General features: G+C 41.5%; 1 protein-coding gene across 2 annotated transcripts; it reads left to right on the top strand.

Annotated features, from left to right (window-relative positions):
• The first annotated feature begins 23,865 nt into the window (after positions 1-23,865).
• Positions 23,866-99,688, top strand: ARHGAP12 (Rho GTPase activating protein 12). Of its 2 annotated transcripts, none has more exons than XM_075728120.1 (17): positions 23,866-24,611; positions 53,778-54,041; positions 60,573-60,713; positions 62,321-62,401; positions 70,732-70,857; positions 74,513-74,587; positions 77,378-77,439; positions 79,079-79,160; positions 87,227-87,328; positions 87,682-87,780; positions 90,295-90,397; positions 91,451-91,570; positions 94,437-94,535; positions 96,641-96,718; positions 97,567-97,701; positions 97,982-98,084; positions 98,519-99,688. In XM_075728120.1, exons 1-17 carry the CDS (start codon positions 23,943-23,945, stop codon positions 98,691-98,693), a joined length of 2,514 nt encoding a protein of 837 aa, XP_075584235.1. In that variant the 5' UTR covers positions 23,866-23,942; the 3' UTR covers positions 98,694-99,688. The 2 variants fall into 2 exon arrangements, with proteins under 2 accessions (XP_075584235.1, XP_075584234.1); XM_075728119.1 differs by having other exon boundaries at positions 23,904-24,611; positions 87,224-87,328.
• Positions 99,689-144,179: the final 44,491 nt, after the last annotated feature.

The following is a 144,179-nucleotide window of genomic DNA, read 5'->3' on the forward strand; positions in this document are numbered from 1 at the left end:
GAGCAGGGAGGAGCCCGTGGCACCCGGGTGCTACAAGGCGCGGTGACTCAGCGGAGCGTGCTGCTGGCCCCGAGGCAGCCGGCCACCACCGAGCTGCCCCGTGGCAGGCGTGGGCGCGCACCGGCCGCCACGCTCCTTCCTGGAAGGAGTCTCTGCCACCCTTCCTCTTTAAAAATGATGAAACTAGGTCATTTGGAGGAGTATTATTCATAGTTGTATTTCACCAGATAAACCTCTAAGTTGGGTGTGATGCCAGGAAAGGCGCGAAGTTAACAAGTCAGGGTGTCAAAATCCTCTCTTCCTACTTGACGAAAACACATATGAATTTCACTCTCACACCATGACGTGGGTATGTACCTCCAGCTGGCCCTCAGCCTTTTGCCGGCACTCCTTGCCTAAGATTCATTGTGATTTTGTACTTCTTGAATGACTGGCTTGGATAGATCAAATCTTTGATGTGTTCCTATGAACCCTGTGTGTGCAAACAGGAGGAAGTATAGAAGCACTTGTCAGGACAACAGTAATTAGTTGCAACTTCCGAATCAAAAAGCACAATTAATGCTGTGTCACATGCCGAGTATCAGTCATGCAATGAGAGGGCTGTGATGGCAATTAGGAATTCCAGAGTTTTAGGGCAATTGCTGTGCCAAAAATCCTGCTCAGCTTGTACAAATTGTCCTGGGCAGTATTAATCCATTGTACAGCATCAGGCAGAGGGACTGTTTGCAACTCTCAGTAACTCTGTTGCAACCTGATCTCCAAAGAGATGGCAGTTTCTCTGTCCTGGGGCACATCTCTGCGTGATAAAGTAACCTTGAGCCCAGATGAGAACCAGCTCTCCCCCTGCAAAAACCAGTCAGTGAATACTGGAGGTCCTCGTGCTCCTTTCCTTGCTTGAAGTCGTCTTCTTTGCAACCCCCAAGAGCTCCCTCCCTCCCTCATGAGCTTCTCCCCTTCTATGGAGAGCGGGGAGCAGACATGCAACAGGAGGCCCAGGGCTCCAACCCACCAACGCACTGAAGAGGAAGAGGACAGTGGCGGCAGCGCCCGAGCAGCACTTCCCTCCAGCGCAGTCACCACCAGGTTATGTGAGTATTGCACACACTGATGGTGAGTGTCCTTCCCTGACGGCACCTGGGAAGAGACCTCCTCACCTGTCCTTCAAACGTGGAGCATGGAGAGCCCCACAGGTCCTGCGCTCTGCCATGCCCGAGTGGCTTGAAGCCTGAGAACTTCACAAAATCATGTTTTCTTTCTCTTGGAGTCAAACACGGCCAGGTTTACAAACACCAGCAGCCCTTACCTGCTGCCTACCAGTTTGGGGAACAGATCCCAGACTTGCCTGTGCCATTGGAGATGTGTGAACAAAACTGATCTGTGCCTGCCTCAGCGCCCATGGCTCAGCAATGCTGTCCACTGAAACCACCGGCTTATGCAGTTTGTCCATGGGTATCCTACCTTCATGACTGGACACCCAAAATACCACTCCCGGATCTGAGGCAGCTTTGCAATGACTAAGCTTGTGAGTCGCCTATCAATAATATTTGCCATTGCAAATGACATCCTGAAGGACAGCACTGCCTGGCTGATGCCACTGCGTTCGTCCTCTGGTCCTGTCAAAGGCTTCTGGCATCACAGGGGCGCTGCCGGACATAGAATCATAGAATCATAGAATCGTTTAGGTTGGAAAAGACCTTCAAGATCATCCAGTCCAACAATTAACATGTTTGGTTGGGAACCCAACCTGGGGTTTCCTGGTGTTTGGGTGTTCTCAGTAATGGTGAATGTTGGGGCATTTCCACGGTCACCTCTGAATGCAGCAAAAGGCCAGACTATCTGCCGACTGAACAAGGCGGAGACAAACAAGTGGTGTCCCCACTGAAGCTGAAGTTTAAAATCATGCCGCTTTTAATATGCTAAGGCACTTAATAAAAGAGGGAGCTCAGTGCCGGTGCAGATGGCGCAGCGCCGTGTGCCTGTCAGAGGGAGGAGACGGAGGGGGACGGTGAGCTTCCCAGTTTCCCCATTAGCACTTGCTCCTGCTTGGTCTTTTTGATTTTCAAGAAAGCAAACCTTTTTTTTCTCCAAATGCCTCCTGCCTCTATACTCCAAACTCCTCATGGCCTGTAACTGTTTTTCCTAAGCATTTTGAACTAAATGCTGCTTTCAAACCTGTCCCCGAGCCCTGCTGGTACTGCTGGATCAGCTTATTTAACCTGCTGCCCCTCATGGCCCTCTTACAATATTTACTATTCCCACTTTGAATAATGGGAGATTAATTCTGCATTTTTTTCACACCGTAATTGTTATTAAATCTCTGAATCCTGACGCAGTATTATCAAGCAGCTCCTACCAGCTGCTACAGTGGTAGGGCCTGATCTACAGTAGACCACTGATCTCTTTTGTTTTGTGGAAGTAGTACAGGACTCAAGAAGAACCAAATATTATTTTCACTGCAGACTTTCCACAGGTCACTAAACTGACACCTGCAAGTGCCATTATTCTGAACACAGAGGCAGCCTCATCCCAGCATTATGAACTGGTTTGAGAAAATTACTGATTTTTTTCAGTTCAGCAGCTGAACCAAATTGTTAATTAAAGAAACAAAAATCAGAGTGAACAGTATGTAAAATTTGCAGGTGTTTCTTTTAAGTTAAGAAAGCTTAGTCCACATAAACCATCCCATCTGACCCAAAGCAAAACATTTTCTTTCCTTGCATTTATAAAAACAGAAATAAGGAGAGGCTCCATACACAGATCTGTTCCTACACACCCAAATTTGACCCTCACCAATAGTACCTCACATAGCAGGTGGAAAAGATGGCAAAATAAGGGAAATTTAAACTCATATCTGCCCTTTAGGGTCAGTGGAGACTTCCCTGGAGTGGGCTGGCCCAGAGGGGTTGAGGACAGCCATATATCTGGGGGCCAAATGCCTTTGGAGAGACAGTTGTTCCTCCGGCTCTTCTCCTCCCCCCAGCAGGTTTCCAGGAAATCATGTGAATAAAAGCCTTTGTAAGGAGAAAGGAGAGAGGATCACAGAGACAAGCTGGAGAGGACGATGCCAGCCAGCGCCACGCTGACAAGTCCTCCCTCAGAAAGCAGCTGTGCCCCCATTGTGCTGGGTGAATGACAAGGCTCTGCCAGGATGTCACGCTGACCCAAGGCATTGCCGCTGTGTCCAATTGACCAATAAATCGTGTCTTGTTCGGTGATGCTCTCCTGAATAGCTGGGTAATCTCTGCTCATTGGCTAAACGCTCCCTAATGGGTGAGATTTCATTTGGACTAGATGTGAGTCTCCGCGATGCCTAGGGGAGAGTGTTTTTCAGTGGTTCAAACTGGAAGATCCTCCCAGCGAGTGAGGCCAAGAGCACCCTGCAGCATCCCCCCTCCGTAGTGCAGAGAATTGTCACCAACAATTAATCATAGGGTTTTCTGGGTTTTTGTTTTCCCTGGGAATAACTATTTGGGTCAAATTTATGCACAGTTTTGGGATGACTGAATTAGTTTTGGGGGAGAATTTGCAATTTCCTTCAAAAAACTGCTGAGATCTACCCGTTAATTAGTATTAGAAGCTCTGAGGATCCTTTGGTCAGGTGGAGACCATGTAGAAGAGTGAGACAAAACGTTCTCCAAGCAAAGATATAATTAGGGATTAGAGAGACTGATCCTACTGCATAGTATAATTAGGAGATTATGGCATGGCATTGGCCTGGATTAGACTTGACAGAAAAATCTCTACCCTGCTATATAAAACCCTTCCATATTTTGAAATGGAAACCTGTAAACAAAAGGTCTTCACTGTCTTAAACCCGTGTCCCGCAGCAGCCTCGCGCTGCTAAGGCTTGCATGTTGAGGAGCAAATGGAAACTTGTGTGGTTAGAGGGAACCTTCTGGGTTAGAGGCAGAGAAACCCCTGGCAGAGGTGACCACCAGCTCTGTCTGCTGCTTCCCCTTCCCTGCAGGGGAACTGGTCCCAGCTGAGCCTCCTCTGGTGTCCCCAGCCAAGCCTTTCTCCGAGCCCCTCCCAGGTGTCGGCAGCATGGGGCACTGGGCTTGAGGACCCCCTGCCCTGGCTTCTGGGCAGGTTTCTGCTGGGGTCTCCCCTAGGGTTTGGGAAGAGGCTTGAAAGGCACCCATCACCCCCCCAGCCCTGGGCACTGCGTGGGAGGACAGAACCACTACCTTCTGCGGTAAGTGGGGCCAAGGAAGGCACCCTGTGGGCTGGCGGGCAGGGAGAGAGGGAGAGCCAAGCCAGCCCCTAAATCAAATGAACACAATTAAAATTGTGAGAATCAGCTACACAGATTACATTCCCTTTCCTCCTACCCTTAAGCATTTCTAAAATCAGTAACTCAAAAAAAATATATTAAACCATACCTCTAAATGGGTGACCATCAGGATAGGCTTGGTGTGCTCTTGCTACATTAGTCGATTAATTCTTACTGTAAGTCAATAAAACACTCCAGTGAAGCATCCCCCAAATCAAACAGTAAGACCAATGATGCCATTCAACCACAGCAATTTTTGTGGTGCCCAGAGCCGTAGACTGCCCGAGGAGAAGAGGGGAGTGGGGAAGCACAGTGCCCTCCCGCAGCTCCGAGCACTTTGCCATGGGTTTCTTTCTCACACAATATGGTTGCAGCAGCAAGGCTGCCCAGTTCCCACGGCATTGTCTTCTCTCCCCGTACCACTTTTTTCTTTTATCTAGTATTAATTCTTCAGCACAGAAGCCACCTTTTTACTGTGTTATATCTATTACTTGTTCACAGCAGTATAGATTGTAAATGCAAACAACTCTGAGTACTTCACTTCCCTCATTATATACTCTCCAACACACAGATAGATAATAAAATAATATTAATCTGCATCTTATGGTCAATTAACAAGAATAAATCTGTGGATGAAACACATGTGACAAAAGCCCAGTGTGAGAAGGCCCTGCAGCCTCCACAGATCCATTTCCTGTTTCAGATGCTCAAAAATCAACGTATAGTAAAGTTCAACAGCTTTCACATGTAAGTGCCAGATAATAAGAGATGATCTTGACCAAATCTAAGGCTTCTTTTACTTTTGGGAGCATTGCTTTTAACAAGGTCATTTGTCTTTCTCGTGCTGTGCAATCACAGAATGAAAAATTGCAGAATTTACAGAAAATAGATAGTCATCGGCACATCATCTTGTCAGACTACGATTTGTCTGGAGACGAAGGACCGGCAGATTTCCTCAGCCTAGGAAGCTAATCTGGGCACTGTCTGTGGTCTAGTAATTTTGCTAAACTTCCCAGCATTCACACCAACCCAAATATTCAGGATACTAAAATGAAGATATGGAAACATGTGATTTTAACTAAAAATTATTCCAGAGCAAGTGCTTGGATTCGCAGAGCCATCCTCTTTTAAGGTATTATTTGGAATTGTTTTGCAATTTTATCTATAATATGAACTAAATCTTTGTGATACACCACAGGCTTGTATAGTACATGTAATTGTCTCCCCTCTACATTGTGTTTTCCTTGATCAGGATTATTAACCCCCTGAGTATCTTATTTAGCCTTTTGCTATCTGACAACTCAATTAAAAAGTTATTTGAAGTTGTAGGTAAAGAAGTGAAGGAAGATTTAGAACTACAAAAAGTAATCTGTATACTTCTATAAAAGCACCTATCTGGGGGATATTAAATGACTGCAATGTACAATCAGGAATAAAAGGTAACACAGCAAATTGGAGCTGTCATTTCATCTCCCATTAAGAGATTAATTAATTTTCCTTTGACAGTGATAGCAGTTGAGCTCTAGCATGATGACACAAGGTAGGAAAGCATAAAGGCTTCTTTTTAAAGTGCATATTGATAGTCATCTGCCTGGGATCCTACAAAGTACAGTAGATTTTTTTCCCCACATTTGGCCCAGCAGGACCATTAGGTGGTTTGTCAGAGGCTGCAGAAAGACTCAGGAGTTCCTGAAATTGGAGTGCATCCCTAGTTCCAGACCGGTTTTTTGTTTTTGTAAGATGTTGAAGATCTTACTGTTCCTAAAATACCTGCTTGCTGAAGAGGATTTTAAATGTCAGTCTTCTCACTTGTGCTTGGGATTAATTAACCCTTGGGAGAAAATGGTCTTCTTGTATACCTAATGAAATGACCTGAAAAGATCTCTGTTTAAGAGAGCCTACCAACCGCGCAACAGCCTAGTTCTGCATAATAGTCCTGTCACCGCTGCACGGCAGTGGCTTCGGGGTTCACCCAGAGCCCGGGGGCCAACTTGTTGCCCCAGCGCCCCCAAAGATGCCACTTGTGCTGCAGCGAGCCCCGGCTCACCGCTCCGCCACCCAGTTGAAGGGGCCTGACGTTACTTCAGGAGCTGGGATGAGTTTCTCTGGCAGTCCACCCTGGTTTTCCAGCAGATGGCAATAACCCATAATGGGTGAGCGGGAGGAGCGGGGGCTTGCGCATCGGTGGGGCGGGAGCCTCCCCAGCAGCCCTGCCAAATCCCGGCGGCGGGGAGAGAGGGGAAAAGCGGGGAAGAGAGAGCAAAGCCAATGAATAATAGATTACTAAAATCTAGCCAGCTAGAAAGTGCATACACAGGAGAGAGGAAGAGTGCATAATTCATCTATAATTGCTTGGGGGGGGCGGATTTTAAATAAAGAAGAGAGACGGGTTGCACACTCCCTTTGTTTCTTTTTTAAGTTTTCCAGTGGTGGAAGTGTGTTCTTGCTCACCCATCTGGGCCTTAGGGCTCAAAGGTGACCCAGCTACTGTCCTGCCATCTGTCAGGTGATGTGGCTGGTCACACACGGGATGCCAAGGCGTGACTGAAGCATGACCTAAAAATGACAGTTGCCTGTAATACTGCAGGCAAAAAGTGATGAGCGTAGAGGATGCACCTTTGAAAAGACAGGGATAAAATCCTGGTACTACCTTGTCGATGGCTGTTTCATAGCTCCTGAAAATACTGTGGAGGAATTTCTATCTTGTGATTCATGGTTAATCATCCTGCTCGCTTTGCAAACCCTCAAATTTATGTGACGTTGGCTTTTGTCACAACAAATGGAAACCTGTTTAATTTGCTTGTGTTTCTCCAGAATAAACAGGGGAACAGGAGAGAAAAACAAATGTTGGCTAACCTGGAGTCTATAAATGATGTTTCCTTGGGAATCGAGTATGTTTGTGTCTGGAAGTGATGATTTTATGTGACAAACTTACACCCTGCATTTGTCAAGATTAAACGCCTCAAAATTCTTATTGGCGTTACAGAAAGCAACATAAATATAGACCCATGCTGTCAGCCCAGAGGTCTGTTTGTGCCAATACCCCATCTCTAAAAGTCTAAAAAATCAAGTTCTTCTGGAGGAATAGCGAATGAGACAACATGCCCTGGTTTCCTGTTCACCAGCGGCAGTACAAAAGGTGGGTCTATGCTGTAAAACCTGAGCGCTTATAACCGCTGTTGTTCCACGGCTACCTGCGTCAAGCCCCTTTTGTTTTCTCATCTTGCCATACTCTTGGCCTCAGTGAAAGACCTTGGCAGCAGGTCTCATGTTCTAGTTTGTGTGAAAAACTTTCTCAGTTTCTACTTTGTGACATTTCTTTATCACTGAATGTTCCCGTCTTTTTTTCTTTTCATGAAAGAGCGCTATTAGAAACTTTCGATCTGTATTCTCCTTACCATGATGTTACATTTCTCTTATCGTGTTTCCAAAAATAATTTTTTTCAATCTCTTAAAAAAAGGCATAATAAAGTGAGAAGAATGGGCAATACCCACTGATAAAACATGCAGAAAAATACTGAGCTACTCTTGTAAGAAAAGGCAATTCTTCCATTTTTATGTCTCCCTTGCCCTCTTCCAAGACACAAATTAAAAGGGCTGAAGAAGATAATTGTTTGGGGGGGGGTATGTGATGGAGATCCTAATAATAACATAATTGAAAGATCAATAGTTGAAGACCTACACCTATTAACAAACAGTAAGTTTTTATTATTTACCCACCATTGCATCAGCAGACCTGTTTCAACTTCTGCTGGCATGGCAGCTTCTCAGCCTCCACAGCAATGACCTGTTTCATTATTATCTTTGAACTATTGTGTGTTCAGCACCTAATGAGATACTTGGTTTGTGGCATGCATGGAGTATGGGGTCCAGATTACCAGCTTTGTGTTTATTTTACTATTCTGTCATGGCGAAGCTGATGCAGGGAGGTGAGTCCTAGCGCATCATTCAGTGCCAGATGGACCGGCACAGAAAACTGCAGTTTGAGAGACCTGCTCAGAAGTAACTCTCTTGTGCTTTATTTTCTGACCAAGAGACAAGATGCCTATAAATACCATGTTTCTTTTAATGATAACTTGTGGTTATTAATGCACTAAACAATTTCCATTAAACAAGTAAAGAGTAGGGATGGATGATCTGTTTCCCAGTGAATAGTAAAATCGCAACAAATATGGTCTCATTCATTCAAAACCTTCATAAATCTGATCTGAATTCATTTGAACGATGCTGCCTAGGGAGAGCAAAGGAAAAGCAATGTCGCCGTATTCCCATCACGGAGCTGGGGGAGGGAGCCGCCTCTCTTTGAACATTCACTCTCGGCGTGAAAGGCGCAGGTTCAGTGTCTGCTTGAGGGGATTTAAGCCCCCTCCACCACCTCTTTCTTAGTCCTTCATCGCTAACCGCCATGCCATTAAATATTCTGGGGTGCTTGCAATCTTGCTGCTGTTCCACTTAGCATTAATAATTAAATCTTCACTGGCAGAGGGACTGAGCTTCAGATATCTTCCATCCTTGAGGAGTGCTCCAGGCTGAGAAGCATTCATGCCCTTTGTTGAAATGACTGCTCATATATTTTCCACACCCCGGAACGGTGCCAGCCAGAGGGACTGAAGGTGGCCCACTTTAGAGTGACTGTCTCGTGGTTAGGATGCTAATCTGGAGGAGATGGTAAACATGATTTTAAATCCAGTTTCTGCTTCATTTGAACTAAACTACGACGTCTTTGTTTTGCCATTAAAACTCTCACATTTAAATTTGTTTTGACCCAGGTCGGGGCCTAGTTTTAATTTTGTTTTCCCCCTTACTTTTTTTTGTCTCGGCAGGAAGCCTGAGAACTCTCCCTCCCTTTTCATTAATTGCAAACATAATGATAACAAAACTGAGCCAGTAAACACCTCTCACTTGGCTTTGGAGTTTATTCATCCCTAAGGTATAGCTATTATTTCATAATTGGAAGCACCTTCTAGGTATTCTTTTATCAGTCGTATAATAGATACTTTTAGCTCTGCTATTACTTCCTTGTGATCCTGCCTTGGTGTTAACAGTTTTTATCTTGGCTCAGCTGTTTGCAACAGCTCTGGGGCTCCTCCCTTCCAGGACATAGTTTCATCCTGACCGAAACCAGCATCCTACACAGCGTCTCTCTGTCGTTAGGGCAGACAGGTGCTGCACCATATTTCTTCCCACTCTGCAGGAAGAGATCATGACCTCAGTTATGTAAAACAGCAGACGGAGCTTACATATTATGTGCTGCTAAAGTCATGACCTAGTATGCACAATGCTTCTAGACTTTCTAATTTGGGACTGAGCTAATTAGAACTGGCTAAAATGTCCATATATTGGACATGCTTTTATTTCACAGGCTTCAAAGGAGATACAAGCCTCTCCCCCTTCCAAAAAGGTTTAAATTTGCCATCAACATATTTACTAAAAGGTTTAGCATTTATTAAATTGAAACCTGACTTTCCAAATGTAGTCTGTGATTACATGAATCAATGGTTTTGATGAAAAATAAGAGAGTTTGGGGACTGGCTTAATGACAGCGATAGAGGTAAGAAGTTTTCACGAACACTTTAGGGAGTGCCAGCACGGTGAACGGCTGAGGCTGGGGGAAAAGGCATTAGACAAAGCTATGGTGAAGAGGTGCACTGCTGTGCCACAGCTAATACAGTCTTTCTTTTCCCCCTTTCTTTTTGATGGAGCAGTCGTAAAGTCATGCTATGATCTATCCCAAATATTCCAGGGCATCCTTCACATCAGGTTAGGGTGTAAATCTACACTGGTCCAGCCAAAATACTACAAATTCCCATTCTTTCTAATCACACATCAGTTTTACTATTTTAAAAACACATACAAATAATGAAGACCCAGCCAATCCCTTTTTATGAGTTTCTCCCATAGTTTGCTCTCCAGTGAAAAACTTGAATGACTCATTTCTGGCTACAAGCAGCTGAGACAACAGAACTAACGGCAGCAATGACTGTGTCACCTGCAGCGTTATTGCTATGCCGGCCTTAGAGCAATGAAATATCTTGTAAGGGTTTCTTTTCCTTTTTCAGTGGAAAACAATTGGGCAAACAGAAAGAGTGCAGAAAAACAGCAGAGAAACTTGCAGGAAAGCAAACATAAGACAAAATGAGGACTTGGATTCCTGAAGATATCTCTATTTGAAGAAGGAGCGACAGGATTGGAAAGGGTTTGGTCCCTGAACTCCAGTGACTCCTTGGGAATGGCTATGATATGCTGAAATTACTAAGACCTCTGAGCCAGCACATAGTTTCCTTCATACCAGCCCACTCAGGGACTTGAAATAACTTTTTTGTCAGAAGCAAAACACAGAACTGAAAGAAAGAAACACAGCATGTCATGGAAATGTTACAACCTTCTACCTGACTCCTTCTGCCGTAGCTATTGGCACAGAAGGCTTGTTTTCTCTTTTATGATGCAGAATTAAATAGAGAAGAGTTGGTGCACGGGCTATGACGGAACAGACGAACTGGAGAAGGGAAAATAAAAAGTGGCATCTGTACTAGTAAATTAAACATGGTCACAGGCACTGGAACTTGATCACCTATACTGTAAAATTCTTAGTACGGTCCTTCCCACAGTTTTGTTCAGAGGCTAGCTTGCTGTCTTCCACACACGTCCTGTGATGAGACTTTTCCCAATCGGTAGTTTAGAGGTGAACACCAGATTTTGAAGAGTAAGAGTGCTTAATAGCACGGCTGTGGGCCCCTCTGGGCCGCTTGGCCTCACTGTCTGAGAGATGCTCAGGCCTGTTTGACTCACTGGTACAGGCACAGCCATAGAGAATTCAGGGACCTTCATATCCTTCTTCCTTTGACATAAGCAACCAAGACACATCTGTTCTCTAAATGTATCTAACAGCATCTTGAAAGGAGTTAGATTTTTCTAGTGCTCTCTCTGAAGCCATTCAAAATCTCCACTCTCCTGATAGCACGTAGTTTTTTTTAAAAAAAAAGGCCAATTTGCATCCATTTTGCTTAGAAGCAAAAGCTTCTGTTGGTGTTTCCCCTGATATATTTACACAGAGGGATCAAAATCCCTCTTCATCTTTGTTATGTTCAACTAAATGTGAAATATGGAAATGGTTAGGGACCTCGCAGAAGAGGGAGTGCACTGCTCACATATTTCAAATAGTCTCTTCCACGCTGAATGATAAAAAAGTATATTTCACCCTTGCTACTACTGGCTATTCCAATTCTTATTTCTGGGTAGAAAGCACCTCCTAACTTCCAACTCACATCTGTTCACAGCTCAAATAGGAGAGCCATCCTGCACATACAGTATTTCATGCAGCAGTAGCTTGCCCAGTCACATAGACAGCCCTGGGCGCTAAAGCTGTGCCTGTACTAGTAAATAAAACCGGCTAAGGCTGCCCTTTGGCCCTGGTGAAATGGCAGCATCTGTCAGCTAAACTCTTTCACCCTCAAAACCAGAGTGAATGCATCCAAAGTGCCCAATGGGAACAGTCCCTGCTCCGTGCTAATTCTCAAACTGCTTGAACATGGAGGGATTCAGTTTGGCCAGAACCACGGGCCAACACCATGCCAGGGAGCATGTTAACAATTTAACATGGTGGGTGGCCCTGTTTGTTTACCAGCACAGCCACAGCCTTAGACTGTGATTTGCAAGAATGTTTACTGAGTTGAATACCACAGTTACCAGATTAAATATTTTTCTGAATCGCTGGGATCCATAGAGTGAAACCTGTTCCATCAGGATTGCTCTGTAGCTAGCTCTGTTCTCTTCAAGAACCCCATGGTGACCAGGCAACATCTTTAGGAGAAAATATCATCCTTATAGAACAAAAGATTTCAGAAAAAAACTGAAATATGACACAGGTGTGTCTATTTTTCTGAGGATGGGTAGGATTAAATTCACTTCAGGCAGCTGAAAATTAAATTCTAAGCCACTCAATTTTTTCTTACGAATTGGTCTAGTTCTTTTTGAACATGAAAACTTTTGGCATTCACCAATTCCAGTAGCAGTGATTTCCACTCTTTAACTACGTCAACAGACTCTAGAGTGCAATTGATCTGATCACGGGCGCCTACTTTAAGATGACATGAATTATTCTCTAGGCTCCTTTGTAACGAATACAATTCTACTGAATATCAAGGGAGCTTAGACGTCTACCTTAGATGCAGATACATACTAATAGACACCCAAAAAGCTTGGGCAGGATGAATCTCTTCCCTGACTTTTAGCTATGCCTGTTAAGTGGAGATGAATCCCATTCGGTCTATCAATTTCTGCTGTTCCTCAGAAATAGCATTCAATATAAACCAGACAACCTCACATAAGTTCACTTTGACCGTCCACTGGGAGCTTTATTGGACCTCGAGAAGCCTCTGCGGGTGCATGGGATTAGCAACGCACAGTACCAGTTTAACTTCCAGTTTCAGAGCACCCGGAAGCGAGCATGTTGCTCGTCGTGCCATGCCAGGCCCTTGCACTGGAGCAAATTCTGAACTTGTGTGATTTGAGGAACCAGAAACTGCCTCGCGTATCTTCTCTAAGCCTGAATTTTGTGCAGTATAATAAAATGAACTTCAATACAAATAGAACTTTTAACATACAAGGTTTTATTTCATTCTTTTTGCACAGCTATGTAATATCTTTGTATTTCTTTCAATTCTGCTTATCAGTGGTTCATAAACACAATTCCTTCCTTTTCATTAGACAAAAAAATAAGCTTAGAAATTAAAGAAACTGGTGCAGGACCCTCCTTGATTCTCCAAGGCATAAATCGACATTTACATTGTGCTTTTTGAATGTCAGTACCTTTCATTACAGGTTTATGCCAGGAAAGGGATATTGTTATTTAAAGGATTAATTGTGCCTTTTGTATGTTTTGTCTGTTAGCTCGAACCACGGCTAGATCAAGACACGACTAGTTGTGCAGAGCTGACTAAGATTTAGCTTAGGCAAAGGTCTTAAGTTGAGGTAGCACAGAGAAATGTCCTCCTTCGCCCACTGTCTACTTCAGCGATTCTGTCAGAAAATGACTTGGTACCTTTCTCCGCTGTTAATTCTCTGCTGTGACTCAGAGGTATCTTTTCATGCTCAACATAGAAGTGATAATTTCAGAATACTATGCTCAAGAAGAGAAAAGTGATAAACAATTTAACTTCACAGGTAAGTAGTGAGCCTGGTCTTGGCAAGAGCAGAACTAAGGGATCTGTTTGACCAAAACAAATCTCACTTTGTTCTTTGGTAATGCTGACAATCAGATAGTTGTAAAAAATTTTCTTTACTTGCAAACTGAGACTGCTAATGCAAACAATAGGCACATTTGAATTTTTGTCACAGCTTCCACTGGATGATCTCAGAGAGAGATACAAATACTGAACACCACAATGACAGTGTGGCCAAGAACAGAACACAGTGAAAAAGCATGCGTTGACCACAGTCCATTCTGGCTAATACAATTTACAAAAGTAATCTGCTGGCAAGATGGAAAAATCTTACAAATTCCTCCCTGATTTTTCACAGTAAAACAAATTATCTTCTCCAGACTGTGGATAAAAGTTCCTTCTTAAGACAGAGAAAATTCCATTGTAGTGTCATGGTGAAAGAAGTTCTTCACTGAACTTCTGAGAAATCTGGGTTCCTTTTTCTATATTCTTTACTTTCTTTGGTCCCTTTTCAATTAATTTTCCTTATAATGTGCAGTTATATAAATAAACGTGGCTCATCTGTTAGTTGAGTCAGGAGATAGGAGTAAATTGACAAGTTCATGCAAAAAGCCCACAGTATCTGCACTTTGTTATAAAGTGCTTTTGTAGTAGTGAGAAAGAACAGAAAGGAGGAATTGATTGTATGTATACGTGTAGGTGGTAAAAGTATTTTTAGATAGAGGTGAGAGGCTAGAAGCTGTCAAAAAACTGCGAGTAGGAGCGTAGTAGAGGAGATGCCCCAGGTAATGTGCTTTATATCAGGCAAGTTGAACCATTTTATAAAACACACTTGTAAGTAGTATTAGAAGTAAAATAAAAATATTTTCTATTTATATCAGAACGGCTTGCTTAAGTGCATTTCTTTGTCTGAATTCAGAATGGTTTCTCTAGTGCATATCACCATTAAGGTTTTAAGACCAAACACAGAGAAAAAGTCTCTGAAAAAAGGAGTGAAAACCCAAGGAGAGAGCACAATGAGCAAGGTGGGTATTTGCAGTATCTGCCTGTTAGAGGTGAGAAAGCTTTTTGTGTTTGCCTTCGCAGTCATTTCCGAAAGAAAGAATCAACATAGTTCATAATGAGATTAGTCTGTTTGGTAAGGGGGAGTGGCAAACAATGAATAAACAACCTGGATTTAATACGGATCACGTTTTAAGCAGCACATTTCTGCTGGTTACCTAACATCACTCGTGGCAGTATGAGTAACAGGACAGCAACGTCCAATCTCAGATATGCTTTTCAAATTAATTAAAACATGACACGCATCTAGAATTACTGCGACTGAGGCATAAAATAATGGACAGCTGAACTTGTAGAGATTTGAAATAGAGGACTCGGCAGAAAAAAAATAGCAAAAAAGTAAAATGGGATTTTGCCCTTCAAATTTAATAGGCTCACATTTTTGTACATATGACCCTGCTATTTCAGAACTCTGACTCTAAGAAAAGAAAGCATCCTTTCTATGTCTAATTCAAACACCAAAAATGGATTTTTTCCAAGACGGGATTTTCAGAACTATGAAACTTGTTTTCTGTGGATTTGTGTTTTATGATAGATTGTTAAGTATTGGGTCAACTTTTTCTCCACCATTGTGGCATTTATAAAGTCACTTTCTTATGTGGCTTCTCCTGCACCTCCTGCACCTTAACTGGCTGCCTGCTTTCACAAAACTTGTGGGAGCTTAATTACCATTGAGACAACTCCCTTTTGGCAAACATAGTTAAATTCGGACAAAGGTTTTGAAAGATGCGGCGTAACAGGACAGACAGACACAGTTCAAACACTGACTTTTCATAAGGACTCAGTTTACAAAGACAGAGCTCAACGTCTTTGTGCATGGGTTATGACATAAAACATTCTGAACACAATAGATAAATTAAGTCCTGTAGTTTCTACCATAGCTCACATATACTACACAAAGCAATTGTAGTTGGCAATTCTTTCAATCTGAGATTCATGAGGTGGCTACGTGTACTGGACCTTTTCACCTGACATATACGTATAGTCCCATCTGAGGTGCCAGTGTGACAGCCATCCTACATCTCCAGGAAAAACAAGTCATGGTGAGTAACAGCTGCGAACTCTAGCTCTTTCTACACCAGTGAAACGATAGAGAAATCCTTCATAGGCAGAATACTCAAGAGATGCTAAAATTGGAACTTGGGCTGTACAGTTTATTTGTAATGTGGAATCTTTCATGACTGCACTTGGGCAGGGACTCAAAATTACATATCTTCTGGCACCTTCAGCTCTATTATGCATGCTGATATTATGTGGGACCATTGGTTCAACACTGACTCAGAGGGAAGAGTGCCTCAGACTGAATCACTAATGCCATATCCTGCAGCACTCTAGTAAAGCCTTGGCAGTAAGAAAAGATAATTACAATGTGGTTACTATGACTGATTTTTTGAGACGCTTTTATGTATACCTCAGGCATGTTAGTAGGTAAAATGCAGTCACCTTGCTCAGAAATACCCACGTGTCCTAAGTATATTATTTTCTGCCATAAAACTGGGCATACAGACAGAATCCTATTAGACAAAAACATCCAACTGAACACCGTACCCTGAATTACTCTGTATCTTTTTCATATATATATATAAAAAATTTACAAAAGTGTAAGTATGAATACAAAACTACTTTCCTTTTACATGTTTCTTTTGCCTTTTAATGATAAATAATGGACATCTATATACAACACGTTGTTTCCCTTACAATAGAAATACCAATCTCTAGTCTGTTCTTCCACACTCTGTGAATAACTGTTGAAGGAGTAGGTGTGACAGTGGTATCAGCCTTACTCAGTCAACAGAATTTTAATAATGATGTTTTGTGGAGAGACAGCCCAAAGTCAGATGATCCTTGGTGTCAAGGGGACATTTTCACAGGTATTCAGGCTAAGACACACAGAAGCAAAGCTTTAAGACATTTGCAGTGTTTGCTACTTGTCTTGCATGTTGTTACAAACCACCTGATAGGAGGCATCAAGGCAGGATCAATATTGGAAATATCATTCAATACAGAAATATGTCCACATGTTCACTTATACCTTTTGATGCTATTTTTGATCTTTTCCTCTATAAATAGAGTCTCTGTTTCTCTCTCTCTCTCGCTTGCACGCCTCAGGTCTCTTCCCGTTGCCTTTCTTTCCCTTCAGCAGTGTTCTTCCCACCTTTTGAGGATTTTACTGTCTCCTTCTTCTGCGTGTTAAAATAATCAAAGAATAAGTTAGGGCCAACGTTAGCCTTGACTAGATTAATAGAACGCAGACAGTTTACACATCTCAGTGCCATTGTTCCAGGATGTTTGCAGATTCCTCCAGATACCACTGTATCAGTCACAGCCAGTTGGTGCTTTCAAGGTTATCTTTGCAACCATAAGGACTAGAAACCATTATTTTAAAGAGAAAGAGAAGATTACTTACAACTCGAAAATGCTGTGAAGGCCACAGAAATGTTTCCAAACTGTATGTTTGACAACTTTTACTAAGATAATAAGAGATACCAAGCAAGTTAACTTGGAATAACTGGATAGGACTGTTTCTTACTATTTCTTTTGGCCAGACTGCTTAAAAATCGTGGTTCCTTCAGTTACCATTAAACACTCAGACTGACCCCCGGTTGCAGCGAGGAAGCGGGGTAGGGTTTTTTTTCCCATCTGTTCGTTTTATTACGGACAGAAAGGCCTAGATATTTCACATTACCACGTGAATTAGCAAAACGATCTTATCGCTCTGGCAGTCGCACTGGATTACTTTACCAGACTATCATAAAGGCGGAGGGCAGAACGGATGGACTAACCTGTGCGCTCACCGATATCAAACTACGAGCAACATCGCCTCGGGGCCAGGAGGCCCTGGGCGCCCGGCTGCAGCTTCTCCTCAGGCGGGAGGGCCGCCCCGCCGCCCCGGCAGCCCCGCCGCCCCCCGCTGCGCTGCCCGGCTCTGCCCAGGCCCGGCGGCGCGGCTCCGGAGCGGCCAGCGGGCGAGGCGCCGGGGCTCGGCCACTCGCCCCCGGGCGCGCTGCTGGGGGCGGCTCCGCGGGCCCCCCACGGCAAAGCCGCCCGCCCGGGCACGGCGAGCCCGCACCCGCCCACGCTCTCCCCGCAGCGGCCCCGGCGACCGCAAAGCCCGCGGTGCCCACGCAGGCGGGGCTCTGCGCGCCCCGCAGCAGGCCCCGGCCCCGGCCCCGGCCCCGGCCCCGGCCCCGGCGCGTCGCACACCGGGCCCCCGCCGCAGGCCCCCGCAGCGCTCCTGGGGCCGGGCCGCAGCGGAGCAGCGGGAACCGGGTGGCGCTGCGCCCGCCCCCCGCCGCCACACCCCCCCACCTCGCCGCGCCCCGCCCCCGGCACGTGACGGGGGAGCGGTGACGCCGCCGTGCCCCGGAGCTGACACTCGGCGCGGGGCGGGCGGGGAGAACCGCCGCAACCGTAACCGTAACCGTAACCGGAGCCGGAGCGGGGCCCGGCCCGGGCCGGCCGCGCCGCCGAGGCAGGTGAGGGGCCGCGCCTCCGGCACGGCGCGGGGCAGGAAGGAGGGCGAGGGCGGGGAGGAGCGCGGCGCCGCCGCCGCCGGGACAATCGGGCAGGGCAGGGCAGGGCAGGGCAGGGTGGCCCTGCGGAGGGCACGTCCGCGCCCGGGCCGGGGCCGGCTCACGGCGGCGGCGGCGGCCCCAGCCCCCCGGCCCCGCCCCGCCCCCCTCCCGCGGGGCGCCGCCGGGCAGCGCCTCCCGTGCCGGGCGGCCGGCGGGGGGTCTGGGCGGCGCCTCCCCGCGGCGCCCCCGTTGGCGGCCGCTTCGCTCCCGCAGCGCCGCGGGCAGCGCCGGGGCGGCGGCGGGCGGCGGCTCCGCACCTGGGCGCTGCCGGCGGGCCCGCCGTGCCGGGGGCGGCGCGGAGGCCGGGCAGGGCCGCCCGACCTGCCTCGTGCGGCCGCCGCTCACCTGCCGGGGCCGCGGCCGGCGGGAAACAAAGGGAGGCGGCGGGCAGCGGCGCCGTGGCGGCCTTCCCCGGGCCGCCCCGCCGAGCCGCGGGCGTTTGACGCCCTTCTGTGAACTTGAGCGCGGCCACCTGGGGCGGTGTGGCCGGGGCGGGCCGGGGCGGGCTCCTGCGGCCGGGCGCTGGAGTCAACAGCTTGACAAAAGCCCGCAGCGAGTGGGCTGGGGATGCGCTGGGGGCGCGTGGAGGTGTGGGGGGCCGCAGCGTGGCTTGAAAAGTTGTCCTGGCAGTTGCTTAAAATGCATCGCTTGTTCAGTGCTCTGAGTCATAGGCAGTTATTGAATGGTTACTTATTATGCCTTTAATTTTTAAGGAAGCGTGAGCTCTGGGAAGCTGGCTCACTTGGGAGTAGCGCTCGATTTCTAACCTATGTTAGTAATCTCTGAGGAGACAGAAAGGGATTAAGCTTCTTTTCACAAAGCTTGTAAGTTGCCTGCGTTTTGTCTGTATTTGTTGTTTGCATTTGCATCTTTGCTTCTATTTTTATACAGCTTTTGCATGCTCTAGATGCACGCTTTGCAGATGGTGGTTTTTACAGGCACCGCTGAGGTCTGGGTGTGCGCATGAAAGTATCAGCTGAGGAGTTTGTTGGGCTGGATAAAGAGTGGTGCCCCTTGGGAAGAAAGGTATGAGCAGGGTTGAATTCGGACAAGGTTATTGTGGGACCGGTCTCCCAAGCAATGGTCATGCGGTATAGCTGGAACCCCGAAGAAAACTGCCCAGGGAGAAGCAGGATCATAGAATCTAGTGAGCTGTAGCCAAGGTATCTCATCTGGCTTGAACTGATAGGAATTTATCCTAATTTAGCTTCAGTAACTGAGTTTATTTCTGTCTTGGCACTGCGGAAAGGTTCATTTCAGTAGCGGGTGAAGTTTGATGCTGAAAACGGAAAAAGATTACACAAGTCAACTGCTGGTGCTTTGTAGAACACTGTGAACAAGGTCACATGAAGAATTTTAAGGCGTTTGGTTAATAGCCTCAGTGGCATTTTTAATAACTTATCATCTGTTTGTATTATAAAGTAACAATTCCATAGGCGTGGTGAGTAAGGTTTTTCCAAGAGGAAAATTAAAAGAAATAGCAAGAAGTCTTTTTAGTATGTCTCAAGTCTCAGTTGCCTGGTTCTAGAAGATCAGAAGAAAATACGCTATGCCTGATGATTTCAAAAGAGAGGTGTGAGACACCGTGTACCTCCCGTTTGTTTTTTTTTTTTGGGTCTTCAATTCTAGGATAGTGCTGAAGTTAGGGGTGATCATATCTAATATGATATACGATCATATTATATACACATCATATATGATTATGCCTACATACGCTCATCTCTGTGTGTTAGGACCATGTTTCTTTCAAGACCATTTGCATGTGCTTCAAGATAATTTAGCGAGCATCGTTCTGCAGTTAAGATTGAGTGCTGGCAGGAGGCGACTGTGTTGCTGTAGCATTGAAGTTGCCCTAGGAAAGGCCTACCTCTGGGCAAACCTAAAGCTCTCCAAAGCCAACCCACCGAAGGGTGGCTGAAGCTGTCACACTGGCGTCTAATTAGAAGAGGTCCCGATTTGTGTGGATGTAGATGAAATCTAGCTGGAGAAATGTTTGCATGCAAACCCCCCGATGCTACGTGTGCATCCCCCCGTGGGGAGAGGCTGTGGAGGGGCGTGGTGTGGGGAAGGATGCTCTGGGCGCTTGCTTCCTGAGCCTGGCAGGGTGCTGGGCTGCTCCAGTCTTGCAGCCAGGGCTGTGCATGTAATCGCGAATATCCCCTCTCTTCAGGGCAGCACCAATGCGCTGTGAAAGGCGGAATGTATTTCCACGTGGGGATGTGGCCCACCTTAAATTAGTTACCCTGTAGCATTGGGGTTTTACTTTACCAGAAGAAAAGTGTGGCCTGAGTCTGTTTTTTGGGATTCGTGAACAAGTTTTCTTAGGTCTTCCTTGTTAGTGGGGCCACTCACTGTTATGCATACCTTAATCAGGTATTGAGGCTTTATTTAAGGTATTAAAGCTTACAGATGTCCTGTGTGGAAGGAAATAATTTTTCATGTTTATCATCCTCTAATTAGGGTTCTTCAGCCTTCTTTACCAAAGTGGGTGCCATCCAGCATTACAGGTAATGGTAAAGAAAAAAAAAAAATACAGTGAGGTTACAAGGTCTAACCTGCCATATCACTTCAGTTGTTAACTAGTAGCACCATGAAGTCAGTACTCCAGATGTCAATATCGTGCATTTACATCTGAATTATTCTAAGCCCCTTACAGTAGAGGTTTGGCCAAGGCTTCCATGGCTCTTTAACCCAAGTTCTACGAGACAGATGCATGGACCCTTCAGAGGACATGACAACTGGCTATCCCCGGGGCTGCGCATAGGGTACAGGCAGTCTGCCTTCTGTGGCACAACAGCTGCATTAAAAAAAAACAAACAAACAAACAAAAAAACCATAATGCATTTGGATCTGTGAAATCAAGGCCCTGGTAGTTGTTTGCAGACCTACAGGGTTAATGTTGGTATTTGTTAAACTTGCTGAGAAAGATTTCCCACCTATACTATAGGTATCTCTTGCTTCTCTCTGTTGAGGTGGAGAATTACAGCCTTGCTTGATCCTGATGATGTGATCTGTTTATAAAACTGTTTCAGTGTTCTGGCCAAACACAGAACACAGTCTGTCTCTTTTTGATCGTATGTTCAACATTACCAAATGTTTGCTATTGACTTGATAATTCTGCAGCTTGGATAAAAGAACAAAAAATTGTGCTGCTTATTTTTGTTGTTAGGTGGGTTTTTTTTTTTTGAAAAGGATGAGGCTGCAAAACTGACTTCAAAAGTGGATAGAGCTATTTTTGTAGCTACTGTATTTTATTTAACTTGTATTTCTCAAAATTCTGGGTTTTTTTAAGCATAAAATGCAACTTATTGAACCTCTCTGTCTTGAAAAAATGTTAAGCATGCATTCTCAATAAATAGTTATATGGAATTAGCAAAAGAGAAATGAAAGACCCAAGCTTTTAAACACTTGGTAGCCCTGTGGGAAACCATAGGCTTATGTTCTCTTTCTGGTTTCTGTTATGGGGGAAGGAAAAACAACGTGAATGGGTCCTTGTCCTACATTTCAGCTTCCAAGGTAGCAGACCTTAGAGGCAGACTGTAACTCGGAAACACTCGCATTTTTCTGGTGTATGACCTTGAAGCCATGAAAGGGATTGGTAGCAGCTTTGAAGAACTGTTGGGAGGAGTCAGGTTTAGTAACAAGGAAAAAAAGTAACATTTGTATGGCAGAGCTTCCAAAACTAGGAAGAGAGTGGGAATGGCTGCTATTTGTTCAAGTTTTGCTTCTGCTCCAATTGCTAACCAACTGCAGAGCTGCACTTAAAAATACCTATTTGTGTAGAACAGCAGGTAAGCAAGTTGTTTTGTACAGGGGCTGTAAATAGACTATAATACTGTGAATTCCAATGTACCATTTTATGGTACAGACAGTAAACACCAGAATCCTAGCATTCTTTTCTGTTGCTTTGTGTTTCTACTGTTGGCTTTGTTGAATGTGGTACTATCATTCCTTCTGCCAAGTTCTCAATAAAATTGTAAGTCTGACCTTGTGATTCCGTTTGGAGTCTTGTAAATGATGGTAGCTTTCCAGTTAACTATAGGAAGTGCTTCCTGGAAGTACAAGAAGAGGGACTGTGTGAGAGAGAAAGACATAGTTTAAAGATGGGCATTTCTGTCTTGGCATCATACTTGAACTTTTTAGCTGCTGCTTTTTCTACCGAGTTCTGTGGGAAATGTTTTGGGTTTGTTTGTCGTGTCGTGTCCCCCCCCCCCCCCCACTCCCCCCCCAAGGCTCAGATCAGATAGCAGAAATGGTGAAAGAAAAATTGAAGAACTGTTAGGGGTTTCTGCTTCAGCTCTCCCAGACGTCCTTTTCTGTTGTTGTTTCTGTCCTTAGTCCCGTTTAGGGTAGCTGAGTTCACTCTGCATGTGTGTGCCTGCATGGAATTATATTAGTTCCACTCTGCGGCAGAGTGAATGCTACAAATCTCATCACAAAGTCTTAACTTGCAGAGCTGCAAGTTTCTACATAATTTTTCTCATTCATGAAACATGCATTTTTTTAAAAAAGATTCATTTATAAGATTAAATGTGGCAGCATTTTACTTGAATTCTCCTACATTCTATTTGAATGCTACAGATCTTCCCCTTTACGTACATGCTTTGATTTTCAAGATTAAGAAATGGTATCTTTCATGTTAATTTACTATGTTGTGGTCAGTGTAAGTTGGCAAGACTGATGCTTATCCACTCATGAATTGTGATATTGATGCTACATGATGAAATAGAGAGAACTTGTAGTTCATGGGTGCAGATACAGTGGTGTGGTTGTCTGGATTACATGATGCTAAAAGTCCTTTTCAAAATTTTCCTGTATTACCTTCTCATTTATTATCCAGTTTTGGTTTGTAATCCTGTTTCATTATTGCTGGGTGGTTTGTTTGTGTTTTCTGTTTTAGCCCTTAAACTTTTGGTTAGATCAGGTTTTCTGTAAGGTAAATACCACAAAAAGCTCTCTTAAGAGCAAAGTAGATACGCAGAATTTAAACCACTGAAACCAAAGTATCTTGGAAGTGTTAAATACTTTTATTTAATACTACCATGCTTATAGATGAAGTTCTAAGTTGCAGTTATACTAGCAGTTTAAAGAAATACATAAAAAAGTGATTATGCCATGTGTTTTATAGACAACAGCTAGATGCAGAGGCAACATGACCTGCAGCCTGAGCCAGTGTGGGTTGCGTAGCTCCCTAGTCATCTTCTCCAGTTAGGTGAAGGTTACCAGGCTCCGTAGAGCCTGTGGTGCGCGTGGGTCAAGGATTGCCAGCCCATGCTGAACCTGATGACTGGGGTGTAGCATTAGAGGAAGGTTTAAGGGATTTTGTAAGGAATTTTGAGCACTCTGAAGGAACTATTGAACAGAAAGAGGAATCAAAATAAACGAATAATAATCTTCTCCTTTTGAATATTTTGTGTAAAACCAGTGTAGTAACACAGTTCCATGAAGCAATTAAGCCTGTGTGTAAGCAAGAGATTGGCATGGACTAGTCCCCCCACCAAGCCCCTGGTGACCAACATTATTCAGTAATAGAAACAACAGGCTTAATGAGCAACTTGATAGCAGGAGGCTTGTGTGAATAGGGGAGTTAAATCGGTGACTAAGTTGTTCTACTGACTTTCTGTTTTATCACTGAGAAAGGTTATCTGAACATCTTGCACTTTTCCATCAATGTATTAGCCTGAAGTTGACTTAAATTGAATAGGCAGGGTTATTTTTGAAATTATTTCCCCCTGAAGTGCTCTTAGACAATTACTTTATTACATATATTTTTTTTTTCTTACAGCTCTGATTATTAACAGGAAAATAACACTTCTGAAACAGAATGTGGCTTACCTTTTGCCTGAAAAGGTGAAATCTTTTCAGATAGAAATGGCTGATAAAGGTGGGAAGATCCTTCCAGGTCAACTGTACATTGAAGTGGAGTATGACTACGAGTATGAGGCCAAGGACAAGAAAATTGTGATTAAGCAAGGGGAGAAATACATCTTGGTGAAAAAGACTAATGATGATTGGTGGCAAGTCAAAAGAGATGAAAATTCCAAACCCTTTTATGTGCCAGCACAGTATGTGAAGGAAATACCGCGAAAAGCACTGATGCCACCTGTTAAGCAAGCAAGCATGCTGCCAAATAACGCTTTGAAGTTGGCACATGGATTACAGAGATCAACTGAAAATGTGAATAAATCACCAGAGCTTTCTAGTTTTGGGAAATCTTCTCCAGTTCAAGTGTCTTGCTTAGTTCGAGATGCCAATCAAAACCTGGGACCTAACAATAGCCCTGGTCAAACTCTTGGTTTGAGTCTGGACCTTACCCAAAATAATGGAAAACTTAACAATGAGTTGCAATCTCCCAAGGTTTCCAATCAGTATAGAACCGTCTCCATGGGTCATTTCCCGTGTCCAGAGTTCTTGGAAATAGAGAAGACCAGCTTTTTGCATGAACAGTCTTGTGATTCAGCAGGAGAAGGCTCAGAAAAAATTCACCAAGATTCGGAGTCTGGAGATGAACTCAGTAGTAGCTCCACAGAACAAGTGCAGGTAAGGTAAAAAGTGTTGGGTTTTGGTTTTTTTTCCCTTTTGTTTCCTTACTGCCATAACTGCTTGCTACTGTTTTGAGATTTATTCCTAATAAATTCACATTGTTTAAGTAAAAATGTCTTACCTCAGCATGAACTGGTTATTGAAGCCTAAACAGTTGATGTGTATAGCTCTATTCCTTGCAGAAATACTTTGCTTTGGGGACTAATTCCATTTTTGTTATCCTGTGATTGAATGTTACAGAAATGCTTTTGCTCTTTCTGTATGAAGATTGTTTTGAGCTGACACTGAATTTGGGCTGACACTGAATTTGGGTTATGTTTTCTTCCAGAGGAAGGGAGCCTACTGCAGTAACTCCTCACTTCTTGGCTTCCTGAAATACTAGTGCTAGTTGCTGTCAGCTTTTCCTAAGTATGTGTGTAGATAGCGTAAGAGCTGTTAATTGATGTATTAGTGGGTTTAATAGTTTAAAAATGGTGCACTTCAGATTTATATGGAGTTTAATTTATGGCTTGATTATTTTATTTGTAGACTCTTATTGTAATGAGTCAGCCTTGCCAATTCTGCTTCTCACAACTTTACTCTGGATTAAAACTCAAAACATGTGAGTTTGTTAATTAGTATGGAAGAATCTCAGGAATGATGTACTCCCACTTCAGGCTAAAACTGAACATTGATGGCCTTTTTCCTTAGTAAAGTGGTTTCTCCCACTTTTTAATGTTGTGGGGGTTTTTTTGTGTTTTTTTTTTTTTTTTTTTTTTTTTTTTAAACAGGCCTCCCCCACCCCCAACAAAAGATTAGCACTCTGATTCAAATAATCAGGCCACTTCTGGTACGGGTAACCAAGTTAATTAGTCTATTGTAATCCAAGTTTGTTCTTGAACCAATGATATATCTGTACATACACAAAATTATGTATGTGTGTATATAGATAATTCACTCCCATCCTTCTGTAGGGAGATGTTAAATTATTTTAAAATTCTAAGGTTGAAAGCTCCCTAGTCTTGAACTTTCTTACTCTGTAATGTGAAACTGTTGTTGCTTGGGTACAAACTGATCATTACAGTAAACCCCACTTGCCAGCACGTATTCAGAGTACCAAAGTAACTCACTCAAGTGTGGTATTCAAATAAAAGTTGATGCTAACTTTAGAAATAAAAATGTTATCATGGAGAGCTGTGAATTAGCACTTTGCTAATAAGGCACAATTAACACAAAGCTGCGTAGTTAATGATTGTGAAGATCTTAAAGATACAAGATTGACGGGGTGATTTATGTAGTCTCAAACTGTATGAGCTCATACATATATATATTTATTGAAAGAATCAGTAGTTTTTCAATATCCTATTCTACTCTTGGCCTCATTCTTGAAATTCAGTTTCTCTAGTTAGGGGACTTCATGCCTCTAATATTTCTATCTTTTATGACAATTTTATTTTAGCACACCCCCCCCCCCCCAATAATAAGGAATAAACAGGATTACAGATTTTTTTTTAGTAATTTCTCGCTTATGCAATGTCAAGTTTAATCAGTTTTCTTGCACTTTCTATACAGCAGTATCCTAGCTCACTGTAGTTGATATGAGCCACTTAGAACTTGGAAGGATAAAATAATTATTAGATACTTATTTTAGAAGCATGTGGAATAGCCCATCTACGGCCACAGTAATCTATTACCAAACAAATTATGAAAATATTATGGAATGTTTAGAAAGTATATCCTAATTTAAATAGTTTACCACACTGAAGTTTCTACTGTATGTTAAGGCAGTTCCTTCTACTGCATTGACTATAGTTTGGTGCATCTCTTTCTCTAAAGTAGATGAAATTAATGTTACATGAGTGTCTTTTGTCCAGCAGTAAGAAATATATGGCCTGCTGCTCAGTTTTCACCTGACTTTGTGACTGTTCATGCAGTGACATTTAGTCTTTTCATCTTTCTCCCCCTCCCCCCCAATATACTTGACTCAATGCTACAACCTATTTATAAGTTTGGATTTGAGTGGGACAGCTATGCACATATTTGTAGACTTCACTGGGTTATGGAAGGTCTGAAGATGGGAGTTTTCACAGTGCTTAAAAATTACAAATCCTAAAAATGCTACATTTCAGCTGTGGAAAAAGCAAGGCAGTTTCTGACTGATGTTACTGAAGAACGTGCCATTACCACGGTCTTGGGTGACAAGAATGCGGATGCTCACTGTGCCTTGCAGTTGTCGTATTTTAAAACTGTGAAGTAACTTAATCTCATCGTGCATAATCCCAAGATCTTTAAATACAATGAAAATGTTTGACATTTAGTAGCCATAGGGATAGCAGTAGTAGCACTGATGTCACCGTTAGCTCAGTCTAGATATTCAGAGTGCCAGTCTTCTCACTGGAACAGCCTTGCGTTTTTTTAGAATTCTTTCAGTAATGAGCATTGTTTAGTAGAAATCAGCTGTGCAGAAATTAATGGCTCAGAAAGCTGTTTTTATTGCTCTTAGTCTGTAGTGAGAACATCAAGTTCCCAGCTTTCACGCACAAACAGGATTTTACTTCACAAGACTGACTGTGGTTCTCCCTCCCTTGCCCGCTGTGGAGTTCAGTTTTATGCAGTCTGTATTATAATAAACTCTAAGATACAGGTGTTTTCTCTTAGATTTGTAAGATTAGAAGCTAGAATGACCTTAATAATACCTTTGTGTAGGTGATTCTTTGCAGGGGTTTAGGTGATAGCCTTCAGCCCTAGACCCAACCTGAAGTTTTTTAAGTATCCTGAGTACAAATGTATGAGATGCAGAGGAATGCTTGTGTTGTGAGATTCTTGTAAGAGCTGGTTACATTATTCTCTGAAGATTATCCTCCTTCTCCTTTCTAGTAATGAAGTGCAGTTCTGCAGCTGTACAGTCTTGAGCTTATAGGCATGCTGGCTGTGGAAATACTGGAAGATCCAGAGTCTCCAAAGTGCTGCATAAAGGAAGGATTTTTTAGCAGCTGAAGTATTATATGAAATGAAAGACAGAGAGATGACAGTGTGAGCAGAAGAATTTGCTAATGAAGATGTAAGCAAGTGATCTGGTCAAGCGAAAGATTGGGACTAGTAATGAATATTCTTGACACTTTATGCAAAGAAGTTCCAACTGTTGGGTGCAACTCTGGTGCATAAGGTGGTGTAAGAATCGGATGTTAGTTTATGGACTTGAACTGTAGGAAGGCTGGAGGTACTTAGAGGAAGTAGGGCTTGAGAGGAAACGAGCTCCAATTTAACCACATTTATATCTCTGGTGGAGATGGTAACTGCAGGTAGAATTGGAATTGCATGAAATGGTTCAGGAGTGCGCAGCTGGGTGTAAGAATCACTGAAACGGTGATGGTGCTTGAAGCTGTGAGAATCAATGAAATTGAGTAAAATCTTAGGAAAATTGTGTCAGGTGTGATGTCCTGATCCCACAGGAAGGGCAGAAAATACTCCTCAGAGGCCAGGGATGGGGGAAAAAGGAAAAGTTTGAAAGATGAGAATTCTGTAGCAAAAGACAGACAGTACTTGAAAGAAGCAGATGGGAGGTCCCAGCAGTATGCAGTAGAGTCCTGAGTTACTGTTCTGAAGAAAAAAAAATTACATGTTTAGGCATGCCTAATCAGGAAAGAAAGTTGAAGTGGAAGACATTAAAAGTGGTCTTGCAAAGGAGCTTTGGGCAGTGTTTGCAGGTAAGATCTGCTAACAAGTTTTGAGAGAGAAGGCATGCAGATAGGGAAAGAGTTGGGTAAGTTCAGAGATCATGTCAAGAATGGTTGGGTGTTATCTTTATGAGGATGATACCTTGGAATAAAATTGTTACAAACAGAAATTAAAATCTGCTTTCAGCAATGCTAATGCATAACCTATGTGAATTAAGTTTGTTTCTGATGTTACCTCCTCTTCTGTCATAAGAGACGGAATATATTTAAGAGTAAAATACATGCACTGTCTTAATTTTACTTTTTATGCTTATTAAAAGTTACTTTTAGTAGTAGGCTGGTTTTAATCATTATAAATATAGACAGTGACCTATTTGCAAAGATTGTTCTGTCTTTCATCCTCTTTAGTAATTGACTGTTGCATAAACTGTGAAGCACTAAAGGGGATTATCACTAGGATGGCTGTTTTGCTTTGATTAATTCTGAGTAGTAAAGATCTTGCAAAGAGATCTTTGAGTCTTACCTCTGCAATTTCTGTGGGATTGCTGTAACCTTTTTTTATTGAGAAAACAACATTTTTTGTGTTTCTGTAGAAGATGTGAGCACGTGTCTTCGGAGAGCTTAGCATTCTTGACTTTGTCACTTAGTTGAAAGACTGGTGGCAAACCATTAGTGTCAGGCTACCTTGTTGGTCAAACATTAACCCTCTGAAATAAATGGCTAGTACTGGTTTTGTGGGGCCCAGAATTAATTTGCTTCTATTATAAGACATTTCATGCTATATTTTTATTGCATTCATTTGCCCAAGGAGTAAATAATTTGTCAGTATGAACGAAGCACGCTGTATACAAGAACTTTTTTCTTAATGTAACTGGGTATGTTTACAGATTCTTGGTGGCACGTATAATGTAATATTTTGAATTACATTTTAAGTACCACCTTTTTAATCTCTCAGCTCCTTAAAATCAGCATTTGTTATTCCAATGATGTTAAATACTAAAATATGCCCATTATAATGACATGAAGAATAACTGTCAATGACAAGGAATGAAAAGCTTTATAATTTAAGGAATTCTGTAAAACATTAAAACAATTTTTGTTTTGGTTTTTTTTTTTTAATACCAGTAACTGCTGCTAAAACTTGGTAAACAGCTTGAAATGTTTTCTGAGTTACATCAGTAACTCTGTCCAGAACCTTTAAGGAATACTTTTCCTATCTTCCACCCGCAAGTGGCAACAGGTCTGGGTAGTTTGACTTTACAGTGGTGCAGTTTGTGACCAGCTCTGTCTCAGTATTTTTAATATGTCAGTCAGCTAGCAGAGAGTTGTCCCTCTCAGCCTGAATGAGTAATTCTGGATTTAGGTGCCCTAGAATGAGAAGGCGCTTTGTCCCACTAACACTGCCTCCAGCCCGTGTGCTCCTCTGAACTCCCCTGCTGCAAATCAGATTGACGTCCTGAAAAACAAACACTCACAAGTATTATCTATGTGAGGCAGTTGTCAAAAAAATCGTAACCTGGGAGACAATTTGGTTTTAGTTGACTGGCTTGTTCTCATAACTGGTGTCTGAATGCTCAGCTGAGTAAGCTACACATCTGCTTGGTACATGCATTTTTGTGCTGTGCTTTCAGAGTTGAAACAAGCATCTAGAGCACTGCTAAAATTATGCAAGTGCCAACACAGTCTTCTGACGTTTCACCCCTATTTACCATAATTTCACGCAGAAAATTCCAAGGCATCAACTCACATTAACGAACCTATGCCTTTCTTCCTGGTAGAACTACTTACTAGCTCAAATGAAGCTGAAGCTGCAGTGCTTAAGGAGTCATAGTCATAATCTGGAATTGATTTTTCTTCTTCTCATCTAGAGAAGTGTACTTTCTAGTGTGCAATATGAGTTTCGGTGCCTGCTGTCCCACCTGCCTTTTTCTTTTGAAGCAGTGCAGAATACCACCCTCAGCAGGGGTGACAGCAAGATCTTTACTGATGGTGGAGTAAATGCTTCCACAGAAGAGCAGCCCTAGGAAGAGGAACGGGTGTTTTGTCTGACTGCTGCCTAAACTGAAAGCAGCTGGAGATACCGGGGACTTGCTTGTTCTCCATTGGCAGTGCTTTTGTCGGTTGTAAGTTGGGAACCTCCAGACACAGAACAAACTTAAATTGCTTTGTAATAAACAAAAGCCCATTTAACAATATTTGGTCATATCTTGTTCTTGCACATAACTCTAAATATAAACAGTTGCATTTGGTATGCCTTTACCTAGTTACTCTCTGGGCAGTTGTTTAATATTGCAGTGCTTGCCTATGGAAAAAATGTGCTGTTATTTTGTAGAATTCTAAAGAAAGTATCATTTGTTTCACAGCAGTGTGACAAAACAGTAGGGAACGTATGACTTGGTAGAATAAAATGCAGAACACTTTTTTTCTTCTTTTTTTTTTTTTTTTCTTTAGGCAGCTCTCTCTGGAATAATAGACATTTGTGCTTAAAAAAAATAGAAAGTAAAAATCTATGCCTGTCTAGTGGCCAAACAGCTGATAGTTCTCTGACGTGCCTTGCCAGATATGTTTGATTTAAAAATGATAGAGAGAAACGGGGTTTGCCCTTACATGGGATATGTTCTAATGCTAAACGACAATACTTTTGGACAGAACAATCTTTCAGGATAGTAAGAATTGAAGATTTTCAAAAGACTTTTGTGATGGTGAGTAATTGGGCAACATAGTGTTAGATTACATTTTATTATTTTTGAATTTAGTCTGTCTTAATATGGCTTCTGAGCTAGTTCTAGGGGAAGACAGTAACTTTTTAGTACATTGTTTTATGAAAGTGCTAGGTTAATGCTGAGAAGCAATCAAACAAGCATAGAGAATGTCAGTAGTAGGAAATGGAGCAAAACAAAAATGCAGAACTCTTAATTCCATGGTACTTCTGTATTTTAAATAGTGTGCAGTTGCCAGCCTCTCTCATCTTGAAAAGGAGATAATAGTGCTGAAAATAGCATAGAAGAGGTGAAAAGTATGAGCAGAGACATGGAACAGTTCCTGTGTGAAGTCTTTGCAAAAACCTTACATGCTAGTGGGTGCATATTTAGTACTGCATACAGAGGAATCCGGATTTTTAACTTGGTATTGTAATTATTGATGCAGAAATAGCTGAGAGATTGTTGAGAAGTAAAGCAACCTTAATTTTGGTATTTTTTCCCCCTCTTTCAACAGTGTTTTATCTGCTTGACCTGTCTTTTCTTTAGTAAACTCTTTTGACAGAGACTTAGAGCTTGTGTACAATGATGCTCTGAAGATTGGCATAGGTGTATGGAGTCTATATTTCAATTAATTCTAGTTCTCCGTCTGATAAAACAGCTTTGTAAATGAGAGCTAGAGGTTGAGGAGCTGTCTGAATTGAGCTTATTGGTTATGTTGCGTTTTGATGTTACGTTATCTGGCTTCAACTTCTGTTTATAATCAAATTCATGACTAGAACTTACTGGCTCCTATCTAAAATCTGAAATTGCATATTACGTTTTGAATTTAGTTAACATAGTTTTTATTTGTTCCCTTTTTTTAATGGTTTGCCTGGGGCTTCTGGATGATATTCGGATCATGCAGTTAAATTAAGTAGCTTCCCTGTGTTGTGTTTAGATGCAGTGCTGAAAAGCAGAGTTTTATATATGTATGTCTAGCATATGCAGTTGCCACCTTCCTCTTGCTTTGGTGGATTATCGTTCAGTTGAATCACTTTGCTGCTGTAGTCACCATCTAGCTCTACAAGTATTTATTGCCAGTACAGCACCAAGACGGAGCGGTACTGGCTTAAGCGGTATTGCCATCAAGTATGTCAGTAGCCCATGCATACGCCTTTATTGCATCTTGAGTAGTCATAAACAATCTAGTGCGAAGTCTGCAAATCTTGATGGATTGGAGGACACACTTGCCTTTTTAGTGTCGTTGATGTGATGGGACTTCTGCAACAAATGTGCTAATATAAATAAATATTCTAATAAAATATTGTGTCTGATAAATCAAAAACGGTGTTAACAAACTTTCTGGACTCTCAAATGGTTGTTCAGCGTATCTAATGGCGTTGTATACACATTTCTTTTCTGGACAGCTTGACGGATTGCCAGGATATTGTTTAGAAATAGTTCATGTTACAACAGAAACTTTATACCGTGTTGCACATAACCATTGTTTGTTCTTTAAGTATTTAGAAGAAGCTTTATCCTCCAGTAAAGTGTCGTCACACTAAATACGAGGTTCTTGAGCGAGTTTGATTTGACTGCTTTTCCTGTTGAAATTGAATAAAGGTGCTTCCCTGCCCCTGCCAGTGATCTGTCAACATGCTTGGCACTACCCATGTCAATTCCTGGGTATGTGCATCAAATTCAAAGAGCTAATAGATGGCTGTCATGCATAACTGCATTGTGCTTTAGACATGGGACTTTATGTGTGTGTATATGCATATATTCTATATATATATGTATTTGTATGTATAAAGAGAGAAAAAAATCAGGGGCCACTGTTCTCGATAGCACTTTGATCTTGATTTGCACCTCATATGGTACAACTACCAACTTTAAACTTCTTCACAAAAACTTCATGCAATGTACTCATCAGTATTGTCTTTTTCTTTTCTTTTTTTTTTTCCTGTCCTCCAAATAAGTCCCTTTGTCCTGGCTGTGACTTTGTCCTTATCCTCCCCCCCAGGTCCTGCACTGTAACTTTTAATGGCATCTTCCTGCTACCCTGAGGCCCTGTACTTTTCATCCCCTAATGTGTGTTACTCCTCGGTGCTCATGCCCACAAGCTATGCCAGAGGACTTCATCACTTCCTCCCAGGTGTGTGTCTCGCAGCCGGGCTCTGTGGCCACCTTGCCTTAGGCGGGGAGCTGGAGCCCGAGCTCCCTGGAGAAGAGCCAGCGTGGCCCTGCCGGTGGCCCAGCTGCCACGCAGCGTTGTCCTTCCGACCCTTCGCTTGCTGAGCTCAGCCACTCGTGCTTGTGCCCGTGGCAGGTCCTAATCGGTCATCCACCGCAGCCTTTGCAGTCACAAGCTACAGCCTTCAGCTTTACTTCCTTTCCTTCCTCTTGCCTTTGTCAACCTGAAGGGTTGTGTTCTTCATGTGACTGCCCAAGAAGAGAGGACACTTAGGGTGAGGGAAGTAAAACTTCAGAGATATTTGTTTCTTGTTATTCTTCCGTGTTCTTCTCACAAGGAAAGACTTGCCTCAGTTCCTTCTCTTCCCAAGTTTGAGAGCAGTTTTTCCTATAGCAGGTTGTGGGTTGTGATGCACCAAGATGTAAATTTTCCTTTAAGTTAGTTTTTCAGTTAACTGTACGTGTAAAAACTGTATTGCATCCCTTTTTGCTTTTTCCTACTTCATAAGTTGCTATTGTAACCATCAGTTGACCAACACTTGGATATGTGCTTGTGCTTGATCCCACCCCTTTCATGGAAAACCAAAAAAACCCAAATCCCAAGTGCTTTGCTGAAATCTAGCTCTAAACTGTTTCGTTCTTTTTTTCTTGCTTTGTAAAGCTCTAAAGCCTCAGCAGATTTTGTCCAAACTTACGGTGTGATGATACCCGATACAGCGTTTGTGAGGGCTGTTAGACAAAGTGCTTTCTAGGTGCTGTGTGTCTTTGGCATGCTGTTTATTAAAACAAATAAAGAGAACATTGTCAGTGTAACATCCTCTTACGCCACAGTTTCTTTCTTTGCAATTGATTCTCTGAGGAAAGTTCTTGACCATAGCTTTGAAGGGCTGTGTTTAAATACTGTGTCCATAGGTGGTCTCAGGAATTCCATATGCTTGTCCTGCTCTCACTTCATCTTCTTGCAGTGCTTTCTTACTCTCTGTCCAGAAACTGCTGCTTTGCTTCACCGTGTATTGTGTTAAACTGATTTGAGCACCGAGGACCAGGCTTCTGTGCTGTCCTTGGTATGGTTGGATCTGGGCTTGAGTGCAGCCTCAGAATTCTAGTAAATTAAATAAAATTCCACAAATACTAAATCTTTTTATATCTTCTTAACTGTCATCTGAAAAAAACCTGCTGGTTTAATATCTAATTTTATTTTAGTAAAGTGGTAGTTGCAGACTTACATTATGTTAACATCTGTTTTAACGTTGAAACACAAAATTAAGTGACAAAAGTATAGTTATTTACTCTGGATACTGAATTGCAGAAATAGCTGTTCTTAAAAATGAAAGAAATTCTTGCTAGTGTAAGGAGAATAAAGGGGAAGAAAGAGTGCAGAAATGCATGGCTGAGTTTCATGCTTTCTGCCCTGACACTGGGTGCCAACAAACTGTCTGCAAGTAGAAACAGACTAAGAAATACAGTCAAAAGGACAAATAAGTCTATTTTTAGTTGTTCTGGGGGGGAAAAAGGATGCAACCTGGTTGAGATTCCCATAGGAATTTTATTGCTTTGCTTAGTTCTGCTGTAAGCAGTATGTATAGCCTGTTGCTGAGTATTTTTGGAAGTTTGAGATAGTCTTTAACAGTACAATTGTGTACTTGCCTTGAGCAATTAAAAAAAAAAAAACAAAACCAAACCTCAAAAGTAATCTTCAAGAAGTTAGAGACTTTTTAAGTTAGGCATGGTGAGTTGGATGTATTTCTAAAAATACTTATCCTACTGTTTGGTACGCTTGCAGAACGGAATCACGATGTTAAAATTAGAGTGTTTGTAGCCTATTCTAGCTCAGTTAAAAGTTGAGAATTAAAAAATATCTTAGAAGCACTGTGGCATAATTACTTACAGGCTTTTTTGTGTGGTCTTAAACAGCTACTAAAGGAAAAATTCCTACTTTGCACATGTTTTGAAATAACTCTTATATGAATGTGCCAACTAACGCTTATTTTGTTCATCCTATTAGGTCTCTTAAGGCAGAATTTTAAACTGAAGTCTTGACTTAAACTGTCATATGTCTTGTCTGGCTTGAAACGTGGCTTTCTACTTTATCCTTCATTACCAGAAAAAAAGTTACACATGATGTAATAGTAGATGTTCTTTGTCTTAAGTCATTAAAATACATGAGTTTGAGGCGGTTCAAGCAGCCCTAACAAAACTTCGAAGTTTTGATTGTGTGCTGGAGCATGTATATTGTGGAGGCAGGGTCTTCTGAATTCAGAAGGACTTCTGACATTTTGTCTTAATTCTTCTTATTTCTCTCCCCTCCAATATAAATGATGGATGGTAATATATGTGGGATTTTTATGGTTTATTTGGAAACCTTAACATGCAAACTAAACAGCTGAGTAGGTGTGTATACTGGAGGTGACAAAACATAAACAGCCAGCTTCTAGTCCTGTTAGGAGCCCAACTTGTAATGGGAATTTAATTTTAAGATGCTTTCCAGTGGAGCTGTGAGCTTCATTTCCGTAAGTGCCAAAATCAGAAGTATTTTTCCTGGTCAGAGGGGTTTTAAGCACAAAACACATCTAAAGTATTGGAAAACCAAGAAATACATTCATTTTAATGCCAAATATTTTTTCCCTCTTTTACTGTTTGGCTTGAGGTTTGTTTGCTTCAGGCAGGCTGGCAAATGTCCTCTTCAAGGTACTGGGAGACAGTGAGGATGTCAAAGAAATGCAGTATCCTAAAATACCAAAGACTCCTTTGAAAACTAAATTGCAATCTCTGCTCTAAGTTGTTGTACAGTGACTTTGTCTTGCACGTTGTTCAAAATCTTGCTGTCTGTCACGGAACCCACTAATTATATTCAGCGTAACACAGTAAATGTGAGAGAATACTGGATCTGAATGCAGATTTTAGTAAAGGATAACCCAGTACAGGGACTGGTGGTTTTTAAAGACAGGAAAATCTAATCTGTTCACTGTTGGTTGAAACAAGCCAGGTGAAAATGAGTTTTGATGTTAAAATAATGAAATTTTAGATAACCTATTTTAATAATGAGCTAAATGAATAACTGGGAGCCTAACATCTAATTTTAATTTAACCATTTGAAACATTACTTGCTAGTTGAAATTATGTTTCTGTATGTGAAAAATGATGAATAGTGTGTGCAAATGACTTTTGTATCATCTGTAAGCTTCAGTGATGCTTGAGGGAAGGTTTATGCGGAGAAAGAAGCCTATGGAAACAAGCTGTCAAAACCGTATCAAACAGCTTCTTGTTCTAAATCCTTTTCAAGTTGGGGCATCTTTTCATATTAATTTATTATGCTAAGCATCTTAAAGGCATGTTTTATGACAACAGTGACTTTTTTTTTTAAATTGGTATTTGTAACTTCTTGCTGCTACTAGATCCATTTTGTTATGATATGCCAGTATGGCCAAAAACTCAGTACTGCCTTGGCAAAAGGTGGCATAAAACTGCGTTTTCTGCTCAATATAGGTGATTCAATACGCTAAAATGTAACATATGCACATGTGTTCTTAGCAGAGTTCAGCAATTTAGCATCTTCCTGTAACTCTTGTCCTGTGAGGACTGATGGCTGCAAGGGTTATCGTACCTTGAGGCTTCATTGCAGGTTTTGTTATGATTGCTGTACTGTCGCCATGCCAGATTGTTTGCTCATCCTCTAATCCCCCATTTCAATGGGAGTCTAAAAAGCACAGTTATTAATACTTCCAGTAAGTGTTATTTAGAAGATGTAGCTAATCACCCTATATACTCAGTTGCTGCTCTTGTGAAGACAAAAGCATTTGGAGTTATGTTAGCCTAAAGCCCGTTCAGGTATTTAAAGTTTCCTAATAAGCTTTATATTTTTAATATAGCTGTTGTACTAGATGTGACTGAACAGCAAAGTCTTAACAGCCATCAAGCAGAATAAGCTCTAATTCCTGACAGTGGTGTTGCAGAAAGCTTGCTGGGCAGCTGGCTGATCAGCTTGCAGCACTGTTACGTTACAGTCCCTCATGGGACCTGGAACCTGGAGCTCCTACAATGCTGGCACTTGCCATAATTCGCCTTTTTAGAGGAGCTCTATGAAAATGTCTCTAGAAAACACCGTAGAACTCAATGAGCAAAGTACTCTCATATACAGTAATTTTAAATATACTTGTATTTCTGTCTGCTTTATTCATGGCAAATTACTGCTTTTCCAGAAATAGTAATGCTTTAAATGTCACTTGTTTGTGATACTCTGCTTTAGCTAAGTCATCAAACAAGCGCAACAGACATCTAAAGGTGCATCATTTACTGATGACCATAGTAGAAAAATAATGTGCCCTTTACCCTAGTATGTATTTTTCTTGGAGACTCCAGAAAGTTCAGCTTCCACTCAACCTGTGTTTTCTGCAGCTGAACAGCTGCTTTCTGTCAAGCTTTCAAGAACAGCTTTACGTGCTAAGCTTTGCTATATACTTTAGCGTAGAGATTTTTAATGCATACATGTCCTTAAAAGCTATTTTCTTTTCATAGCTTGGCAGATAGTGCTGCAATACTTTATTATACTTGTAGTTTCAATGAGAATGTTCTCTAAAGGCGGGTGGCTCCAGCTGATCCGCTGAATGCTGAGCATGGAATTATAATTCAGCAGCATGGGGGAGGGCCATGTTTGCCGTAGCGAGCGGCAGGGCATCGCTTACTGCATGTTGCTTAATCAGCATGAAACTATTAGCAAATTCTTGCCATCTCAGTTATAATGTACTACTAATAGCTTTGCTTTATTGCATAGGATAGTCAAAAAAGCCTGGAATGTTTTAGTAGTTTTAAGTAGCATAACATTCTTGTTAATGAAGTTTGACAGCATTTTCTAAACTCCCTCATACTGTATAACAAGAGTACCGTAAATGCATTCCTGTATACTAAGTGCTGGTAACTTATTTGTGTCTTTTCCTAATGAAGGCTTTCTTACATGAAAACTTTTGACATAACTTTAAATTCTAAGCTATTATATAAAATAGATTTCTGGCAACAAAAGCATCTGTATAATTAGTCCATTTTAGCATACTCTCTTAATTTTGTCTAAGTTCAATATTTGTCAGAAGACTTTGTAAATCTTACTTCAGTCAAAAAAACCAGAAAAACCCCACAACTTCTGTGAGTTGGGTTTTTTTGGTGGTGTGCAGCTTTTGGTGTGTGGCTTTTTTTTTTTTTTTTAATTATCCCCCACAGTATTTTAGTGCTTTGTAATCTGGGGTATGCAGTGCACGGGGGGTTAGTGCAGCCTCTTTCACTCAGACTATCAGTAGTGAGTTTCAGATAGGGCTAGTGCCAGATATCTGAATCTGACTTTCTTTTTCCTCTCTGCCTTTTGCTTTAGAGGTAGTATTCATTTTTATTTTTTTATGAAGAAGTTATTAAACTGCCATTTTACTGATAAATTGGAATGGATCTCTGGTATCTAGGGATTGGGACGATTTTCATTTTTAGTTATCAGCAGTGAAAAATGGCATTGCATGGCAGAAAGCCAGTTCAGTTATGTCAGTTTATTTTACTTCTTTTAATAACTTGTCTTACAGTCATGGGAGAAGCGAGAAGGGTCACTGTATTTCCCTGCTTCCCACCTTGGTACCAGACAGACTGCACGGGCGGTCTGCGTGATGGGCAGGGCCATGGTGAAGAACACAGCTTCCTATTTTTATTGCAGGGTCTGGTTCACTTACAGCTGCATTTGCTCGTTACTTTCTTACATCTGAGTCTTATCTCACTCCTGGAGCCAGACTTTGACATAGGTTTTTACAGTCTTAATCCAGCAGCACTGCTCATAGTCAGAATGGCTCTAGTTTGAATCTAGTACCATATGTGGGAAGACCAGATGCCATCTTTATGATCCGTGCATCTTTAGCAGACCCTGTCTGGATTGAGCTAACGGTGACAGCAAGCCTTTGGAGATGGAGCCTATACCTGAAATATCAAAATACTTCATTTCCTCCCCCCGCCTCCTTCTGGCAGGCTGTACCTCTTTGTTTCAGCTCTTCATAAGAGGCCTTTCGTCCTATGAAAACTTTGTTTGAGAAGGACCTGCAAACAAACAGGGGGATTTCTGTTAAACATTTAATTACAATTAGTTGTTGATACTTGACTGAAGGAACAAAATCAGCACAGAAAGCTGGAATAAGACTTTTTTGTGTGTGTGTCCTGTTACTTACACAGTTGGCTTCTACAGCAAACGCAGCATTTTATGATGAACAGATAGTTCCAAGCATTTAAGTGAGAAATTTCAACTCTGATGCGAAATGTTAGGTAGTGGGCTACTTTTTTTTTTTTTTTTTTTTTTTCTTTTTGAGTTGTCAAAGAACTCAAAGATATCACAGTCAGGGATAACTGTAGTGACATCATAGTCTGATTTATACCAAAAGTTGTAGAAAAAGTTACAGTGAAACAGGAAATATTTCTGTTGACCATGTCAATTGTCAGTCCAATCTAGAAGTGTTTTCACCTCAATATACCCCACTAAAATGGGTGCTTAAAAAAAAAATATCCTGATCTCTCTTATGGGGAACTTGGCTAGCATGCTGTGCTGTTTAACCTTCCTTTGTTTCAGTTTTCATACCAGTGTACAGTTGAAATTAAAGTGGAGCTGCTTCCTATTAAGTAGATCTGAGGAGTCAGAAAATAAAATATATATTTTAATTTGTTTATTGAAAGCTTGATGAGATGCTAATTCTTAAAGCACCTAATTTCTTATTTAAAATCAGGTAGCTTTTGTATGGAGTGGACCTGTAACCTCTTGATTCTCATGGTGCTTGACCACTAATCCATATGGCTGCCTATCCAACAGTAGTCATACTAGCCTGGCAGTGGAGATGCTTTCAAGGTTTTGTTTATGGCTTTTTCCTTTGTTATAATTTCTAGTTGAATGTTAAGGTTTGATTTATTTTTAAATTTTTAACTTTAGTTGCTTAATAGTTCATGTAGGACATAAGAACCTGTTCTGACACCTCTTTTGTAATGCGTACCAGCGAACATCATACAATAGCTTTCACACAGAAAATTATAACTGTTGTGTTTAAGGAAGATTGTTGGAGGAGGAGAGACTCAGATTTAGGTTTGGCTTTTGAGGGTGGATGGCTGTGCTGAGCTTCTGGGGATAGGCTTAGTCTGTTGTTGAGGAACTCATTCATTGTTATTCTTCGAATATTCTGGCATATCTCTTTTTTTAAAAAAAAAAAGTTTCTAGACCATCTGACACTGCCATAGTCCCTTCACCAATTCTTTTATTTGAGATATGATAGACATACTATAGGCTGCATGCGCTGGTGCTATTTTGCGGTTCTTTTTGAATAACTCTGGCATACAGTCCACAGAATTCTCTTTATCCTAATGGCCACATTGAAATTATATTTGAACAGCAAAATTTATAACTAACTGCTTCTGAACAGATAAATATTGAAGCTTAGATTGCACTGCAGTTACTCAGAAGCTTAAAAAAAGCCAAGCAAAAGCCTGAAAGCCCAGTTCACTTAGTTTGCAAGACCTCTATTGGTATTACAGAATGCAACTTGTTTCATCATTTGCTTGTTTGCAACTTCTCAGGGAAGACAAGTGGCTTGAAGCTTCCTGTCACTGCTGCAGCTGTGAAAGGGACCCAGGGAGAAATGGCCACAGGTCTCAGTAACGCTGCTCTTCGTTAAACATGTGGGGTTTGCCCTCTAACTTGTGACATTTTCATTTTTGGTTTGTTTTTTTTTCAAATTGTAACTGGGAATTGACTTACCAGCTCCATTTCTGCGGCTGTGAAGTGATAATAAGGAAGAATAATTGAAGCACAAGCATTTCCAGTTGACTGGCACATTTCAGGATATTGCTTCAGGTGACTTAAATTCTGTGCTGGAAAGCTTTTTAGTATAGACATGACTTCCCTGCCTTCATGCTCATCTCCAAACATAGAAGTAGGTTTGTTCATTGTGCGTGATTCTCAAAAACTCATCTCTTGGATCTGTGGGAATGTCTGAAATTGGAAGCATGACGAGATCCAGTGGAAAGTTCTTGCTTTATCCATGTCAGTTTTGCTACAGGTTGAAGAAAATTGTCCTCGGCTTTTTTTTTCAGGGGGGAATCTCCCCTTTCCTTACTGATATGTTTCTGAATGTTTTATAACTCTTCGGGGTTGTAACTTCATTTTAAGTATTGATATACCCTAGAGGTTTGCAGAGGAGAGGAAAATATAGCATCTTTTCTTGCTTTAATTAAGATATTCCCAGCATACCTGACCCAGGTTTTTCTGCTAAAAATTAATTTTAGTAATATGTTTGTTTGTTTTAAATTTTGCAAGAAGTGACTATAAGCACTCTGAACAATGTTCCTATTTTTCTTAAAGAAAAATAAAAAATTGACAGACATAGCAGTCCAGCATAGCTAAGACTATATATTAGTCCTTTGCCTCCCTACGCTTCCCATTCCATCTCATTTGATGACAACTGTGGCAAAAGTATCCCTTTTCCTTCTAATTTTGTAAGGTAATATATTAGATGCAGAGTGATAGGCATTTTTTTTTTGCTTGTCCATGCAGACTGGTGGAAGACCTTCAGCATTGCCAGAATTGGTGAATGCCTCACTGATAAGCAGGCACCTCGCACCCTAGTCTGTGCGACAGCCGAGTTCCCTAGATGTGCTTATTTTGCAGTTACCTTGATTTACCTGTTGCCTGAGATAGTCATAATGAGTAAAGCTTATCATCAAGTTTTATCTTGTAGGTGCATCAGCCATCAGTATGATGCCCTTTTTCCTGTGGTTAGAAGGGCTTGGGTGGCTGTGAGGAAAGTGCTTTGTTTTATATTGCATATATGAAGTATCGCATGTGTTATAGAATCATAGAATCGTTTAGGTTGGAAAAGACCTTTAAGATCATCCAGTCCAACCATTAACCTATGCTACCAAGTCCACACTAAACCAATCAAGGGTAGACTAGACTAAACCATGTCCTAAAGTGCCGCATCTACCCGTTTTTTGAACGCTTCCAGGGATGGTGACTCCACCACCACTCTGGGCAGCCTGTTCCAATGCTTGACTACCCTTTCCATGAAGAAATTCTTCCTAATATCCAACCTAAACCTCCCCTGATGCAGCTTGAGGCCATTTCCTCTCGTCCTATCACTAACTACATCGGAGAAGAGACCAACACCCACCTCACTACAACCTCCTTTCAGGTAGTTGTAGAGAGCGATAAGGTCTCCCCTCAGCCTCCTCTTCTCCAGGCTAAACAACCCCAGTTCCCTCAGCCGCTCCTCATAAGGCCTGTGCTCCAGACCCTTCACCAGCTTTGTTGCCCTTCTCTGGACACGCTCCAGCACCTCAATGTCTTTCTTGTATTGAGGGGCCCAAAACTGGACACAGTATTCCAGGTGCAGCCTCACCAGCGCCGAGTACAGGGGCACAATCACCTCCCTGCTCCTGCTGGCCACACTATTCCTGATACAAGCCAGGATGCTGTTGGCCTTCTTGGTCACCTGGGCACACTGCTGGCTCATGTTCAGCCAGCTGTCGACCAACACCCCCAGGTCCTTTTTGGCCAGGCAGCTTTCCAGCCACTCTTCCCCAAGCCTGTAGCGTTGCATGGGGTTGTTGTGACCCAAGTGCAGGACCCGGCACTTGGCCTTGTTAAACCTCATCCAGTTGGCCTTGGCCCATCGGTCCAGTCTGTCCAGGTCCCTCTGCAGGGCCATCCTACCCTCCAGCAGATCGACACTCCCACCCAGTCTGGTGTCATCTGCAAACTTACTGAGAGTGCACTCAATCCCCTCATCCAGATCATCGATAAAGATATTAAACAAGGCTGGCCCCAAAACAGCCCTGGGGAACACCGCTCGTGACTGGCTGCCAACTGGACTTAACTCCATTCGCCACTACTCTCTGGGCTCGGCCACCCAACCAGTTTTTTACCCAGCGAAGACTACGCCCATCCAAGCCATGAGCTGCCAGCTTCCCAAGGAGAATATTGTGGGAGACAGTGTCAAAAGCTTTGCTAAAGTCCAGGTAAATGACATCCACAGCCTTTCCATCATCTACCAGGCGGGTCACCAGGTCATAAAAGGAGATCAGGTTGGTCAAGCAGGACCTGCCTTTCATGAACCCATGCTGGCTGGGCCTGATCCCCTGTTTTTTTTAAACTATTTTATGTTAAAATAGTTTTTCTCAAAATACTAACAAAACTACTTTCTTCAGAGATCAGTTTTTTTTCACTCCAAGTGGAGGACTGAAGCTAGTGAGCAAAATTGTATTTCTTTCTACTCCTATCATGTAATTCCTACTACTACTGTGTTCTGTACTCTGAGCTGTCCTTATTCAGGTTAAAAATCTTTGTACTCTCTGTCTGAGCTACTTGGGGTACTCCTTTTTTCCTTTGATGGCATGAGGCCTCTTCTACCTCAGGTATGTTCTTTAACGTTCTGATCACTATGGTACTATATTGCTTGTTCTTACGCTATTGATTTTTCTTACGAAATAACAAGCACTTAAGCCCAACATTTCAATTGTGCATATTTGTACAATAAAACTAGCTTGTTACTGTGCATTTTTAATAGCTTTGCTCCCTTTGTTTCTAACTTTGGATGTGAATGTGCTGCCTTTCAGGATGAGGGTTACGAATGTGTGAAGCCATACAAAACCGTGTGAGAGTAATAAAAATGGAGAACCCCAACATGGTTCTTTCTCACTGCATGGGAACAGAAGCAAGAAAAAAAAAAGTGCTGTTGAAAGTTGTTGACTAACCTGCAGTTAAACCTTCAAGGAAAGTTCCCTATTTTCCTGATAAGGCTGTTGCAAGGTTTCATTCCTTGTACCTTGCTTCTCTCCATACATAAGTAACTTTTTAAATTTAGCCAGTTGTTTGGTTTTTTCTTCCTGTCCCTGGCAGAAATAGACAACTCTTTACTTCTTGTTGTCTCTATAACTGATTCTGTTTTAGAACAGAACCCTGGTATAGGGTGGCCAGTAGACCAGCTTAGCTATATCTTAAAGCTGTATCAGTAGCCTTTTATTTTCTGAAATAAATAAATTTGTGTGTGTTCTTGTTTTCTGAACATGGAGTTGTTGGCTGAGTCCTTTGAACTGTGTGTGCTTTATTAATTTGGTGACATGAACTGAATTAGCAAAAGCATTTGCTGAACTTTTGGTATAAGCAGAAGTGTCAGTGTGGCATCTGCCTTTCTGCACAAAGGAAATTCTTTGCTTGTGTGCATGGGGAGTTAGGGTAACTAACTGATTTAAAACGGCAGATTACTTTTCTCTTGGCTTCCCTTTCTGCTAAGATGAGCAAACCAGTTCTTTCAAAAGGAAAAAGAGCAAAAAAGAGATTTTTTTTTTTTAAATAGTAGATATTCTGATGTGTTAAAAAGGATAGCTGTTGAAAAATTTGCCTGAAATTAAAAATATGGAAACAATCAGGACTTTGCATGTACAAACTTAAGAACAATTACGTCCCGAGATTCATATTCCCCGAACTTAGGTCTGTTTTATGTATGAATAAATTACTTGAACAGGTTTTGTCATAATTTTTCTAGACTTTGGGTGTATAATTTGCTTTTTGGTTTGTAGAGGTATAGAGCTAGCATGACAGTATGTAAAATGTGGTTCTTCAAATCATGTATTTTGAAATCGTATAGCCAGTCAGGATCCCTGGAACATTCTTCTCAGACATTGCTCTCGGTTTATGAATTGGGCAGTATTGAAAGTTGTTTCTCAGGTTTTTAATACAACGTTTGTCGAAGTTAATGCAAATAGCTACACTGGCTGTTTTCTGAAGGGATTGCCTGTTTATTCCCAAGTGGGACATTCTAATCAAGGAAACTGCCTGCTGGAGATTTGGGGCACATGAGTAGTGCAGTGCCTTGGGAATAATAGTTGCAAGTAATAAACTTGGAAAGCTCTGAGAAGCAGATGTGGAGGGTAGCAGCTGCCTATTAAGCTGTGTGAAGTACAGCTGCGTGGGTGTTCAGGAAAGGATAGAGCCTCCCGGTTGCATGACAGAATATATTCTTGTTGATATATTAGTAAGGCAAGCCAACAGAAACTATTCTAGTATCTGATTTCATACTATACCACGATTGCTTCCTAGGCCAGTTAGCTGTGTTATTCACTGGGGTTTGCCACTTTAATTTATCCCCATAACGTATTTCCAGTATACCAGTAAGTGTGCGGATACATAGCATTGCTCATACTGTTTGAATACTGGTGATGTTCTGCAGCTCTATATGTTATTAAAAGCTTTTCACTGTTGCAGTTCATAAGCTCAAGAAGATACTTTGAAATTATTCTAACACCTAACAAAGAAATACTAGCATAACAAATGCTTGCAGAATTTGCTGCCACAAGCAATGTTTAGTGAAGCAGAGTTTCACACAAGTGAAATCTGCTTTTACAGCAGAGTGAACGAACAACAGCTGTAAATTGTGTGGGAGTTCTGCATTTTCTTGTCAAGTGTTTGGAATTAAATACCCTTTCTGACAGAACACAGATTTGATGACTGCTGTTTTTTACAACTGTCTCTTGCAAATTGTTATTTCTCTCTTTTTTTTTTTTTTTTTTAAGAAAACAACTTATATTTGGAAAGTGAGCCATTAATATAGACATATATAGTTTTCAAATTTGTAATGGCTCTGGCTTTTTCCTTCTCTTTCAAACAGTAGAATATTACAATTTTTATTCTACTGATTCATGGGTTTTGGGTAACTTGCATGGCAGTAGTTAGATTTCATTCTGTTTGATCAAATGGTACTCAAGCTATCTTTTAAGCTTTTGAGGTTGCCCAGTAATACAACTTCAGTAACTTTTGAGTAACCTGGGAATCTTATCAGAGGTGATGTTTACTTTCCCATCTGCACTTTCTGTGGGTGCCCAGTTTTACACTGCTTTGTGTAAGCACTGGACCCTCAAAAGTACACTTAAAGGCTGTACTTTAGAAAATGTGAAGTGTAGAAAAAAATTGCTATTCAGTTTGAAGTGACTTAAACTAATGGAAACTTCTTCTTGACCTTTAAGCTGTTATGATTTCAAATAACACCATTCTACCCCCCAATTATATTTCATAGGAGCTAAATTTTTAGACTTGGTATGGTACCGTAATGGTGACAACATAGAATTGTTGCATGAAGAAGTTAATAATCTGTCTCAAAAAATACTTTGACCTCTCTGAGGCAAATGAGATGTATAGCTGTATATTAAATCAGCTAAAACAGCAAATGGCTTGTTAAGTGAGGGCTCTCTGGTACTCCTGAAACTTTGCGAGGTTGTTCTGCTGTATCGGTTGTTCTGCTGTAACTTCTAAAACAACCGAAGAACTTGCTGTGCTCTTATGATACTGCCCTTCTGAAAAGCAGTAGCTGCTGGCGTATTACAGGACAGTTTTCCACTGAAGAAAGCAAGTTAGGTTTGTCTGGTGTTTTCTTAGTGTACTGTCTTAGTTTTTATAGAAAATAATCCTTGAGAGTCATCACAAATGATTCCCAACCGGATTCACAAATCTGCATTCAGACATGTACTGCAGGTTCACCAGAGGTCAAGAATTGACAGCAGTTAAACTAAAACGCAGAATAAACTTGGTGTTTCTACTGGTTTTGCTGAAACATCATTATTGCAGAACCAACTTGATACCACTTCCATGAAGGTGGAGGAAAAATAAATGTGTAAATAAATCTACTACTGCATGGCATGCCCAGGTTGTTCAAGATGCTGGCTAAATTTCTGAAGCAGGTTACAGATACTGCATTGTGTCTGTTGAAAGTATCAGTGTTTTCTGTTGAAAGTATCAGTGTTTCCTATGGAGAAGTGGACAGGGTGAAAAAAAGAAAAAAAGGACTGAAGGAAATTTACTGGCTGACTTTTCAACACTGTTAAATTTGGCCACTCTTTCCTAATTAGGGTAAGCTTGCTGTGTAAGCATGTATGAAGTAAAGTGTTTCATATGGTATTTAAATTTTCTACTATAGGAAAAGCAGCTTTGTCTATATCTTTGGACAAAAGCTTTTTTATAGAAGGGAGAAGCTAGATTGTGCAAGTGGTGAAGTACAAGTAGGGTAAACACTGTCATCTTTGTGCATGTTTTACAAAGGATCCCATTGTAAGATCTTATTTCTGTTTTTTAAAATATTTGACATCACTGTTGCAACCCTTCGATCAATTATATACTTTCTTTTATTGCTATAAACTTCCTAAGTTCGTATGTAATAGTTTTGCTCGCTGAGATGGTCATGAGCACTACAGGGATGTCAGTGGGAAATCTGTAGAGTGTACAGGAAAGAGGCTTTCCATCAATTTTCTTTGATCAGTCGCTTACGATGGGTGATCTGGGAGTTGTCTGTGGTACTCGAGACAGCCAGTGCTCCCCTCTAGCAGGCCACGGCGTACCAGCGAGCCCTCCTGCTGCAGCCGCTGGCCACTTCGGCTCCAAAGTGCTTGTGGATGTGACAGGAGAAGCCACCTCTTGGGTGCTGCAGGATTTTTACAGGGCAATTTAATGAATCATTGTCTTGATGAATACGAAAATAATTTAAGTCACTTCTTCTGGGCTCCCAAGAAAGGGGAGTGTGTTTCGTTTTGGAGGCTTTTTGCTATGCATCTAGATATCTTTTTTTTTTTTTTTTTTAAATTTATAAGGCATTACAATATCACCGGATAAAGATTTATGTTTTTGGCAACTTTGGGATTTTTTTTTTTTGTGTGTGTTATGGGAGAGCTAAAGCCGAAGGGAACTTAAATGGCTGAAATAACAGAAGCCCATTCTGGCAGAACATGATGTCCTATGTACTAAGACTCTTTGTTTCATAATCTAGTTTCATAAAACAAAATATTAATAGATGTATTTATATAATAATGAATTGTATGTAAATATCTCTAGAAATACAAGAAAGTAATAGCTCAGCCTGTAATGCAGTGTAAGTAAAATGCAAAATTGACCAAGATAGGATTAGGGAAAGTAAATCAGATGCTTAATTTTACTGTTTTCAATCTGTTGGAAGGTTAGTGGTTAGCCATTTTAAAAAATTACTTTGTGTGTGCTTAATTTTTAAATGGGACATTCTAAACATTTAACTGTTGAATGGCCTTGACTAGGCAAATATATTTGAATGATTTGTCCAGGATGATTTTAATGCTCCATTGCTTTGCAATGTCATTTCTTTTTTTTCTTATCACTTTATAATGGCAAATCAGCTGAACAGGAGAACTTCAATGCTGTTAAATAATACTTCCACTGCTATTGCTTGTCTGAAATTTATAGTCAGCTATTAACAGGCTTATACTATTTACTGTCATCTTTTTATGCGTTCCTTAGACTCACAGAGTAAATTATCCAGTTAAGGTTGGAGAAGGTTAGTGCATAAAAAAAATGTTTGGGCTCCCATTTCAATTTGGCTTGTTAAATTAGTTTGCTATCTTCACCTCTGAGGTAGTAGAGGACTTGCTGAAAAATCTCCCTTATAGATTTTTGGGTATTACAGTAAGTTTTAAATGTGCCTGAATGTTAGAAAGAAAGTAGGGTCCAGAACATGTTTGTAAAAACGTAAGCCAAGAGCAGAAAGAGGAAGGAGGAGATGAGCTAATTATTCCAGTTGAAGCTGTCATTTTGTGAAAATGAAACTGTAGAGTTTTTGAGATTTCTTTTGTATCATTCCTGTTGAATAAAGCTGGCATTGAAGTCTCAGGCCTTCCTAAAAGGACAGTGGCAATTCCTTGGCAAGAAGCTCGGTTGTTGAGGGAACTGGGATGCTTCATTCTGTCTTGGGATGCTGTGGGATGTGCCTGTTCTCCTTTCTTCAGCTTGCTGCTGCAAAGAGCCAGTATTCCCTTGTTTCCTTTAGTGTAATGCTGTTCTTTTGCATGAGTATGGACAATCTGTTGCTTGTAACTTCATAAAGAGTATTAAGATGAGATTTGCTTTTTTAAATTTTTTTTTTTTTTTTTAATTTTTAGGAGCTAGTTTCAGCAATCCAAATGCTGCTACTGAAATGGAAGCTTTTAATTTCAAGTTCATAACACTAAGAAAAGCTGCAAACAGAGGCATGACAACTAAAGCAATTTATTTGTAAAGGAAGGAAAATCACATGTGCTAGGTCATGTTTTGCAGGCTAGCATTGTAGTCGTTCTTTAAGTGGTTATGTTCTAGAAATTTTTGTCTTGGATTTAAGTGCTGTAAAAGGATAAAGATAATTGCCAGTTTCAAGGAAACTTTTTCTGTCTTTTAATTGCTGGCATCCTTGATGCAGTATGCTCTTATTGCATGAAAATAAACCAAAAGCATTTTTAGGTGGTGGATAGGGAAGAGATCTGTGGTCCTTGTTTCTCCCAGAACTGCAGTCTTACTCTGTCGGAGTGCACTTTTTTTTTTTTAAAAAGTTTGCTTTAATTTTGAATGCTTCAACAAATTCTGCCATCTGAAAAAAGCCATTTGTATAAGGTAACATTAAAATCTAAGGTATCCTCTGAGAAGCTGTTATGCATTTTGGTAATGAAAAGTACCTTGTGAAGTATAGTAAGTTTGCTTTCCATTGCACTGAGTTCAAGTGTTCACAGGCCTGATAGTGTATCTGTGGCTTTTGTTGAAAATGTTGACTGTTCATTCATAAATGATTAACAGGTTGTTTTATTTAAAGGCACATATCTGCTTCCTACTGTGTTAGTGTAAAAACTGTGTTCTGAAAAAGCTGTGTGTACAGTCACTATTTGAAGAATGTTGTGTGTTGATCCTGGAAACTTAGTTTCATGCAGGCAGGACAATCTTCCTTATCAATTTGCAAGGGTTTAGTGCTAGCAGGTTTTTCTGTGAGACTGAACTTAAATACAGAAGATTTCTAAAGTATTAAAATACAGAGCATTACTGAACTCAGGGAGAGGTCCTTATATTCATAAAGTTGTCATAGTACTTAACGGGCTGTACAATCTTTATTCAAGTTGTAGCATCACAGAAGTGTTTCTGTTTTCTAATTTTTCTTTATCACTTTTCTAGCAAGAGTCCTTCATTCACTGTTCTTAGCAGGAGAAAGCAAGATGAAAAAGTCTGAAATCCATATCAAATAGCAAATGCATGTTGAAATGTTTTGAGTATAAGGCATTTTGGCTGTGCGTGCATGAGCATGTTGAAGGACGTGTTCTTGTGATTCTGATAGTGAGAAGACAAGGAGTCTCTTGGTAGATTTAGTGCCATGTTTATGAGCTTTCTGAGCTCGTTAGTGCCAAAATGAAGCTCAAGGAGTGAAGTTCTAGCTGGAAGTCCTCACGTACTTACAGAGCTAGGATAGATTTAAGTTTCTCTTAACTGTGCATGTCTGATTTTGGGAAAACAGCCATGGAAGTGGTCAGAAACTATTTTGATCTAGGCAATGCTGTATCTATTTGGATTTATACATTGGTAATGAGTAATGGGTTTGGTAAATGAGTGGAATACAATTAAATCGATATGCTTTTTGGCTTGAAGCTCTTAAAGGCTTTTGCAGAACACAGTCTTGAACTTAAACAGTCACGTTCAAAGAGACGGCGAGGTGGTGCAGGGCCTGGGAGCTCTCCAGGGACAGCTAGTGGGACCTGCCCCTGCAGGACTCTCCTTCCCAGGCTGGGTAGGGGAGAGGGTTGACCTTCCGGCCAATGCTGGTGTCGAAAGTACCCTAGAGTTAATTTCAGGAAACTTTGAGCTTTCTAAAAGCTGTTTTTTCTCATCAATAAATGAGAAATTCTTCACAAAATTAGCCTTGGTAAGTTTGGGGTGCTGTTGAACTGAGGATTAGTGTGGACACAACAACATACCTCATTGCGTGGCTCAAGGTATGAGGAAGTATCATTGTATGCTACGTGGTTATTTAAAATAGTCCTGATAAGAAAGTTGTGTCTCTCAAAGACATATGAGCTAAGCTGTGTGTTGTAGTTGGACTGATGGCTTTGCATTTTTTATGCTTCACTAAAAGCAGTAACTTAGAGGTGTCGCTGACAGATTTTTTTTGGGAGAATTACTAAGTTTTTCAGAAGGGAGAGCAACAGGGAATGAAAGTAGCTGGAGGCTTGGTTGGCAGGACAGTGAGCTGTCTTCTTTGTTGTTCAGGACAAAAGTTCTGGCTTCCTCTTGAAAACCAGAAATCAGTATGTTGAGTTTGGAAGTACTAAGCATTCAGAAGAAAACCCCTCATTACGCTTTCCTATCATGTTACTGTTTTAAACTTAACTAGTATGCTGCCTGAGTTACGTGGCAGCACGTTGGCTGTGAGCTCCCAGTATTGGCTTAGCAGATACATGTCCTGCAGTTTCATCTGGAGTTGTTCTGGTTATGATGCTGAAACCATTGAAAACCTCAGTGTGACACCTCTGGGCCATATTCTATGTGTTGCTTGAGAAAATGTTCTTAAAAACTATATCAAGCGTTCTGTGTCATAGGGTTTCTATTTGGAAAACACTTTTATTAATACGCAGAACTGTTCTTTTAATAATGGCACTTTGTTGTCTTAATTAAAACAAAAAAGCAACTGGCAAATGCAGGCCAGACAGCAAAGCCGCCTTACTGTCTTGCGTGGAAGAGCAATTTTAGGAGGACGCGAGTATTGTGCAAGCCGACGGCCTCCCGCCGCAGCAGCCAGGGTGCTTGACGGTGCTGCTTTTGCCACTTCCTTGAAATAGAGGAAGAACCTGAAGGTTGTGCGTTCCCCGGTGCAGGTGTGTGGCGTTGCTTCAAATGGCAAGCCCGGTGCTTTAGCGGCAGGATGATTTACGTGGGAAATGCAGCTCTGCAGGCCGATGGGGAAACAAATGCAGAAACTGCGCTCTTGAGCGAGGAGACCTCAAGGTTACTCTTCCAGCATCCTGGGGAATTGGGGTTCATCCCTGAAGACAGCGGGGTGATGCTTTGTTCGTGGTAGCGTGCTTTATGCTGTTCGTGCTCTCAAGAGCAATTCTACCAGAGGCAGCCATTCGACCCTCCGGGGGTGGGGGGAAGCGGCGGCGGGGGGGCGACTTGGGTAGTAGAAAAATAGTCTTTTACTGTTCTTCAAGTTTTGTAACAGATTTTTTTGTTGTTTGTTTTTCCCCCTTTGAATTAGGTAGAGGAGGATACTAATTGGTTTTGGCTCTCTGATTTTGCCAATGTTGCAATTTTTTTTTTTTTTCTGTTGTGGTTTGCCTTAAACATACTGTACTTGCTATATCTAGTAAGCTGTGCTTTCTCTTTCAAAGGCGCACAAAACAAGTCCATGCTGGTTTTAATCTCATTAAGTTCCTCTCTAGCTGTTTCCCCTTTTGGTTGTGGATATTGCCCGTATTTGGTTCTAGCTGTGGTGCAATCAGTTTATATCTGATTGTGTGGTATGATAGGCTGTCTTGCCTGAGCAAACCCCCATAATTTATGATTAGATGTGGCCTAGATTAGCAGTTTATGATTTTAATGTTTAAAAGTACATTATAAAAGGCCTTTTATGTAATGCGATATGTTATTTTTCCTGTGAAAGATGCAACAAGAGGCACAAGGACTTGCCTGCAGCAAAGCTTCTGAATTAAAACCAAGCAGCGGGAAGGGATGGTATAAAGTATATAGTTCCTTTAGAGTGCCTAAATAATGTGCCCTAAAATACAGAGATGGCAGTGCATTACCAGGAAACTATTCAATTTGGTTTAATAACAAGCTGCTTCCACAATCTCATAATCACAGCTCTCGTGAAAACACATGATCTCATATTCTGCATGGTATGTTTTATGTACTTGTATTACACTTTCAGATGTTCTATTTTTAAAGTATATTTCTCTTCTAAACACTTTAGTGACTTACTTGAAAGTACTCATGGTTTCAGTCAGTGCCATGGGCTTTTAACCATGCTTTCTGCTGGCCTTCATGTTAGCAAACTCTTTATTAAAGAGAAATTGTCATTAATGTTTTTTTTTTCTTGTAAGAATTTGTTGTTCTAATTGTGTGCATGTATATGAATAAAATTAGGTGGATGAGAACATCCACTTAATTTCTATAAGGAGAGAGTGGTAATCAGCACACTAGGTGATACTGCCTAAAATATTTTTAAATAAGCATCTGTTTGAAAAGGCATAGAGGTAAACCATCCAGGTGTTTTCCAGAGTTTCTTAGTCACAGCACTGTGCTTATCTTTCCAACCGAACAGTCTGTTTAGATCTTGCTGAGAAGATAAAAGTGCTACTTTACATTCACCACCATCTGTATTAGCAGTGAGGGGGAAAGGTTGGGGAGCAATCTTTGCCTAACAAGTGGCATTTCGGAAATGCTACATTTTGTCTTCAACAAGATCACGTTACTTATAGTTCCTGAGCAATACTTGAACTGTAAAGCTGAATTTTTTCAACAAGGCAAGTGTATAATTATTTTGGTGAGGATACCAGTGTATTTCAAATCCACTGTAAGACATAATTATCAGCTGTCATCTGGAGGAATGCTGAAAAATTATTTCAGTATTAAATAAATATAGCTTGTGATATTTACCTTACAGTTGACAGTCTAATGTTTTCACGCCCCAGCATCTTGTGGCTGTCCTTTGTGCTTTGTACTTAACAACAAAAAAGGGAGTGTGTTGGTTTGTTTTACTACTGTAATATATTCTGATTTGTAAGGGAGCATTCTAAAATTCATTTGCTCTTTAACAATACATTTCTTCTCTCAATAGCCAACTACTCCACCAAGCCAAGGGAGGCCTGATTCACCAGTTTATGCTAATTTACAAGAACTGAAAATATCTCAGTCTGCACTTCCACCACTACCTACAAGTGCGCCAGTCCAAATAAATGGGGAATGGGAAACCCATAAAGATACGACAGGACGCTGTTATTACTACAACAGAGGATCACAGGAACGAACCTGGAAACCTCCGCGGTGGGCCCGAGATGCAAGCATTAATAAAGGGGATTCCCAGAGCCACGCAGATCCTGAGGTAGTCCCTTCTGAGATCGCAAGCAATGAGATTGCAATGCGTATGAATGCTGTTTTGCTGTGGAATTTGGTATCGCTGACTTTCGAGGTGTCAAGGAGTGTCTTCATTTGTCTTTTTGGTTATGTGTCTTGGTATGAAGTAGTAAACAGCTTTTCAGTTGCTTTTGTGTACAAGAATGTGTATATGGACTGTGTACAAGAGTAGTAACTTGTAAGAATGCCTTACAGTCCCTCAGCAGGTATTGCAGCTTTTCTTTTAAAGGTAAAGAAAAACTACAATATTTTGAAACTAATAGGACTATAAATGACAATAGAATAAGACAACCATCATAACTCCTCTGACATGGAGGGCGTTCTCTTTCCCAGTGTATTTGGCACATTTTTGAGGGAAAAGGGAGGGGAAAGGAGGGGGAGTGTGGCAGTGATTCTAGAAGCAGGATTTATGGGGATGTGTTGAAAAAGGCAAGGGGAATTACTTGGTTTTATCGATGTCAGTTAAATACACAGTAAAACAAAAGCAGGGGATATACAGGTGTTTGCTACTGCTTGGTTAATGCTGTGGCAATAAATTTAAATATGAGATGTTTTTCTTATAGAGGAAAATATTTTCGTAGAGAGGAATTAAGATGGATTTAGAGATTAAGATGGATGTAGAGAACTCCAGAGTTCTGGAGTCAAAACCAGACTTAATGGAGTTCCACAGCACTTCCCACCTGCATAAAAAATACTGACATAATTCAAGCTTTTATCAAATGAAAATACATTGATTTTTATTTTCATACTTAGATTTATACATACTATTAATAATTCTGTATATTCTGTGATGCTTTTAATATTTTTTTTTTAAAGGGGCATATGTGACTGTTCAAACTCGAATTCTCTTTAATTCATGAATTCTTAAAGAGCTGGAATAATCATAGTGAATATAAAAAGCAAGTTTAGCTGGATAACTTGTTGCAGCATTTTATTTAACCATTTGCTGAGGAGATCTGAATTTACACACTTGTCGATGATTTCTGCCTTGGATAGCTGTAGAACAAACTAGGAGAAAGGGCAGTTAAAGCAGCAATATTTTGTTATCAAATTATGTTAACTTTGAGAAAATCCTTTTCTTCTTTCTGTGAATGATATCCTAGAGAACAGGAAAACATCAAAATTATCGTGCTAGAAGCTCTGCCTAGCCAAGTGTCTAGGTCCAAGGGTAGCAAATAATGATGGGGGGAGGAAATCCACCCCAGCTTTTGGCAATTAGCTGTAGGAGCTTTTGACTAGATTACATTCAGGCCATAAACATATTCTTTAGATACATCAATAGATTTTTTTCATTACCCAAACCTTTTTGCTTTTGCAAAACCTTTTGGCAAAGCTTTGCCGCAGACCTTGCTTGAGAGAGTTGAAGCTTACCATGAAGTTATTTACGTTAAAAGATGATTTGGGCTAATATTTGAGGTGCAGATATATTCTGTGCAGCCAGTTGCTAGGGAAAGCCAGACAATGGTGTGTTTGAACTGCAGTGGTTCAGATAAAGCAAAGGAATAGTTGGGAGATGGCTATTACTGTTTAAATATGCTTAAAATAGTGCTCTTGTGTTCAAACAGTACTTAGGTTAATCGGTTTCCTGATTGAAAGAAAAAGCAAACATTTATCAAGTAATCTACATATTTCACTTTTATATACCCTTTTCCAATATGTCTAGTTTAGGTGGATTTCCTCCTGAGCCTATTACAATGGTTAGTTCTAAAATTTAATTGTGGACTGCTCAAAAATTTTAGATTACTGGAAGGCCTGTTGTAGAAGTCTACCTTTGGGATAGTAGTGCCAGAAACAGGAGAGAAAGGGAAAAGAGACCCTTCTGTTGCCTTTGGCAATGGTCTTCATAGCAGCCATGACATGTGCAAGCATTTAAACAGCCAAATTTTCTTGCTGCAGGCTAGTGGCAGCAACAGGTAAACTGGTGAAATATTTGTGGCTGTCACTTTGGTATCTCTGACGATAGTCTATTAATTTCTCACTGGCTGTTCTTTTGCTGGGTAAGGCTCTGGTTTTAGTCTGGATAATGTGATTGCTTTTTTGAGTAGTAACTCTCCTTGTAGTAAGTGTAATTGCTTTTCTGTTACCATCATTCTTCCTTCCTTTCATGGAAGGACTGCCAATAATTCTTTTTCCCTCCCCATCTGCAAATGATCCCTCTGACTCATACTCGTACCTTTGTACCATGACTTCACCGTATGGTTGCATGTTCAGAAAACTTGATTTTTTGTTTTAAAAAAATCTTCTTTATTGCCCATAACTTATTTCAGCTCAGTTCTTCTGTTTATTTGTAATGCTTGAGGTATCACAGATTGGCCTTTGGACAGTCATCTATCAAGTTTTCAGTCTTTGTAAGACCAATGGATGATGCCTGTTTTGATTAATTTTTAACTAGACACAAGTTTATATTTTCAGTAGCACAAGTTCCTTAAGTAATTTGTGTCCTCTCTGACTGTGTTATCAAAGTTTGAGTCTAGGGAGAAATATGTTGCAAGGTCATATCAATGCACTTTCCAGCAGTTGTGTTGATTTTGAAGCTGCTCCCCGCCCCTTTCTTTTCTGTTTTGCATTTGGGAGTGTACTTCACACTCCACTGTTCATGCTCACCTTTTTGTTTATGACCTCCGAGTACTTAAACCAAAATACTTAGAGTGAAGGTTGAGATCTGAGCCTAAGCTACAGTAAAATATAGGACATCCCAAACTTTGTCTGATTATGAAGACTTGGAGCAAATATGTCTTAATAATTAGTAAAACCAGGTTTATTTTATTATAATGAAGTTCAATTGGCTTTTACACACTAGTCTGAGTTATGCTCATTCCCTTCAGATTTGGTAATACAGGAGCATATGCAGGAAGGTTAAATGCTAATTGTATCTTTACTGATTTGTCCTCTGAGGAGCTTGTATCGTATTAGGTAGCAAAATGGCAAGGTGACGTAAAAATGAGACTGAATGATCATTTGTTCCAATATATGTGTAATATATTAGAACATGAAATAGCTTGTAGTCGGTCTTGGAACTTTGTGATTAGGAAATTGAATTTTATTGGCTAATTAAGGGGCAAAACTGTACCTAATTTGTCAAAGAAGTTGGTAATAGGTATGACAGTTATTTGGAAGGGGTGGGGGAAAGCAGTGAAGTCCTATCGACAGGGCCTCTAGGAAGGTGTATAAGATTTTGGAATTAAAGATAAAATTTATCAGAGGTAGTGACTTGTTAATGTATTTGAGGAAGGAGTGTTTAACAGTAACTGGGAGAAATCCGTCGGATAGTAAAGTGATTTAAATAAGGTGGACTGTAAAAGGAATGAGATTTCATCCTATCAGAGAAAGGCAAACCTCTAATACCTCGCTTAGGAGACCATAATGTGAAGTAGAGACCAGCAAATTAACCAACAAACTGTAGAAAAGCAACAGGATTTCAGGTAAACCGAAAACTACGTCAACACATGTGGCCAAGATGCAATTTTGTTCTGTTTTTTGTTTCAAAATGAATGAAGGGTAATAAGGAGATGCTAGTTTCTTTAGTCAGTATTCTTTCTTACTGTTTTGACTTTTGGAAGTAGTTGTAACTTTCAAAACTAGACTGGTTAAGTGATAGAAAAGAGACTGTAACTGTTCCTTTTTTTATTAAAGGCAGGATGATGAACTGGTCTCTGCCCTCAAGAATTTTCCATGTAAATGGAAAAAAGCCAAGACAGACAGTAGAAGCGATGATGTGGGAGACCTTTTCTGTAATTCCCTTTAGCGTCACAGCAGAGTTGTTAGAAGGTGTAAGGTTGGGCATCTGTCTGCTTAAGATGGCTTTATTTAAATGTCGTATAGTATAATTGGGAATGGGACTGAGAAAAAGCATAGATGATACCTGAAAAGCATATAGGCAGTTAATACTGATAAAGTGTTGAAAGTTAAATTGAAAGTTGCTGAACGTGGTTTGGCCAGCGTTCTCTAATCCCTGTTGATGCAGCTTTAGTGGTTGTTCGTACTAGCTGAGGGACAAGGAGTGCCGCGGCTTTTTAAACTTTGTAACAACTCAAGAATGTTGTTTAAGTTTAGGTCTGCAAAGGCTAAATTCCTGCATTGTATGGTATGTGAGATTAGTTAAGCCTTGAAACATCAAGACTATTATTATATGGGTGCCTTGCAGATAGACACATTAGCAGTTGTTCTGACTGAACAGCAGTATTTTTTCTAGGAGAATTTTCATTTTTAAGTCTTATGTTTAGTTTTACATGTGTACAGTGCTTCCTCAGTATCAGGGGTTGCTTGGAAGAGGCAAATACAAATGCATTATGTTAATCGGTCATAATTTCTGTTAATAGTAATAATAAAAATGTCCAAAGTCCACTACTTTGATTGAACAAATGTCAATGCACTTAATATTTAACTGTTAAAACATAATGTAAACTTAAATATATTTATACAATATAGCTATATGAAACAGTAGTTCAAATAGGGCCAATAGCACTCTTGTCAACTCCTCAGTCTTAATTCTTCAAGTGTAAAAATGGGACTGAAGATCTCCCTCCCCGACGAAGTGGCTAGAAATCAGCACTTTGGGATTTCATGTTACCCCACAGGCAAGAGAGGTGGCATTGTTTAATCCATAGTTTAGATGCTTGCATTCTGTAGGCTGTAGAGGATACTCACATTTTTCATGTTACTTTATTAATGACCCGAAAATTTCCCATGGGTTTTGCTGTGCTTGGTAAGCTGGCTCATGTCAGCATAGGGAGTTTGTGTCACACAAGTGGTAAGGTGCTCGGAAAGGTAACACCAAAAACCTGTGTAATAATCATTTGGAAATGTCACTGAACACGTAGTCTCTAAAACACTGACTTTTAAAAATGGGTGAGTTTCTGATACCTCAGTATTTTTTTTCGTAAGATTTAAGCTTTTCAGGAGAGTTTTGGGTTTTTTTCTAGTTTAAAATGGAAATTCTACCTTTCTCCTGCTTTATGGTTTTCCTCAAACCCTTTGTTGTGGTTTAACCTCAGCCAGCAACTAAGTCCCACACAGACACTCGCTCACTCCCCCCCGGTGGGATGGGGGAGAGAATCGGAAGGGTAAAAGTGAGAAAACTCTCTTGGGTTGAGATAAGAACAGTTTAATAGTTGAAATAAAAGAATAATAATAAAAAATTATTATTGCTGACGGTTGCCCATCCCATCCCCAAGCAGCGATTGCTGCCCCCCGGCCAACTCCCCCTGCTTCTATATGGAGCCTGACATCATATGGTATGGAATAGCCCTTTGGGCAGTTGGGGTCAGCTGTCCTGGCTGTGCCCCCTCCCAGCTTCTTGTGCGCCTGGCAGAGCATGGGAAGCTGAAAAGTCCTTGACTTAGTGTAAACACTGCTTAGCAACAACTAAACCATCAGTGTGTTGTCATGATTCTCATGCTAAATCCAAACCAGAGCACTATACCAACTACTAGGAAGAAAATTAACTCTATCCCAACCGAAATCAGGATGCCCTTATACTTTGTGTGATTGAACCTTAGTCAATATTTAACTATCATCGTTTCTGAAGAGCAGGATGTGTTCTCTCTTAACTGTTATGCCTCCTACTAGCTGAAGATCCAAGATAGTGTGAAAGGAAATCTGCACTGAATTCCTCAGGAGACTCTGGCATAGAGATATTGTTGTGGGAGATGAATGCAGGGAGACTTTTTTTTTTTTAATGCACAGAATGGATGCTTTGAATAATAACTACAATATGTTGGCAAGGAGATGAACCAAGTGTATGAGGGAACAGAAATTGTTTGATCGGTGTGTGCAAAATCTTTTTTCTACTTTATGTGTCAGACTTGTTCCTTACATTATAATTCGCTTCTACCTTCAGAAAATAATCTTACACCGCTGCTAGCTGCTCCTGGTAGAGAGCCTTGCTTTTGCATTGCTCATTGTCACATGCATCAGAGTTGGAAGGAGGAGAGTGGAAATTCTTAGTATTTTAGGATGCATTGCACAAGTACTGTAAAGTGTTGGGACCTACCAAAGTGCAACTGGAGATTCAAGTTGTCCTTAAGGATTATTGTCTTTCCAGATACTGTTTGGGAAGGGAAGAAAAGGATTGAGTTACGAAGGCTATGATATTGCCAGAAAACCAAGGTAGCAGGTGTCCCAAGGTTTTGGGGGCTATGCAGATTACTGAAGCTAACTCTGTTCATCATTCAGTAATGTAAATCTGTGGGAATAAAATTTAGATTGGCAAAAAAAAAATCAGAGTTTAAATTTGAGTAGCTGAAATCTGGTATAGTAGAATTAAAAAAAAAAATTGTATCAGTACAAACCAGTTCTGAAAATATTTTAAATGGCCTACCAATTATCAAATATTTCTGTACTGTAAAAATGCATCTTTTATTCTCTAAGGTAAGATATAAAAATGTGAACTCCCTGCAATTTATTACTGTTCTCTTTCTAGTCAAATAATCTTTGATCTTTCAGATTTTAAAGCGCTTTCATTCTCAAAACTGCCTTCTATGTTTCTGACTACTTGTAGCATCTTTCATCAGAAGAAAACGACCACAGTTCTTGTTACAGCCAGTCAGATAGTCAGTATGGTTCTCCTCCAAGGGGTTGGTCAGAAGAGTTGGATGAACATGGTCAAACCTTATATACCAATGACTATACTAATGAAAAGGTACTTTTTCCTTCTTCTCATCACGTGTTCTAAATCTTTTCCACTAATTCACTGTTAGAAATGCAGATTTTGTTTCTAGAAGTGAAAAGCATACCTCAGCAGTATCTCCTCTTGTTTTTTAAATATGCATGAAATTTTAGCAACTGAACTGGCTTTTTTCCCCCCTTATACATGTTCTTTGCTATTGAGAAAAAGCTTTCTTATTTCCAGTTGGGTATTAGATTATATTAAACAAACATATCGTGTATAATTTTTTAAATTCCTGCCCTCCCCCATCCTCTTGGTTACACTTCAGGAATGAACTTCATACCAAGTACTGTCTTTTAAGAGCTGTTCTTGTCTACATAGGCCTTCCAGTTAGGATGGTTTCAAACTGAAAATCATGCTGCTTTATCAGTTTCATCCTTGACTTTACTAGAGATTTTCAGTAGTGCTTTCAGATGTAGACAAACTTCTTAAACTACAGCCATATCAGCAGATTTATGTTCTGTTCTGATTATCTAATTGCTGCTGACAACCACTGTGATTCTGGGCACACAAAAATTTCTTCCACATAGGAAAAATGATCATATATGTTTATATTTGTAAAGCAGTCCATTTTTCTAATTGTTCACTATAAAGTTGCATTTCGTTTTTTTAACTTCAAAAAGTGTTCATTGAAACAGTGCTTTGTTTACTGTATTAGATCACCTACTCTTCTCCTGTTGATGTATGTAAGTTGTTTTTTGAAAGAAGTTTTTTTTTTTTTAAATAATTGAGTTTTATGTCAGGTTTTGGCATTTTATCCTGCTTAATATATTTCTGCTAAACATCTGTAGAGCACATACTTATGTTTTGGCGAATACACAAACTTTTTTTTTAAATTGCACGGGGATTGATAGAAAACAGTGTTTCCTATCACAAACAGTTTATTGGAAGGCAGTCTTGTGAAACCTGCTTGACCCAAGAGCTGTGAGTGTTTCTGTGCATATTTTTATGTGATCTTCTTGTATACTTTTGCTCATTACAGTTCTTTCCTTTCTGCATAACTAGTCACAGTTGTTGTAGTTTTGACTCTTTGTTTGTGGGAGTTGCTTACAGAGGTTACAGAAATTATATTATCTTCTTCGTGATTTATTTAGGAACTGCATCTCGTGTTCCTGTTGATCTTTTAAAAATTGAGTTGTTCAACAAGTACAACTATCTTTTGAATTATCAGCAGTTGCTGGTTGAGCTTCTTGTAATTTTGTAATTTTATGTATAAAATCCTTACACAGATCTGATGCAAAGATTGTGTTTCCTTAAACTGACACCGTAATGTTGATAAGAATGAGATACGCCATCTTCAGAAATATCGGTTTATCACAATCTCTTGTGTGTTACTGCAGGACTATTTTCTGAGGAGTTACAGAAGGAAAAAGCATTAGTGAACCCACTTCAGGAAGCTGAAAACTGTGTTGCTCTCATTGCTAACTAATCTTGGTTAGTTAATGGAGGTTGTGCACTAGACACTGCTGAAGTGGATGGCACTTTATTAAAAATTAACTTTAAATCACATGTATCGGAGATTTACTATGTTACAACTGTCACTCTGATTGCATTTCCTATCATCACATTTCTTTCTACAGTGGATAAAACATGCAGATGAACAAGGTAGACCATACTACTACAGCGCTGATGGTTCCCGATCAGAATGGGAGTTACCTAAGGTGAGTGACCTAAAAAAGAAACTTTGACAACTTGGGGCTTTTCCCTCCTCCTCAATAAATGTCCCATGGGGCCTTTAGTGGGAGTTACCAACAACAAGAGGACTTACATACTGCGCTTGGTTATTTCTTGCATTTTGTGGAATTTCTGATTGTGAAGAGAAAAAAAAAATATCCTCAAGGATATGAAAAATGGATATATATGTAACTATTCAGATATCAAAGAAGATGTTGTATATTTGCCAAACTTTTCATGCAAAGCTGCAGAATAATATCTGTGATATTATAGGAAAAAAGATTTTTTTTTTTTAACTACAAAATGTGCCTGAGAAACTGTAGTCTATTTTTAGTACCCTCCAAAATGCATTATTTTTCTGTCATGAATTTCTAAATTTGGCAATTCAGGTCTAAGACAGGTGTTGAAAAACAAAAGTTTCAGCAGAGTTTTGTGGTATCTTTGAGGATGACACAGTTTCACCAGAAGTGTGTTCTGCTGTTTATTAATTTTGTAATGAAAATAGGAATTTGTAGGAAAGTGACAGAGCTAGGGACACTTGGTAGTCCAAGGATGTACCTAATTCTATTTAATTCTCATTTTCACTTTGAAAAACTATAGGACATTTGTCATAATGATGTAGTTGTATATGTCTTGCTTGCTATTAGGATGTTTGTTCAATCCTACATAGTAAGGAGACCATAACAAAAAAAAAAGTTTCACACAGAATTGGGTGTCTAAGTGTCTCAAAGAGCATGTTTCTCAATTATTGTTTCATCAGTCCAAAAAATGGTGTCCTAACTCACTTCCACTTAGAAAGGAGCAACTTTAATACATAGTGCTTTCATAATATTTGTGAGAAAGTATTTGCATTGACAGTTATGAATAAAGCTATATACTAGACTGTTTTATTACATCAGTAAAAGAATTTGTATCTGAGTCACTGGAGAGTTCAGTTAGCTTTATGAATACTCTGATGGTGGTCTGATGTGTTAGATAACTTAAATTTTGTAACATGCATAAACCTAACAATATAATCTGTAACTGTTGATTTTAAAAGCTATATAGCTATTCATTAGCTGTTACATTAATTAGAAGTCTGAAAATCTGCTAGACCAGGTTTTACCAGAAGCAATTGTTAGTTCAGTATGATAATTGAAGTTAATTTTGGGGAATAATGTCTCGGGTACTTCATTCTGTGACTTCTGCAATGCAGAAAGTTTTGACTGTGAAGAAACAGCTTTCCACTAAAATAGGTTGGGTTTGGATTTGAACTAAAGAGCAAATTAAGTTGGCTTTAAGTCAACTACAGTGTCACAAAGATAATCCAGAACTGTTACCTGAGGCATATTAGCATAAAGGGGTGGAGTCTAGAATTTGTGCATTACTGCATGATATTCTAGTGGTTCTAAACAAACATCTGAGCTCTGTTGTATCAATAGCCACCTACGGAATAAAATACAGCCTCTGTTTTGGCGTTTTGTGATCTGATGTGCTTTAGTTCTTGTTTATATGAAAATCATCACACACTGCTGTTACAAATTTTCCTTGAAAATTATTTCTCATGAGCCATTGTGGCAGAATGTACTCTAATTCCTTCTTGAAACTAGTAAATCTTGCGTGGCAGCAAATACGAGGTTAACAGAAGTAAATGAGCAATTGACTCTTGGATTCATTGTCCAAGAGCCTGTGTATTTCAGGAAATACTTAGCTTTTAACTTCAAATGCGGTGGAATAGGTGGAATATTTCAGCAAAAGATTTAGGTAGTTCATGTAACTATCGGAAGAACATACAGCAGAGATGTTACACTTGTGAGTAATTGAAGCGTGATTGAAGACTATTGGTTTCTCAAAAATCTTACTGAAGCTGGTTCCGAAAGTGTTTAGGAACAGAGGAACTGGAAAGGCAGCATAGACCGCAGAACTGCTTTGAAGAAAAATAATCTATATTGAAAACTGTCATGAGTGGTGAGAGAAAACTGTAAAAAGACTTCAGCATTGTAACTCTTACTTACTAGGAAAAAAACCCTCTCTTGGTAATTTTTTTCCCATTGTATTTAGTTCAAATATTGCCTTCCAAAATTTGTTGTGAAATAAAGTGATGGAATAACATGGTCATATAATGCTGTTGAACCAGAACAAGAAGAGAATCCTTTTGTTAGATGTTTCTTAATACTCTGGACTTCATTAGAACTAAAAATCATCCAGAGGTTTCTGGAAATAGCACATTAGCTGAGCTAATAAAATAACATTAAAAATCTTCACTGTTCTAGCATTAACTGTAAATGTGAACATGCTCGGGAATAACACTTCCAGTATTCTTGTATGTGTGTTTAAAAAATTATGAGGGTATATGTTTGGGGGGCAGTTACAAAACAAATTACTTTAGACAGTCTTATAGAAAGCCCTCCAGTCACGCATATTTAAATAACATCTAGGAATAGCTGAATGCCTCTGGCTAAAAATGATGCCTCAGATGGAGTAGCTTTGACAACTGCTGAAAAGTCTCAATAGACTCATGAGTGTGACCCAGCTTTTTGCAGTGGAAGAGAACATACTGAATTATTCTTTAAAATGGATAATAATCTTTTGCAAGATGTAGTACAAATTATGGTTGAAGACTTTGCATTTTCTCCTGTACGTTCTGCTGCATTCAGTTGTGGTTCTTGCCAATTATTAAAAAAGTAGTAAAACAGCAAATAAAAGTTCTTTTCTGCATAGTTCGCTATGATAAAATACGCTTATTACCTGTGTAGTGCATGAGTAATATCTAAATCATGTTGAGAAAGGCTACAAACCTCTTCTAGAAACCTAGTAGTTTTCTAATACGAGTTTTAGAATTCAAGCAAATAGGAAATCTGTATTGAGGGGGGGGAAAAGTTAAGTTGATCTCCGGAATGAGAACTCTCTAATTTCTAAAGTTTAAAAAAAGTAATCTATCAAAATGACAGAAAGTTGAGGAAAACTGTGTAATAAATATTGAGTAAGTAGCTCAAGGGGAAGAAGAGAAGGAAACCTAATAAAAATTAGAGATACCAATTAGCAGTCTCTCAAATTTTCAAAATGTGTTCCTAGGCTGATATCTGGCATAACAGCATGAGGACTGGCCATCCTCTGACCAAGCTCTCTGATCCAAGAGAAGACTTTGAAAGTAAATGCTTGTACTATAAGCATCTGGAGTGAACTCATAGTTTTGGTGTTAATATTTACAGACTTACGCTGCAGTTACACTTCTCAGAAGTTCCTGCAGCATTAGGTCCCCTCGCTGTATCCAGAGAGGAGTCGCTAGGTAGAGGAGCTTCATGTTTGGCTGTCCTGTGAGACCAGCAGTCTTAATTCACTCTGTGCACTGTCAGCATGGAGTTGGAGCTCAGGGGCCTCAATTCTGATACTCAGGTGAATGCTTTTCCTGCGGGAGACCTGAATGCTGTCAAACAGAGCATGCTGCATGAATTACAATAAAACACGATGCTGGTGATATTGGGAAGATGTCATGCAATCAAATGGTGAAAGAAAATAAAGATGAGAATGTGTAAATAGGGTCTAGGCTGTCTTATGGTCAGTGTCAACTGGTTTTGGTCTGAGCAGCGCTACTTAATTTGAGGTAACACGTCGTGTGTTGGCGCTTGCATCTACTGTAAGTCAATGCACTAAACGGCATTGTCAGCAATAGTGAATAATCTTCGCATTCTTGTCATAAAACTTGGGATTAGTCTGAGAAAGTCGAGACAGTCTCAGTTGATGTGAGGATATAGAGGTTTTTTTAAGGATAAAAGTGCAGGTGATATGACAAATGTGAGATACATCTGAGAAGGTAGTTAGATTTTTTTTTTCTTTCTTTTTAATGTGTATATTTGTATCCAAGAGTGGTCTGGTCTTCCTCGTTTGTCCTGGTGTTTGGTGGTTCCCACCGCCCTCCTCTCCTCCAAGTAAGAAGAGAGCGGGGAAAAGTGCCCCCAGCTTTTGCTTGGGCAAGCAGCAGGGCCTGTGGCTGACTTGACAAGTGCTGACTTGGAGCTCTTCTTCAAAGATCAGCGGCCTTAGCGTTCCTGAGGGTTAGAAGGTGAAGCAGTGGATGTCCGGGGCAGCAAAGTCAACAAAGTAGGTTATACAGATGTGTCCTTCAATCACTTCTGCATTTGAGATCTAGCTGCTTCTCCCAGTGGTCTCCTCGCTCTCCATAGGTTCTGTTCCTTCAGTGCAGCTGATGCCTCCAACTGCTGCCACCCAGATGTCCTACAGCAGAGAATGAGGAGTATGCTTTCTCTAAAGAAAGAAAGGGAAGGGATAGGGATGAAATCCTTAAAGACAAAAATTCTTCTTTTATTTATGTAGGCTAAGAAAAGTGTGTCATTGGTTTAGTTGATCAGAAAGGCAAAACCTGTAACAGGTGTTAAGTCAATCACAGCACCATAAAGTTTATTCAAAGCCAGTGGCAGCAGTAGCGCTGGTGAGTGGGTTTGTTCTGAGGCAACTTTTTTTTTTTTTTTGAATCTTTGATTTCAGACAGTATTGGAACAACTGCAAATAATATGGTAGAGTATATAAAGGTACTAGGAGTTCAGAATATTTTTAAGTGCTGCTGTTTTAATCTCTGACTGCGAGAAGGTAAAATGCTTAACTTCTGGTCTTTACCAAGTTTCACTCTTTTCTACATTCACCCACCCAGTTCTTTCATCTGGCTGAAGATGTTAACACAAAGAAAGAAGAATCTTATTTCTGTTTCTTAAAGCTGACAGATCTGTGTCATCTCCATAAGAATGGGGACAACTGCTACAAATAACTCAGAGGTGTTATATTTATTTCAGTCACAATTAGGCTAGGACAGAGCCTTGAGCCATGAAATATAAATCACTTGGCCAGCTGAGAGGGTTAGAAATTTTTATACCAAGGCAAAGGAGGCTTTTAAGTAGCTGGTGAAGGCATTGAGCGAATTCAGCAATGAAAATAACCCCATGTGACCTAAATTTACACCACTGGTGTGCTTACCCTATGCCAAGAGCCGTTGTAACAAGAAGTCCGTGTTACTTGGTGCATGCAGGCAGAGTATGAACAACTTGCTCGTGTACTCCTTCCTGATAGGAGGTGCTCCCAGTCAAATGGGGAGCAAACGGAGGTGATGTGCTGGAGGGGTTAATGTAATGGGACAAGTTTGAGTTTGTGGAGGACTTTCGAGGAGCACTAGTGTGCACATTTGGAGTTCTGTGCTACATTATAAAAAGCTTTAGAATTAAGAAAACAACAGCATCTCCTGGGGGTGCAATGTCAAAGCACATGGTGTTGCAGAGATCGTCCTACCAGGCAATGTGTAGTCTGGAATGGGTCGGTTTTACTGGATTGTATGGCTCTTGCCTGATCTCTGTCTTCAAGGTTATACCAAGGTTTGGGCATAAAAAGCCTGCTTAGAGTTATGTAAAAATATGATTTTTGCATGAGGGAAGGAGAGCCCAACCTAGCTGCTTATCGTTGCTGATAAACAGTAGGAAATACTGCAAACACCTGTAGGAGAGGGAACAGCTCTGCAGGTAGGAGTCCTTTGGAGTGTCGATAAGTTAATCTGACCTGAAACTGTTCTGCAAGGTTTTTTGAATGAGGAGGATTGAGGGGCAGAGGTGGTGCTGGTGGAGCAGACCAAAGAGTGGCAGGGCCGTATGCATCTGACCTGGTCACTGAAAGCTCTGGCTACTTCTCTGTAGCCAGTGGGCTCTACCCGGTCTAGAGGATGGCTAGTTCAGTTGGATAATGCAGAGTCTGAAGCAGTATCTGTATCTCACTGTCATTCTCTTTAGGCATCACAGATCAATCAATTTATTTTAAAAGTAGAAGCTTGTCTTGGGCCCAAGCTTTCTCTTTTTTCCTCTAGTAGTGTGTTCTACTACTTGTAATGAATAAAACACCCCTCCCCAACCCCATAAATGCTTGAGTGAAAAGTGTTTACTTGACACCTCTATTGTGAGAAAATGGGGCAAAAATGTCAAATGTTCCCTTTAAAGACTTGTTAGTTTACTAACACTGTGTCACCAATGCAAATTATTTAAGCTGCTAAGATACAGGGCTCAGTGTTCTGGGTTGTTAGCAGTGCTTTGTTAATGAGCTCCACATACTGTTGCTTTGCTTTCTTGTTAAATGTTTTGTAAAGCTAGAATTTCATGTTGCTTTACAGGCCCTTTCTCCTTCAAGATGGGGTTGTCTGTTAGCTAAGTTGACTCTTGGTGGCTTGTGATGGTATCAAAGGTGCCTTTTAAATATAGATCACCTGTAATTAGGCTTGTGCCTATATCCCAACCCTTAATATAGGTTTAAATTCAAGGAAAATTACTTTAAATCTATGACTGTTTAAACTTAAACTCTTCCAGTTACTCAAATGGAAGGTGCATGGAGGATTTCCATAAATAATATTCACTAGTGTCACTGAAGTGTGCATATATATTTCTGAAATAAATGGTTCTGTTTCATAGCAAGAAATGTATTTGAATTGTTCACTGAAATGCTTTAGAACTGCCGCAAGGAATGCGGTTTATGGCAACCTTCTGCGATTTAGACATAGTTTCACTGAAAATTGTTTAGATTTTAGTTGCAATACAGGCAATCTTGCTGCATATATTGCTTAGCTTGCTGACACAGGTTGAGTTGTAGGAGCATCTGCTGACTGGATACTTCCATAACAAGAAAGTAAGCTGGTATTAGATGCCTTGCAGCATGAATGATGGTTCAGCTTTGATTTAACAAGGGAACAAACTGAGCATTGCTTAAACCTCACCATTATAAAGAAGCCGTTGTCATGTGAGTGTAAATGTGCTGAACCCCATACAAAGTCAGTGCAATCTCAGAAGTGAATCTCTACCGTCACAACCAATTCATTTTTGGTAGTTCATGCACAGACCGATTTTATTCTCAGTACTGCAAGATCCATTTACTTGGGAGTATTTTACTACTGTTGTGCATATTGAAATAATTTAACGAAACACTGAAGTTATCATTTACCTTTTAAGCATCTATTGACTTATTGGAGCATGAACTCTATTCACAATAAAATACAAAGCTAACACAAGCATAGTGTCTGCCATGGCAGTAATAATGCTGATTCTTTATTTGGGCAATAAATGTAACTGTGTTACGCAATTTAGCATAAATTTAGCATTTAGGTTAAACCTTGCCATGCTTTGGTATGCGTAGGCATAGGTTATTCAGGTCGTTGAAGACCTGAGGCTCTGAGCTTACAGTAGGAATCAGTAGCAAAAGTGTAGAATTCATCATGCTTGCAAAGATTACTGCTTTAGCCTTCTTAAATAAAAAGGGCACTTTCCTTTGTTACTGCTTACCCAGTGGATTCTAATCCTTTACATGACTCGGCAAATCCTGCCTTATGTTTCTTTCTATATGCAGATTTTAGTCGTCCGATGCTGAATAGAAAGAATGAGATTTTTAATGACTTTAAAAAAAAGTCCAAACCATACATTGATGTTGTCTTTTCTTCTTTGTATTTTCAGTATTGAACTTTGTTTGTTTGAAATATTTTTATAATTCTTGGTAATGCTACTTCAGTGGTGGTGGTGGTGATGATTTAAAATGGCAATGCTACTAGTAAGTATGCTGAAATGCTGAGATCTAATTAAATGCTGGGTCCTTCTCATGGCCTTCATGTTTTCTCAGCCTGTGCATCTTTGGATGCTCTTGAGTTATTAGAAAACTGATGCTATGATAAATCCCTTCTCTCCCTGGCTATTACAGCTCTGCTGAGTCTTAAAATTATTCCCTGCTAAATATTTATTTTCCATGCTTATGTGCATTCCACGCCAGCAAATCCTTTTATAAGTAATTTGATGTCATAGTTCTGAAAAAGCAAGTCCTCATCCCCATGTTTCCTCTTCTAGGCATCCAAAACCTTTGGGTCAAAGAGAATTGTATCCAATTCAGGATACTGCAGGACAACAGGGTTTTCCTTTTCTTACACAAGAGCTGGAGAGGTGGTACAGTACTGTCAGTGCAACATGAAGAGTGAATGTTTAAATCTTGTAGTTACTCTTAATTCCATGGTGGTTCTCAGGATGCTGGTTGGTTGCAAAACCAGCAGTAATCTGTTGCACAAGAAATCGAACATCTATTTGCCAAGGGAAAGGATTGTCCTGACAGGCCAGTGTTAGTTACTGCCCTGGAGAGGACTACAGCAGAAAGGGCAGTTCTAAAGACTAAAGGCAAAATAAAACCAAGGCTATTTTCACACCCTTGGGTGACATCAGGAATCTGAAAGTTTGCATGTTAAGGTGTATGAATGGTATGACAGGTCTTGTTTGCATGAATTATATTCTACTTATAGTTTGATTTTTCTCTTCTTTAGTATAATGCTTCACCACAGCAGCAGAGAGATATAATAAAGAGTAGGAGTCTGGACAGGAGGCTACAAGAACCAATAGTTTTAACAAAATGGAGGCACAGCACAATTGTGTTGGACACCAACGATAAGGTAGGAGCAAGTTAAACAGCATGCTGGCATACCAACAGTTTCTGATGTGTGAAGTATTTAATCTAACAGAAAGGAGTATGCATGAATTTCTGAAATCTCATTTTCCTTATATTCTGTGGTATCAGTGTGTATAACGTTTAGCAAAACCAAGGGCTGTTTGATAACTTTACTATTGTTACTTTGAGTAGTAGCTCTTTTGTTGTTATCCTTTAAGTATTTTTAACTAGTGTTAGTTCAGGTTTTGGCACATACAGCCATTTCACTTACAGTTGGGAACTTCCCAATTCAGTTTAGGCTATGGAGTGTAATTAGGGTTTGAATTCAATAATTATGGATGTGGGTGAGGTTCTCATGTAAGGTATAGTGATATTTCATGCCTGAATGTTTTAGTTGTAGGAAACATCAAGTAGGGATACGCTTGAAAGATTGCAGATGAATAACTGAAATATTCATAGAATAGAAATAAAAGTTGCACTTGCTAAAGTAACAATTATGCTTTAAAGATAGAAGTAGTAGTATTATATAGTGGATCTGTCCCTTTAATGACTGTTCCATTGATCTCCACTGTAATATCTCAAGTAAAGAGGAAAAGTTGTGTGTGTTTACAGCAGGGTTGTAATAATGTTATTAGAGGACAGACGACAGTACTGCAAGTGCTGAAATGCTTGGCTTTGATCCCTTCCAGGGCTGAGTTGGGAGTTTAGTCTAAAAAGAGCTGTGGGTCAGTAATGACAAAAGCTGGTTTCTGCCTGTTCTTAGGGCATGTTCTTGATAGTCTGTTTTGGGCTGTGCAGTAACAGACGCTGTTTAGAGCCTGTTCCTTGCTCTCCCTCTGCCCGTCTCTCTTCGGTTTGATTTTTGTTCCAGCCGTTTCTGCTTGGGCCGAGACATTCTGCCCATGGGTGAGGAGCATTGATGCGAGCTGAGCGGGGAGGAACTGAAACAGGTAGTGTCAGGGTGGTGACTTGCTGGTTTCTGTAACTTCGCAATAGTCCATCCCAAGATTCATGGAAACTGAAACACTTTATAATGTGGAAATCTTAGCACAGACTACTCAGAAATAGATATCAGTAAACAGTGGTGTAAGCTCCCTTTAGAAAAAGATAGAGGGGAAAAAAGGAAATTAATGTAGATTTGGGAGTATGGAGAAAAGTCTGTAAGTGGGCCTGTGTAATTGCAGGTGCCAAAGGAAAACTTAAATGGACAAAACACAGTAGTTGTAATGAAAATGGATCTGCTGCCCAGAATGTTACTTGCTTGACCTGTTGTTTCTGGTATGTTTTAATGCCTTTCCTTGTTGAAATGGAGTACAGGAGAGTGGGTTGTCATGAGTTGACTTAGTTCCTCAGAATAGGATTTATTGGATTTGATCTTAAGCTTTTGAGCTGTCAGTTTAGAATATATCATACATGGACATGGTGCTGAGGAGGCAGTGGACCATGCTTGGCTGGAGACTTTGCTCTTGTACGCATTAGTTTAGCTTGAGCAATTGTGAGGTCCCTCTACTGCTCCCTTCCCCTCCCGGCTCCTCCTTACACATCCTTCTGTAGCGAATGTGTTGTGGCACTGCATGAGAGGGAGCTTAGATGGAGTCCTGATAAATCAAAGCTGAGTGGGCACTTCCAGCCTCATGTGCAGTTTGCACTTCACAGGTATGAACAATTCTGTTGGAGGTAGCTTAAAGTTTTGGCCTCGCTTTTAAAGGCAGTCTTATCTTTCTCTTTTTTTTTTTTTTTTTTTTTTCTTATTTTTGGCATAAGATTTACTTCTGTTTTGGAACAACCTTTATGTAGTGCTGCACTGAATGAAGAAGTTCTTGTAAAACATTGAATAAAGGGAACTCTTTACTTTTCTTCAAGACGCAGTGTTCAAATACCAAGAACTTAAACCTGGTGAAGCAAACATGCAAGTGTACCTATGTCTAGTGTAATAACCAAGAGAAATGGTATATATGAGCCACACTTGTAAAATCTAAGTCAGTAGCTTAAAGTTCTTTCAACAGTTTCAAAACATGCAGGCAGCATGCATTTGTTAATGTTGAGGAGACTGTATAGTTCATATAAAGCACAATGTTAATGCTTTGAGAAAATTAAAAATGTGTAGTGGAGCAATAAACTAATGTTTTTCGGAAAGACAAATTTTGTTCAGTGCATTGATGCACCCATTTTATTACCACTGGCACTATTACATATAGTGCTTTAAATTAGTATGTGAAAAGGGAATAGTTCATGACCACAAATAGTAGATTTCTTCTTCCAGAGCTGCTTAGTGTATGAAACCTATCTCAAATTCAGAATTAAATAGGAATTAAAACAACTGAAATTTAGCTGGCTATGCATATCAACCCCAAGTAAGCTTTTTAGCTGACTCCTAGGGAAGCTGTTTTCTTTTTATTTTCCTTATTTGTTTTTCCTGGAAAAACAACGCAACTCAATTCTATGAAAATAGGCCAGACAAAAGAGTGCTTGAAATGTGTCCGAGTGAAAGTATGGGTTGCCATGGCTGATGAGAATTTGATGATGTCAAATGTACCTGTTAACTGTTTATTGGCTGTGGCACATATCTGTTATATAGCCGTCAGCTAAAAAATTTGGTAAGCAGAGGGAAAAATACCTTCCTGGGAGGGACAACGTTAATTTCCTTAATTTAAATTTCCCCCACCCCCGGGATATCTGAAAACATGGAACATGTAGCCTGTTCTTAGGAATGCTAATGTTCTCTGTTGTTATGCTACTAAAAGAACTAGTGGACCACTTCTGTAGGTAGATATAGAAGTGGATTTTAAAGCACTGGTGTGCAGAGTGTTGTGTAATGCTGGAAAAGCCAACTGAATTTGGGAGACCTGTCAAGAGAATTAAAAAGAGGAGGGGGAGAAATGCGTTAACAGTAACAGAACAAGTGAAGTTTTTCTTCTGTTTGAAATTCTTTACCAGATTTTCAAGCAGTGTATTTGTGCAAAGCAATCATTATTTCAGAGGAAACGCACATGCATCTTTCTTTTTTTGTTCCAGATGGGCATTTTTTCTAGTTTTCAGACATTTGGTACTTTCTTCTCTTGATCTGTAGTTAATTTCTAGTTTAAAACAAAAACCTGAATATCTAGAATTTTTTAGTGCTTGATTATAAGGAAATTAATGATCATGACTCACAAAAATGAATAGAGCTGGTATATGCTTTTCTACATGTATAACAATTCATTGTATTAATGTGATATTTACTAACCACATAGGGATGTAATCTATTCTTTAAAATCTTGGTATTTATGACATGGTGCCCTGTAATAAGTTAGTATTATAAATGTGCTTCATGACTTGATAGCAATGTCATACAAAAATTCTGCCCTTTAATAAGGATGAAGGCTTTGCTTTAAGCTGACACAGTATGTATTAATATTTTTTCAAATGGATGTGTGCTAATTAACCCAGTTTGAGTGTTGTCTGTAAATCTTGTAAGAACACTGTTTAATAAGCAGGTTTATAACTATCTGCGAATATCACGAATGCTTAAAAAAAGTACCTTTTTTCTTTTTTTCTTTTTTTTTTTTTTTTGGAATGCGTGAGTGTGTATAAATAGAGAGAAAGTGTCTTTAGGGTTAAAAAAATCAAAAGAATTGTAAGAAAGATAATAACTTATGTTGCCTATTTGAATTTTATAGGAATCATCAACTGCTTCCAAGGCCAATTTTCCTGAAAATGAGTCCTCTCCTTCTTCACCAAAGCATCAAGCCACAGTCAGTATGCAAAGTGTTTAAATAGATAAGTAGGTGTTGTAGCAACTGGGCTATTCATGATTAGAGAATTGAGGGTAAGCCTGCTTGTTATTGAAAAAAATAATGGGATAAAACTATTTGAAGGCTTTACATTTTAAAAGGAATGCATTGCACCCAGCTGTGCTTTCAGAAAAAATGTAAATGTCTTTGGTTTAAATACAGCTTGGCGATAGGAGATTAAGTCAGAAATTCACTATGGAATAAAGTTATGTCAAATTATGTAGAACTTGGTTTACTTCCTCCAACAGTCATGTCTTCTCACCTAGCAACTTTGAAGGTAAAAGCCGAAACAAACTCCCCCTCTCCACAGACTCTCTCACTGTCAGTAGTCAGTAATAATTTGTAGTATTTGACATCTTTATTTTTCACTCATGTTTCAGTCTCCTTGAAAAGACAGAGAGGACCTGACATAAATAAACTATGTCTTTTTGATTTAGCAGAACAACTACTGCAAGGAAAACTTAAGCTTGTTAAACTTGTTATGAATATTTAACAGATTTTTTTTGCTTTGTTTTATATTTTAAACGTGATCATTGCTTTTTAAACAGTGCAAAATAATTCAAAACATGAAGATTTTATCCTTTTGTTTTAATTTTGCAACTGTACTACAATAGCATTGAAATATGTGCCTTGATCAATTTTAGCAGCCCTTTAATAGGTAGGTCGGGGCATTAAAGGCACAAGTTCTGTTTCATTCTCACTCTGCATACAGAGGAATAGTTCTCTGGCTTGCTTATGCTGATCCATTCTTACAACTCTTCAAACAGTTTTCTGCAATAAAATAAACATTGTTTATTAAGCAAGCATAGTTGATAGCCTTACACACAAGCAATTAAATATGGCTCAGACCTTGAATTATTAAAATTGTATTTTGTAGAAGAACTTAGAGCTGGTTTAGATAATAGAAAAAAAAATATCTGTAGTTTCGTTAGCTGTCCCCTGGGATTTAAATATTACAAAGAAAGTTGGTGGATTTCTGTGTATTTTGATCCTTAACTTGCTTTCCACTTCCTTTTCCCTGGTTACATTAATTTTCCCATTAGTACCCCCTAGTGTTGCTACTAAGTAGGGCATTATGGTACTTTTTCTGAATAATTCTCCCTTGGAGCATTCCCACCGGTTCCACCATAAGTAATTTATTAAAACCATAATTTATTTGAGCAAGTGGGCATGGGTTGCTCAGTCACTGTGAAAGATGGTGACAGGTGATTCCACTCACTAAAGCCAAAGATTTGTTAGAAGGGTGGAATACATGGGACTGTTAGTGGTGGTCTGCATGGATCACAAATAAAGTGATCCTAAAGAATGGCTAAATTTTTTGGGGGGGGGAGGGGGGCGGGGAGGGTTGGGGGAGGGAAGTGGCTCATTTCTTCTAATGAAAATGCCACTTTTGGAAAATAATGGATGTATCACTGGCTTGGGAAAGCATTCCAGTCCAATGGACGCATTAGAATGTGTAAGAGTAGCAGTTACCATTGGACTGAAATAACATCTGAACCACCAGCTAAACACTATTATCCTTGAAAACATGTCTTTTTTGTATTTTATGTGCTGTGCATGACACATGTAGGTAAAATTTTTAAGGTTCATGAAAACCAGATCTATGTCCTTTGTAAGAGTGTTATCACAGTATTCCAGCAAAAAATTTCTCTTCGATATTGTATTCTGCAGTTATAGTCCACTTAAATTTGAGATTTAGAGGAGAATGCTGGAGAAAATATATCTTCTGTTTTCTTTGTATCTAGAATTGAGGACATTTTTGTTATGATAAAACTAATTTGGATCCTTTCCCTAGCTGATATTTTCAATTAATAGCTCAGTTCTTAAATTAGGAATGGTTACAAGCTGTTACTGAAAAGGAATTGATTAAAAAAATAACATTCCTTTAGCACCATTCACTGGTAGGAGAAGGCTGGGGTGACATGAGAAAATGATAGCATTTGTTACCTCATCTGGAAAGTCACAAATGGTATAAATTGGTGGTTTTCCTTTTTATCCTAGAATGTTTTTTCAAACATTCCTTTATATTTTATTATTTTTGCGTAGAAACTAGAAATACTCATTTGAAATATTTGAAACTTGCAAATACCCTTCTTGTTTGGTGGTGTTCTTTTTCCACCATTCACTGACTATCTCCAAATTTGTACAGAGGCATGGCAATATAAATGATTTTCATCAGCAAGACATAACTAAGTAGTTTAAACTTCTAATGTTTTGCTTGGGGATAGGAAGAAATAGGACATCAAAGAAATGTTTCACTCAACTGTTTTTGGAATGAATATGTTAATATTTTTATGCATTTCAGATATGTTTTATTGAAAATATGCAATTATGTTAAAATAACTTGGAAGAATTTTGTCACAGAATTTAGGCTGGCTGTTTGTCAGCCATCTCCTTTTTAAGTAAAGGACACAAACACAGATGTACTATTACACAGATCATTATAAATTTGCTTAAAATTTCCACTGTCTAGTACCAGAAATGATTTAGTTTGGCTTGTCCAAAGAATGTAGGCCTTGAAGGAGGAAAGCTTTTTACCCTCCGAATGGTAATGAGTAATTTCCCCGAGCAATTTTGATTTTGCTGATCTCTGCATATTTAAATATACGTATGACAATTTCTTGAAGTTATAACATGGGCAAAGATAGTTCATTGACAGAAATTGATTATTTGGGGGATTGAATTAGGTGTTGTGATGGCAATAGAAGCAGATTTTCTTTTATATTTGTTATATCTTACTCTATCTTACAGGGTCAAGAGAAGTATGGGTTACTGAATGTGACAAAAATTACAGAAAATGGGAAGAAAGTTCGGTAAGTCTTGGACTTCTAGAAGTACCTGTGCATAAGGGTTTGTGTAAGGTACCTGACTTTTATATTAGGACAGCATACCGGGTTTTACAGTTTCTTACTTTTTGTCTGGATTTGCCTTGGAGGTTTTCCTGTAGGACACAGCGTTTCCTTATCCCAAAGTATGTGTTTCTCCCAGTGAGCTAAAGGTAATGGACTTCAGAGAGCCAGAGGCTCTTGTATGCCAGGGCTCCACACAGGGCAGTGATTTCATGAAGGTGTACGGATGAGACACAGCTTTTTAAAATGGGATTGATTTATTTATTTAAGAGAAAATCTGTATAGTTTATAGCCTGTCTTGTTCCTTGGATAAATTGGTGTAAGAGGGGCTTTCAGACTTACACTTCATCTCCTTTAATTTCCAAGGAGTGTACATGTCATGTACTCCCTAATTCTTCCTCTGCTCTACTTGTGAAGGGTTTGAAGAGGATGTATTGCCCAGTGTTGGTTGCCCTGTAGGTGATGAATGACCTAATTTCTAACTTTCTTTCTCTGCCTCACAGGCAGGCATTTACATTATAAATCATAATGTATAATCAAGTAATGCTGTCTTAACTTACATTTCTGGTGTTCTGCAAAGAGTCAGTGTTAAATACTGCATAAGTGTGGCACATACTCAGATTATTATAATTTAGGTTTACTTTTTACTTAAAAAAACCTTTAATTTTTTAAACATAATCTTTTAGGTCTAATACTGTGTTATATCTAGTTCAGTGTTTCCCAGACTTTTGATGCATGAAGCATGTTTTTCCTGAGGATTAAATAGTCAGCACCCAGTTGATATTCCAGAGCCACCCTGACCTAGTCCAGTGCAGCTGGGCAGCACATCTGACCCCCAGTTTTGTTCCTCAGGGCTGTTCCTAAGAGCTTGGTGGGAAAAAGTGGACAGTGGCTCACGTAAGCTGCTACTGGTAGAGTATACTCTCACCATTTATGTTGCATCTGTTGGAATCGTTGATCTGGATTACTGGGCTGCTGTACAGGAAGATGCAACATGGCCATCCTGTCATTTTGAGAGCTGTTGAATAATTAATGTTTGGGCAATGGCAATAGCTTGTCAGGGCTTGTCAAGACTTTTATTTTTCTAACCTCAGGAGGACAGGTACTCAGGCATAAAAGCAAAGAGTCAGACAGCTGGAACAACTCATTTGTTCTTTTTCTGCATTTTTTAGATGTGTAGCAACTATTTTATTACCAATGTAAATGAGCTTATTACATAAACGTGGGACACTTGCCTCCCAGTTAGATGTGATCAATCAATTTCAGAATTACACAGTACTTTGGCATAATCTACTAAGTACACAGTAGGGTGAGTGTTCCAGATTAGCCCCTTTGAAATTATAATTGTATGGTGTTTCTCCTGGTGAACTGCTTCCACTACTAATTAGCTTTGTTTGATTTAGACTTTGATGGTCAGCCTGGGACTGTTAACGTATGTTCCCTTCTACAAATATGATAGCAATTAAGACTTACTGATGGCACTAATGACTGTATGTATGGTTAAGTATATTAACATGCAAATCAGCTGGGCAACAATGATTGATGGTTTAGATATCTACTTTCAAAGTCAATTTATCTTATGTTTGTTTATAAATTATTACAGAAAGAATTGGATGTCATCATGGGCAGTGCTACAAGGTTCATCACTGCTGTTCACTAAAACCCAAGGAAGTGGAACTGGCTGGGTAAGCTCAGGAACAGCCGCCACCCTCATTTCAGTGTTAATCACGTAAAGCACAATAAATTAAAGCCCTCTTATTTGTAGGGCTTAAATACCAGTATGCATACATAATTTAGGAAAAAATAAGTGTGTGTAAGTTAGCAGGAAAACAGTTTAATGTAACAATTATGATGTAGAATGAGAAGAAAACCAGTTGTACTTTCTTATATTTCAGAAACATTTTTCTATTTGATAAGTAAGAAACTGATAAAGAGGTATTCAGGTGCCCTGTAAGCTTGAAGTTTTTGCTCCAGGCCAAATGTTTTTGTGTTCCTTACTCATGTGTTTGTCTAAACAGTTTATCTGTTTTACTGTTCTTGGATATTTTTCATAAACGCCAGGTAATTTTGAATGTGATACATGTAATAAAGAAAATAGTCTGACACTTGGTTTGTTGTATTGGACTAACTGAATAATGTAGTATTGTTGCCTTATTTAGTCTTTGCTTTACTGGATTCCATATTTTGGTTTATATCTGCATGACAAGTATTTGTATATCTTCTGATGTCTGATGAAGACCTAAAGAGAAACAGCACCCTGAAGATGAGGATATAAAAATTGAATAATCATATCTAGTTTAATAGCACTATAATTAAATTGGCTATATTTATCCAGCTGCATTCCTACATTAATAGGTATAGATATGGTTCTTTATCTACGGCTTACTTGCCTACTTTTGGAGGTCTGACATTAAACTGTGTGGATCTCCTATAATAACTAAAGAGAGGTCGGATTCAGTATTCGTTACTCCAGTGTATTATCACAGGAATTCCAGCAAAATTGCATGTTACAGATGTATGCTATCTTGCTGTGCTTTGCTCATCTTTCTACTTGGCTCACTTTCTCCTGCTGCAGTTCTTTCTGGGTAGTGGATTGGTATTGACAATTCTTTTCTAAAGCTTGGAGTTAATTTCAGAGCTGTAAACTTTGGGTTTTTTTGCCCTTCTGTTGCTGTAGAAGGGGTGGTTGGAAGAAAATGGGTGAGGAAGGATAAATAACAACGTTGGGGGTAGAAGAGATTGGAAAGAATCAAGTTGGGCAAGATGGTCAAGCAGAAGGAAAAGAGAAGGGAAGGAAAAAGAATAAAGATTAAAGGCATGATATCTCAAGGTAAATTACTCTGCCTAGTAGGAAGTGGACTTGGTGACCTAAGGCAGTCTGCCCACACTGCCCTGTGGGGAGGGGAAGAGAACGTGATGTGCTTCAGAGACAAAGCACAGAAAAAGGAATAGGAACATGTATATATCTGAAGTTACTGACTTTCCCACCTGTAAACATAGGGACACTAGGTAATTATAATTACCATTATTCATCAGTGAGAAAAATATTGCCAGTAAGAAAATGAACAGAACTTGTGAATATTTTTTAATATAACTTTTATAACAATGTTGAAGAAATACTGAAGAACCTTAAAAGGTGAGCTTTGAAGCAGGAAGTACTGGCATTTGGAAGGTTTTAAAACTCATTCCCTTACCTTCCTTCATGCCCTTTAGTCATTGTCTATTGTTTAGTCAAGTTCAATTTCATTGCCCTACTTCGTAAAATGGAAAATTCCTAGCCATTCTGAGGTGAGCTTTGCTATTTAGTCTCAGTGTACAAAGAATACTACTATTTTTACAGCACACTAATATTGATGATGGAAACTGATAACTTTTGTGATTTACTTTTATAGCTAAGGATCCAAAAAGTACTTTAATTTTATAGGTACAAATATGCATGTTTGGAAAGTAAAACATTTTGCCTGAGTAATTAATCAAGTTCCAAAAGCTCTATTATAGCTACTAATACTCTTAATCCAAATGTAGCTGGAGATCAAAAACCCCATTTTTAACTGTATGTTGATATCATTAAAATACATTGTGCTAAACTAAGTTACTATTTATGAATATATGATACTGTTATGAATGAATGTGTGCCCAAATGAAATATCCATAAAAGATGGTCATGCAACTTGCCTTATTGCTTAGGGATACTAGTATAAGTTGTGTTATACTTTCCAAATACAGTCATTTGGTGGGGAAAAAAAAAGGCATAAATTCTTTTGATAATTTAAGTGGAGCAAAAGTATCATAGTCACCATATTTCTGTGTGAGACCGTCAGGTACATGTACTGTCAAGTATTGGAGTAGGGTCAGCAAAACAAATATCAACAGTATGAACAGAATAAAGTGAAGCTGGAAATATTAAGGGAGAATGTCTTTCAAAGACTTTGTATACCTGCATGCTCGCAGTTGGCTTTGTAAATACATAATTAAATATTCAGCACAGGCTCTTTTTGCTCTCTGTGTAGGAAATTTTTTTGGGGTCTTAAAAATTCCACCTCACTTCCCCAATGCTGATCTGTATCAGTATTTTAATAAGGTCAAGTTGTCTAACAGTTTGACATACGATAAGAATTACATTTCTTCATCTTATGAGAAGAATATTTGTTTAGCATTTGTCTAGTGATTGATATAACCATATCTTTTTTTGTGCATTGTTTTGTGACTTCATCACTTTTCTTCCTTTTTTTCATCAAGTCATTTTGCCAAGGGGGCTCAATTCCTGAGCTCTTGCTCTCGCTGCTTTCTTCTTGGAAAAATGTTCTCAGTCGTCGACCTGCTGTCACCTATGTAAACTCTGACCAAGTTTCAGCTATCACTGTATGTGTTCTTGTTGCATGCCTCTTGTCTTGGCTGTTTGCCACTAATCTTGAATGTAAATTTGAATTTTTCCAAGGTTTAAGTTTTGTCACTTCATATAACACCTTGCGTATCCTGTTTGCTGTTTTCTGAAAGTCATCCAAGGTGCACATTAACATATGTGTATTGCAATAATCCTGTAATTGTTCTAATAGAACAAAGTAGAAAGAGTATCTGGTTCATCAGTGCCGGAATTATAATCCCAGATTTGCCTATTACTTGAACCACTAGTGTCTTGACTAATGAACAGCATGACATAGTCAGTTTTTTAACAGATACTTTATGTCTAATTCTTTCTAACACAGCTAATTTAGGATGTTTGTAAGGTGCCTATGATGCCTTTGATACAATGATGTACATGTTGTTGGTTAATTCTAGCTATAATTGCAACACCCGAAAATGTAAATGTTACGCATAAAAAGCTGAAAGGAAAAGAGCTCAAGGATGTTCTGGCTATATGCCACATACAGAAAGCTGATGTAAATTTGTAGGACTCTCTATATAAAATTTAAGCATCTGTGGTTAGTCACGTTTTGAAGTGTAGATGCCAAGCATAGAAATGTTACTTACCAGAAACTGATAAAATGTTGGTAGCTAATGTGATAGCTTGTTGCTCAAGATGGAAGAGGAGGAATTTAGATAATGATACTAGTGTTAGAAGAAACAAACAGGCTTGGCTGGTTGTATAATTGTTTTTTAATATCCCTTTCTTAGCACTCTTATCAGAATGAAACTGAAGCTTTCATGGAAAAAATCATACACTGAAGACATTATTGATACATTGGTTTCAATTTGACTTCTTGAGGATTTTAAAGTGTTGGTGATGTTTAAAACTGTTTCGGTATTTTGGCTTGCATTTCCTGAAGAATGGAGAGCGAGCTGTATGTTTTGAGTTTAGTTAAGATTCCTGAGACTTCTAGAATGAGCGTTTTGATGACCAGTACCTCCCCCCCATCCCCGTCCCATAGTGGGGAGTAACTGTAGGCTTATTCAATTAACCTTGTGCCTTTTCTTTGTCTGTCAAATTCATTGCTATGTATGTGGAAGCCTGGTACACATAATCTGTACACAGTTTGGTACCCTTTAAAATGCTACTTTCTATAAGGAAAGCAGGATTTTTTTAATATGTCTTTTCACAGAAATTTATTTTCAGCTCTTGAAAGAAGGTGTGTCTCAACTTTTGGTGTGAATGAGTTGTAATAGCTACTGCCAAATTTTAGCAATGGGGCTTCATAAAACACAGCAAATGGTAACTGCTTAGAAAGATTAATCTGTCAGCCTTCTGTAATAGGTGCATGTCCATCCTCAGTGTCAAATACAAGGCTGGTAAACTGAAAGTGGGTAAACTTCTCAAATGTCAAGGAAATAAATGCTTTTCAAGGTTCATCTGGGCAAATTTTTATTTACTGTGTTATACCACTGTGTTTATAGCCAAGGATGTTATATGTACATTACTACAGTTCATCAGTATTGCACAGCTAATTATACAGGAGCTCAGATGATTATCATGAAAACTATTTGGAATGCAAATACTCCTGTCAGAGTCTGGCTTCAAAAAACTTCCATTATTTGGCTATGACAATAAAGAATATCTTTCATATTTTTCTTTTTTTGTTAAACATGTAAGTTCTGAAGCTCCCTTACCAGCCACAAAGGAACATCTGTCCCCTCAGCTCTATTTCCGCAGTCCTTGTGCAGCTGAGGAGGACTTTGGAATGAAAACTTTCTACCCAACTCTAATCAGAAACAGAATTACGAGAATGGCAGGTGTCATTTGTACATTCAAAGTCTTCCCATAAATAACATCCAGTTCTGTTTCCAAAAAATGCTGGAATATTATCACAATACAGATTTTATGGCTTGTCCTGTGGAGGCTTCCAGGACTTGGAGAAGACTCCTGAAAAGATTGAAAAGGCCTTCTTTTTAGTGATGTCAGCACACATCTTCAAGGTAGTCATTAAGCTACACAGCATCTACTATGTCTGAACTAACTCTCCCCCCATTGTTTTGAAAAAGCAGAAGTTACCTCTGCCATAGAAATATAAGCACATTCCATGGCTACACTTCTTTCTAGAAAAAGCTGTCAGAAGTGACTCTAGGACAGCTGGCAGTGACATGTATAGACCTCTCCCACTTTCTGTCTCACACCGCTATCCTTTCTAAACTTCCCAAACAGCTCAAAGGAGAAATCCAGTAAGAATAAGGTGTCTGCTGAGTAAGAATTGAATTTATCCTGACTGGTGCTGACTTGGCAGTGCACTCTGTTTTGAGAAAGCAGACTTTATGTCTAGGTGGCAGCAGAAGCTAAAGGGAAAGGTTTTCTTTTTACTGCTAGCAACAAAACCTACATCCTTTCAGTATGGTTCAATTGCCTTTAGCTAACCTGTGCATGCAGAGCATCTGAACAGCCCTGTACAGGACTTGCTCCTGGAAGCTTTCAAGGAGGGCAATGGCTGCTAGCATCTCATTTTCATACATCCAGGAGCAGAAGAGAACCTTGACAGGAATGCTCATAGGAGAGACTGCATGCTAAACCTAGAATTTCCTTGAACAAAGTAGTTAAGTTTGTGATGAGTATATAATACATTGGTATATCGGAGGAGCTTTGCAGAGAGGCTCAAGATGTTTGCATGGGTTTCCCCATCCTTGGATCTCACACAGCGGTTTGGGCACTGCTTGTGTGGAAAAGTGGGGGAAGGCTTCTTTTTTCCCCTCTGAGAAATTTAGCTTCTAGTTTTTGGTTTGTTCTGTGCTTCTCTGAAATGCTGGAGGGAGTCAGGCTAAAAACATGGGTAGAGTGCAAAGGTGTTTGAGGTAGTACTGCGATCTGTCAGGTGGGGAGTTCAGCAAGCTAATGTATTGGAGGGCTTTCCTTTTGGTCAAAACAGCAGTGACTCTTACATTTTTTTTGTTTGATTTCATCTGTAGCAGGTCATCTCCTGTGCTTCTCGGCATCATCTGGACGGTGTTTTTAACAAATCCCCTCTGATCCTGCAGTGACTTTGGCACTAGTCTGCTTTCTGCAGTGCCAGAAACTCTATAAATTGATTTTTTTTTTTTTTTTTTTTTTTATTTCCCTCCCTCCAAACACACAGCAAGATTGTTCTAGGCTGTCAGGAAGCATGTGGCTGGGGCACTTTGGTTGTACATGAAGCAGCTATGTGAATCTCTCTTAAATAGGCAGCTGCTGCACAGCAGCCCACAACTCCAAGAGCCATAATGGCCCAGAGATTGTTCCTGTTCCTGTGGACTCCACTGCTGAGCTGGGCCTCTCTCAAAAACTCTGCTATAATTAATAAGAAATGTTCTTGGATGAGCTGTATGAGAATTAAGTTAGAAAGCAGAAGCTTTTGGTTTGCTTTTTTTTTTTTTTCCCCAAGTGCTAGTTGGCATTGGGTAAATTAGAAATATTCCCCTATTCTGATATTTCATGGGTAAAATAAAGAAGTAAAGATTCTACTTTCCATTCAGCACTTAATTGCCCTTAGGACTCAAGGCGGGGAGATTTTCCAGTGGTAAACAGCCTTTCTAAAACACAATTAGCATTAATTAACATCCATGCTGGGAATTTAATCAGAAGCAGCAGATTAGTTCTGTTTTCTGAACCGTTTTTTCTCCCCTTGGATATGGCTGTACAGGCTGGAAACTCGTGTTCGCAGCAAGGAGCTTGTCCTGGGGCTTATGTTCCCCAGAGCTGTCACACGAACAGCATTCGCACATCAAAGACTTTTTAAAGAAATAGAAAAGAACCTTTCTGATGGATCAGATGCGACAAGCTTCCCCTAGAACTACAGCATTAAATTTCTGTGCTACAACCAAGTGACTTACAGCTTTCCATGTTCCGTGTTTTACTTATTTTACTCACAATTAGAGCTTTTTGTTTGTATGGGTTGCTGAATGGGTTTCCTTGAGGAATGATATTTCAAAGCTATATAGTGTAGGTTGAAACCCTAGTAATAAAAAATTGTGATACCTAGTATAAATGTAAAAGTAGTAGGTAAAAATAGCTCCCAGATGTTTTCCTCCAAGTTGTTTGAAGGGTTACTTGTGGTTTAAATGCTTTTTTTTATCACTTCGGTTATTTGCTGTTTGTTTAGTAGCTAGACAGTGAAATTGAGTTCTGTTTACTTGTTAGGATATGCTCCAGTATTGCAATAGAAGTACTACAGAAAAATATGAAATAACGTGAAAAGCATTGTTGGAAATTTTTTTTCTATATATCTATCTATACACCTATACATGAAATATATATATTACAAAAATGTAAAAACTGAAAGTGATTCCTATCTAGCAAAGCTACTATTTCTGGTTTGATTTTTGGTTTTATATAACTGAATGTTGGTGGGTGGGGTTTTTTCCTTTTTTTTTTTTTTTTGTTTTTGTTCAGTTACTTGTTAGCCAGTTTTGTTTAAAGCTTGAGACTATTTGACTAAAATGAAGCTACAATCAAATGCTGTATGAACTTCTACCATTTGTCATAGGGGAAAAAGGCTCTGCTGGAATCTGGTTGGCATTTGAAGTTATGGAATTTTAAGGGCTTTAAGCTGAGCAGCTTTTAATAGGCATGATTAAAGGGTGTTTTGTGTGTAGTTTGTTTGGTTTTTGTCTTCCTGGTATCATGCCTGTTGATTCGTGGCAAAGTACTGTCTTTGGGTTAAGTTGTGTAGACTGTTGTCGTGGTTTAGCCCCAGCCAGCAACTCAGCACCACGCAGCCGCTCGCTCACTCCCCCTACCCCGGTGGGATGGCGGAGAGAATCGGAGGAGTAAGAGTGAGAAACACTCCTGGGTTGAGATAAGAACAGTTTAATAATTGAAATAAAGTAAAATAGTAATGATAATAATAACAATATAATAATGATGATAATAATAATAACAACAATATACAAAGCAAGTGATGCACAATGCAGTTGCTCACCACCCGCCGACCAATACCCAGACAGTTCCCGAGCAGCGATCGCTGCTCCCCGGCCAACCCCCCCAGTTTCTATACTGAGCATGATGTCATATGGTATGGAATAGCCCTTTGGTCAGTTTGGGTCAACTATTCTGGCTGTGCCCCCTCCCAGTTCCTTGTGCACCTGGCAGAGCATGGAAGCTGAAAAGTCCTTGACTAGCATAAGCAGTACTCAGCAACAACTAAAACATCAGTGTGTTATCAACATTCTTCTCCTACTAAATCCAAAACACAGCAGTATGCCTGCTACTAGGAAGAAAATTAACTCTATCCCAGCCGAAACCAGGACAACTGTAAATAATGTATGTTGTATTTAGAGGATTGCAAGACTGTGTACCTGTTAGGAGTTTCTTTTGTTTTTAAGTTTTTCATCATTTTTCCTTCTTTTCTAGAAGTTTGGTGGCAATCAGTCTAAGCCAGAATTTACAGTGGATCTCAAAGGAGCATTGATTGACTGGGCCTCAAAGGACAAATCCAGCAAAAAGAATGTTATTGAGGTGAATTATTTTATTTAAATGCAGAATTATATGTACTTCAATTAATGACTTAAGAAATTTCTATAAACTTAAAATCAAATATTTTAATTGAGTTTTCTACATTTCTTCCTGCTCAAATGTAGACATATCTTAGTACCTGCAAGAAACATCCATTTTTAATATGTCTGTATGGGATAGGCTTTTAAACTTTAAGCAGACTGTTATTTACTGTTTTCACTGGTAAGTGTTCTTGAGTGGCTGTATATTAGCTAAAAGTTATGCCAGGGAGAAGTTTAGTTTGATTTAGGTAATTTTGCTTTTGAATTCTAATGTGTTTATCAATTCTGATGATACCTGGTTTTATTTCTTTATAGCTAAAAACCCGCCAAGGAACTGAGCTCTTAATTCAGTCTGATAATGACAGCTTTATTAATGAATGGTATAAAGTTCTTAACTATACCATCAACAATCAGGTATGTGTTTGAATAGTGAAGGCTCTATTTTCAGGGTAATGTTACTTAGAAAAATAATTGATGTAACTACTCCTAGCGCTTCACGTACATCTTCATTTCCTGATTTTCTTGGGCGTGGACAGGAGGTTGAGGACATGGCAGTTTGTGGTGGTGACAAGTTAAATATAATTAATAGTGGCAATGGAAGCAGGATGGTCCATTGGATTAAGAACCAGGAGATGTGGGCTGACCTTCAGCTCAGAAGTGAGCTTCCTTCTGTGGCCAAATACTTGTTCTGTCTCAGTGACCTGAAAGGTTCTGATAGAGAGGGAGTAAAGAGGGAAGGATGGCTAAGGGAGTGCTTCATGACACACCTTAATCAGCATTTGATACTGCTATTCACTTAAGGCTGCACTACAATGCAAATTAAAAGCCCTGGCAAAATACTGTATTATCTCTTCTTATCAGACAGCATAATGCCAACTATTTGATCAACAGAAGAGTGTTCAAGCATTTGCTCTTGATGTTGCCAAACAAGATTTACCATCTTTGAATTCAGAAGAAGCTGGAGGAGATCTTGGAGAAAATACTCGTCTCATCAAGTTGACTTCATGTGTATTCTTAATTTTTATAGTTACAAGCCTGGCTGGTGCCCATAAGCTGCATTTATATTGCTTTTGATGTCAGTCAGTGGCTTTCATTTCTCTTAGCTCTGACAGTGTTTTCCATATATGGGTGTTTTCCACCTAAACACAGCAGGCTGATATGAATGGTTTCGTTTCTTTCTGAGCACTCATGGTTTAGGCTCCTAATCTTCTGCTCTCTCCTGGTATGAAAATGTCATGACCCTTAATAACCAGGCAAGGCAATTCAGCAATACCCTTCTCCTGTCTGCCCCGTGTAACGCAACTGAGGCCACTTCTTCTCTGCTTAAATATAAACAAAGATGGAAAAGCTGAGATATAGCTGAGATGAGTGAGGTATTACATGTTAGGCTGAGAAGTGAGTGGTGGAATAGGGAGAGTTTATCACCACTCTGGAGCAAATGGTGATGTATTACTGCTGGGAGCTGGTAGCCAAGAGACCTAAAATTACAAGGGAAAAGTTCAAAATGTACATGATTACACTGCCTGATTACGTGGAGCACTGAAGCTTTGGCTACAAAAATCCATCAGATCTGAAGCAAACTTCTAATTTTGAGATCTTCCTCAAAAGAAGGTGCAGCTTAGATTCTGGTCTCTGCTCCTTCAGGCTGCTGTTGTGACAATATGCTGTACAAGAGGAATAGCCATCTGTGAAGGATGTGGCTGCTCTTGTTTACATACAGAAATTTCCAAGTTATTAGACTAGAGTTGTTCCATAATACAAACTAGATTCCGGGTGATTTTTGCAAAGCAATTCATGTGTTTTAAATTTAACAGTCCCAAAAAGCTTTGAGACCTCTTGAAGAGAGCACTGTCCAAATGGTCTCGGTGGCAGAGGGATCCTTAGTGGGGATGTTAATCAGGCAGTTGAATATATTGATCTTTGATATGTAAAAATGCTATCCAAAGCTTTTAAAAAGCAACAGGGAATGAGGATTTTTTTAAAGCTAACGTTAGCGCTTCAAGTTAAAGTGCAGCTTAGTTGATGAAGTCGTGATTCTGCTCATTCAGCGCTCTGGAGTACGCAACCTTGCCACCTTTTTTTAAAATGTCCTTCCTTGTAACAAAAGACACTGTACTGTCAGATTTTTGTAACTGCATAGAAGTCAAGTTCACTTTAGAAGAAGTGAAGTAAGAAATACACAGTTTTGGAAGGGAGTATGTTGCACTGAGACCAGAGGAGGTTTCTTTTCCTATTTACTGATATGTCTGAAGTGTAGCATAGCTATGAGACTGCAGGTGGGCACTTTCACAGACTCTGCTATGTGCCTCCACGCTACATGATCTACATTTTCTTTTGACTCTGTTTATGAGAATATGCTGAGAGCGCAATAACACAGGGCAAGGATTTTAGGCCCTGCTATATTTACTTTCTCAGACTGAATTCAGTGTATGTTTTGACATTGGTGAAATTTTCCAACTGGTAATTATATTTTCTGTCACAGAAAATTCTAATTACAGAAATTAGAAATAGGGTAAATGCTCTAGAAGTGTTTTGTAGACCCTGTTAATCAGGTGCTTTCGTAGCAGACCATGTAAATAAAATAGCTGATGTTTGTCTACTGGATTTAAAAAAACTTTAATATTGTTTATTGGTTGATGTAATGAAGTTTTATCATGAAAGGCTGGTAGTACTTTGTTCAGTGTCCAGCAAAACTTTCTTTATTGGGTCTTATGATCAAATAGTGTTTCTCAAAGTTATTCACCCTGCCAGTGAGAATGGTGTTATCTCTGAAGGTATTTTTAGCATGTAGAGTTCAGGAAAGAACCAACTGAGTATCATTATAGGGGAATAAATGTATATTATAGAACTGTCTACAGGAGATGTGTTTGTTAATGCTATATTCTATGAATTGATAAACTAACCACTGTATCTTCTTAAATCTAATAGGTAGTGGAGTCTGATGAAGCATTAGAAGATGATGTACCAGATTCCCCTGGGGTAGAAAAACAAGACAAAGAGAAAGAGAATAAAGACTCTAAGAAACTTCGTCGTGAGTTGAAAGTTTTCCATTAATTGATTTTAGCAATGCCAATTTCTTTTTTTTTTTTTTTTTTTTTTTGCATCCTCGGTATTATGTGTAAATAGAGAAGAATTCAAAAGGACGGTTAAAAATTAAACTACTCAAGTTTGGAAACAGGCTTTGATATAGTTCATTCTACATCTTGGTGCTTGTTAGTAAGTTTTCATCCATGTTTTATTAACCATACTTTAAAAAAAAAAAGGTGAAAAGAAAAAAAGCACCAAATGTCTTTAGCTCCTGCTGTATGACACATGAAAAATGGGAGAAAATAGTCAGTAGTCAAATGGATTCTTTTCAAGCTATTGTCAAATGTACTGAAGTAATTAGACTTTCTTTTTTCTCTGACTTTTTATAAATACTTTTGCATAAGCATCCTTTTGTCCTTTTGCATGTTCAAAACTGATTAGAATTGTTTTATTTCGTTTTTGTCTGTGGTACAGCATCTGTAAATATTTGCACTGTTAACTTAAACTGCAATTTCGCTAAGTTGCTAGTGAGGTTATATTGGCTTGTTTAGAGAAACTGAACATTTTTAATTACACCTTCAGGATTTGAGTTAAATTTCTTTTAGCTACAGAAATTTCTTCCTACGCAGAGAAATATATTAATCAGGCACACTATTTTCTGTCTTTTACTTCTGGGCCTTATATATAATTTGTAAGAAAGTATTTATTTCTTCTAAAATAGTTAAATTAATGAAAGACAGGACTGGTTTTGAAACTTAGCTATATTTTTTAAATTCCACATCAATTACATACATAAGCTACCATTTAGTTAGTTTCACAAGCAAACTTGGTTTTACAAGTTTTTTTGTGACAGGGTTGTCTCTTCATGGTTTGAAAAATGGATGCTATTTACAAGGAGTTCCAAAAAGTTAAGGAAAAAAATTTGGATGCAATGCAAATTTGAGTAGGTTTTTTTAATGTGGTTTTGAGCTTAATATTTTTTTTTATGTTGGTTCCTGGCAGATAAATGCAGTGTTGGTTTTGTGGATATTCATGCTAAATGTCTTTCTCCTTTCAGCCATGAAAGCACCTAGCAATATAGATTCTACAGATCAGAAAAAGACCAAAACAAAGCTCAAGAAGTTTCTTACACGGCGCCCTACATTACAAGCTGTCCGTGAAAAAGGCTACATTAAGGGTAAATGAACCTTTTTAACAAAGGAAATAATTTGAAAAGCTGAATTTAGTAGTTCATGTGTAAAATGGGGTTAAAATGGTCCAGTTTTAAAGTAAAACACGTGTATATAACTGGCTTAACAAAAGTCTTGGATGTATAGTGGAACTGGTGATTGATTGTCATTCTTCTGAGCACTGCTACTAGCCACTAAACTTCACAGAGGTTGTCCTCTCCTTCAGCTCATTACTGACAAAATTTCAGTGAAAATTGAGGGCCCAGGAGCCTGTTGGGCTAGGAGTGCTTCTTAGCTAGAGTGTGCATTTGGTCTGCTGTTCTGAGCAGATAGCTGATAATCATTTGTGCATACAACGGAAAGAAAAGTTCTTTGGGTACAAAGCTGAGCAGATGTGCTCATCTGTGTCACAAGGGTGTTTTACTCTGAGTGGAACCAGACAATCCTGTGCCATCTCCTAAAAAATGAAATATTTAGGCAAACCAGGGTGAGACTAAAGGAATCTTAACTTAAACATCTTTTTTCTGTAACCTTTTCTGAATGTATATTTTTTTTTTAATTGTTTCCCAAACAATAGGTCTTACAGACATTCTTGAATCAAACTTATGAAAGAATTGATTTCCATTTGTCACACTTGTAGAAACTTTGAGAGAACAATATTTGCACAAGTTTAAGTTAGTGTGTTTGTGTAAATTATTGACTTGGTACTCAGTAAAACTTCATTTGTTTGTTTGTATGCTTTAGCAGAACTTGTAGGTGGTGCTCTGCTAGGGCCAAAATAGCATATGGGTAGGCAAATATCAGACCAAATCCTACTGTGATTTGCCTAACTACATACTTTAACAGGTGCGCTTCTGTTGCATGTGGCATTTGATATATTTGTGTATCTGCAAATATAATTTAACTGTAAATTATGAATTTTTTTGTTTGGGATAAGGAGGCATTATTCCCAGACTCCAATGTTTTGCTCTGCTTTACAGCTTAGTATTCATGTCATGGTTCAGTGATGCAACAGTGAATGCTAAGCCAAGTTCAATTTGTACACCTGCATGCTGATGACTGGATTTTTAATAAAGACATTAAGGAATGGAGAGTTTGTTTTTATTTAAAATCATGGTGTAAAGTTTAAAAGTTGGATCAGTGCTGTACAGTTTTACATTTACTGTACAAATGAAAAATACAGAAGTCTTTATTTAAAAGCCCAGTGTACTTTTGTGGCTGCTACAGAACAAGCTTACTAAACAGAAATCTTGGCAAACCCAGTATGAATGGAAAAAAATAATGAAAAGTTCTAGGGGAGAACACCACTTGAAACAGCATGCACTAAGCTGAGAAGTACCTGTGCTAAAGTTTTGTTACATAGACAAACAAAATTACAAAAGTTACTTTAAGATGAGAGGAAAAAATGTGATTCCTGTATATGTGGAAATTATTAAAGGCAATTGTAGCAGCTCAGTTTGTTACACGCTAGTATTTTCTTGTGCTACCTAATCTGCACTGCTTTACCTGCTACAGCTGCATGCTAGCCTGGCTTTCTACTGCATGTGCTTTTCAACCCATTGCTACTGATTCTGCTTATGCAGCTGGCTGTGTGAGTAGCAGCAGCAGGACTGCGGTGCTTTGGGGCACTGGTCTTGTATGCACACAGCTAATAAAACCGTTATATGCCAGTTTTCATACTGTATAATTGGTTTGGTGAGCTGTTTGGATTTCCCAAAGTGGTAGTCACGTGCAAGTGGTGTTAATGAATCTGCTTAAGTTACTAAACATGAAAAATGGGCTAGATGCTATGCATGATGCAAATGCAAGAACAGTTTCTCTTGCATAATCTCTGAAGTAATATCTACTGGATACTGTGAAGACGGCCACTTAGTTACCTTATTTAACAGATTTTAAAACAAGAAAAACCACCACAAACTTTCTTTCCTTTAAGAGCATGAGCTTTCCCTCTCTGTTTCAAGACCCTATTTCAATTTCATGCATCTGAACAGGGGAGGTCATCTATAATTTGGGCATCTTTGATGAAAACCATAGAAATGGGTCTGAGAGAGATTTTGGTGAACCTGAACAACAGGAGTTAACATGTTGCTGAAATACATTACAAGAATCTGTTCTCTGCCCAAGCTGACTTTCATTTTTGCTCTAGTTTATGGTAGAAAACCACTCCCCCTGGACTGTGTAGTTTTGAAAACAAAACCTCAAAATAACCTTTGCCCATAAATACCTGTATTTAGATTCCAACCTTGCAGCCAGGTTGCCTCTGCATAGTCATACTTGCATCCGTTCAGAGCTCTGTGATAAAGGTCTTTCACTTACAAACCCATGTCAGAACTTAAAAATGTTTAAAGTTAAAGACTCTACATTAAAGTAAATTAGTATGTAATGTTGGGTTTAACAGTAGGTGCAATGAAAGATGCAATTTTACAGGGTTTTTCCCCAAGCCGTGCCAAAAGCTTTCACTTTGGTTAAAGTTTATTATCTCTGTTCAGATTTTTAACAAAGATTACAGTAAATGTATTTTGAACTCAGAACAGGAATGAAGTGTAACAGGATATTTGAATCCATTGACTTTCTCGTTACAGTAATGACTGTATGACTCTTACAACTATCTCCTGATGGGTTAAAATAATTTCAGTAGCAAAAGTTCCTTACTCAGACTCACATTTGGGTAAATGCTGACACTCTTTCTTACTGGGAGGTTTTCCTTGCTGGGAACTGCTGAGAGCTCTTTTCAAAACTTTTCTATTTTCACTCTAATACTGTGACAATTGTATCCAGTAGTCTTCGCCCTTTGTAGAGGTTTGTTTTAACCTGAACTAGTTCTGTCACTTGAGTCCTGTTCCGCTGTAAATCAGTCTCTTTACTTGGTTCCAGATCAAGTGTTTGGTTCCAATCTCACCAGCTTGTGTCAAAGAGAAAACAGCACGGTGCCAAAGTTCGTGAAGCTGTGCATTGAGCATGTTGAGGAATATGGTATGGTGAAAGTTTTTTGTTTCCAAATCTCTCTTGCTCACCACGCTATCTAATTTTAAACATTTTAATACTTAAAATGCTGGAGATTTCTTCAGGGAAAATGATCTGAAAGCTGTATCTGTAGGTAGCAAAGAGTGGGGTGGTAGGTGGGATCGAAAATGGGGAGAGGGGAGGAAATCTTGTATCTGAGAAACTCATCTGCTTCACTATCTTTCAAGCTGAGGAGAAGGCAGGACAGCCTTCTGGCAGCAAGGCTCTAAGGAAAGAGGGATTACAAGTGATAGAAGAGCTCAGCCCATCAACATTTTTTTCAGATGAAAAAAGAGAGAGAGAGAGAGAGACACTGTCAAAATGTGGCAGTTCATTTTTGAAAGGTTTAAGCATGCTAACAAAATAATTTATATTAAAACTTCCTCGAAACAAACTTCTAGGAAAAAGTTTTGTTCCTGCTCTGTATATGCTTTGACTGCCAGAAGACAAGTCTATCAGTTTGATGTCCTTCAGCCGGTTACACCAATTGCTATGTGAAGTTTTATGCAATTCTGGAGATTGTGTCAATATATGGACACTGATAACTTCTGTTTGCTTTCATTGAAAATAAGTTTGTCCTACCTAATAACTGAGAAAATTGTATGTTTGAAAGCTACATGTGACATTCTGGGTTGTCTGATGTAAAGGACATCTTCACATTTTTGTTGAAAATATGTTGGTTGTGACTCCTGACTTGGCTGTAGTCTGCTGGTTTTCTTGCTTGTTTCTTGCTGTTGTCATTGCCCTGTCTCTTGGAAAAGATGACTGAGAGGGGATTATGGAATCTCCATAATCATAATTCAAATATATACCAGTCTGTTAATCTGAGAACGTGTCTTGAGAAGCAGGGTAAGTGTTACAGGGGAATACTACGTGTGAGTTTTAAGGCATCTTCCATGGGAACTTCATTTCAGATTTTGTTGCAGCCTGTAGTCCTTTCCCAATGCTGCTATCTTATGGCCTGGGAGGGGAAATATAACTGCTTCCATTGCCTTACTCCAGTTCAGCGAACTGCCACCTTGCATGTAATGGCAAGACTTTATTCTGTTTGCGATCTGCAGTTTGTGAGAAAGGGGTTATTTTGCTTTGTTCTTTTTTTTTTTCCTTTTATTTCTTTTTTTATTTTAAAGACAGGACTGCAGTGAAGATAGTGGTGAAGTTTTCCTTTTTTAAATACCTGAGGGGAAGCTGACAGAAATGGACAGCTTTTTTTCCCCACTTCTCCAACTCTTCTTCCTGCTGCCAATACACTTCAAATCAGTTCTTTCTGTAAAGGAATGACTAGTGGATTATGGGGAAAAGGGATATGTCAGATGGTGCTGGTAACTGTGCTGTGTTGCATCAGACAACTCCTTGAGGAGCTACAGGGACTGCAGGTACTCTGGCAACGCTCACCTTCTCAGTGGCACTGACTCACATTCAAGTGGTGTTTCAATTAAATGCTTTACCTCCTAATCACTTCTGAGTAGCTGCAGTAGCAACCACAGAGACACAGCTTTCTTCTTTTCTGGTTGAGTGTGCAATATGGTAAAGGCAAGGGCTACCCATTTGATTTTGTAGGCTGTTGGGTAGCGATGAGTGTGCATGCACATCATTCCTTCCCCATGCAAACCTGGTCATTTGACAACTTTTGAGATGCTCTCTATGCATGACTTGATTTGATTTTTCTTAACCATGCATTAAAAAATTGAATATCCACAAAATACTTGGTTCTTGCATGTTGGACTCCCATATACCCCCTGGCCGCTCACCAAGTGCATCTTAAGCGAGACACCTAGTCTCAGTGGGGAAACTTGTTGCCTCTTTACTATTGTTCTACTGTGTAGGAAGTTTTAGAGATTACTTTGAGCTTGATGCTTCCAAACCTGTGTCAGCAAACTAAGCCTCCTCTGATATGCCCTGCCCATCAAAAAAGCTAGTTTAACTGGTTTTTTTTTTAACCAAGTGTTCTTTGTTACAAGGTGGGTTTCTTTTGGTTTTAGTTTTGCTGAGTAGGCCTATAAAGAAGCAGCCTAGTGATTGCAGAATTCATACATGTGTAAGGAATTAAAATGGATTTATCCCTTTTGTTTTAGGATTAGATGTTGATGGCTTATACCGAGTTAGTGGCAATCTTGCAGTGATACAGAAGCTAAGATTTGCAGTCAACCACGGTGAGCTTCCTTCAACTGTGTTACAACTGTGTGTATGTTCAGATTGTTCATAGAAAGCTCAGGAATAAAACTTTCTTACTGTGTAACTACAGTCTTTCATGAGAAATGATTGTCATCTTCAAAGTAAGATTACTTCAAAATGGCAGAATTTAGTGTGTAATGTACCTCACTTGAAAAACCTAGCATCCTGGAGGTTTGGTCTATGTGGACCATAGAGGCATTGCTAGAATATAATTCTAAAGGAAAGTGGTAATAGAATTTGGGGGGGGAGAATTATTTCAAACAAAATAACTTCATGCTTTACGTAAAAACAGTAAGCATATTAAGCTTCCACTGGCATTAAAATTGTAAGTTAATACTTTTGAGGGAGATTTGCTGCTGCCTTTTAGTAAGGGGGTGCTTAGCTCCTCTTTGTTGTACTCTGTGTATAAAACCCTTTCATGTGGCTGTATCTTAGTGTTTGTTCAGTGGAAATCAATAGGCAGCTTGCAACTAAGGAAGAGGGCAGTAGCCCATCTATAATCTGACCTCTCATTTCCTGTCTGACAGGGTCTGACAGTAAATTTTGGGCTATGTGAGCAGCTCCTGTTCCCCTCTGGAAAATGCCCTTGGTGCAGGGGAGCTGCAAGTAGTGCAGTAGGCAGGGTTTGGCCATCTCTGTAGCGGCTGAGTTTTTGTATCCCCTTTTTCGCTGCTGCAGCTCTGTGTCCCAGCAGAGAATGGGCTGAAGTGGAATAAGAGTCTTCACTGCTTTAAAAGCACTGAATACAGAAGAACAGTTAAGTTTGGGGTTTTTTTAAAAAGCTTTTATAGTTAAATTACTAACATTATTCATTTTTCTCTCTCAGATGAGAAACTAGATTTGAATGACAGTAAATGGGAAGATATACATGTCATCACAGGAGCTCTAAAGATGTTTTTCAGAGAATTGCCAGAGCCGCTGTTCACTTATAATCACTTCAATGACTTTGTCAATGCAATTAGTAAGTCTGAAAAAGTCTGTGCTTTTTGTATAAGTTCTGCTCAGTATGTACAGTTCATTTAATTATTTTGGACGGTAAAAAGAATGTTTTGGTTATGAACGTCTGTAAGGCTTACCTAAAATTGCCTGTCAGTAATGCACAGTCCAGTCAGGAGGTGGCAGTATTTTATCTAATACTAGCATTGCAAAATGTTCGCTTTTATTCCCAGTCTGTTGAATTTTATGCTAAAGTTTTAAACAAAAATACTGAATTTTTGTTTCTACACTTCATCCTTTTGCAGAACAAGAACCAAGGCAGCGTGTCCATGCTGTTAAAGATTTAATCAAACAGTTGCCAAAACCAAATCAGGACACTATGCAGGTACTCTTTAGACACCTGAAGAGGTAAGTAGCAGATAGAAGGAAAGGCTTTGTATTGCTGATCCTCTCTTAAAGCTAAATAATCTGATTAAAAGTACTAGGTGACTGTTCCCACTGCATTTTTCTTGCTAATATTGGACTTGATGAAAACAATATATCAGTCTGTATTTATACAAGCTTGCAGAGCACCAAATGGACTTTAGACCAGTATGTGTCATAGTTGTGATGTTTCCTGCCAAGTCCTTATGCTTGAGGGATTGTGAGAGGATTACGAATAACATTTCAAAACAAAACTTTTCCGTGGAGAGGGGAATCACAGCAGCTGTATGTCCTAATAACAAGACTACTCATTAAATAAATATTGTGAATAGTCATTTGCTTTGGACTGTGTCTTTTTCCTGTCATCCCATTACTCTAACACTGATAAGTCTCTGTGTATTTTTTTTTTCTTCTTTCAGAGTTGTAGAAAATGGAGAAAAGAACCGAATGACCTATCAAAGTGTAGCAATAGTTTTTGGTCCAACCTTATTAAAACCAGAGAAAGAGACTGGTAACATAGCAGTCCACACAGTATACCAGAATCAGATTGTAGAATTAATTCTGCTGGAATTGAATTCCATCTTTGGACGCTGACTTTTTTCTTGGAGTAGAAAATGGAAGTGATGGGTTGGCAGCAGTACTCTATCAGAAGGAAAATCTCTAGCTGTACATGATGTATTATGTTTGTGGACCAAGCAGCAACTTGTTCTTTGCACTTTTGGGGAGGGGAGAAACAGGAGAAATGTTTGACCACTTTAATGCAAATTAAAGACAACACTTTGGATTTCTTTGAAGAGTTCAATGTAAAAAGTGAATTGAAAAGTTTATAGTTTGTCTTTTTTTTGAGTAGCATTGGAAAAATGTAATATAGGTTCATACACTGGATTTTTTGGAGAGTAAAGCTATTAATCTCAAACTGGATAATCTGGAATTTAATCTTAAATTTTTTCCACTTGATAGGGAAAATTCCTACCATCTGGTATGGAAAAAATTCAGTCAAGTTACATCTTAAGCTTGTGTATTACAACTTACTCAGATCTGTATGATGCTTTTCCAAGGGTTTTTTGCATGCAGTGACTGTCTTAAACTTGAGCTAACAGTTATTATCTAATTCCTCACTTGATATCTGCTGTTCTTTTTCTCCCCCTTTTTTTCTTCTCTCTCTTCCCGTTTTTCCCCCAGTGATCTTTCTGGAACTTCTTAGTTGCTTTATAGAGCAGCACACTATTTCAAACACTGAACTTGTAAGAATATCCAGCAACGGATATTTGTCTTGTGGCATAATAGAAATCATATTTAATAAACATGTTCATTTTTTTCAGGGTATTTCCTGAGCTAAGTTTTGTGTTATACTGATTTAAAGCTAAAATCCTAAGTAAATACCAACTGTCACACTGTATTGAGTTCCTGGTATAATGCTGTGGTAGTGGAAGTTTAATGTAAATACAGGCTGTCCTTTTGATTCCTGTATATAATTCAGTTCCTGTATAGTTTAAGAACATTTTAGTCACACATTTCTAATCATGGGTAGATTAGCTATAGCAGCATAATGTTTCCAGTGGATGTCTGGGTTTCAGCAGGGAAACAGGTTAAGGGGAGGGAGGGGGGGACCTAACTGTGTGCACTTTTAGATGTTAATTACATTTGCGGGCAAATAACTGTAATGCAAATGGTACTGGAGAAATACTGAGTGTGCTTGCTAAATTGTTAATGCACTACAAGAGGAGCCTTTTAGGTTATTTAATATGTACAGGATACATCAGAAAAATGTACTAGAATTCTAACATCTACAAATAGTGAAACTCATGTTTTGATAGGCAGATGTTTGATGGAATCCATGATGCTAAATTTAAGAATTTCTTTTTACATTAATGTAGAATAATTTGTAAAATTGGTTTTGAAAGATTTTGTTACAGGGAGCATGGTCTGCTGAAGATTTTTTTAAATGTATTTTTCTAGACTAACTGCTGTATCTGACATATTTGTTATGTCTAACCTGAATAAAGAAAACCGTTAGTTCTTTTGGAGTTTGCCATTCCCACTTCAGACAACATGAACCCCCTTTAAACAGTAAGACCGATGTATCTTACCGCTTAGCATGGATACTACTTGTGGCAAAGAGCTGTCGTGCTGGATTAAAAGATGAATGCTTACTTTATAACCTGACAATTTTAGGAAATTTTCAGTCCCTTTCTTTAACAACTTAAATTCTAATATAAGGTTCAGAGAGGGCAGAAGTAATTTATGGATATAAATTTGCAGTCTTTAAAACACATCCCAACTTACTTGGAACCTACCATACAGAAAGCAGATACATTGGGGAAATAATTGTATTTTGCCTTTGATCTGTTGTATACCTTTCACAACACAGTTCTGGCTTACAGCAAAGGGGATGTGTGGTGAAGTACTGAGGTGAACCAGATGAATGGTACGAGAATTTCATGAGCATAGGGCTTGCATGAAAAGTGTTTGGAGATAAGAGGAGATGAGTTACCTTGTGGCTTTCTCAATGTCTTCTTGTGGTAATGGTGAAGTCTTGTGGTTTGTTGCAAAGCGACCTGGGTGAGAATTGTGATAGCTCCATCTCGGCGTTGTGTTGTCAGCCTCCTGGTAGGCTGTCAAACCGGAGCAGTGCCGAGTGGCAGGTGTGCCTCAAGCTACTAGAAAATATCAACAAAGTTGAAATCTTTTGCTGTAGGTTATTCAAATCCCAACTTCAGCTGTAAAATGAAAAAGAATTCCCGCTGCTGAATGAGAGGGCTTATCCGCAGGTCACCTTTTCTGTATGAGTGTTATGTTTTTTCAAAGAGAGAATGCCTTTTTAAGACAATTTGATAATGAGGATGTCACACTTTTCCTTGTATTCCCCAAAAATAAAGCATTTTGTTATTACAATATATAGTATGGTTTTGTGCAGTGAAGTTGTCGTATGTTTCAATGTTCTCATTTTTAGTTTGGGTTGGGGAGAGTATTCTTTTTAATTGAAAGAGGTGTAGCTAAATACTCGAAACATTCAGGAAGAGGAGGCTGTCCAAGCTGATGGTATGCTTGTCGTGACCAACTTGAAACTGTGTATGTCAGCACACTACTTTTTCTTCACTACTTGAAATACCTTGTCTTGTTCCTGCAGTTAGCTTTCTTTTTTAAAAAAAAAATCAAACCCAGATTTTTTGCACAAAAACAGCAGGGGAAAGCTATTTGTATTAGATGAAACAGAATTATAGAATTATATAGATTTATATATTCCTCAGTTTGGGCTTTAAATCAGATTTGGTTCTGGTTTAAAATCAATTTAAAGACTGAATATAAACTTTGGCTGCTATAGCCAGTTGAAGATACTGGAGGTCCGATATCATGTATTGGTGCCAGTTGAAATTTTGTTCCAGCACTAGAGCTGTGTTCAGCTACACAGCATTAGTACCAAGCAACTCTCAGACGTGCTTCATCTATACCAGTTAATAGGTTTCTTCACTTTAAAGCTGGAGAGAGAACTAGACACAAAAAAGACAAGGCAAATATACACAGTCATTTCATGTAAACTGATTTTTTTAAAATCAGAGTTGCAGGTAAATAAAGCTTCCTGCGTGCAAGTGGATAGGTCAGGCTCCCCATCTTCACAGAAAGCCACAATAAATTCCCTTTGTACTGATCCCCTTGTATCCTGCAAGTGAATCCTCGACTCACAGTGTGAGAGAGAAGGGAGTTCGTAGGTAATACAGTATCAGTTTATTCCTGTGTGGAGCCCTGACTTTTTCCCCTTATTTAGCCCCAAAGTAATGATATTTTTCAGAATCAATTGGTTAATTCATAAGCCATAACGTAAACCAAGCACAGTGGGGCATTCTGCTGGGCAAAGGGGGAGGTACAGCATGTGTAATGAGGCCTTTGCAACCGCTGGGGAGAGCAGAGCTCCTCCAAAGAATCTTAATTAGTCTCCACAATTGCGAAGTTTTGTGGGCAAGCAGCTGGTAGGACTGGATCAGACCTTTACAAAAGTAGCCCTATGTGACTGTGGGACTTAAATGAACGTTTCCACCCCTCCACCCCCAATAGCATTTTTGTAAACAGAGCACTTGTAAAACAAGATCACACTGTGTAACAAACCAACATGAAAGACATTCGGAGGCGACTTGGCCTCTTGGTCCTTTTTATTGCCCTGGCCTTGAGAATTAAATGGCAGCTCTGATATTAGAGTTTCCTACAACTTCCCCAAATGGATTCAAGTTTGTTAAGGTACTTACCTGCTGCTTTCAAAAGAAGAAATCTGTGTTGCATTCAGCAAACTCAGAACTGCAAAGTGGAACAAGCAGGGATAGCATCAGGTTTATTTCTCACAGAACCTCATCTGGCAGCTTATTGCACTAAAATGTAGTTGGGCAGGGAAGGGGAGAGAGGGGGAGTAAGTAGATGCAAACTACTGAAGGCAGGTGTGATGGACAAGCAAGACAGCAAAGAAACAGTCTCTTAGAAAATCTGCAGGAATCCAGGCCAGAGACCTGGGAGAAAGCCAGGCTGCCAAGAGTGTGGGGTTTGGTTTTTGTTTTTTTCTTTTCCCTTTTTCTTCTTTCTACACTTCATACAATACAGAAGAAGGCCTGGCTATGTTTTGTAAGGGTAAGGTGCTCTGTAAACAGGTGGAGTTGAAGGGACGTTGCAAAATGGCAGTGCCCACCTTTCCTCTGATTTTTCCGGAGTGGCCTCTCTGTGTCAGCTCCTCAGTGATGAGCTTGTGTCCAGGTTCACTTGACACAAACACCTGAGTGCTAACGGGAGAGAAGAGCTATGTTCCTTCAATGTAATCATGAGTGCACAACCAGCACCTGTGCGATACAAAAATAAACTTGTTCTCAGTTTGGCAGCTTTGTTCTGGTGGCACTGAGTGCCGCATCCGAGATCCGAACCTTGTGGCACCAGATCCTGAAGAGCACAGGTAGCCCTGTCTGTTACAATCTCAGCACACCAGAAGAAGGAAATGTATGAAGATGAAAAGTGGGAGTATGCAGAAAAAACAATAAAACCCCAAGCTAAACTTATTTTCACAACCAGTTTAGATTTGCATGTATGGTGCAAATCTGCTCAGAATAGTTTGTTAATTTGTTGTATAAGAGAAACAGCTGTCCTCTGAAAAATTAAATACCATAATTAAAAGCTCTTATTTTTTATATCAGGCATTGGAAGAATAATGTTAAACATTGGTCAGCTTGTCTAGTTCATCATGTGCTGCAGCCAAGTGGCTGGAATCGAACGGCCGGCGGTGTGTTACCTGGCCACTGATGTCCCCGTGCTCTCCGCCTTTTCTTTACCGAGAGCGATGCTGAGCTGGTGGTGGCTTGTTGCCTTTCTGCATGTGAGTGTCCCGCCTAGCTACTCATTCCAGGAAAAGGAGGTACCTAACCTAGAAACAGAACTGAAACCTGCCTTTTTCCAAGACGACCTTTCCTATCAACCTGGGCTGGGCAGCGCTTTGTCCGCAGGCTCGCCTGCCGTCCCCTGCCGCAGGGACGCTCTCCCCTGGCACCGAGCGAGCGCATCTTCTGTGGGTGCTGGCCTTGGCAAGGCCCCTGCCGACACGCGCCTGGCCCACGCAACTTCACCGCCTGCTGCTGCGAAATAAAATGGGGACGCGGTTGTGCAAGAGGCAGTGTCTCCTCTGGCACTCCCTTAAAGCATTATGTACAATGAAGGATGCCATGACATTTCCCGCTATGAAATAGCTGTTTCATGGCTGAAGTGCTGTCCTTGCCAATATACTAGTCCTGTCTAAGTTTTCTCTCTGAGGTTTTAAAGATAAGACTTCTTTTCTTACCAATCTCTCCTTTTCCTGCATCTGCCTACCTGCTATTCCTGCTGCACTGAAAGTCAATCTGACTTGGGCCGTTTGCTTCCTTATTTGTGCAACAGCCTGGAGCGCAGGGGCTGGAATGTGCTGTGCTCTTCCCAGAGCGCTGCTTCGCCTGCGGATGCTGAGGCACGGGCCACTCAGCCATAGAGACTTCATTCAAAAGCAGTCATTAGCGGTAATGCTAAATGGTAATGTAAATGAAAAAAAAAAAAAAAAGGGCAAAAAGCAAAGCACAAACTAGAAGAATAAAAAAATGGTCCTTTCCAGGTAATAGTTAAAGCAGCCTGCATGCTGCTCCCCTGTTTCCCAGAGTGCCCGTTCTTCTCCTGTATTGCAGAAAAGTACATAAGCTAAGCAATTAGGTATTATATTTGGCGCGAGACTGAGGGAAAGCAATGTAATTCCATGCAACTATTGAATCACCATCCGTACCGCCCGTGTAGGCTGAGCTGTGAGCCAGCTGTCAAGAGGACTGCACAATCTTCAGGTTTGCGTTAAAACACTGCAGCTACAGGCCAGGATCATGCTTGTCCCCTTCTTTTGCCTGAGCTTCCCAGCCTGCCCCATTCAAATGCATGAAAATAAATAACTTTCTGTCCACCCTTCCTACTCGTGCAGCTCTGTGCAGCCAGCCAGGTGCTCAGGGTGTCCATGGGTACAGCTTCTTCCCCTGTATATACACAATTTAGTTAAGAGGAGAAGACAGTTTATTATAAACATTGAACGGTGGGCGGCATCATTAGCTCTTAAGAATCATAACTAACTCCCCAGGTGGTTATCCTAATGCATTCTGGGCTTTCTTTGCATCCCTGAGATGCAAAGAAAGCCTGAGTATGTGCGGGCAGGAGACAGCACAAGGAAACGCTGAGTGTCGCTGGTGCTGGCAGGGCAAACTCCGTTTTGCCAGCGTCGGTGTCGGAAGGCAGAAGCGATGCCCGTGCTGTGCGAGCCAGAGGTGGGGACTAGCGCCTTTCCTTCCTTCTGCTGCCTTTCTAATTTGCTAGGTCATGAGCTAAGGCTTGTGGCATGTAGCAGGCCAGACAGCACAATTACAATGGGCCTCTCTGGTTTTAAAGGATCTATGAATGACGTTGGCATGTAGCCTTCCGTTTAGCCATTGGCTTCCTTGTTCCCGCTTGGCCTTTCATGCCCTCTAGCAAATGAAAGTGCTTCTCCTGGCCAAAGCTTCATTCCCATTTCTCGCTTAAAGTAACGCCGCTCAATTGAGCAAACCTGTCTCGTCACCCGCGGCAGCACTCGCAGCCACGCTGTTCCGGAGCGTTCCTGGGGACTGGGATGGCTGTGGCACCGCCACTGTCCCCACTAATGACCACGAGTTCAATGACATCCTGTTAAGGTTACTCTTCCTTTACCGCAGCCTGAAACGTTAAGAGTTGGGTGCTTGCAGCCACAAAGGCTTCCCTCTTTAAAATGCTTCACACCAGACACAAAGAAATCCTCAAAGCCACGAACCGCTGCCAGGTGGTGTAAACGCCCGGTTACCGCTGCTCTGCCACCGTGCAGCAGAGCCAGGCACGAAGGGGCCCCAGCAGCCACCGCCGGCACGGTCCTGCCGCGGGACACGGCGCCCAGCGCCGCAGTCTCTCTGCCAGCCCGGCAAAGGAAACCTCTCTGAAAAAATGCAGGCAAAATGAGCTAGCCGTAGGCGGGGGCTCTGAAGGCAGCTGCAGACACAGAAGCCGGGGCTGGGAGACGCGGGGCTGTGTTTCTCCCAGGCCCAGCAGCAGGCTGAGCTGCTCCTAAAGACCTCCCCTGACGGAGACGGTACAGTCTCCCAGACAGTCTTATCTAGCATCTCTTCCCACTTAGAAAGTTTTTCTTTTTGCACATCTAAGTAGCCCTTGCTGCAGTTTACTTTCATCTTTTTTTATCTTACTCTGTCCTTATCCATTGCTTTTATCCTATTCTGCAATGTATATGAAGAGCTATTTTTCTCTGCATCTCTATGCATGCAATAGCAGTCCACAAAACTATAAAAGGTTACCGTGTCTCAGTTTTCCCTTCTCTAGACTAAGCAGATTCAATCCTCTTAATCTTCCCTTGGATGTCACACAGCCGGCTGATTCGAGCATGGGATTGGGAAGCGTGAGTTCACATCCCCCTCAAGGAGGCACCTTCAGCACTCGCCCATTAAACAAAAATAAGTTGCAGAATTGTCTTTACTTCCCCTCCAACCTTTGATGCCCCCCACTCCAGGCCATCCCCATCCTTTGCTTTGTGGGCTTGTCCAACCCCACTGGTGTGTCCTGGAAAGTCCCACTGGTGGGTGCCACAGAAGGCCTGGTCTGGGTGTCCCTGAATCCATCCCTGAATCTCTGATTTCCTGCCACTTCTGGGACTGGAGACCTTACAACCCCCAGAGCTATGTGGCAATCAAAGCACGTTTTGCTTCCTGAAGCAATTAGCCAGCACTTAGGCACCTATGGCCTGTCTTAGATATAGCCGAGTGGCTTAAGGTCAAGTGCTGTAGCTACCATGCCCGAGCACTCCCCGCACTCTGGACGTCCACGCCTGCCCTGGTAGGGTTTTTAAGGAGAAAGGTGTGCAAATCAATCTGTTTGACATCTGTAAGGACACATCCTTGGAAGGAGCAAAAGCTCAGATTAAGAGCTGATATATCAAATTGCTCCAAAATTTACACACCTGCTCAGAAGCGTTGGCAAGGAAAACCGGCATTAATTAATTAACAGAGGAAGGTGGAAAACATGAAGTGCAGCCCACTAGGACTATGTGGCTGAAGTGTTCACTCTTATCCTTTCCCTGTACAACAGGTTTGGGTGATATCAACCCCCTGGTAACTGCAGCTCTCACTGTCCGTGCAAACAGAAGCTTTGCTGAAGCACCAGGGACCAAAGCACTGGTAGAAAGAGGGGCTCCAGGGGCTGGGCTCTGGGCGAGGGCGATGCAGCCTGAAGCAGTGCAGCAAGCTGCTTCCCGGCTGCCACCGGGGCACTGCAAAGGGACACACTGACCTCCCACATACAGGCTTTGGAGAGGCGAGAGGAAGAATCGCTTTCAGAAGCTGTCACCAAGAGCAGCACAACCTGCTGCTGTCTTCCTAGGGTGCATTGCAAAACCTCGCAAACATCCCGGATAGGGCTGAGGCCACAAATTGGGGCAGACCCTGGGGTTCCCCTCTCCTGTTTGTTGCCCATACCACATCCCTCCGTGGCTCCTGCAGAGACTCCGTGGTACCCACGTTGCCCTGCCCTAACCTGTAGCTTCTGTGAATCAGGTTGTCTGAGGGAGAGCTGCCCTGCCGGAAAGCTGGAATTACATTTCTACTTGTGGCGTGAAAGCCAACACTTGAAGGACAGTGCTGTTAGCTATGTTGTAGCAGCTGGAAGAGGTTTTTGGAGACAGAAACACTGAACGTATTTAGCTTGATTGTAATTTTCAAGACAAAGCTTGTGACAACGAATTATTTAACTTGGAGAAGGTTCTCAGCATCTTACAATTATGTACAAAAAAATCAAGGCTCTGAACATTAAGAATCAAGATTAAAACAAAAATAAGGTACTAGCAGATTTGTCCTAGGCTAGCAGATTTCTCTGACAGATTAAAAGTACCTCTGTATTACTCTTTCACCCTGAGCTGGTGATTAGCACTACACCCGCATCACTAGGAAGACTGGCAAAGCCTGAATGTCCTTTCATTTTCAGGCACCCATGAAAAGGCTGCACACTACCAAAAAGCTTTAAACCCTGAAAACAAAATATTGTGAGGCCGTGCAGTGGTAGTTTGGGGGCTAGTAATGATTTCCCCTCAGTACATTGCTGTGTGGAAGATGTGCCTGAGTCCCCTTCATGACAGATAGCTCAAGGTTTGCAAAGCTGAGCCTCCGATTCCCTTTTTATTCTCATGCAGTGTTCCCCAATCAAGCCACAAAACTCTGGGTGAAGTTGGAAAAGCTGGAAATTATACCCCAGGGCAGAGCAGATGGCGGAGGCACAGGGATTGAGTTACTGCTCCTTTGATACCACCATCTGGGCCCCCTCCCACCTGCCCTGCAAACAAACCCTGGCAAAGTTTTTTGCCCTCCCCCAAAGCCCTATTCCCCACCAAGCTGGCCGACAGCATCTCGCACTATTGCACAGCGTCACTTTTTATATTTAAAGCGCTGAAAAGAGAGGTAACACGTAATTAGGAGGACTCTAGTCCTCTTTTTGACACCTTAACCCTGCTCCTGTTCAGCCCGGCAGAATAGCGCTGTCACCTTCCTCCAGGATAATGAACCGCGGTCTGTCAGACTCTTTTCCTAGGCAGGTGAAATATCTAGCAAATTCTGGCCCCTGTTATTCATTAAGCACAATTTGCTTCAGAATTGCCTTGACCTGGTTGTATCGGTCATCCTTGGTCCTGGTCGTGGTCCTCGTTACCTCTCCTGTGCAGAGCACACTCATGAATGCTACCAGCCTGCAGAATTTCCCCCTTCTTATCCCGCTCCTGGAGTTGTACATGGGACGCAGCTCTGCATGGGCAGGAGGGCCCCGGCTCCTTGCCAAGGCAGCCACAACAACCTGCGGTGAGGCTCCCAGGGTGGCCGTGGCTCACCCCACCGTGGCCCCAGCCGCGCCGGGCACAAGCAGGAGGCAAGAGCCAGGGCCGAGGGTGGGCTGGATCCTCTTCGACTGAAGATTGCCTTGGAGAAGACAGGTGATGCTCGCCAGCCAGGGGACAGGAGGGTTTTCCAGGGAAATTTTGGCCAAGTCCTCTCCTCTCCTGAGACCTCCTTTTCTGTTTATTCAACTGTCTTGCAGGGCTTGGCTACCAGTAGAATTAAGGTCACAGCTCGGTCTGTTAAAAATACTCATCCAATTATCTGTTGTGCCATGTTTATCCTTCATTTTCCTGGCTGCAAGTAGTCCTGGAAACAACAGGACCGCTCACCTCCATGAAGCCAGCCGGTCTGGGCATATGGTCTTTTTATTTTCACCTGCTTTCTCCCAAAAAGTGCTGTGCGAGGGCTCTAATCTCCCTTTTAAAAGGGTCTCATAGTCTTCCCTTTGAGAGTGCTGCAAGGTCTCTGCCATGCAGCAATCTGTTCACAGCATAATTATTCTCCGTTAGGGCCTCAGAGACGCGAGGCTCCTGACATTTTCCATTGCCTGGAGAGGGGTAATTTTTCATTGCTTTCCTGAGGACTCTTGCACTTCGCAACAGTAATGGAGCATCCAGCTATACCGAGCTGCAGCCTACAGTTTATTTTTATCTCTTGATGGACATAATGTTGTGGTTTAACCCCAGCCGGCAACTAAGTCCCACACAGCTGCTCGCTCACTCCCACCCCAGTGGGATGGGGGAGAGAATTGGAAGGGTAAAAGTGAGAAAACCCATGGGTTGAGATAAAGGCAGTTTAATAGGTAAGGCAAAAGCTGCGCACACAAGCAAAGCAAAACAGGGAATTCATTCACTACTTCCCAGTGGCAGGCAGGTGTTCAGCCATCTCCAGGAAAGCAGGGCTCCATCATGCGTACGGTGTGGAATATCCCTTTGGTCAGCTGGGGTCAGCTGTCCCGGCTGTGTCCCCTCCCAGATCCTTGTGCACCCCCAGCCTGCTCGCTGGTGGCGTGGGGTGAGTAAGCACTGCTCAGCAATAATGAAAACATCATAATCATCCCTGTATTATCAACACTGTTTTCAGCACAGATCTAAAACATGGCCCCACACTAGCTACTCTGAAGAAAATTAACTCCACCCCAGCCAAAACCAGCACACATAAGCTGAAGGACTTCCAGCTAAGATTGGGAAAATGGGGAGGTGTAAGCAAAGCTATTAAGGAAATTATTGCAGAAGCTCATAACAAACCACAGAGTCTTTCATGGTCGACATAATATGATTTTGAAATTGTAAAATAACAAGATACGCTTTACCAAATACTAAGCTATAAGTAAAAAGTAGCGGGCGAGAAGGGATCTCAAGTTACACTAAAATAAACAACCAGCAATATCATACACGCTTCTAACTTTGTCTCCCGCTACAGACCTAGAGGCCAGATCCCCACTGCAGCTGGTATGTGATTGTGTCAGCTGAGCTGCTGATGGAGGAAAGACATCACTTCATCTCTGGGATACACACTAAGAAAAACAGAGCCTAGAAACTGTACTTTGGCAGGATCTGCACATATCCAGCCAGTTATTGCATTTTTTTCATGTAGCCTGTTTAAAAGAAAGTAATCATAACTGAAAACTCTCTTGCAAGCAGCTGGTAAACAAACAGAGCAGAAAATGGTTGAAATTTTAGTCTGGATTTGAAATGCTGTTGCATGCAAGAAGTGTTTTCAAATACTTCTGAAATCTAACATCTAATTTAACTTACCAAACCAGATGACCATCATCTACAAGCCTGAAAAATAACAACATCTGAGTTTTGCCAACCCTTCCCAGTGATTTACTGAAGAGTAAGTATTTTAGTTTCAAGCTTTTAAAGGGAATTAGCTCTGAGAGTGAAACAGTAAGACAAAAAATAAATTCTCTTTTCATTTATTTTTCTGGTAGCATTCCTAGTGGTGCTGAAGAAAGGCAGGCGGGCTGGGCAGCCTTCTTCCCCTTACAAAGAGTACAGGGGGGCTGCGGGTACAAACATGGCTGGGGGACACTGCCCTGGGAAGGGCAAATCCCTGCTCCCGAGCCAACCAAATGCCTTTCTGTCCTGCAATTACTTCTCCCTTACATCGGACAAACGGCACTTAGGTCACAGAGTAAAAGTCAGTCGGTTTTCTTCTGCACAGTCTGGGGCAAAAATGAGTATGATGCTGCTTTGCCCCAGACAAGGGGCTTTTTTTTCTTTTTAAACCCAACCCTAAAATTCAAATTAGCCTCCAGCTCAAAGCTTTACCACCAGGGCATGAATGCTAAATAGCCTGCTCCCAGTCCAATCTGTTCACTGACTGGCTAATGATTATTCTCCATAGAAACCCTACCAGAGTCAGTTATTATTCTCTCCTCATGCACTTGTATCTCTCTTGTATTTATATAAGATTAAGTAGCCCTGTTAGGTTTTTACCTCTCTGATTGGAGCTTATTTTAACCTCAATTAAGCCATCAGCCTGGCTTTCTGAAGGCAGAGCAATAGCATAGCCATTATCATTCTCTCCACCTTTTGTATGAAAATGATGTTGAGGATTGGTTGCTTTGGGGATTGCTCTGTGGCAGGTAACCAACGCCGAGAGTCAGGGAGAATAAATGGTGCCAGACTCCCAGAGGTGCCGTGGCACAGTGTAATTATTGTTCCAGACAGCTGAAAGCAGCAGGGTTTCTGGTTCCCCTGCTTAGTTTCAGTCTGCCATGATTGCTGGCACAGAAAGATGCTGATTATAAGTAAACATTAATTATGCCCTGCTACCCCACTGCTAGCATCTCTGGGCTTGCAAGCAACAGAAGCACAGCCCTGCACTTGGCTCCCACTACTGAAGAATCATCTATATGGATTTCAACATCCAGATTCTCACCTCACTTGGTCAGAGGACATTGCTCCTCAATATCATCCTCATGCATGGCTAGAGTTATGGTGCTTTTTGTACCACTGCTCATGCGCTTCAATGCCGTTGCTAAAATAATGACTAAACTACTTATTCTTTGAAGAAGGTGAGCTCAGGTGATGCAGTAATCAATTCTGTTATCTGCTCCGGAGCAGAGGAATCATTCTACCGTCTTTAAAGGAAAAAAAAAACCCAAGGCAAATAAAACTTATCAATCATCCTATATGTCAAGGTAATTTTTTTCAGATGATGTGCTTTTTTTAAATGGCAGCCTATTCCTCCTTCTTTTTTATGTGGCTTTGGGATTTTTTGTTCTTTGCTAAAGGAGGCTTAAAAATGCAGAGCCCACAGCATCGCAGATGGTAAACACTGCTCCTCAAGTTGCATGGACAGTTACAAAGCGATTTCCGTGGCACTCGAAATGCAGCCTCTGACGCTGATGGAATTTCACTGTGCCGTGATTGCACTGCACTGCAGTGAAATAGGTTCAATTTGATTATCTGGCTATTCCATTTCGCCTATATTTACAACCTGCCTGACCTCTGGGGGAAGGGGAGGACAGGCAGCCAATCATGCCAGAGACATTTCAAAAGGTCAAAGCAATACAGCGTTTACCACTATAATTCACAGGCTCTACAATTCAGAGACCGTGCTCTCATGACAAAAATTGGCAGAAGAACATAGTTAATGTGAAATATTTGTCCATTCCCAGAGCAAACACGGAAAACAGAGAATGTTTTAAAAATTCGCCCCTTTCTCTTTTTGGCACACGATGATGTGCAAGTGCATAAAAGCAGCATATGGACACCACCGCATTTTTTAAAAGTTGCCCTTGGCCGGTGCTGAAAGGTTTGTGTTGGACTGGCTACCTGGGAGCTGCCCCCCTCATACGCAGCCTCAGCTCTGACGTTAACACATTTACAGCCCCACGGGGATGCTTTTGAGCGTGCTGCTGCTGACGCCGCCGCTCCCAGATGGGTGTTACCATCCGCATCTCGTCTCTACCATCCCTGGTCAGCAGCGATGCGATGCCTTCCTTCCTACATTGCACCAGCAGCTCAGGGGACTCAGGGGCAGAAAGTGCTTCACAAATTTTAATTAAGCTTCATATGCAGTCCTCCCATTCTGAAATACAGGTTCATGAAGGTCATAAACAACCACCACCCATTCCAACTGGTTAGCTAATAAAATAGTGTGATGACTCCAAAACATTATTTTAAAAATCTTGTATACTTAAAAGGCCCCAATAGTCAGGAAGGAAGAAAAGCAGCTTCAGGCTCATGCAAATGAGTGCAGCTACCCAGTTCTGATTTTCCATCCCTCCCAAGTCTGGGTCCTGGGTCTGGGTGGCCACACAATCTGGATCCGTATTTTGCACCTCTTGTCTGTTTGTATTTAAACACTGTTTAGTCTTAAATCCCCACTGAAGTTAGGCTTGCCAGAGCTCCTGAGGCCAGAGGCAGTGTGAGCTGTAACAGTTTCATTTTGAAAACTGGACTGGTTTTTGTTTGTTTTAAAGTGAACACTTTGTATGACATCTCCTGAGAACTCCTGTCTATCATCTGACACGTTATTGGATTAATATGGGGACAGTGGAGTCCGAAAGGCAGCCATAAGACCTGCTTCTTAGCATCTTTTATCTTTGCAGGAAAGATCTATTTGAAAGGCAGCCTAAGAGAGCAGACCTGCTTGAAATAAGGTACTGCATCAGCTCTGCAAGTCAGCACAGATTGGAAATACGAAGTGGTTCTTATAGGGAGGCATTTCATTTCGATGCTGCATCAAGTTCGAAAAGGATCACTTGAGGCTCGTGCTGCCTCTCCCCGCAGCTGCCACGAGCTCCTGGTCCTCTTCTGTGTCCCTCACAGAGGTCTCTGGTGACACCCTGCCACTGCGCAGAGCCGAGCAGATGAGGTTTCTGTCTGGGACAGGAGCGAGCACTGGCTTGACTAGTGCTGCTCAGACTGTTTCAGGCAGAAAATACTTTGTTCACGTAGCTCCCTCTGCTCCAGTCAGCAACACACCGCACCACCACTTTCTGCCCAGTCTTAACAGCGGTATTTGATGAGACAGCAAAATAATAGCAGCTTGCAGGGAGGGGAAGAAGAGGAAATAAGACCTGTGTGCTGTTGAACATGATAAGCTGAAAGAGCAAGGAAGAAAAAAGGAGCATGACAGGGACAGAGACCACGCTTGTGAAGCATGTTCAAGTCTCACACACAGAGCATCTTCCCTCCATCCCAGCTCACACCCTCACAGAAGGAAGTACCCAGCTTGGGCCAAGGAGCAGCTAGCTGGTTAGAAGGTGGTTGAAAGCAGCTTCTGCTCACACTCAGGGCTTAACGTGAGCTTTGCACCAGAGGAGGTAAATGCTGCTTAAACGTTGCAGCACCTGGCACCGGCTGGGTGTGCTGCAGGACCAGGCAGTGGGACATGGTTAGGCAAGGTGCTTAGCGGTGTTTCAGCCAAGCTCAACCATTGACACACAGCTGGGGTCTTTTCATACATGGAAAAAGCTACAGTTTGCCATCACCTTTGGTTCTTTTTAATTGTTCTCATTTTGCTCCATCTCCTTCCATTTTTTTCCCTTCGCTCTTCATTTTGTGTTTCCCATCCTTCAGCAAGTACCACTCACCTCTCCCCCACCCCTTTCCCAAAGCACCTCAGTATTTATAACTACCAGCAGTTCAGGCTGTCTAAAATTCTTTAATACAAGACTATTTTCCGGTGGATTATAAAACCATCAAAAGTGGAAAAGTTTGGCAAGGTTTGCTATGTGAGGTTTCTGCTTTGGTTTGTAGTCTTTGAGAGGAGCCATCACAAAACCTGCCCAGAGAAGCCTCAGAAGGAGCTCAGGGGAAGACCCTGAGGTGACAGACCCTTTGTTAGGGACCATTAGCACATCTATTGTTGGAGGCAGAAATTTAGAAACTTGCTGAGAGATCACCCTCATGTTAGCGATGGGCCTTTGCCATCTCCACGAGGCCTGACCAAATCTGGCCAATTTTTGAGCCTCTGAAAACTCTCAGACTGCACGCAGACAATAAATGCTGACTGGAATTTGCCAGCTAAACCGGCTCTGCCCTGAATGTGCTCCAGCTGAGGGGCAGCGAGAAGCTCACTGAGCTTTCCACACCTCCCCTCGTGGGGCACAAGCGGCAGGGGCAAAGGCTGGGGTGCCAGCCCCGGGAAGGGGGCCAGGGGCAGGGCTAGCAGCAATGCTTGGCCGGGGCCTCACGGAGCACTGGGGATGAAACGATCTGCTCAAGAGCATTTTCATTCATCAGTAGTGGTTTTCGGTGCCCGGGGTGAATGGGTGATTGTACAAAAGACATTATCGTGCAGTTAGCAAGACTGGATTTGTCAGTAAGGGACCAAATTAAAGTCATTTGAGCAACCTTAATTTTAGAGCTCCTTTTCCTTTAGCACTCAACAACCCTATTCGGAACTGTGTGGATAGACAAAATAAAGATTCCCGCTGTAACTGGGCCACTGGAGAAGTTAAAAAGTATTTAAAGTATGCAAAAAATTAAGGATTCTGTGATAAACATGTTCATGGCACCAAAACTGTCAGAGATGTGTCTTTATTGTTCATCAAAATAATTGTTTAATTATTTATAACTCCACACTGCATTGCTGAGGTTTACACACCTGTTCAAATAACAGAGTTGCTCAAAAGAGCAAGATGATGTCTTTATAGAAAAAGCTTGCATAATTGGCATAACCTCATCTTGGCTGGGCTCTATCATAGATTGTCTACAATATTAAATTACTGGGATATGGAGGAGATATGGATATAAAAAGGAGATAAGTGCAGCAGGCTAAGGCTGGGGATAGGGAATGCCGAGAAGGGTAAGAGACAGCATCTGCAGAAGCGAGCTTCTTCCCGCGAGCAGTCTGGAAAAAAAGCTCAGCAAAAACCTTTGTAAAAGTGAAGCAAGAGATAAAAATAGCAAGGCAAAAAAAAATGAAAATGAAACAAAAATACCCACACCAGGAAACGCATGTATCTCCAAGGCAGGATGAGAGAGTAACTCAGGAAATGTTTCTGCAGATACGACAGCGCAGTAAAAAAAACCCCAACCCCTCCACCCCACAACTCATGCATTGATCCTGGGAGGACTGCATTTACCATGACGTCAGGCACAGCTAACCAAGGTGAAGGAAGGGCGCTGTGTTGCTTTTACAGCTTACAGAGACCGTGGCTGCTGCAGAAATTGGCCTGCGAAAAAGGGTCAAAACGCAGGAAACTCTGCCAAAGCTGTCGTCTGCAGCGTCAGGCACATGCATGTCGAGCGGAGCCGGCAAAAGGCATCCAAGGAGCGGCTGGCCGAGGTGGAGCCGCAGCCTCCAGGTGCGAGGCTGCAGGCAGGAGCCGGCTGGGCCAGGTAAAGAAATGCCTGTAAGCAACATGAAGAAACATTACACAATTAACACAAGGTTACTTATAGAAAGCCTACAAAGTTAAAAATAGCCTGTTGTACTTCTTGCTAGCAAGCTGTCTTGCTTAATTAATTTCTATTTAATTCCAACAGTGAGCAGAAGGAAAAGCTTTAAGAAGAAAGAGGAGAAACCTCTAACCCAGCACAGAGTCCTCTAGGCCATTTACAGCCCTCCAAACAACTACAGCTACACAGCCTTGACATTCCTGATCTTTTACAACAAACTGGGCATTGAAACAAGATTTTCCATGTTTGCTTTCTTCACGTTACAAAAATTAGAAAGGAACAAAAAATTACAGGCTGCACCAAAACACACAGACCCAGAGGGACATTCCTGAGTGTCCGCCCTGTGTCTAACCCCGGGCTGGCACATTTAACTCAAGCTGCTCTGGAAATGCCAGCCACACCAACAGCCGTCATGAAGCTTTCCTGCCACAGCTGCAACTCTGGCAGCAGGTCAGTGAAGAGCCACGGAAGTGTTACAGGAGCCCTGTGGTCCAAATGGGCAGTCAGTGCCCCCATCCCTCGGAGGCACCAGCATCTGTGGCTTTAGGGTCCCTGGAGCTTTGCCCTGCTGGAAACAGAGTCAGAATCACACAGAATCACTGAAGGGTTGAGCTTGGAAGGGACCTCTGAAGATCATCTGGTCCACCCTCCTGCTCAAGCAGGGACACCTAGACCAGGCTGCCCAGGACTGTGGACACCTAGAGCAGGCTGCCCAGGACTGTGTCCAGATGGCTTTTAAGTATCTCTAAGGATGGAGACTCTACCTCCTTCCTGGGCAACATGTGCCAGTACTCGGTTACCCTCACAGTGAAATAGTTTTTCCTGATGTTCAGCGGGAACCTCCCACGTGTCAGTCTGTGCCCATTGCCTCTGGTCCTGTCAGTGGTCACCACTGAAAAGAGCCTGGCTCCATCCTCTTTGCACCTTCCCTTCAGGTATTTATATACATTGATAAGATCCCCCCTGAGCCTTCTCTTCTCCAGGCTGAATAGTCCCTGCTTTCTCAGTCTTGCCTCGTGGGAGAGATGCTCCAATCCCTTAATCATCTTTGTGGCCCTTCACTGGACCGTGTCTAGCATGTCCATATCTGTCTGGTACGGGGGAGCCCAGAACTGGACACAGCACTCCAGATGTGGCCTCACCAGCGCTGAGTAGAGGGGAAGGATCACATCCTTCGACCTGCTGGCAACGCTTTGTCCAATGCAGCCCAGGACACCACTGGCCGCCTTTGCCACAAGGGCACGTTACTGGCTCCTGTTCAACTTGGTGACCACCAGGGCCCCCAGGTCCTTTTCTGTTCAGCTGCTTTCTAGCTGGGTGGCACCCAGCATGTACTGATGCATGGGGTCTTTCCTCCTCAGGTGCAGGATTTTGCACTTCTCCTTGTTGATCTTCATGACAACGCAGGCTGGCCTGAACTGAACCCATAGCCTTGCATAATCTGACCTGAAGACCCGAATCTGGCATTCCCTCTGTCCACCTGCTACTCCTCAGAAATGCAATCTAGGAGGCTTGCTCTATACTCAGTTCAGATCCTACAGAAAACACATCTGTGTTTGAAAGTCGCCTTTCCCACCAAATAAGCACTTCATGGCAGTATCAGTACTGCTGGTACCTCCCTCCCCTTTCCTCCAGCTTCACCATCAGAGCACTTGTGCAGCATGGATGAGCCTGGCATTCAGCTCCTTGCCTGTCTCAGAAGGTACCAGAGGCCCCCACGCTGTGGATGTTCTCCACTCGCTGATCATGTGATGGCCACAGCTGCAGGGACAGCACTCATCCTCTATCACAGGCCACACAGCCCAGCATCTCCACTTGCTCCTCATCCCTCCCCTAAATAACCATGGAGCTCTTCCTCTGGGGTTAGGGCACCTTGACAGGAGAGCACAGCCACACTGCTGGCCTGGGACAGACCAGAGCTCAGGGGAGCAACAGTAGCTACCCAGGATGGGGGGAATTATCATTCAAACCCCACTTCTTCAACTGCTGCTACTCCTACCACGAGCATGGCGCTGGAACCATTCTGTCTTCCTCTGGCCAGGTCTGGAAAGAAAAGCCTTTTCTCTTAGTCCATCCTTGGTGACTACTTCAGGAAAAAGTCTGGGCAATGAACCCCCAAATGGCAGGACCCATTGCCCGGAGCAATACACCTCCTGGGTGCCAGGTCATGCATCCCCCCTTGGATTATCCTTTTCTACAGGGACCACATGCCCATCACAGGGAGAACAGAGATGAACAAGGGCTTTACATTACAGATGGCTAAAGACTGGGTGCTGCAAGGAGTGGCACTGCAGCACCCAAAACTTTTTGAGCACTTAGGCTTTAGTTTCTTGCAAAGAAGCAGCAGCAGAGGCAAATAAAATCCAACCTGCCAGGGCTTCCTCGGTGGCTGGCAGGCAGTGAGTCTCCAGCCTCCTCCCTTCCCATCACAGGTTTATTGACTACAGGAATCGTGGCTGTTCCCACTGCCAAAACAAAATGAACATTCGTGCCCAAATTGTTAACAGATGTTGGGAACATCTCAGAAAATACATAAAGCCCTAAATTGGTCTTTCACTGAGAGATTAATATTATAATGTCATCCCGGCACAGTGCCACTCACAGTAATCTGCCAAGCCAAAGAAAGTAATTAACAAAGTTAAGACTGTGCTGTAAGTCCAAATAAGGGAAGAGGAAATTTGAAGTTTATCTTAAGCTAACCTTAGCTCACTGTACTGTCTCTAGATGTGGCAGGTTGTCAGAGAACTGTCTAAGCGCCTTGGGAGCGGGTATGCAGCAAACCAAATGACATGACCAATGCTTGCAGACTGGAGCTCACTGGGAACCTCGGCAAAGCACAGTCGGATTTTAAGCCAACATTTTTCAGTCTCCTGATGTATTGAGGCACAGGGTGAATTTGAAAACAAAACCAACATAACAAGTCTTACACAGAAAGGTGTGAGACTTTTGCTACTCTCTCTGTCTCTCTCCACCTCTTCCAGGCTTTTCTGAAGGGTCTGAAGAACCTCTTGCTAGAAAGACCTCTACAGAGCATCCTAACTCCTGTTAGCTGATTTATAAAAGGAAGACAGTTAAGTGCCAGCATAAAGGCAATACAAAGCCCATGAAATTTGGTACTGGCTATGATCTAACAAACCCCCTACATATACACAAAAAACACCCTCAAGGAGGGAAGATCACATTGGGCGAGAGGGGGAAGATGAGTTGTGGATTCAACAATTTTGATAGGAAACACATATGCAAAAAAAAGGGCTACTAACACTGAACTATTCACCCTACTGCTTAACTAAGAAGAGTTCAGTCTCCTCCTATGTGCTGGTGATCTTTGAAACTATGTTGGTGCAAAAAAAATCTGCTTGAGGCACGGGGTTTTAAAGAAAGGCTTTGACATGTTTTGCCTTAGAAATTAGTACCTAGATGAAGCAATAGAAGGAGATCAGGGTGAGCAAGAATTGGTTACAAGAAGGAAAAAGGCAAAAGCGAAATGGAGCTGGGAAGGGTCAATAAGCATGAGCAGAGAGCGAAGCAGACTATAGCAATTACATCGTCATTTTGCTCTTATGCCAGTACTGTATTTTGAAAACACAGTGTTTTTCTGTTCCCTGCGGCATAACCCACAAAGTCACAGGCTTGCTGTGCCAAAAGCCTTCAAGTTAACATGCTGTATATTTATATCATTAAAGAAATAAGAGGCCACTTCATTCATGGTATTTAAGCCTATATATTTCAAGATCTAAACAGGTTTTGAGTGACAAGGCTTAGTAAGGTTATTCCATAATTACCTACTATGAAATTCCTCTAAAGCTTCTGACTGACTGACTGACTGACTGCTGCTACAGACACATACTGGCATAGCCAGGCCACTCAGTACAGCAAATTCACCCTCCTGCAAGTCTTCATATTTGCACACATCCTTACGCTCACCCCATCCCTATCTGAGATCAAAGACGCCACCGTGTCCTGGTTCACAGCACAGCAGGAGCTGAAACTGGAAGTGACATGTTTAGAGAGCGGTCATTTAGCACTAGCACAGGCTTCATGAGTTTCCACTCGCCTTGATATTAAACAGGTGTTAAACAGTAGGCAATTTTATAAGTTTCTTTTAACTGGAAACTGTCTTGAAAGCAACAAAAACCTCACAGAGGAGGTTTTGTGAAATGTCAGAGGGAAACATCTGTTATTTGAAAACCTAATAGGAGGAAAGCACTCCAGTTAGAAATTTCTCTTTTGCACATTTTTCCCATGCTGGGAAGTGCTCCTCTGGGACTCTCACTCTTGCCTGCCTGCAGCTTTGCTGGTTGAAGGCTTGCTTGCAAGAGTGGTAGAATCTAGAGCTGCTAGAGGTTCAGTCAGGACCTGAGCCACCAGAGAGCAGCTGGGGTGAGGCAGCTCAGCATCACACGACCCTTTCCAGGCACGCGAGGCTATGCAACACATTAGCACCCTTTTGCCTTCTTAATTTGCTGCACTTCCAGTGAAACTGACTTTTAAGCACCACTGGTCTCCATCAGATTGTGTTGCTTAGGGGGAAAAAAAAATTATTTCAAGGCCTGTCCTGTAACAGAAATTTGCTGAGCACATCAAGGAGGGCTCCAAATACAGGGAATAACAGGTAGGGATGAATGACGAGTGCTTACAATATAGACAGATGCATCATATTCCTCTTCTCAGCATCTACTGTTGGCCACCAGCCGTAAGCAACTGGGCAACTCAGACAGGGATTATCCTACTGGATAAATTCAACATGACTTCTAAAAAGCCATTGTTTCAGTTGCAGGCACAGCCCTGGCTGCTCTGCTGGGGCTCAGGGAGAGAAAATGGTACTTTTCAGAGCATTATGCAACTGGTGTTTCAGCCTCCCCTGATATCCTCTCCTTTGATGGTGCTCCAACCTCAGGCACAAGGATGCTGTGGGTCCCCAGTTTCTCCCAACATCAGAAACTCTTGACAAGAGCAGTTCAGTGGCAGTGCAGTGGGTCCTAGGAGAGAGCAAAGATGTTGCTTTTCTATCTACACCTGGGGCTCTGGTTATGACCTGAGTCTGATGTACAACTTGATATTATTCATATGCAAAACCAGGACATCTGAAGTAGGTCAGCAAGACAGGACATACTCAGATTCTTGTTTCTACAGTCATTTCTTTATTCTTCAACTCAGCCTGAGAGCAGCAGGGGTTGGTATCCTTCTATGTAAGGGAAGAGAGGTTAGCATGAGGAACCATGAAGTCTTTCCTCTCTGTTCCATGAGCAGGTGATCACCAAAGCAGAAACCAAACCCAGTCCTGGGGGACTTCTGTTAGCTCTGTTCAGCTTAGGGCAGACTCTCAGAGCCAAAGACACTGGCTGTCAGCTTTAAACTGCTCAGTGCAACTGTTTTGGGTAGAATAAATAGCTTTTGTTTCACTCCTCTGCTGGTTTTGGCTCCTGCATGTACTGGTTTATTGGATTAAAACACACAGATTAAGAGGATAAGCAAATCAACAAACAGGCATTGAACTCCACAAGGCCGGAGCAGATGGCGGTGCAGTGCATCCTGCCAGCTCAGCTCCCACACCTCGGAGCACTGGTCCTCCCAGTGCATGCCACTGTCGGTGTAGATGGGTTTGCCTTAGCCGCCTCTGGGACATCACACTCATGGGCAAGCACCACCACATGTGCCCAGATGAGAAGTCACATCCATGTCCTATTCACCTGGATTCACCTTCTTCTAGGTTTGCGTGGTCCTGTTTGGTCTGGGTCTGCTCCTGTGCTGAGATCTCCTGGCATAATTTTAGACCCCAAGCAAGTACTTGCAATGTCTGTCCTGGCAAAAGCCTCAGGTGAACTCAGCCTGGGGTCTATGACACCAAATTCTACAAATAGGACATGCAGGCATTTGTTAGTCACACATTTTCACGGCGCCCTGTTTAGCCAACAACAGACGATTGGCACAGGATGGGGCTTACATATGAAGCAAACCTTTACTAAGCATCCCTGCGCTGATTTACATGGGCATGAAGACCATGTGCTAGCGTGCGGGCTGCTGGCAGGATCAGGGGCACTGGCTCATTTTTACAACCCCTCAACCTTTAAACAACAACAAAAAAAACCCTTGCTTTTTTGGGGGGAAGGGAAAGAGTGACACATGTACGCACATAGGCATTTTCCTGTCCAGGAGTGGGCTCAGCCAGATATGGTCTTTTTCTTTTTCCTCTGAGTAATCTCCAGAGATGCCATGCTCGAATTGTCCCTGCTCTTTGCACGGGCTGTTTGTTGCTGTGTTACATCCCCATGGTAGTTGCTATAAGCTAGGCTCCTAAAAGGCTTAGCGTGAAGTCCCTTTTAAGAAAGTTATTTGACATTCATCTGCTGCTCAGTTCCAGGGAAGGTTACCTTGGGTAGGCTGCAAAGTTATAATGTAAATACATGTAGCTTTACATTACAGAGCTAACCCAGCCCCGCCTGGGGACCCACCGCTGAGCCTGCAGGGGAAACCCAGCAAATGCCTCTGCAACCCTCCTGCAAAGCCCTTTGTCTTCCCCATTGCATGTCCATCCATAACCTGCCTGTGTGCTGGTTGTAAAAGAAGCACTTCGGATGCATAGCCATCAGCTCACAAGGCAGGCAGGGGCCTCGAGCACAGTGGATTAACTTTGTGAGTTACAAAATGAGAATAACCATCCCATTTTCATTATTCTTCTAAAAATTCAGAGTAGAGCAGGACCTCCGTAATTGCCTTCTCCTCCAAGGCAGAAATCATATGAAAAAAAAGGAGCCAGCTTCTCACCCAAATGCACACTTTCAACCTCCTACAAACACACAAAGGTGATGCAAAATGCCCATATTTTATCTGCAAATGTTGTATTGGGCTGAGACAGTACAGACTGACCCAGCGGGGCACGGGTTCTAAAAGCAAATAATGTGTCCTGAAACACTATTTCAGCATGTGTTTGTATTAGAAATATGGCCAAAAAAAGAAATCTGAAGTGCACCAATGGACAACTGCTTCACCTCTAAGGTAAGTCAAGATTGCACTTTCCAGAGCCACAGCCACTGCTGCACAAACTTAAAAGCCCCAACCCATTCCCATCTGTGCTGTGGAAGCTACTTTCTCCAGCCTCCGCCCCATTTGTCTCCTTTCAATTGTTCTCATTTTGTGGACTGAAACATATGGACGCTTGCTGCAGGAGTCTTTTGCCTTACAAAAATCCCAAGTCTTGATTGAAGTCATGAGCTTTGTGTGAATGGCCTAACCTCCACTAATTAGGAGCCCTCTTTTTAAGGATATATTTTTTAGGCTATACTGACATCTGCAGGTGCACCATAATGGATTTTGGAAATTAGACATGCTATGGTTGAAAAATCAGCCTCCAGGTTTGCAAAGGAAATGATGATTGCACTACTCTATCTGAAGGGAGTAGAGGAGCAGTGCAAGTTCCCACGAGAGGGTGCTATGCAGTTCAGTGGCCAAGCTCTGCTACCAAACTTGTGCTAATACTGTAAGAGCAAACTTAATTACTCTTTGCTCATGAAATTTTTCTCAAGCCAGTAAATCACATCAGGCCAACACAGTAAAGCACCTGCAAGTTGCATGTCCTCCAGATTAGCATAGAGTTGCATTTAGCTCTATTTTTGCTGGTATTCAAACCTGTGTTGATCAATGTTGGCCTTAATTTGTTGTTAAACTAAAGCCAAAGAAAACTACATTTGGAAAAATGCGGAATATTGTAGGTGAGAATGAGGGTCAAACTAAGAGGGAGAAAATCTGCACCTTCTCCCCCGCGAAGTGCCCTCCTGCAGTCCATGCTCAGGACCGGTGCTGCTGAGCCCACTAGACACCTTGCCACTCATGCCAGAGGCAGCAGGGACTGATCCTGGCAGCTGTTACCTTTTAAGATGACATTGGCATGGTTTAGTACCCAGTTATAAGAGGAATTACATGCCGTGCAAATGAACCCTGTCAGACAAAACACAGAGCAGCAGGAGAAAGTCAGAGATTAAGATACCCCTCTCTCTTGTGTCAAAGGCCAGACTCTGCTCACTTTGTCTTTCCAGAGACTCCCACTGAAGTCAAAAAAGCTATGGGAGCAAGTAAAGAGAAGGGATTTGGACCACAGGTGTGCTAACGTTAGAGTTTTCCCCCTCCTCAAACAAGATACTACATCCAAGTTTTGCCTCAGTGACCATGCTGGTGCAGATATGCTTTGACTGCACCATTTCTGAGACCTGATCGGTCCGGTGGGTGCATGGAGAAGCAGATGAGGTGCTGTCTCCCCTGTGAGCAGAACAGGGAAGGACTCAGGCAGCCTCCTCTTGTGCTGAGGACTAAATGCCCCAACCACAGTGTACAAGAGGAGGCAGATCAGCTAACGCAGCTGGCCTCTGCACTGTGCCTGGAAGGAGCACCCCAGAGTTGGACTGGTGCCTTGGAGCAGCTCTCACAAAATTGCAGCAGAGCTTAAAAATGACCCTAGCATGCATTAGTGCACAGTGCTAGCCAGCTACGGATCAGGAGCATGTAAGCATGAGAAATGAACTCCTACCAATGCCAGGTACTTGGTATACAGGACTAGATTCACAAAAAAGGTTTTTAAGTCCTTTTCTGCCAACTAAAACCCATCACCCTGAATTACACGCCTAAGCTCTCTGCGCACTGTATGACTGAGGGGTGTCAAACACCTATGAGTAGGAAGTGATGAAAACCAAGCTTCAGGGTGAGGCGTTACCCTGCACAACAATTTGGAAACACTCAGGACAGGTCTGTGCCTCCCTACGTATCCAGAATAAGATATGGAAGTCCTGCAGTAAGAACAGTGGCTTATCTCCAGCTGACATTCACAGCCTTGGAACTCCAGTCTATATCCCTCCAGGCACAGATGTGTGCACCCTTTTATAAATCCTGTAACAGCTCATTCTCTGATGAGGCAGGAGGCAGACGTAAAGCTCTTGCTGGCCCTAATGGCTTTGGACATGCACCTCCTAGCACCCAGTGCTCTCGCAGTGAGGGTCCAAGGTGGAGGAATGTGGCTTTTCTAGCTCCTCTAGTGGGAGTCACACCTTTTGCAGCACAAGAACAGAACAAGCCTGGAGAACTGGAGCCAAAGTGGGTCAAAGAGACAGAGAAACCCCCTCAGCAAGTCAGGTATGGCAGTACTGTGGAGGTTGCACCAAGTGTGAACTGAACTTCTCTTCTCTATCCATTTAACCACCACAATAAACTGCCTCACCTGGGGAAAAACTGGTCCTTCTGAGTTATCTGGGCTGGGAGAGAGGCTTTCAAACATCCTGTAGAGAAGATGAAGGCTGAAAGTGCTTGAATATCAACAGATCTTCACTGCCTTCTCTCAGTTTATGTTGGGCATCTGGACAGACAGAGATCTTGCTCTAAGTCTAGGCTGTGGAGTAGCTCAGCAGCCCACAAGACATGTCCCAGGAGTCCTCAGCAGCACAGGTTCTCCCAGGAGTTCATCACTTGGCCGTAGCTTTGCTGTGTAGATGCTCACTCACATCCTTGTGGGCAAATTCAATAATACAACAAGCGCACCCTCAAACCAAGAAAACTAGCCATGAACTCATAATTTCCATTGTAGCTTTGTACACGTAGAGAGAAAAATAATCTCCCCATCTCTTCGTTTCCACAAGAGAAGTGATGGGGCAGGTAAGCTTTGCAGTACCCATCATACATTGTGTGCAGCACAGCCGACAGCTGTGAATATGAGACAGCCATGAAACAGATGAGGAGGAGAGGATGGGTCCATTTCTTATACTGCCATCCTAGCAATGGCAAAGACCTTGGAAAATGATCCACAGGAGAAGTATACAAGGGCCAACTACTTACTTCTCTCTATGTCAAGAGGGTTGTACTACAAATGACCTAACAGATGGAAGCAAGGTCAAAAAAAACCCCAAACCCATGACCATAAAAGGCAGGGTGAGCCTTCCTATTCTGTTATGAAGATTGGACATTTAATAAACCAGGGAAAATTCACTGCATGCAAGGCCCGCTGAAGTCCCTGTGCTGAGGACCTTGCTCACTTGCTGACATGACACAGCTCTAGTTCAGCAGAGGAAAATAGGAGCAGACAAAATCCTCATCCAAGCCCTACTTGCTGAAAACAAACCGAGAGTCGGGACCCAGAATGTATGTTTTGTGATGGTCTAAATTGGAAGTCTGATCTGAGAGCTTCTGAAATGCAAGAAACTAAAATTCAGGTCCAGACTTCATATTTGGATCAATGGATCCATTCCAAGTAAACCCAAAAAGAATGAAGTCTTCTGCTGTCTGAAGATTACACACCTTTATCTGCCAAAATGTCTGTTACCAAGCATGAGTTTAGCACGATTTAAAAAAAAAAAAAAAAAAAAAAAAAAAAGAGGTGGCAGTGGTCTGGATTTGTCTGATTTTTAAGCAATGATTAAATAGTCTAGAACTGAAAATGCTACCTATGAGGAAATAAGACACTAGCCCAGCTCTGAAAATGAGAGTTTTCCAAACTATTAAAAAAACATGTAACACCTTGTCAAAACAAGCTACAGGTAAACAAGCATACAACAGGTGAAAAATGTGACTTCAAGGGGTGTGATGACAGTTCTGTTTGCACAATACATTAATTTCAAGGTACTTGAGCATCTGTTATATATTTAGTTCCTTTCTGCTAAAGACAATAAAACAGGTGAACATCACTTACATCCAAAAGACCATATGTTTGTGAGATGCTGGGAGGCGCACTCAGCAGAGAGAGAACTGCTTTCACTTCAGGGGAGAGAGCAAAGCAGACAATTTCTTCTTTGCACAAACTGCTCTTTATTATCATAAAGTTATTAATGCAAGTGATTTAAAATCAGGTACACAGATTACGGCACCTGGGCTAAATGCCTCCTCTTCCTTGCTCCCAAGACATTAAACAAGTCTTGCTTTGGCTTCTGTGGACAAATAAAGTACAGAAAGGAAAGTTAAAAGTGGCTGCTTTCTTTTATCCTTTTTACTCCATCCTCTCCTAAATTGTCAGGAGAGGAAAGGGGAAATGGAAAGTGGCTCCCAGGCAGGTTTCTGCTACTAAGGAGAAGCTCCCAGGTGCTTAGCTTAAAGCCTCAGCTGGAGACAGAAAAGGAATATGCAACTTTGTCTTCAGAATTCCTGTTTATGATGTGCCCATTCCCAGAAAAACAACAATGGCTGCTTTTGCTCCCACTATTTGAGGTACATTCTCATGTTTTGAGGAAGCAACTGACTGAAGAAAGTGGTGACTGCCCTTTATTCATCATGTGTGAGGCCACACTGGCAGTACCATGTCCAGTTTTGTACTCTCAAGTACAAGATAGACATTGATATACTGGATCATGCCTAACCAAGATGGTTGGAGGCTGGGATACATGATGCACCACGAGATGCTGAGAGGGTTGGGCTTGCCCAGCCTGGTGAGGGATGGCTGTCAGGGTCCTTACAACTACCTAATGGGAGGGAATACAACTACCTAGTGGGAGGGAATAGGGAAGATGGAGCCAGACTCTTCTTGGTGGTGCGCAGCAAGAGGCAATGAATGCAAGATGGAACATGAGAAATTCCAGTTAGCTAGTAAGTTGGAAGTTATCTGCTTGTGAGTGGGGTTTGGGTGAGATTTCCTCCTGAGGTCCCTTCTGCAGGGAATTCTTCTATCTATGTCATTCTGTGATTCTACAATTGGGTACTCCTCTATGGAGGAACAACCCACCTTGTTCACACTTCTGGTTTTGATGGGAAAGGCAAAGAAAGGGAGAGAAACCATAGAGAAGATGCATTTTTATTTGACTACGTGGCTTCCAGGACAATTCAGCTATAAAGGCCCAAGTGAAGAAACTCCTCCACTTGTAACTGCAGCAACGTGACGTTCACCCTGCTCAAATGGTGAATGTGCCCACTCTTTATTGACAACTGCACTGCTGAGCCAGCCAGGCCTCAACCGGGAGAGGGGTTATAAATGTAGAAATTAAATTTAGCTGTGTGCACTAACTGGCCAAACAATTTGGTATTGGTGTAGGTGCAAAAGTAGAGCTTTAGAGGAGTTTCACTGCAGCTGAGGAGGCTGGTCAAGTCATAACAGCAAAATATTGCTAGCTGTGAAGATCCCCAGATTGCTTGCTGAAAGGGTTTTGAAGTGTTTAGAAAACAAATAAGATGATGCTTTTCTTTTCTAAGTCTAAGGAATTCAGGTGCTACACTACAAATCATGGTTGTGCTACAAAGACAGAAAAATTACCTCTGAAAGACACTGAGAGGGGACTGTGTTTATATGCGTGTACTGAAGTACAGAAGTGCAAGTGTTATGGTGTAGCCTCGCATAACAAGTATGTATAATGGTAACAAGGGGGAAATTCTGTGATGGTCTAAATTGGAAGTCTGATCTGAGAGCTTCTGAAATGCAAGAAACTAAAATTCAGGTCCAGACTTCATATTTGGATCAATGGATCCATTCCAAGTAAACCCAAAAAGAATGAAGTCTTCTGCTGTCTGAAGATTACACACCTTTATCTGCCAAAATGTCTGTTACCAAGCATGAGTTTAGCACGATTTAAAAAAAAAAAAAAAAAAAAAAAAAAAGAGGTGGCAGTGGTCTGGATTTGTCTGATTTTTAAGCAATGATTAAATAGTCTAGAACTGAAAATGCTACCAAAACCCAATGGGTTTACTGCTTGAACGGATTTTGTTTAAAAGTAAATCACTGGTATTCCAAATAGTACTTAAAGTGGTTTTTTAATGTATTATATGTTCATTTATTAAGGAACCATACAGTATTCTCTCATTGATGCTAGCAGGGACTATTGACACCTTCAGTTAATAACTAAGGTCCAGGTAATGTTTTCTGGTAGGACAGAATTGAAGCCAGCATTTCAGAAAAGGGTTAAACAGAGATCCCCAGTAAAGGCGACGTGGATGGTTACACATTAAGCAAACCTGCCAGTGTTTTAGGGCTGGTGATTTAAGGGTGCCCTTTTAGCAAACCCAGGCCATTGGGGACAGCTATCAGGCCTGGGAGCCATTTCTCTGGGCCAAGGGGCTGGTCCCTGCCTGGGGCCCTTGCTTTCCCCTGTACCAGTGCTCCCAGTAAGGCAGCACTGGTGGCAGGGGGAGCAGCCACAGGGAGATGGCACGGCTGCTCTCCTCAGGCAGGCCCCCAGGCCTGCTGGAGTAACAAATTCCATCAGCCTGGGACATTTGGTGGGGAGCAACTGAGCTGTACAAACTCCCCAGTAGAAAGTGAATCCTGTGCCCTCTTGCTCTCCTGCCACCTCCTCCCCAAGGCCTCCAGCAGCCCAGAGCTCCCCCAGAGCCCACTGCCTGGCTCTTATTTATTTCACTTGTGAGGATGAGCCTGGAGCATGTCGCCTTTCAACCCTTCCTGCGCCCTGGCAGGAGACGCACACGTTCATCAGCCCGGGGATCCCCCCACGCCACCTTTGGAGAGCCCTCCGGCAGGAGGCTCTGGTCCCTGGGAGGGGACCACACCAGCATCAATAAACATTTATCAGCACTGCCGTCATTAATTCATATGCTTTTTCAAATAAAGAACATGAACCTAAGTAGACCCAGGGAAAGCATATATACAAAAATAGCAGGAAACACTGGAGACTTGGAGTAGCATCTTTCCTATGCTGGGGCGTTTCCTTCTGCATAAACACAACAATAAATAACAAGTGCTTCAACTAACACCTATAAATAGCATCTCATGCGCACACTCAGATGATTTACGTGCTTGCCCTGGAGTGATTGGGCTGGTCTGTGTTGCAGCCTGTTCCTCTTCCTACGTGGCAGGACTTCTCCCATTACCTAAGCTTCATTGTTTTTACACTTTTTATTCCAGAGCTTCACGCATGGCTTGTTTGCTGCTCAGTTCCTTCCCGTGTCCAGCTTCCCTCCTTGCCAGCATTTCCAGCGACGGAGATGACACCTGATGGTGAGCTGATCAATGGCTGGTTTCCTTCCGCTGAACTCACCCTCTCCCACACGCACCACAGCCCATCAGCTTCCCAGATGTTCCCACTTGTTTTCTTTTCACAGGATATTTGAAAACATTTCAAATCCACCAATGGCTGGATGAAAATAATTCAGGTCTCAAGCAACTGTGCTGACTTTAATCACATGCATCCTGTTGAAGAGGGGACACACACACACACACACACACATACTGTACATACTCTTTTCACACATGTACAGTGTATATGTTTTCTGATGCAAATAACCTGTTTCTTCTATTGGTTACTCTTGTTATGAAACAGTATCTTTGGAGACACAAAATATCACATAGCACTGACAAGAAGTTTGTATTATTTGGATTGTTATGGCAAAGGCACTGATGGAAATTTCCCTTGGGAAAATACATAGCACCTGAGATTTCTCCTTACATTCATGAAAACATATAAATGAGTCTTGATTGTATGAATTGCTAATCGAGAAGATTCAGTATAATTCCCCTTGCTGTCCTGGCCTCATAGCTGTACAATCGTATTTGTCACCTTTAAAACTTTCCTGCCACCTCAACTAAACAGAGGCCAGAAAAAGGGACCTATCTTAGTAAAATACGCCACTGTCCCAGAACAGGGGTTCACAAACTTTTTATCTTGTGTGCCAAGCCTCAGCCTTTTGAACTACAGCTCCACAGATGAACGCCATCTCCTCTGCAACCCACATGTTGCTGGAGGTGGTTCAAAGACATATGGAGAGTGAGAGCCTGTTACAAGCAGAAGACAGTGCCGCTTCTGCTGAAGGCAGGAAACAAGCCAAATGAACGCTTGCAATGCACAGATGAAGTCAAGACTGTGCTTGCTTGCTTAGCCCACTGCTCTGTTAGCCTTGGCAACTCCCACAGGCAACTGCAGAGTCACAACCATTGAGTGAGAACTGTTGGCCTAGGAGAAGTCATCCGCTGCTTTTATATTTCTTGTAGGGAGATATGGAGGCAGACCTCCTAGTTTATCCCAGCCCTGTGAACATTCACATTTCTCAAGCAGCAGTAACAATTGCAAAGAGGATGTGCCTGGGCTGAGGCTCCACACAGCTGCAGGGTGCTGCAGAAGGGCTGGAGGTGCTCCCACTCATGATGATTGTTCGCCTGCAGCTGGATTATGCAAATGGTTGCTTCCAATGTCCACAAAAGGTTGAAGAATGCAGAGAAAACAGCTCAGACAATTGTTTATTTGTGTTGAAAAAAGGAAAAGAAAGAGACTCTCTCAGTGGAGAGCATCAATTCATGGCCAAGCACATGTCTTTGGGACTAGAATAAGTGGTGCCTCCACCAAAGGAGATGAAAGCTGGTGTCTCCTGCCAGGCTGGGTCATGACACCACCTCATGCTTCCGCCTCACCACAAGTGACAGGACAGCCTCTCCCCGAGTTGAGTTCAGCAGAATTAGGGTCTCAACCTCTTTGTGCATCTGTCAGTAGAGGGCAATGTAGTTACAAATAACTGACCCTCTCCAGGTCCCCACCCAGCAGAAGGCATAGACCTTACCTAGTGTTTTATATTGCCATGTGTGACCTAACAGTGTATCCTGCTGTTATGTGCCGTGTTTAACATACCAGTAACACTATGTCATGCAGCTGATACTAGAATTAAGGTCTAGGGTATTTGTTTATGAAGGCAGGTTCCCTTGCGATCACTGCTATTTGTGGCAGGGGGAAAGGAGGGGACACACCACTGGAATGGGTTTCCAGTGGGCGTTTGTTTACTGTACTTTCGATGCACTGGTTTATCAGCCCAGGGAATAAGTTATAGCTTCCCAGCCTGCCTGTCTGGTTACAAATTCCAGTCTGTTCCTCCAAGCTGAATATAGAGAGCAGCTGGCTGAAGCTAAATGAATAATACTGCCTCACAAAACAATAGTGCTGGGCTCAACATGTTGCACAGACATTTATTTTGAGTTTGGATATTTAAAGACTAAGGAGGCATGACAGGCACATTTATGGAGCAGCAATTACCAGCAGCCTGCAGACTGTGCCTTGGATGTGAACAGATTAACACCTTCCTCCCTGTGTGTGTCAAATACTAGAGAGTATGTCTTTAAAAGTGTGTCTTTACTAGAGAGTAAAGAGTTCACCTCTACAAAGAAAGTGTCTCTGAAGTGTTGACAAGTCCTTCCACTTCTTGTACATCCAGCATTTGCACACTAGATAACCTAAAGTAGAAAGTTTCTGTGCTACAATCCATCCTGTCTAGAATAAAGAGATGAAAAGTAATGCTGTTATTTTATTCCATCCTGTACTTTTTATCAGTGGGAAAAGGTAGAAAGATCTAACAGGCCTTTATGGTTTATAATTTTCTAATTTCAGAGCAAACTTTTTTCTCTGGAAGAATGAAAGCACTGCTAAGAACATCCTTAGCACATAAGGTGCCTCAATACTTAACAGCAATTATTGCTCTTCGAATGGACAAGGGAGGTTATTTTCTGTTTTTCAAGGCAATCAGAGCTAGGATATAAACACATACAGGTTGCTTCTGCAGATACTTCATCTCTTTCTATTCCATTAGCTGATTACAGCAATGAGTTCCTGCATATACCCGTATTTCAGAAGGAGACTGGATTCCTATTTTGGACAGAACCTGCTAGCCTGTCTCCATTTCAGACAAAGCTGAATATGTGCAGGAGAGCAATTTGTCTAACTTCGTGCCCTGAGCCTGAAAATATGTACTTGAAAAGCATGGTTCTCAGGACACTGTCACGTCAGATTGAACTACCCTCATGCAGGGCAGTACTGGGATGAGGCCTTAAAATGTATTTGTTTTACAACCCAGTGCCATAGAACTGTAGACAAGCAGTCATAGGAACTTGCCAGAATTTTTATAAGCTTGTGGTAGTTTCAGGTGGTTGAAAGCTCCAAACTTTGACTACTGTCTTCAGCAGGAAGGAAAGATATTCTCATTTAAATGGTGCTTAAGGGAAAAAATTCAATCTTTCTTAACGAGCTCACTGGCCGGTGAGCCTGGGGTTAGAGAAAGTCCTGATCGTAGTAGGAAGTGACACTATAACCCAGGTTTAGGGGCTGAGATACAAATGAACACAGGCTAAGGCGGCTCCTGGTTCAGGCTTCAGCTGATTGGCAATGTGGACTGGCCCACAGATGGCTTGTGCACTGATGCATTCGTAGTTTCATGACAAGTAATTCAAAATACCTAGTAAAAGAGATAGGTTAAAAAAAGAAAGCTGGGAAATCCGAAACAGACACTCACACCAGCATTTGCTGTCTTTTTCTGCAGTTTTGAAACCAGCACAATTCTCACATCTGATCATGTAGTTCTGCGTGCAGCAAACTACTAGGACAGTGAAAACAGGCGGTGGGCAGAAAATCCCAGTGAAAAATATAGTATGCCACACTTTGTACTTTTGTCTGAAGATGGCACATGATACAAATTCTTTGGTCTCACCAATAGTGTCTGTATTAATGAAGCTGAGCATGTGATTAACTGCTTTGCAATACTAAGAGTATTTAGCCGAGGCTTTTGGAAAGCTGAAAAATGTATATAATCATTTTGTAAGAAACAAAAGGATTTGGGTTCAGGTTGTGATTTCCAGAAAAAGTAGAACTAGGATTGCAGAAGAATTAAACATTCACAGCTGCATTTGTGTCCTAAGGCTTACAACAGATAATTAAGGAGCATATTCCCACAATCCAGTACTGCACACCTATTTAGCTGGCTGATCTCTCTAAGGTCTCAGTAAAGATCAAAAGGCTTCTTTAGTGGGCAAATCAAAGAACCTAACCTGGAACTGTGCTCTGGAGCACAGGCTTGAGGAGACCAGCTGGTCAGTTTAGCCTGGACAATGCCTTAGATCCATAGACTAATTTAGGTCGGAAGGGACCTTGGGAGGTCATCTTGCCAACCTGCCGCTCAGAAGAAGGTCAGCTGCAGCAAGTTGCTCAGGGTTTTGACCAGCTGGGTTTTGAATATCTACAAGGACGGAGACTCCACAACCTTCCTAGGAAACCTGTTGCAGTGTCAGGACCTTCCCCTGCCCCCCTGATAAAAAAGGTTTTCCCACTATCTAACTGGAATTTCCCATGTTCCAGCTGGTGTCTGTTGCCTGTCGCTGTGCACCACTGAAGAGTCTGGCTCCATCTGCCCTTTTGGGAAAACCCCTCCTAAAGAATTCCCTTCGCCATGCTGAAGAAACCCACCTATCAGCCTCTCCTCGTACATCATCTGCTCCAACCCCTTCACCATCTCTGTGGCCTCCTCTGGACTCATTCCAGTTTGTTGATGTCCTGTAGAGTCCAAAAGTGGACACAGTGCTCCAGATGCGGTCTCATAGCCCTCAGCCCACTGCCTCCGCTCACGCTCGTACAGCTCAGCGTGGAGCTGGCTGCCTCTGCTGCAAGGGCACACTGCTCTCTCATGTCCCACGTGTGGGCTACCAGGACTTCCAGTTCCTTTTCTGCCAAACTGCTGCCTGTCCTCTTGCGCCCTGCCTGTCCTGCTGTGTGGGGTTGTTCCATCCCAGGCGCAGGGCTGTGTGCTTGCCTTTGTTCAGTTCCATGAGGTTTTTCTCAGTTAATTTCTCCAGCTTGTTAAGTTACCCCTGAACAGTGGCAGGTCTGCCCTCCAGCCTACCAGTTATCCCCCCATTTCGGTATCATCTGCAAAATGCAGGGTATAGATATAGGAAATAATTAGTGGCACAAAGTGCATCCAAGCCCTCTGAACAAGCCATGCTTGAGGTTTTCTCTGCACAAGATGCTATGGCCGCAGTCATGCACAGCCCTCCTGGGAGTCAGCTGCAGGGACAGACACTCAGCACCTGGCAGTGCCGGGTCTGCCAGTGCAAACTCTCCTGCTGCTTGCAGACGGTCTTTCTAGGTGCCTGTCATGTTTCAGATAGTCAGAAGTGCAGGACTGCAGTGACTGAACATCTAGGGTATGTGTCTTGCTCTATCCGAAGGATTTATTGTTGCAATAATGTAATATCAGGACAGTAAGCAGGAGACAAAAAGTCATTATGTTTGTTATCAATCCTTTCACCATCAGCCTGCACTGCTAAATTTTTAACAGCCAAGGGCATGGGAAGTAACTGAAAATCTCTAATTGAGTGACAGTTTCCCCTGATTTCAGCAGTTCCCTACCCCACTTTTCATCCTGATTTTAGAGTGCTTTTGCTAGGACCAGCTCTGTCCTCCATTGACAAGGTTGCAGCTGGTCCAAATCCAATGGGCTAAATGCTCTATCTCTGACAATGTTTTACTGCTCTGGAAACTTTGCCAGAGCCATGTCTCCAATTTGAATTTGATCTAATAAAAGTCACAGCGTCTAGACGGTGGAGCACACTGCATGGGCAACACACCGAGCCCAGCCACCGCTCCCTGCCACCGCAACGCAGCGCGGTGCCATACGGCTCCTCGCCACGGCCTCCTGCCCCGGCAATTGGAAATGGCTCTTTGTGTCTGGTGGAAGATACCAAACCCTCTTCTGTACCAGGGAGAGCCCTCAAGCAAGAACAAACCACTTCTCCTTACCTCATGCAAATGTGATTTGGCACAAAATGTTACGCCGTTTCCCAGGGATGCGATTACAAAGCCGAGGAGACATACTTGTGCTGCTTATTAACAAATGTTCGGTTAGTTAGACAACTTAAATCTCCTCTCTATAAGCTGAGTTTTGGCAGTACCGGCCACACAGGGCTCCCAGCTTCGCCCTGCAGTGTGCACAGTGCTCCCTGACTCCACACTAAACAGGTTCCCACCTGCTGCAAGACCCGAGGAATCACTTGGCATTGCTTACTTATAAATAGCATACACCTAATCTGAGCGCTAAATTAAATTAGACTTAAAATATTCACACAGTCTACATCTGGTTCCCTGCTAATGGCAGCTAACAGCTACATTAGTAAATGCTCTTTTTCCCTAGCACAACTCTCCCCTCCAAGGCAGCTCTGGCAGAGCTGCTCACCCCGAGCGAGCGAGGCTGGGACAAGGGATGTGATCCACCTCTGACCCTCACTGGTGCCAAGTCTGCCATCTGAAGCCTGCTGCTGGTTTTTTCCCTTCAGAGAGTTCCTAAGTTTGCTATTTTTGTATCATGCACAAGGTACCAGCTCCTTTTAATTTTAAATATTAAAAAAAAAAAAAAAAAAGGAAAAAAGACATCTTGCATTTTCAGAGGTGCTGAGAGACTCTGTACAGGGCACCTCTGAAAAAACCAAGCCACTACTTATTCAAGGTGTCTAATAGGTCTTTACCTAAAATCTTTCATTTTCTCAGTGACACACTGAATACAGAGATTGATGACGTGGCCTTGTGGTCTAAGGATTGCTGCATAATTGTTTCCATATAATAACATGATAAAAGGTGCTGTATTTTTAGCACCTAACTTTGGCCTAAAAGCCAACTTGCCCTGCTAGACTTCCAAGGAACTGCTGCAGGAGAAAACAGCTACTGCCCTACATGTGGCTCAATAAGCAGAGCCTGTATCCAGGCAAGTTACACCTAGCCCAGGCTACTGTGGCTGCCTTTACTGAGCTGGATGGTCCAGAAATTTGCAGGGCTATCAAATCTATTAGCAGATGTGAACAGTGAACTCCCTGGGCCAAAGCCAAACAAAAACCATCTCCCCCAAACAGGAAACATACTTTGAAACTTCTGGATAATTCATTTTTGTATTTAAAAAAAAGGAAACACTTTCTATTTTTATTTTAACCTCAACTTATGCTTATCAGAATGGTATGGACAGGTAATTCAGAAAAAAAACCTTTGTCTCTGGCCTGAGGAAAGTATCTGGGGGTTCACTCTTTTGTACAGTTTTGACTGCCAGGTAAAAAAAATCTATTATTCATATAGCTCTATTCAGGATCTCTCAGCCTACATGTCCCATAGGACAGGGTTCAGGCTTTGAGAAGTAGCAAATATCAAATATTTGATGCAATTTTGGGGTGGGGGGAGGAGAGAAAGACTAAACAAAAGTTTATAATTCAGGTTCTGTTTAACTCATATAAAAAAAAAAAAAAGTCTTTGAAAGCCACTGTGGAGGCAGCATTTAATGTGTTTAACTCAGGACTATATCTCCTGACAAGCTGGAACTGAGTGAGAGGCATTAAAAACAGCCTTCACAAGCTCTATAAAGCCCTTGTACAGTTTCTTTCTGCTGGTAGTTATGAGCCTTGTTCTTAGTGGTGTGGAAGCTGTGCCAAAAACTGTATCCCTGTAAACAGGACTTCTGACTTGATCACTTTGGAAATGATAAAATAGCAGTAACACTCAGGGCACCCAAGTAAATGACAGGCAGAGTTATGAATAACAGGTATAAAATATTAATCATTTGCAAATTGCCTATTATTTGCTGAGTATTGTGTAAAAATAGAGACGCTGCCTGTTCTGACACGCGTATGGACCTTGGTTTTTAACCAGTAGCATGCAGCCAGACTGCTGTGGCTGAAGGGCGAACTGCTGCTTTCATGTGCAATTTCTCCAGCAGACCTAGCATTAAAAGCTGCTGCCTAAAGAGCAGAGCCACCCAGTAGGAAGGATGAAAGAGAAACCAGGATTTTGAAAACAGTCTTTCTATTCCTTGCTTTACCTCAGAAACTGTGAGCAAGCCAAAGGCTCATGTTCCCCATCTTTAAAAGACTAGTGACAGCACTTTGCTACCCTGCAAGGATGGTGCAGATACGTACATTTAAGACTGTGAGACTCTCTGACACTAAAAAAAGAGCAGCATCCTAGACAGATACAGAATCACAGGCTGCCCTGGAAAGCCCTGAGTGAGGAATGTGACTCAGTATTTGCAAATTATAGTTGACATTTTTTTTTAGGACTTAGTATTTTCAGGAAATGATAACACTCTCAAAGGAACAGACCCACAGTCTCTTGCAAATCACGCACTAGAGCAGATGTCATTTTTCTGATGCTTTGGTCCATTACATATATTTTTGGAACTCTAAAAACTCCTAAATCCTCCAAATCTAGATTGAACACCTTATCTGTGTTGTAACATAAATATGCATAGCTGAAACCCTGGTTATGACTGTCAATACTAACTAGAGAACCCTAATGTGCTTAAATTTAAGCCCACTTAATTTGCAGAAAGCTATTCAGGTGCTGTCAATCAAGCTGGGAATTTGAATATTTAAGTTGTTGATTAAGTACTTAACATTACAGGTTAATGCAAAATTGTCTGTCCTACTTTTCTTGCAGTTATATGATGACCTGTATAAATATTGGAGTTCTGTCTCATTCCTTCCACTGCAATCAGATCCACATCACCCCAAATAAGCTAGGACTAGAGGAGGTGCAAATGTGCATTCCCGTGTCAGGCTACCCGCTAGCAACTCCCTTATGTTGCTCATTTGCTCTCGCCAATGAGATGCAGATATTCACTAGTTGTGCGTGTGAGACCCAAGTAAGGCAGGAGGAAGAAGTAGAAAGTCCATGGAGCTGTTTCTCTTTCCAGACCTGCAGTGAGGTCTCCTTGTGTGGGAAGAGAGAAGGATGGTGCCAGTGAAGGCATGGATGGGAACAGGCACACTCTTGGAAGAGCCTGGGTTTTATGAGAGCGCCGAGGGGCTATGAGTCAAGGTGAAACTGGCAACACTAGATCCCTCTCTGCCCACAACAGCTTCTGTCTGAGAAATACTGACCCCGTCATCATTTTGCACATGAAAGTGGGAAGGTGAAACTCTCTCCCCTCTAGAGGCTGGGGATTTGTGTGCAGGACAGCAGGTCAACATCACAGAGCAGAACAGATCTTTTGCACTGCCAGTGCCAGAGCTTTCATGGTGTGGCTTTGATTTCTTTTTTCTTGAAGTCGTAAACTCTGCAACAAGGGTTTATAGAATGTTTTCAGCATGAAACAAACAAAAATACACACAAAACCTCACCACCAACTTTCTAATCCTTTTTCTTAAAGAGAAATGCCAGAAGAGATGACCAAATGCAATGTAAAAGACTTAAAATTTAGAAGGTCTCCCATCCTTGTTGTGGGCTATTGTAAAATCAGTGATTTTAGGCAGATGGGCACACTGAATGTTGAGGCTGCCAGCATCGCTTTGTTGAGCACCATGTAGGCCAGGGTGATTCTGTACTTCTGGCCTTGGAGGTGGAACGGGCCCAGACAACAAAGCAGAACTAAAATAAACCCCTTACTATGAATAATGCATGGCCCCTGGATCTCCAGGAGACCAAATCTGTCCCTCCAGCTGCTGTGCTAGTAGTGCTGTGCTAAAAAGCTCCTATGCAGGTGTGTTTCTTTCTTGTGAACCTCATTTCGGGAAGAGGAAGCTGAAGAACTTAGATGCCCTCTGTCCTCATAGGTCTCACTTGATGTGTTTCAGGCCAGGAACAGTTCATATTTACGCCCCCCTGACGTTGTTTCAAGAGCTGAAAAAATCCAGTGCGGGGGTTGAAACTCATTAACTGGTTGGAGCACAGACCACCCAGTGGCAATGTTCTCCACCTCCACATACGGTCGCAGAACCCACCTCATCTCCTTCAGCTACTGACATGCCATCCCCATAGCTGCTGCAATTACTTACCCTTCTGTGTGACACCAGGGAAGAGTATCATTGATTTCTTGCTTGTTTTAATGGAGTTTAGCAGCTAGAAGGGAGGTAAAACAAATGCTGCATCATCAGCCAGTTCCCACAGATAAGCACCAAGTGGTCCTCAAACTGTAACTGGGAAAGCAGCTGATAAAGGTAACATGTACTGACATACACATGGACCCAATGGGATGGAGGAGTTCCTGGTACTATTCAAGGATTAGGAATTTGGGGGTTAGCTACACTAACTTGCGTATTTACTGAGCCAGCTTCTCTGCAGTGATGAAAATCAGATTACCCCCTGCCTATTTGACTACTGGAATGTAAGGATGCAGTGGGTCATTAAAATAATATATTCTTACAACATGATACACACAATTATAAACCACCTAAAAATCTAGGTCTTGTAACAATGACACATGTGCCTTTGGCTTGGTTTAGTTCTAAATGCACACATGAACCGAACCAGTATGTTGTTTAGTTCAGAGTTAAAGAAAAATGCTCATTACTTATTTCTAAGTGTTTATTCTAGTATGTCTTCACTTCCCTGGGAGCTGGTTCTTTAACTGTATTCCCAGGGTAGATGGGATGTTGGTAAATATTCATTGGCAAAAACATCCCCACATGACTAGAATTCACTCTCAGCAGGCATTAAATTGGAACAGAGGAACAAAGGATATGCCAGACTTGATCAGACCACTGGTCTGTCAAGCCTGGTACCCTGCCTCTGGCAGTGGCCAATTCTTTACACTTCAGACAAAAGCAAAAAAAAAAGAAAAAAAGCACCTGTTTGGAAATGCATCCCAGATACTTAACTCAGACTTACTACCTCATCTTAAAGTAGCTGGGACTGGAGTTGCAGAGAATAAAATAACTATACAGTATTGCAGGGAATGATTGTATTCACTTAATTTTTGCTGCACTTTATTGATCATCTAATTAGGACAGACCTTATTTTAACATTTATGCAGCTTCTGAATTTCCCTGACACCACTGAAAATGGGTTCTGGCTTCTCAGGGGTAATTCTGGTGGATGAGTGTCTCAGAAATCAATGAGATTTGACTCCAGCGGAACACACAAAAACTGCTTTTCACTTACAGCTCGACAGCCCAAGTCCAGGAGAGCTGGGCAGTGCCCTGAAGTCAGCACCTCAGCTGGCCTTTGCAGAAATTGTTTGATTCCAACAACTAGGTTATGCCTTTATTATCATAGTTTATCCTGTATTAAGGCTTCTCTATGCCACCCTGCTCAGGACCCCTGTGGTGGCCCATGCACAAGCCTATTTCAGATCTGACACTCCCTGCCCTCAAAAACTTTATGGTCCAGAAGAGAAATTGTGGCAAGTGAACGAAACAGGCAAACCAGCTGCGAAGATGGAGGGCAGACTAACATATTAATCAGGAGAAAATTAACAGGTTTCTCCCACACTGGTACAGTGACAGATCTGATCTGCTCATTGAGTATGTGGTTTTACTGGCAGTGTCAGCAGAAAAACTGAGGTTTCAGTGGCATGGAAACTGAGTGATGCTCTCAGCCCAGCTGTATTGCCCTCTGGAGAAGGTCTGGGGCATGTTGATGAAGAAGGAGCTCAGCAACAGGCTTGAGTGGCAAATAAGGGCTCTTAGAGGACCTTAGAGGCCCCCAGCGCTGTGTTCTTCATGGATAACATGCGAATAATACAAGTATGCTGTATCTTTGTGTGCACATGTGCAGGTCAAGTCTCTTCAGGTCTGTGAGAAAGCAGAGCACCTCTGTTCCCAGGTGAGGAAAAAGGGTCATTAGAAGACATACTTTCTTCAGATTCTGAATCCCCCTGCATCAGGCCAGTCTCAAGCACTTCAGCTGAGAAATCTTTGATATTTTACACAAGGGATATGTGTCATGAAGTCCTTGCTTTTGCCCTAATACATTGTAACCCTGTATGTTGTGTGCCAGTGCTGTGTGAAACTAGTGTGTGTGTGAAACTAGTGTGTGTGAAAAGTGATGCTCACAGAAGACAGGTGCACTGAATCCCACTGGCAATTTTATTGACTGAATGCTGAGGAGTGTGGGCACGGTAAAAAGGACCAGTGCTTTGACCTTAAAAGCTGTTCTGGGCACGTCCAGTCTGTATGGAAAACTCAGTCAAGAACAGACATCTGTGTTTTCGGTCTGTTAACTTGTATTTGACATCTTGGGTTTTGGCAGCCTGAAAAGATTAAAAAAAAAAAAAAATGCATCCCAGACAGGGCTACCCTTGCACTAAAGCAGATAGCTGCAAGGGGATTAGAGATGGAAGGGAGGCTGGGACGCGAGGCACAGCAGTAGCAGTGGACCCAAAGCTGTGCGAACAGCCACAGTGCTCACTGTTCCTCAGCTGGTAGCCATTTCTTTGAGGATTTTTGCTGCCTGGCCACTGGGCAAGGGTTTGCAAAGTGCCTGCGTAGAAAACATTTCCTTCTGCGTTTCTGCACGCAGCTGCCAGAGGAGAGGAGCATGGCCTGGGAGTCCAGAAATGCTCTGCATACCCCATCTCCCTCGGGCGTGCCCTGGGCTAGGCAGCTTCACTGCTGGTTTCAAGCTCTTCTCAGTGCTTTTAGAGCTGGTAGAGCTCTTCCCCTGCCTCTAGGGAGTGTTTGCTTACTGAAGGTAATTACAGAGAGGAGCTCACATATCTGACTGCCATGGGGTATAAAACTGGATGAGAAGAAAAAATGTTGAGCCTCCAATGGGTAACATAAAAGTCTGAGTCTGAACCTGTGGTCCTATTTGCCAGTAAAGTTTTTTTTGTTTCATTGCCTTAGGAGAGGAATGAAGATTTTTGCCTGATTGAGCCTGTAACAGGACAGCAGATTTAGAGAAAGGCACTTGTCAACTTTTTGCTGCTAGGAGGCTAAATGCCAAGAGAGATAGATGCATGCAATACTCACGCCAAGACTCTTATTAACTCTTGCCACTGTTAGGACTGTGTCAGACCAAAATACCCTTCATCACACTGAAGCATCTAATGGTGATATGCTGATGATAATGATATGCTAATGACAAAAGATTTCGCAGGCTTTCTCCTTCCCTCAGCAGCAAGAACCAAGAAGCTGAGGCTGCTGTGTTGATTGTGGAAATGCTTATATCCTGGTAAAGATGTTCTCTGAGATAGGGGCTCAGAGTACTGCTGAATGCCATTCTGAAATATGTTGATTTGGTGGGGGGGGCAACTGTTGTAACACCCAGCAGTGTTGTCTTATGCCGGTGCAATGAAGGCAGGAGCCAGCTGGAAGGCAAGGGTCTGTAGGCTGCACTGCTCCAGAAACTCACCCTGTAGCTGAGCGGCAGCACTAGCTGAACCTTCCAGACCTCTGAGAGCCTGTGACCATTCCAGCTCAGGGTCATTTAGCAACAACACCTGACAGAGAGAGAGAGGGCATTTCTTACAAGCTAATGTGTGACTGCAGATGTTTTGAGGCTGAAAAATAATCCAGTCAGTAAAGAGCAATAGGAAATGCCAACCTGATTGGTCACTGCAAGTAAACCATTTGTTTAAAGTTGTGACTGGTAAGAGGGCAGGACTACATTCCCAACATCTGTAATGCTTCTAATGAAGTAAGGAATAGAAAAGTACTATAAAAGCCCAGTTCTGGTCTCCAGCAAGGACAGAAATACTGAACAGTTGGAATTATGTTTGATTACTCCTCTAGAACAGCATGCACAGCCCTTATGGAGTGTCCAAGCTGCCATGTGGCTTGTTCGGGGGAGTCGCAAGTGTCTGAGCAGACATATGGTGAGGTGAAGAACCAGCCGGCGCAGGCTGATGCAGACACTGCCAACTCACTTTCTGCCACTGCTGGGCAATTAGGCACATCAGGAACTCAGTGATTTTTTTTTGTCTCTCCATGTCTGTAAGTGAAAAGACATAAAATGTCTGCAGGGCTCACACACACTTTCCCTGCCATTGTCTTCATCTGGGTCCCCCCAACCCCCCCAGCAGTCTTCAAAAAATAAGACAAAAATAACACTGTTTGAGCTGAATGTATCTCTGTGCAGAGGGATCATGCAATGCCTTCCACAGTATTCAAGCCTCGCCTTGGGACTGCATATGGCTCATGGGTGAAGCAGCCGCACAAAGAGGGCTGTTGTATTGAACAAGTTCCTTCGGCACAATAAAAGTCTCTGCCATAAGAATAAAGCTCCTTTGTGCAGGCAGCGGAGCATTTCCAGTGTGCGGCAGTGGAAGGAACACCCCTAGAGACTGGGCAGCATCAGGCATTCGCCATCGTCCTTTCCCAGCGCGAGGCGTCTTTCTCTGACGTTGCTTTCTTACAGCGAAACACATAGTGGCATTGATCTCAAAGAAACAAGCTACTGAAAGAGGCCTTCTCCTGCACCCGCCGCTCCCCCCGAGGCCGCGGACGAGCCGAGCGAGGCCCATGGTAGTCACGCTGCTGTGGGAGGGAGCTCGGAGGGTACCGAGCTGAGCCCTCGCTGCTGCACAGTTGTCTCTGAAAGAGAAAGGCTGAGAGGGCTGGGAACTGCTGCCATTGTGTATCCAAACCATCCTTGGGCCTCCTGGCAAGGATGCCAGGCATGGCCGGGACACCAGGACCTTGCAACCCCTTCTCTTGAGCCCTGCAGGGCCAGGGTTGCAATTCACATGATGGCTGGAGAACTGGAAAGTCCCAAACAAGTGCCTACACCCTGTGCAGAGATGCCCGTGCTTAAATGCTCTTCTGATGCTGGCCCAGACCCAGCTCATGAGCTGAGGGAGCCCCTGCTGCTGCTCCTTCCCAAATGAAAAGCACTCTGTAAAGGCAGGAGCGCTTGTGAGGCCTGTGCTTGAAACCA

The sequence above is a fragment of the Pelecanus crispus genome, chromosome 2 (assembly GCF_030463565.1).
Source record: "Pelecanus crispus isolate bPelCri1 chromosome 2, bPelCri1.pri, whole genome shotgun sequence".
In the NCBI taxonomy this organism is placed as follows: domain Eukaryota; kingdom Metazoa; phylum Chordata; class Aves; order Pelecaniformes; family Pelecanidae; genus Pelecanus; species Pelecanus crispus.

Excerpts from the sequence above, each read along its gene's own strand:
- ARHGAP12 (XM_075728119.1), top strand. The coding sequence starts at position 23,943 with ATGGCTGATAAAGGTGGGAAGATCCTTCCAGGTCAACTGTACATTGAA. Across the intron at positions 54,042-60,572 it reads AGAGCCACGCAGATCCTGAG|CATCTTTCATCAGAAGAAAA; the intron begins GTAGTCCCTTCT and ends GACTACTTGTAG. Across the intron at positions 74,588-77,377 it reads CACCAAAGCATCAAGCCACA|GGTCAAGAGAAGTATGGGTT; the intron begins GTCAGTATGCAA and ends TCTATCTTACAG.